Consider the following 109,887-nt stretch of genomic DNA (forward strand, 5'->3'; position numbering starts at 1 on the left):
CTTTTTCCTCTTAAGAGCACCTACTATGTCATCTTTATATGATCAAGTGTGTTTAACTTAAGATTTTGAACTTTAATCCGTTTGATCAGTGTGCTTTCTGGTTACTGGTTTTCATTTTCATTTTCAAAAATTCGTCTACTTTCATGTTGTTTCAGATAGCTCATAAGTGGAATCATAAGAGGACTGGACCTTGACTGTTGCAGCTCCCACAACAGCTGCTTAAATCCTTCCAATCAAGCAGATTTGGAGCATTTCAACCGACAAACCGGCTAAAATGAAACTACTTAGCAGCTCTGAGTCATCTGAATCAGGGGAGCTCGTACAGTCTGGAGTCCAGAACGGTTCTGCATGAAAGAACTTATTCTTCAAATTCATTCGAGAAACATCCTATTATCTAAACTACCCTGTTTTCAGAAACATTATTCTTACTCAAAGACATGGTACATTTGCAAAACACATTCCTGAAAAGCAAATCATTTTAGACATTTGCTGAGCTCACCATCAATGCAAATATGAGCCTCACAGCATCAGCATAGCAATTTCCCTTTTCTGTGGTGAAAAGGTGTTGTAATAAGTGTGTCGCTGGTTCAGAATAACAATCCTAGCCTTCCAACACACTATTGTGCAACATCAATCAGGACTGTGGGTACTAATGGTGCTTCAGTGGCCATCAGAGAAGGGCAGCCTACTGATAGATGAGGGAACAAGGCACAAACAATCCTATCCACACAGAAATACACAAACACACTCCCATCGTTCTGCACGCAAGTAATGATAATGTCTTATGAGAGGTGCTGACAATCCACCCACCACACTTTCATTCACTGATATGGACAACATAGGAGTGATACAATTTTAGAAGGAATAAGCCATAGATTTGTGCTGTTTTATTACACTGAAAATATTACTGGCAATCTTTGGGAGGGAGACTATCTAATTAGACCCCTATTAATCACAGTAATTGGTCATTCTGCATCCCAGAGGTCTAACTGGCCAATAGCTGTTAACCTTCTGTCTCTATCGCTGCTGTTGTCCCCCTAACTATTAATATACTGGTGAGCATCATTTCCAAATGACTCCTGGGAAGAATTTTCATTGGTTCTCAATGAGGGGTTGATTATCTCCAACTGTTTATTCATGCGAGGTGGATTATTCCTCAAGAGTACTTTGAATTGGTATCTCATAGAAACACGCACGTTTTGTTTAGCTGTGGCTGCGAGCAAGTATCTCATGGATTATACTTTGCTTGCTGAACAAAGCCACATCTAATATTAAAGAGAGAAATGTCACAGAATAATTAGGTTGCTCTGTGTTTTTACCACCTTGTTTTGTCAGATTACTGCAACATTATGTAAACTGTTCAGGTGGAACACCAGTGGCGAGGCCTTTGTCAAGTATGATGCTTGGTAAAATTGGTTTTCATCATTTTGGTGCAATGAAAGACTGCACATTATTTGCAACTAAATATAGAGTGAATGTTGTATGAGAGTTACCCTGTGGGTATTCTATGTGTGCCCAGTCTGTACCTACAGCTGGTGCCACCCACAGATTGGGAAATGACCAATACAGTAAGCCATCTGTCAGGAAGCAAAGAGCAGATCCAGACCCAAAAGGCCACCAAGGCCAAAAGGGTCAGCAGCAGGGAGGAAAACTGTGGCCAGAGATGAGTCCTAATGGTATTCATAATTCACACAAAGGCCATGTTGATGATCATGTGGTTTTTGTGCTTTTAGGTCGAGCTCCAGCAAGGCTAATGTCATATAAATTCTGTTAACATGGCAATGAGGTATGAAATCTTTCACAGTATGTTGTTCGTGCTCAGCAGGATACTTGCATTTGGAACATATGACACATATAAAATACACACCAGTCATGAGTAGTAAATATATGAGTGTGATTAGTACACAATTAACGAGTCCTCTAAATTAAACAAAATATATTGTTAATTGTCCTTCAGAACAACATATATAAGCGTTTTTGAGCACCCGTATTGGCAGGACGACATAATTTGTTAGTGCTTTCCAAAACTGAAAATAACATAGTTTGCTATTGTGACACCACTACAGGTAATGTTATGTTAAGTTTTGGTTTGGTTCAGAAAAACAGAATTTTTTGGTTAAGGTTACCGAGCGATCGTGGTCATGGTTAAAAGATACATAAACAAGCATTTGCTAAAATCATTCAGTCTCGATTCAGTCAAAATGAAAGATTGCCTCAAAAGATAAAAAAATGCTGCACCAGACACATATAATTCTAATATTTGCCAGTGACTGCACTCATATTTGTCATCGAGTAGCTGAGCTGTTTGTGTCACTGATTCCTGTCCCCATCCACTTCACCATTCCTTTCTTTTAATTACTTATGTGAATATTCATGCAAGATCATAGGAAGAGCAATCTTCTGATATAGTTGATGCATTATGAGTCAGATGTTTAGTACCCAGTGAGTAAAGGGTACTAAAACAGCTTAATCAAGTGCTCTTGCTAAGGGCCATAATTGTACTCTGTTTATGTGCCATGGTGCACCCCCCTCCCACTTTTGAGTTCCTGTTATCGGGAGTATTTACACTGCAGCATCGCTATGCGAGTGATTAATTAAAATGCCGTCGCTTTTTGCCCAAAACAACACAGCCGTCGAGACAGCTCGGTTGGAACTGATTTACAGAGCTCTGCTTTTGATGCTATACTTGTGTTTGCTCTATGAAAAGCTGTGATATATATTATTATTATTATTATTATACAGAACACTTCAATTGTCACTGATGTGAAAGCACAGCTCAAACTGTGTCTTTCGAAATAATTTGCACAATTAGCAAAGCTGAACTGATTAAGCTGAATTTACTGATGTAAACAAACAGCATCAGCAAATACTAGAAACTTGTCTGGTGTCTGTGTATTAAAAAGACTTGTCAATAATATAGGATATCAAGTTCCAACAACAGATTGTGCCAATAAGAAAAACAAATGTTTTGATAGATTTCAGGCAACCAAGTTATTGAGTTGATCTCATCGCTCCCCAAAAGCCAAAACAGCAGAGATTGAGGGAGTGATGATGATAAACTTACTCATCAAAAAATGCATTAGATAATGAGCCCAAAGCCAGCTATTAAATTTATAGTGATTGTTCGGTACCCATTGCATAAACCTATTGCTTTGCATTCAATTACACTATTTCTCTAATGTTTCACTCATTATAAAGCATGTGTAGAAACTGTTTCTGATTACCTACCCTGTGTGTGACGACATTTGTGTCTTACAGGGGAATAACTATGTGGGTGTGCTGTGTGCAACAGTCATGTTTAAAGCCATTATAGAATTTTACCCTCTACTAGCAACCAAGTTGGAAGTAAGCAAATAGAAAGCAAGTCAAAAGAACGACAGCAACCTTTCTAAACCCATCAATCCATTTCATGGCTGTCGTGTTAGCACTGCGTGAAAAAAACACAACCCCATTATTTCTTTCAATGAAACCACAGTTTTCAGTCTGAATGCCTGCTATCATAGCTATGAAGTACAACTATTAACCTGAGCGTATGAAAATCACACAAATTCATAGATAATCTAATAATATTATGTAGCGCTGATAAGCAGCATGACCAGCAGTACATGAAGTATCATAAACCAGAGAACAGGAGCGCAGCAGTATACATGTAATTATGATGTGACGAGGGCGACAACCCATCCTCTGTGTTACAAAAGTCATGTTGAGCTTCCCATGAAGCCAATATTACAGGGAAATAATCATGTGAAGAGGCTGTATGCAAGGCAGAAATCATGTTTACATCCCTACAGCAACACAGTCTTGGACTCTAGAGACCCAGGTGTATAATGAAGCAATAGGAAATCTCCACAAAGGATGGCAACAACTTCCAACCTACCCAAGTTTTCACCTCCTCATACAACAGCAGCAGGAAACCCCATAATACCCATGCCAAATTAAAGGAAACCAAAAAAGTTTTTTTTGTGTGTATATAGCAAACATTTGCAAGTGGCAAACACCATGAAGCCTGCAAACAAGAAGATGTGCCGGCTAGCAAGAAAACAGAAATGAGGCTTTGGCTGAATAAGTATTTGCACAAGCATCCAGCACTAACTTTAGGCTTGGCATTAGTTTGGGAAGAGTCAGCGGTGTGGTTCACCCCTTGAAGCACTTCTTTGAGACATTTGGTAAGATGACCACCAGCACAATTATTTCTTCACAGAGCCATCCTAAAGCAACATTATCAGACCGTTAGCAGGCCATAATAGCTCTTTTATTTATTTATTTATTTTCGCCACTTGGGAGCAACAGAAAGCAGTATTGCCACATCATCACTTTTTAAGCTGATAATGAGAATTTTTTTCAGCAAACAGTTGCTTATTTAGCAGTGTTATTTATTATACAGTCAATGTTATTTACACATCCACATCAAGGTTAGCATTCGTTAACGTCGTGTTGTCATCTGCTTGGCCAGTATTCACTCACCTTTGAGCTCTGCTTTTGGTCGACTCCTGGGGGGAAATATCTGGATCTTTAGCCACTAATTGCTGCACAGTGTTCACCAGCTAGTCTCCAGCTGTGCCTGTCTGCTGTTCGGGGCTGAGCAGGTGGTGTGCAGTGGGTTTTTTAGGGCTTTTAAAACAGTAAAGTTGAGGACCTGAAGCTCACTTTAGAAGTTCAGTAGAGGAGTAAATTCTGAGCTAATCACTGACATTGCTTAGGCCTACTCACCATCCATCGTTAAAGACAGAAGTTACACCTGTGCTTTCCCCATAAGTTACCTTTATGTACCACTAGTTTGTTTTGCCAATACATTTAGTGAGAAACGTTGCTGCTTGTTGCAGGCAATGTTTTCTTCAAAGTTAGAATAAGTAGTATGTAAACTATATGGAGATATGGTTGCCTAATTGGAGGACAAGGAAAACTATAAAGCCCAACAGTATATTTGTTTTCGTATTCCATTTTAAATATATATATATATAGTATTAGGCTATTTAGTAATTGGCTCAGTCTGCCTTTTGTCTGTTTTTGGGCTGTCCAGACTTGTAAAAATCCACATATTGCAGGTGTACTATAATCACTTTGACTTTATATTGTGCTTTTATTGTATTGTATGTAATGAGTTCATTCAAATTAATCTTCTAAAGTGTTTGTTTTTTCACATCTGTAACAATTGTGATGATTTAAATTACATTTCCAAACACCAATCTTAGAGAGAATTTATCTTCACTGCAGCTGTGACAACTAATTGTTTTAAGTATGTTTTTTTTAAAAACAAGATTATTTTATATTGTAAAAGAAGTTCTAATTAAAACAGGTAAACCTTCTATTTAAGCCTCAGAGCACTAACTTTACATTGTCTCATTACTGGCACATAATATTGTGTCTGTGGCCATATTCTGTCTTGGTTTATCTTCACCCTTTATGCATTTAAAATTGTAAAAAATAACAAAAACAACCAGGAACATAACAAATGTCATCTCATTTAATGTAGCAGAAGTAGCAGTTGCCAAGGGAAGTCGACTCTTTCTCCTTTCTGTTCCTTAACCCGAATAACGGATTTCATTGCCCTCATAACTACAGAGGGAGGCTTAGCTCATTATGGTCCATAATCCAATCTGTGAGCTCCCTGAATTGGAGGTGCAATGACATATCAATATTGTCCTTGGTAGAGAGAGAAGGAGGAAATGCAACAAAGTGATGCAGAGAAAATGTTAACAAAACCACTACGAGGGAGAAAAAAAACAAAATTTCTGGCTATAAGTGAGCACCAGCAGGGAGTACAAGTTACAAGGTTGTAGCAATGTTTCCTCTGTACTCATTCAGTTTGGCTGGTCCACCACTGCATGAAAATTGCCACCACTGCTGTAAAAATCTGATTAATGCTGAATACTCTGAATGTCATTAAGTAAAGCTCTGCTGCTAGAAAATTAGCTTTTAGGGTAGCCTGAACTCAATATAGCTGAAACAAGAGTCAAAACTTCAACCAGCCGCAATGCAAAAAAAATGGATGAAAAACTGTTGTATCTGAACAACATGCAGTTGTTGAGTCAGGGCTATCCTTGGGCTCTTTCTGCAGAAATACACCATGCATTGAAAATATTAAAAGACAAATCATGCTAACCAAGAAACCATATAGCACTGGATACACTTGGAAATGGCATGGAGATGTTCTGTCATGCTGCAGGCTGCGTCAGAAACATTAACTTCTTGTTGTCCTGCGACATATATGCTTATATATTCATCTCATTTCTCCCTCACTGTCAGGATCTTTAGAGAACATTCATCAGAGTGAGCAGTTACCAACAGTCCCTGTACCCGTAGCAGAATTTAACATAATCTGCCTTGATGTGGACAAAAAGATGTTTAGTAAACAGACTACGTTTTATTAAAATGTTATCAGCATTCACATCGTTTGCCTTCTTGCTACTTGGATCAAAAGATGCCAGATGCCATAGCTGTCAAGTGCCTCCACCCACAATAACATCACACACACTTTAGGACACTCCTCTCACCCGCCAACCAGGAAAATCCCATCCACGTATGATTCAAAATTTTATTATTGTTTTTTTTCTGAACATATCCAATTGCAACCAAATGCTAATTTTATGTACTTTTGGACCAAATCATTCAATTAAGCTCCAACAGTTATCCCAGGTCAATAGGATGCTATTTGTGTTTGACTGAAGTTCCTCTTTACTCTGCTGGAATTTTCCAGTACTTTCAACCTTATTTGTTTTTTGAGTATTTACTTGCTAATAGGTGATTTAATTGCTCTAAACAAACGATATCTTTCTAAAACACATTTCAGCACTGCCCAATACCCACATCCTTGAACAATGACAAGCTTTCAGAGAGGACGGAATTAAAATTCAAAGGCAAGGCAGTTCATTTTAGTTCCAGGAACCGCTGTGTGAAAAACACTTGACTGATTTTAATCACATTCTTATTTATTTCAGCTTAGAGCTCGGCATGACTTTTTAAAATCCAGTGGTGATTTTCACTGTGTGTTCCATAGTGCAACAGCACCATCTAGCAGGTTCTCTTTAGGTGTTAGCTTTGCTCTCTGAAGCCATTAGATATTCACACTAAAAGCCCTGCATTCACAGCACTGCTGGAATAGCAAACATGTATTTGCAGAATAGGTTTTTACTTAAAGTACTTTATCTCCCTGTCTGTTATACCCTCCGCTAAGTCAGGATTATTTTTGTCAACATGTGTCGGCTCGGTTCAGTTATAAAACTGTCAAACCAGGAGGAATAAGTCATGGGATATGATTGGCATTTGGCAAATACAGCAAAATCTCTATCTGAGAGTCAGTAAACAACATTTGCATTACAAAAGATTGCATCTTAGAGAGAGATGACCTTGCTTGTGAGTTGTACTGCAGTGACTTCTACTGTCTATAGTTCAATTAGTTAGTAATGAATCATTTTAAATTAAAATAAGGAATAAATCATCATCATTAAGTGCTTAATGAGATAAAATATCAGAACAGAGGTGGAATTTAAATTACATTCTTGGTACTGGAGTACTGTAAGACTTACTATACTATACTTTTGAACTCTGAACTACATTTGTTTAAGGTTACATTATTAACATACATTTACTTATTTATTGTAAATTGTTAAGTAAAAATTAAATGCAGGATGACTAGTATATTTGCCAAAATGTCAAACAATTCCTTTCAGTGAAGGATTTGAGGATATATTCCATGTCTACAAACAATGATATATTGTATTCAACAACAACAAAAATCATTGATTGTGCTAAGTGCAGCAGCTATTACAATAACAACAAAGCATTTGATGCTCTAGACACATTTGACACACTTCTTCATTGATGACATTCCTGTCTTTGTGTCATGCTTGAGCTTCTTTTACACAAGAAAAGCAAAGTCTACACAGTGCCCTTCACTCCGTGACATCAATAGTTCTAAGATCTTCTCTCCCTCACATTGCGCTAATTAAGCCATTTATATCAGTGACAAATGATCATCCTCCTCTCTTTCTTCCTGTCTCTTTGACCAACTTCACTTGTAGCTGGTGTTAAGTGTCTGTGCGTGTGTGCGCGCGTGTGTGTGAGACCATCATTAAAAATGCATAGCATCTCTCCAAACACTGTCCTGACAAGCCACTCATGCTCATTGGATATCAGTCATTAAAATTTAGCGAAGAGAGCAAAGCGTGGCCTAGGTAGGTATCGGGTTACTCATTCAGGCTGTGGATGAATTTTTCAAAGTCCTATTACCTCTACAGGCATCACTGCTGATGTCTCAAGGCTGTACGCTCTGACACTGCCGTTGTCTGTCTCTGCCGGTATTGTAGCTGAGGCGTGACAAAAGCCGAATCAACAATAACAACATGAGGGTGGCTATACTGATTTATTTAATACTGCTTGTTGACAAGGCTGATTCTAAAAAAGGTGAGTTGCTATTTGTTATCTTGATGTAAGTGCTTTATCTTGCCGGTACTGTATATACAGAGAAAGTTGGGCCTCAATTGTTCAATGTCAGCTTGTAATACACTTTCAGAGGTTGTACCAGGTTGCTAGAAAATATCCAGGAAGCAAGGAGAGAGGCATATCCTTTACTCAGTGTCTTATTTCTTTGAGCTGAAATTAAACCTTTGTAATTATAAGGTGTCAAATGTGGAGGAATCCTCTCTGCTCCATCTGGCAATATCTCCAGTCCAAACTTCCCAGGCCTGTATCCCTACAACATTGACTGCTCCTGGCTAATTGTGGTGGCAGAGGGATCCTCCGTCCTCCTCACCTTTCACCATTTTGAGCTGGAGTACCATGCCAACTGTGCTTACGACTACATCAAGATCTACAATGGCATATCTGAGGATGAGGGGAACCTCCTTGGGATATTTTGTGGTGACATCTCCCCGCCACAGTTCACCTCTTCTTGGAATGTCATGTCCATCATCTTCCATTCAGACCGCCATGTGGCCTTCAGGGGCTTCAGCGTTGGCTACAGAAAAGGTAACACAGCGTATTTGATGCAACGTGACAGGGATCAGTTGGCTAACTGCCCAAAACTTGACTTGATTTTTTTGTGACACTACCATTAGAACCTGGATTTTAGCTATAACTTTTTGACCTTAACCTCACTGAAGTATTCAGATCTGAACAAAACATTATAGAGAAACAAGACTACAGCCATGCTAGTGGCACTGTGAGATTGTACTTAGGCAAAGTGGGGTTTTGAGTCAAATGCTCACATCAGCATGCTATCATGCTCACAGTGATAATGCTAGTTAATGTTTAGCTCGTATAATGCTTACCATGTTCGTCATCTTTCTTTCTTTTTTTGCAGGCATTTAGTCATGAAGCAAAGTATTTGTTGTTGCAACTTAAATATCAGTACAATACAACACAAAATTCCTTTGTCTGATCAGACATTTATTACAGTCGGGTTAACATGCATATGGACTCTCTGCGTCCAAGACAGAGAAGGGTCTGCCACAGCCTTTACATGCTCTTTGCATATGGTTATAAGAGCGATTATATTTCTGCACACTCTGCACTTCTTGGACACTGATGTAAAATGCAAACAACTGTCTTACTTCCTCTCATCTAACTGACTTGCGCTATCCATTGGTCCTACTTCCTTTTGTCTAGCTGTCTCACACCTTCTGTTACAAGCAGTTTTCTATCACACTCTGTACATCTAACAATAATCATATATATATAACCATACAGTACACATGGATGTCAGCTGTTGTGCAGTGGTAATAATACACAAGCAGAATGAGTACATAATGTTCTTTCAAACTGTAATACTGTAATTAATTGTAGTAATTTCCCTCGCAGGATTGTACAGAATTAAATTGGCCTAAATGACGGTGCTTGATGAAAGGTCAGGGGATGTAAGTTATTAGAGTTCATCCTCTGGGGACCAAGAATGTGTGTACCAGATTTCACAGCAGTCAATCCGAAATCTATTGAGGTATTTCTGTAAAAAACAAAAATTCATCTTATGGTGGTGCTAGAGGAAGTCGGGGGACCACCAAAGTCATTACAATTTATCTTCTTAAATATCTATACCAAATTTCATCATAATTCATCCGCTAGTTATCATGATGTTTTAGTCATGACCAAAGTAGTGGACCGACCAATAGGCACTTGCATTGCTAAAATGTATCTGACAGTTTTCAAAGATATACCAATTTCTGACTACAGCATGAGTTAACAATAACGATGCAGCAAACTGAATAACCACTGTACTTCCAGTGTTGCAGATTAACCCATGTTGTTTTAAAAATGTCCCCATAAAACAACTTCAGTTTATCAGTACTGTCCTCTTTACAACCCTCTTTAGTAGCTGTTGAACCCATAAACTGTCATCTGTTGTGTTTTCCTTTTCCTTTTCAAAAAGAAAAATGTGTGTGCATCTAAATATGCCCTCTATCCTCTCCAGATATGTGTGGTGGAGTCCTAACTGGTCTATCAGGTGTAATCTCCAGTCCAGGCTACCCTCATGAGTACAGCAACAATGCCGACTGCTCTTGGGCCATCCACGTGTCCAACAACAGTGTGGTCACCTTGGTCTTCTTGGACTTCCAGCTGGAAAACAATGAGGGATGTAATTTTGACTTTGTCGCCCTGTTTGATGGCCCGACAGTCACTCACCGCCACCTGGGCAAATACTGCGGGGCAGATGAACCCCCAAATTCAGTCACCACCTCCAACCAGCTTCTGGTAGTCTTCAAGTCTGATTTCAACATTGGTGGACGTGGGTTCAAGGCCTATTATTACTCAGGTATGAAAGATTGCTGTGATTAACTCTTCACACCAATATGCAATACAAAGTGCTTTCCGTGTTTGACCCCCTTGTTTTTTGGTGTAACTGCAGGAATTGGAAATGAAAAAAGACATTGTTACATTATCAATAATGTCCCATTACTCTGTCAGATTTTTGGGCTTACACAAAGCAACCTTTATTCCCAAAAATCCTATTCATTCGTCTATTTGGAACCGAAAAGCTACCCTAAAAAGGAGCAGTTCATAGTGTTGTTGTTTACAGATCTGTCGAGGCCTATAAAATTGTCCAAAATGAGCCGGAAACTATGGGATCTATGATTAGGCCGATGTTAGTGGCAAGAAGAAAGAGAAAAAAATTACATCACACTGAAAGTTTGAAACAAGGCACAGGAAAAACCTTGAACATGACACAAAATATGCTGTCATCTGATGAAATGAAAATGGAACACTTCTGCTACCATGCAAAGTACCATGTCAGGGTAGAGCAGAGCTCATCCCTCTTCTCACACCATCCCTACCACGAACAAGAAGTCCTTGAGTAGTCAAGCCCAGAATTGAATCCAGTTGACATACTGCAGAATAACCTTTAGACAGCTGATCACAGACTGTCCCTGTCTGACCTTGTCGAACATAAACCGATTGGCAAAAGGATGAAAATCCTAAAAATACAGTTGCAGAAGGACGCTGACACAGATGGCTCTTTAATCTTCCCTTTTTAATATTGGGAAAAGTAATTTTTTTTCACATTTTATTTTATGTTGATGTATAAGGAAGATCGACTTTTTATTTATTTCGGCTTCAGATGCAAAAATTGAGATTTTTAAAATGTCATGCTTTTAAAGCAGTGGTTCTCAGACAGTGGGACAGCAGTGGGGGGCGTATATGGATTGAAGCAATGTGATTTATGTAGGTTGATGCTATCATACTGATCTTTATTTAACTAAAACTCAACTTGGATCCTTTTTATTAGTTGATCACCCTACCATTGGTAAATAAATTGTTGATATAAACTGTGGGGGTGTTGTGAACTTCTGAAGGGGGGTAACCCAGAAAATGTTTGAAAACCACTGTTTTTAAGGAATAGTTCAGCATTAGGGGAAATTTATGAATTTGTTTTTTGCAAAGAGATTGATGTGTGTTCAATATGAGGCTGCTGCCAGTAGCTAGTTAGCTTAGCATAAAGACTTGAAACAGAGGGAAACAGCTAGCATGGCTCTGTCCAAAGTTAACAAAACTCTGCCTACATAACTTCTAGAGCCTAATAACTTATATCTTATTGATTTAATTTGCCATTTTACTATTTCTTGACCTGGCACAGAGACCAGGCTAGCTGTTTCCTTCCACTTCCAATCTCTATGCTAAACTAAGCTAACTGGTTGCGGGCTGTATCTTCATACCTACTGTACACAAATAAAAGTGGAATCAATCTTCTCATCTAATCCTCAGTAACAAAGAGATTTTTCCCCAAATGTGGAATTTTTCCTCCACATGTGAAGGGATTATCTTCTTTGTCAGAGACTACATCCTACATACCTGCTATAAACATAAACTTTTACTTTTGTGAGACTCACTTCTCTCAAACAGTGAATCCAGCATCCGATACTGAACTGAATACACTGTAGTCATAACTAATATCATCAATAAAATTGCGTAATTTATATGATTAACTGTACGTTAACAGGTGAATGCCAGCAGGTCCTGTCAGCTGTAAGTGGCAACTTTAGCAGCCCCCATTTTCCAAACATCTACCCGAACAACATCAACTGCCACTGGAGCATCACCCTGGCAGCTGGATACCGCATCAAACTCTTCTTCCCCGTCATGGACTTGGAAGACCGCAACAGTCTGTCAGACGAGTGTGACTACGACTCTGTTGCGGTTTACGACGGGAACAGTCAGACAGACACCCTGCTGGGACGCTGGTGTGGCAGGGAGCAACCAGCCTCTCTCATCTCTAAGGGCAACAAGTTGCTGGTGGTACTCAGCACAGACAGAAATAAAGCTCATAGAGGATTCACTGCTTCTTATCTTGGAGGTAAATGCTCACTATACAGGCATGTGATTCATTTTCAGAATGAAAAACTTCACATTTATAATCGGAGTGTTAATGCAACTTGTTCTATGGGTGCTGTAGGTTTAAGTCATGCACCCCCCTTAGTCTAAATCTCAGCTAAATATACACTTGGTAAGACATTAATGCTTAAAATATTTCTCTCTACAAAAAACTCTTTCCCATGTCATTCTTTTGCTGCTCTTCACTGTCTCTTCTTCTCCCCGTACTCCAAGTGGTGCCCGTAAACATTAGCTGCACAAGATCAGAATTCACCATCTTGATACCCCAGCAGTCCTTACCTCAGCTGGACCGTGAGAGCATCTACCTGGGAAACCCAACCTGTGCAGCCCAGTTGACAGCCACCTCATACAAGATACTTGCTCAGTTTGTTAACTGTGGTACTGCTGGCCAGGTGACTAGACTCATGTGACTTACTGGTACACCATAACTGATGATGTACCATACTTGAAGCATTGATTTATGACTTCCTATTATAAATACTGGAACTCCTGTTCCCTTACAGAAACACCGGAACATCACTGTGCTGGTAAACAAACTCTACATTGATTTCTCTGATGGGAAGCAGCAGAATGTGCAGGAATATAAGGTGCAGTGCGATGCCCTACGGAAGGTTGCATCAGTGTCCATCATTTCAGCAGAGGAGCGTCGTCTCGAGGAGCAGGCCCAGCAACCTGACAGTAACAGTGATGGCAATACAGGGGGTCCAGCTTCTGAGCCGCATGACCTGAGCGATATTGTCTTCATTAGCATCTGTGTGCTGGCTGTTATTCTCATGGTGATAGCTATTGTTTGGCTGGTGCTGCTTTAGTAATATATACAGTATATGTATCTATGTACACTACTCACAAAATGTTAGGGATATTCGGCTTTCGGATGAAATTTCAGAATGTACATAAAATGCACTATAACCTTTCCAGATGATCTTAATTTGACCTTCTACTTAAATGCCCTACTTTCATGATATAATATCACTGTAGCATCAACTTTTTACATTTTCCATACATTTCACCCAAAAGTGGAATATCCCTAACTTTTTGTGAGTAGTGTATATACACATATGGTCTTCTTCAACAAAGAAAGGACTGCTGAAATTGTCATATTTTCAATATTTTGTATAAAAATGTTCACAAACAGTATAAAAAAAGGCCCACAATCAATAAACATCATGATTCCAGTACAAAGGAATGGCATTATCATCACCACCATTAATAAATGACATACTATTGTGATTGACATGCATTTTTTAAAACAGTGTAAGGCTGCTTATGTGCCACAAAGTGTAAAAGTATTTTATATCTCCTTTACAGAAAACCAATAAAATAATTTAAAAAAGTTAAAAGGAAAACGTGTATGCATCAAAAAAACCTTAACAAATTTCAAGTAAAACAACCGGAAGTCTTAAATATGCAGTCACAGGCTCAGCCTAATTGTTTATCAGTTCATCTTCTTCATTGTCTTATTCGTTTTCTTCTTCTTTTTCTATTTCTTGTATTTAGAAACCAGCTGGTTGACTGATATTGTGCTGTCCTTCACCTGAGTTCTGATCTCAGGGTTGTGTTTGAAGGCAAACACCAGTGCTCTAACAGTCCGTCTGTATGAGCTGCTGACTAATCTGGAGCTCTGGTGAAACACTTCTCTCTCAATGTTGTCTATAAGACCAGAATCCTCCTGTGGGACCGATAAGAAGAACATACACATGTAAGCAAACACATATAAAAATAAAAAAGTACTGAGTGCTGCATCGACCATGTATGCTGAAATTTAAGCGGACCTCGCTGATTTAGTAAAGGTCTTCAAACATCTCCCACATTTTCTCCAAAATTTCGTGTTACAGTGTTACAGTTTATGTGTGTTTAATGGGATTTTATGTCTGAAGCCATACAAAACAAATATGAGCATACGACAATTGACCAAAGACTGTAGCTCCTCCATCAATTTATATTCCCAAATATTCAAACTAATGTAAATGTAAAGTAAAATGTAAATTAGAGGTGGAATGAACAGAATGAGTAGAACAGAAAAACTTGTACTATTACATTGGACTTCACTGAGATGCTTTTCCTCACCTTGACCTCCAGGGCATCAGACATTAGTCTTCTAGCGTTGCTCCTGAGTCCTTCAGATTGTTTGTCGGCGCGCACTTCAATGGACGGCTTATTGGAATTCTCCTCGATGAACGTCCTCCAGTCAGTGTAAACCTTTGTTGCCATTGAACTCACCTCAGGGTCCAGATGCTTTCGCATTTTGTTGACAGCGTGACCTTAGAGGAGAGAGAATTTAATAATGTGGCAAACTAATTAGTGTAGAGTAAATCTGATAAAGGGCATGGCATGTATGAGGTCAACACAATTTATGATAGCTGTTTGCCTATTTGAGTTATTGTGCTGCTACGACAATGCAGTGGAAGTCAATTTAAAGACTTGTTTGTTGTTTTCTTCATCAGTTGACTTGGTTGTAGTCTGTGCTACATCCTGAGCAGACTGACAATAACAATACATGTTCATGCTTTCCACATCAAGAGTGCATTGGAGCAGCTATATCAGCATAGCAACATTTAAAACATATTGACATTAAGTTTTCCCTGGCCTACCTATTTTTGTGGACTTGAGCACCTCCCTGGATGGGATCTTCTTGCTCAGGTCTGTCAGGGCAGTCAGCAGGTTGTCCTTGCTCTGCTCTGGAAGCTCTAAGATGGACTTGTACCGCATAATGTCCTCAATCACAACCACCCTCTGTAAACAACAACAACAACAACACAAGAGCAGACCCGTTCAATCTGGCACACAGTAACACTGACTTTACTCAATCATTCAAACGCAGGAACAATAGCTCACCCGTAAAGATTCAATTGTAGCTTGTTTGTAAACCTTGTCGTTGCTTTTCGCTTTTTTAGGTGTTTCCCCTTTGGGAAGCCGCACTACGAACTTGTCCATCTTAAAAGATAAAGCAGCAATCCACCTAGCTAATAGACTTGTTGGTTTTGATCAATAAAAGGGAACTGGTTGACGATAACTAAGTTCAGGTCCAGAGACAACCGGTGCTAACTGTTATTAGCCGTTAGCTCCCTGGCTAACGTTACCTCACTAACTCCAACCTCCGTTTGACATTCAAGTTTATAATATTAAACACATTGCTGGCTAATTAATACTCCACACTGCACTAATTAAAAGTCGCCTTTATAACCACAATGGTGACAAATCTGTTAAGTAAAACTAGCTACAGTTAAATGGCTATGGTAGCTGTTAACGTTGCCTTTACGTACTGTCGGATATAACAAAGAGTACCGTGAACCCTAACCCAACAAGTTAGGAAATAAGTAAATAGTTTGAAACTATCGGAGTACACATGTTGCAAAATTCAATAACTAAACATTCATACGAATCAATACAGTTAATAATAACAATAGATAAATAAAAAACTACAAAATGATTAAACACCTCACTGTCACAATGTAATTTCATTGTTTCTATTCCCACAGTGAAGTACATTATTTATTTGAGTACATTTTTTACATCATATCTATATAGTTTTATCAATATTGTCAATGATTGTCACCAATTCAGGATCTTTATCCATCTGCCAAACAAATGCTTTGGCTTGTTTGCAGACAAAATGTTGTAATTAAAATAATCTTCTGCTGCTGCGGTGCATCTACACAACTTGATTTGATTGTGTAAGAAAACAACACACACTTTCCAATTATACACAAAACCAGAAAAAGTATTCTAAACAAAATGTACAACAGATTTCAAAAAGCCCAAGACAAGGTTGTATGCATACAATTTAAGTGTGGCACAAGAATGGTTAAGTTCCAACAATAAAAATAAGCCATTTGACACGATTTATTGTTTGATTATTCACATCATTTGAACATATAATGCCAGAGCCTGTCAGAAGAATCGAGGAATTTACGAGCGGCACTTAAACATAGAAAAACATTTAGCGACAGTCTCGCGTGAGCCGAAGTTCCCGCGAGATTACAAAACCGATTAAGGAGGAGGAGGAAGAAGAGCGTGTTGTTTGTTTAGGTTGTTCGCAGGCAAAATGGGGACTCTCTCCTCCTTTGTCTCTGTTTTGGGACTGTTCGTCCTGCTCGCCTGCACATCGGCATCTTCGGATGTGTTCGACAGCGTGCTGGGAAACACGGCCTCCTGTCACAAGTCCTGTGAAATGACATACAGTCTGCACACGTACCCGCGGGTGAGTACTCCTCCCGACGAGGAAAGTAATGTCTGCTTTGCGTTGGCTAACGTTTTGGCAAGTTGGCGAGGCAAAAAAAAGCGGGGCCCTCGGCTGTGTTTACAACGCCGCCTGTGTCATTTTAAACGTCGTTTTAAAAAATAAAAAGAAAGACGACTTGTGTAAAAGTTGAGAGTGCGTCCCTTTTTTTTTTTCCCACGGATGCTGTTTGTTTGTTTGTCGAGGCATTCAACTGGTCCTCTTGTTTGTTTTGAAGGAGGAAGAACTGTATGCCTGTCAGAGAGGCTGCCGTCTGTTTTCCATTTGTCAGTTCGTTCGTGACAGCGAAGACCTGAATCAGACCAAATCCGAGTGTGAATCAAGTAAGTCACAGTCTTTAAAACCTGTTTTAATTCACCCCACTGTACACTGCCTCTGGCCTCCATGACAGCGCTTGTTAACCGTGTAACCACCTTCAGTAAAACCATAAACAGTTGTGCATATAATCAGTGCTACGTTCCCACACCCAATCCCATAATAATCGGCCTCGCTATTAAAACTTGTATTGCCCGTCGTGTATGGTCTGTATTCCTGTTTTTTTTTTTTTTTTAACCATATGTTACCTCTCACCGCCTCCAAATCCCCGCAGCCTGTCGCGAAGCCTACACCCAGTCTGATGAGCAGTATGCATGCAACCTGGGCTGCCAGAACCAGCTCCCATTTGCCGAGCAACGCAATGAGCAGGTACAAGTACAAGTATGTAACAATCCCTCAGTGGTCTGTATGGATAAACACAAATCTCTCTTTAAAAAAAAAAAAAACAGTGTACTCACTATTGCTTGTTTTTTTGTTTTTTTTCAGCTGGAGGCCATGATGCCTCGGATTCACCTGCTGTACCCCCTGACTCTTGTCCGAGGGCTTTGGGAGGATGTAATGAATCAGGCCCACAGCTTCATCACTTCCACGTGGACGTTCTACCTCCAGGCCGATGATGGCAAAGTTGTCATTTTCCAGGTATGGCACTCAGTAGGGGATCTAAACTCAACGTTCTGTATGCAAACAATGTGGTTCATGCTGTTACTGAGCACAGTTACAAACCCAGTTCTCCCTTCTTTATTTACAGAGTGAGCCACAAGTCAGGTTTTTCTCCCCGTTTGAACTGGAGAAAGAAGTTAAAGAGGAGCCACTACAGAGCTGTAAGTCTTCTACTCAATATTCTCTACTTTTCTTAACCAGATTTAAGGCGTATTCCTCTGTAGCATAAACCTCCAGTGTTGTCCTCAATATCACATAAATGAGGCACATCGTTTTACTGAATGACACGTTCCTCCATCGTAGCCGCTTTTCCACCGCACGGTGCAGCTCGACTCTACTTGCTGGTCTTTGGTTTTCCCATTATGGATAGTAATAGTATTTTTATTTTTTGGTACTACCTTGGTTGAGGTTCAAAGGGAGCTGACCTTATACTAAAGTGGCCGTTGGTCGTGCAACACGGTACATCCTGCACAAACCCTGCATGTTAAAGAGCCAAGCAACCATCAATAGCAACCACAATTAATTTTTTGTCCGACCAAAAATAGCAGCTCACAAAACCACATCTTTCGAAGTGCAGACGTATCAAGAACATCCTCCCTTCATATCCTCTGTTATATAGAGAAGCAGAGGGAAAGGCGAGCAGTGACGCTGGCAGTAAATATACAGTGCGGGTTGCAGTTTGTCAGTGAATAAAGACTGAAGCTTCTCAAGACCAAAGTAAAGTGTGTGTGTGGGTGGGTGGGAATAGCGTCGCTCTGATGCTCAGCGCCACCTAAGTTGAGGGCGTACTATCCAAAGTACTGTCTGCAGTGGAAAACAAAGTAGACTAGAGTTAAGTCGACTAGTTCACTACTACATTAATCCACAGCTGAAAATAGACCCCAAAAATGCATTATTCACTCTTGTTTCTGTAAGGCTTGCTAAAAGCTACATTGCCTAGCTGTTTAAGAAAATTACTTTTGAAATAAATGCATACATTTGTGACCAGCTTTACTGGTTTATATCTTCAGAGGGAGCAAATGGCTAAATATGGAAGCTGGTCGTGCACATTTTCAGTCGGTCTTTCCTGATAGACATTTATAGTTTTGTACTCAGTTGTTCACAAAAAAAAAGAGAACTTGAGAGAGAGAGAGAGAGAGAGAAGTTAAAACCCTGGCTCATTTCTCACCTCTGTAGCAATCACTACATCTAATGGTAAAATCAAGATCAAAGCAACACAACAACAAGGAACACGTTAGATGTGCGTGCATGTCGTAACTTTCTATTTCTCAATTTCAAGTCCCAGGGTTGAGCAGCCCAGTTTACAAAGAATACCATCGCACTATAATCCAGGAGAGGGACAGAGATATGACCGGGGATCGCAACTACGATGATGAATACAACCTCTTCAGCTGTCTTTCGAGGTCGGTTGGCACACGTTTGTCCACATTGTCAAGGAAATGGAATTGTTTAATTTGCTTAGTAGAGCATGACATGGCACTAACAAGCTAATCCCCACACGAGCGCAATATTTGTACTATTGTCTCCAGGAACCCTTGGCTACCAGGGTGGATCCTTACCACAACTCTGGTCCTGTCTGTGCTGGTCCTGATCTGGATCTGCTGTGCCACTGTGGCAACTGCTGTAGACCAGTATGTACCTGCTGAGGTAAGTTTTGTTTTTGTTTTTTTGTTGTTTTTTTTAAGGAACTTCAGTTAACATACAAGCTATTTGATGCATGTACATGTTTGTTACATGTCGTTTTACGGTGCTATAGTTCTTCTTTTTGTACTTTATGGTTGATGGGTAATTGCTTGTAATGTATGTGACCCGATGAAATCAAAATTATAGTTGGACATTTTGGGAAATACGCTTATCCATTTTCCTGTTAAGAGGTGGATGAGAAGCTCTATACTCTTATATCTGTAGGGTAAGTATGTAGCTGGAGCCAGCAACTAGTTACTACACTGGCTCTGTCAAAAGTAAACAACATACCACTCACTAATATAGACATTTTGTTTATTATTTAACGTGCAGAAACTAAAGTGTTACAACATAAATTTTGCATTTTATAGCGACTGTGCCAGACTATTTCCTGGCTGAGATGAGATAATCTCCTGGAGGCTCCACCGGTTGTCTAGCATGACTGTTACTTTTATTTACTCTTTATTTGTAGAGATATGTAGAGAAAGATATGCCACAGAACATGTTAATCAGTGAGCTTTAGAGGTGCTGGGAGGAGCATTTTGTTACCTTGGTACAGAGCCAGGCCAGCTGTTTGCACTCTTTGTGTTACGCTAACTGGCTGCTAAATCTACCGTACACATGTGAAAGTAGCATTGATGGTCTCATCCAACTCTCAGCAAGAATGCAAATGAGTGGGTTTCCCAAAATATCAAACTATTCTCTTCTCACTACAAGGTATTCAAGCTAAAGGCTGTTTAAAAATGTTAAAAGCCAAAACAATATTTGATTATTTTTTATTTTTTTCAGAAACTGAGCATCTATGGTGACAAGGAGTACATGAAGGATCAAAAACTGACCCCATATCCAGCGTCCTCCCTGCTGATCATCACCTCCAAAGGGCCAGAGGAAGAGGCCGGGCCACTCCCTTCCAAAGTGAACCTGGGCCAGTCTGACATCTAGAAGCCAAAGCTGTAGCAGAGAAGGGAAATCCTCCTTTATTAATGATCTAAAGTTGATTTTTATCCTCTGGCACAGGACCTGTGCTTCCTATGGTCTAAACAGGAGTAACTACTTGCAGAACATTTTGTATTACTGATATAATGTCTCGTCTCCCTTTTTTTTTTTTTTTTTTTTTTTTTTTTTTGAAGCTTCTAAAATTGGAGTGATGGAATGGTTTATTTTCTGTATATTTGTATGATCGAGGCATTATAGTATAGTGATATGAGTACAAGTAAAATAGGTTTGGGGGTTTTCTTAAATCTTGATGTGTGCATTAGCTGTTGGTTGGCTTATTTTATTGCATAATGTTCAAATGAACTTTTTGTGACTTGAAGTGATACAGGTTTCACCTAAACCCCTCAACTTTTGTTAAAATAGATTGTGCTAATACTGCAGACTCTCCCTGTTTGTTCCCATGTTTCTACTGCATTGATTTCCAGATATTGAATTTTACATAAAAGCCTAAGCTCTTAATCTTTATTAATAGTGACAGCACATACGGTAGGGTCTTTCCTGCTTCACTATTGACTGTTCTCGTAATGATGATTCAGAATTAAATACAATGGAGTGAAGTTGTCGAGATGGGTGTGACTTTTTTTCAATCATTATATACTGTAGCTGACTGCTATCACTTAAGTGTTTTAAAAATATTGTACATGGGTATGTTAAAGTCAAACTACACTGCAGTATGATACCATGTTCCATGGATGACGCATTATGTTGTGGGCATAGTGCTTCCTTTCGTCGATAATATAAAGCTCTGGTGACGACTTATTGTTAAAATTATTTCAACGTAGTCATTTAGTGTTTATTTTCTCCACTTGGCAGGCAATTCTTTGAGAAGACAGCAATAGCACTGGTTTCCTGTGTGATCTCTGTAATAGGGTAGTGAGCTCTCTGAGGGCTTGCTAATGCAGTAACGCGCCATCACACAACTTGTTTACCACCAGAACTGGAATTGAAGGGTTTAATCTTGGAATCTTCCACAGCTCTCTTACAATATATTTTTTAGCATAACATGCTCCTTTTTCCATTTTTTCAGGCCATCCTATGCAGCCATTTTCCTAGATTCTTATTGTTTTGGTGTGAATATCCTCAGAACTGGCTCTTTGTCAGCTGTATTAACCTGCTATGGGACCCAATGGTAAAAGTTAGCTGTCAGGCAGCCTATAAACCCCTTTTTTCTCTCTGTTTTTGTGCTACGTGTACAACTTCTTTTTTGCTGTGTGGTAATTTGATTTAAAGGCCACTGATTTTACACATCGAAGGCTGTTGACAGGTCTTGGGGAGTACTACTGCATATGTGAAAGAAGTCATGAAGCTTTTTGTGGCTTTAGAGTGAGCTGTGCAAAGTGGTATATTGCCTCAAGGGTTTGGAGGACTACAAGTTTAAAAATGAAAATAATTTGGTGGTGTGGAGTTACAAACAAGTGAGACCTGTAGAAGCCACTTCTCGCTTGAGCGTAGCATGCTGATGGTACATTGTGAGTAATGTAAGTGCCAGGTTTTGGAAAGGAAGAACAGAATGTGTGGGGAAAAAAATAAAATTACCTCTAGTCATGCTGCATCAATATTGATGCTTTTTTTTAGAAACTGTCCATCGTGTGTGACAGTATCCTAGGAGTGCGATGCTAAATTAGTGCACTCCTCTTAACACAGTTATTTAGATATATGCAGCATACGAACACAAACCTTGCACAGGGACTGTGACTTCAAAACAGGGCCTCGAGATTAGGTGATGTAGCAATAACCTTAATTCCTTATCATGTCCTTTAACAGTGTGCATCAGTGCTGCATATTCCCAAACAGATTTTCAATTAAACAAGTTAACACAATGTTAAGTACGGAGCTTTTGAGGCCTTAGGGCAGTTGTCCGCTTCACCCAGTAGTAGGTGTAGTATTGATGTAATTACAACACTGCCATATTTGGTCTGATGATCAGCCAGTGTGTGTCTCCAAGAAGCAAAATGACAAGCAAAGTTGTTGAAACATGCAGAATACTAAACTTTATTTATAAAAATATATAAACAAAACAACCAACAATCACCTGTATCCAAGAAAAACTAGTTCACCAGTGTTCGTCTTGGAAAATATTCTTGTTGGTTTGGGCCTGAATGTTACCAGATAACCGACAGACTGTGATGTGGAATGCTACACGGACGCACACCTCAATAGCTGTTCAACAAGTCAATGTCCTCTGCAGTGAGAGCTGGAGAGGACAAACGTTTTGTCGGAGGGCTTTGACGTGAACTCTCACACCTTTCTGGCTGACGCTGCCTTTTTTTGATATTGTGCCGTGGCTTCGCTTGAGGATTCGTTGCGGAAGGAGTCTGTTTCTCTGGTATGTGACTATTTGCTGGAGGTCTGTGGAAATGCAGTCTCTCTCTCTTGGCCTCTTCCTCGCTCTCACATACCACGGGTGCTGCGCTCAGTACTTCTCTGACAAACTTCTGTCTGCCAACTAGAAAAAAAAAAAAAAACACTTTCAAAACTCATGTGTCAGTGTTAAATATAGCCTATTACAGTGTAATCTAAAATGAACTTACAAAAGCGAAGTGCTGACGTTCTGGAATCTTCAATTTTCTTCTGTTTTGGCATTTGCGAGCCATTTGTTTCCCACTGGTTTACAACCTGAAAATGAGACAATACATTTGTCAAACAGCACTACTGTACATCTGCAACATTTAGCCCATAATTAAAACAGCAGTCCTTACATTAAGGAACATATGTTTACTTTTCATCAACGTCTGAAAATATTTACCTGCTCTGCCCAACCTTCTGTTTTACATCTTGAGTGATCAAAGCTGTCCAGTGGTTTCTCAGAATACATGAGCCCCAACAGGTCCCATATGGTTGTCTTCAATCTTGTGCCAAGCTGGAGGTATAAATTACATTTAGTTGTCAGCATCACAACAAGCTACAGCCAAGTGTTGCACAAAAACAATTACTTGTACCTTCAAACTGGTCCCAGATGCATCCAATTTTTCAAGTTTGGGGAGGCATGTGAGGTATTTGAGAGCCCTCTCTGTAATAGGGTTATCTGTATCAGAAATAAAATAAGTGATCAGCATCTTAATGATGGATGTCAACTTCTAAATTCTTTAAATTAGAATTTAAAAAAGAGATAAAAGAAGATAATATTTTGGTTACTAACAGGAAACATCAAGGAACTGAAGACAGTCCAGTCCCTTCCTCATCATCCGGATAGGTGCTGTCAATCTTTGTAGGCCGACATCTGACAGACTGTTACCACCAATGAAAAGCTGAATCAGGCTGCCGGAGAAGCAAGACACAAGCGTTAGTATCATCTTGTCTTAAATTCTTCACATCATGCCTTTGGGAATGATAAAATCGGGTATTACCTTGCCAATGAGCTGGATGTTAGATGAAGGAATATCTCATGATCATCACCCAGTCTGCAGCCAAACAGATCCAGAGACTTCAGACTATGAAATGTTTTTATTTCATCCATCCTCTCATGCAGAAGTGGAAATCTGCACAAATGAAAGGGACAGGAGATGTTGCAAACAAACAAAAAAACTGGGAGGCAGGAGATATATTGGCACTATAACTTACCTATTTCTCAGACAGAGGGATCCAAGCACCATCTCCCCATATGCATCACTGAATAACTGCAGGGCCTTTGGAGAAATGTCTGCGTTTAAAAAGACACGATTCTCCTCTGCTGCTGCAAAAAGCCTGTCTCCTATTTGTTCGGGGAAGCCCACCAGAGAGTCCACATGGTGAATGTTGTCAGCTACGAACAACAGAGTGATGTCAAAGAGAGATTTTGTGGTATATCTCAGACTGCCCTCTGCATTGTAGGTGAATATGAAGTGCTCTTTTCTCAGCACTAAAGGATGTGTCCTTCTGCATGATGACACTGGCTTTGGCTGCGCTAGGACTATATCACTGACCCGGCGAAGGTTGCCTCTTTCTCGGACATAAATGGTGCTACTGTCCATGCTAAGGTCACACTTTTCCTTTACTTGTTAGAAGGACAAAACTCGAGCTCGGTCAGTCAGCTAGCTCGGCTAACCCCCTGAAGCATAACAAAAACTCAAGGTAGCTCGCTAGTTAGCTAATCTGTGGTCCTTGGCAGAGCAAAAAACCCAGCACAAAAGGATCCATAAGTCTTTGATACGACTCTTTTATTACCTGATATTGTTTTTCATTGTATTTCGCCAACTTATTCACTACTTGAACGGATTTTTTTAAGTATTTAGAGCTCCTTGTTGTAGCCTACAGTGCAAGTTATCTGTTGTACCTCTCGCTTGCTTCAACTTCAAAATAAAAGTCCACAACTAAAATAAACTATTTTCAAGACCCGAAAGGACAACATAAGCGGCATGAATTTCACTCGAATAAACTTCTAAAAACACGATTATGTAGAATATAATCCATCATGACACTGTCAATTATATGTTCAATGAAAAGAAAACGTTCAAACTCTTAGTTTGAAACTGTTTAGTAACAGGAAGAAGTCTTGTTTATATGGCTAGTATTTCCTGTTCCACGCAACACAAACCTAGCTGAGGGAAGCGAAATGATTTTTAGGAGTTTTGGAAGATAACTTGGTAAGAATACATTATTTAAAGAAAACAATCAGCAGTTTTTTATATATACAACCGAGGCTCTTGCTGTTTTGCCAGTCCTAGTGTCACGTTAGGCATTCAATATAAGTTCATTAGTTATTGATGAGCTGTCAAGTGAGGGTTTGGTAGCTAACTTAAGCTAACTTCTAACGTTTCCTTTTTGCTGTATTGCTCATAGTTTACAAAGTTTTAAACCAGCATATAGGGAAGCAATGATTAGGCTTGGAAGTTAAAAAAAAAAAAAAAAGTTATGTTTCTTTCCTTCACAGCTTTTTTCTAAGATTAAGTTGTTGCCTTAGTGCAACATTAACATAAATTCCTGAGCCGAACCTCGTCACTGAGAGTGAATCCGTGTAAATGGCGTCCACCAATGATCCATTTCAATTCCAGGGTGAGTGTCCACCACACTGTTCTGTGTCATAAGGAAATGAAGTTGCTTTATTGATGCTACAGTTTACTGTTCTCTCTCTCCGTCTCTATGGCTGTAATCTGTAAACAACCACCCCTCTCCCTGTGCTGCACTGTGATGCATTAATACAGTATCTGTATTCATATTTTCCATTATCTATGCCATGAGAATAGAATTTGAAGAAGCCGGCAATCTGTTAGAAGCCAACAGAGATGCAGTCACCATTAGCATTGAGGATGAAGATGTCAAACCCGAGAAGCAGAGAAAAGCTGCTGGTTTCACTGCTGATGAGGAGGAAGAGGACCCACTTGCCGGTGACAAGACAGAGGTCTGGACCAGATTATTTTTCAATGGGAATGTGTGTGTGTGTTTTTTTTTTTTTTTTTGTGGATTATTAAATGTTGATGCATCAGATATTTATTTTATTATTTGTTTTTGTATTAAGCTTCTCTCTGGGCAAAAGAAGAATGCCCCTTTCTGGACGTTTGAGTACTACCAAAGATTTTTTGACATCGAGACCCATCACGTAATATATTTACAACTTATAATATTATTGTAATAAGTAGTGTTTCAGGACAGTTGTAGCTTTACATATGTAATGGTTATTTATATTTCTTTCAGGTGAAGGAAAGGATAATTGGATCAATGGTACCATGGCCTGGAAAGAACTTCATTCATGTCTACCTGCGCAGAAATCCTGATCTTTATGGTTAGTGCTCACACATGTCCTGTTTAGAGATTTTAAACAAGAGAAAATGGTATTCCTGTTCTGTACTGTAGCTTAAAGGTGGTAATATTTGTAACTGGAAGTTCTTATCCTTGGTATTTGTGCTTTCAGGACCATTCTGGATTTGCACCACTCTTGTGTTTGCCATTGCCATCAGTGGAAACATAGCCAACTTTCTGGTGCACTTAGGCAAACCCAACTATAAGTATACCCCAGAGTTTCAAAAAGGTGAGTTCTGTTACTCTTTGGTATTCATGGAGCATTTTTTTCAGGTTGAATGTAAGGGGAAACTACATTTTACTTAAAATTTGCTGTATTTTCCAGTGACCATAGCTGCAACAGCGATCTTCAGCTATGCTTGGTTGGTGCCCCTTGCCCTCTGGGGTTTCCTGCTATGGAGAAACAACAAGATCATGAACTTGGTGTCGTACTCCTTTATGGAGATTGTCTGTGTGTACGGATATTCGCTTGCGATTTACATTCCAGCAGTGGTAAGAGCTAAAAAGGTTTTAATTTCACATTCACTTTTCTATTTCATAAACTACAGTTGTGATGATGATGATGATGATGATTTGCATGAAAAGGCCATGGATTGTTATTACAATGTCCTTGTTCATGATAATAAAGGCCCATGTCACCCAGAGCAACAGTGTGTCGCACTGATGTATTTTTTTGATGGGTTTTGGACAACAATGGAGCAATATGGGACATACACCTTAACATTAACAGATAGAATTTTTTAATATACCAAGCAAATAGATTTTAGCACACTGTATTTAATGATTGCGTATCAAACAGAATATTGCTACCTTTCAACACAATGTAATTGATTTTCCCCTGTATCATGAATACATTCAGAGCATTGATTGTGTCTTCTGATAGTTCTTGCAGATTATATAATACACTTTTGTTTCCCACATAAGGTCTTATGGATTCTCCCATATGAATGGCTGAGGTGGTGCTCCATTGTGGTGGCCCTTTGCCTCTCCGGCTCAGTTCTGGTGATGACTTTCTGGCCCGCAGTCAGGGATGACCACCCCAAAGTTATCATAGCAATCATGTCAGCCATCGTTGTGCTCAACGTTCTGCTTGCCGTTGGTTGTAAGGTAATTGTGATTCTGCTTTTACATAACTTTACTCTACTACTTTACTAATTAATTACAAATTTGGGAAATATGGAAAACAAATCTGTTCGACGAAATAAGATACGATATTCATTGTTCCGCTTTGGCAAACTGCATCTTCACTGATCCAGTTGATTCAAGCTACCTGTCCATCTCGGTGTAGATAACAACAATGACTGACTCATTCCCGTTTGTCCTCAATGATCTCAGTAGCATGGCCAAGACTTGACCCAGCTTGTCTATGTCAATCAGAGACCGTACACTACACTACATGTACATTTTTGCGTGTCTCTCCCGGTGTGTTTCTGGGAAATAACTATACATGATAGTGTCAAGTTCGCTCCCCTTTGACTCTCTTCATTGGAAACTGTGACCGCATTTGCTAACTGGTGTGAGAACGGGCTGTTAGTGCACTTCTTAATGTGAATACGGTCAGGTCCACTTGGGTATCATATGTCGGGTCTCATTCATGTAATTAGTCTACAAAGTAAGCTGCGTCTGAAGGGTGACTAAGATGAATGGATTGCAGAAAAGCTGTATTCTCTCCTTAATGCTGAACATTTGCTGCACACTTACTCAGAGACACACCGGCTTCAGTTCTTGATTGATTAGTAGTTTCTCTTCAAACTGTAATTGCTTCTTTGTCGCGTTGTTTTACACTCTTTGACTTCTTTGTTCGGTTTTCGGTGTTCAGGCCTATTTCTTTAGCAGTCCAGAACCAGCACTATCAGTTGAAACTGCAGCAGCGGAGATCAAGACAACGTCTTCGACATGAAAGCCTTTCATTGTCTGAAGGTAAACAATGGTGACACTGAAGCTTTTTGTGGCACAATCCCTTTGTACAAATACGCTAAGAATGTGATACATGTAAGTCATATTTCTCCCCTTTGTACTTTCTCATGGCTGTTTTCATATTTACATTCAGTAGTATCAAGAACGATGACCTCCTAGTTCAGTAGCAGCTCCACATTGCTGGCCTATTTAGTAGCTTTGGCACGAGTGTAGTGTTTTTTTGACCTACTAGAGCAGAACATCTGACACCGGATTTCCTTTACATGATTTCTCCTTCCCAAAGTAAGTGTTATTCTTTTTTGAATTGCAGGTTCTCCTGTTGCCTTATTAGAGAGAATCAGGTTGCTGTGGTGATGAAGTCATGGGTCGTCTGGATTTCACCTGCACTTGAACATTCAGGCTTAGGACCTTAGAACCTAGTGTGTCTGCTTGGTTCAACTGTGTGACCTCTGAAAATGAACACTGGTACCAAGTATGTTATTTCTAATGGGATGGGTCTAAAATTCCTTTTGATAAATGCGGTATGGTGTTACACAGCACAAGAGATCTCTTTTAGTAAGATAGTTTTCCGCTTTATGGGTCTTCTGTTGAAATATTTAGATAACCAGTCTGTGCGGTAATGTTGGCGGCATCAAAGGCATTTTGTATATGAATTTTTTATATTCTGTTAATGGTAACAGGCTAGTAGGCTTTGTATGTATGAACAGCACAACAATTATAGGTGTTGGGAAGATATTCAAGGGTTGGACTTATTATGTACAAATAGAGTTACTGTATTGTCCTCCAACTGTTGTAACCATAAGTGCCCTCAACTAATGCCAAAGACCCATTCTATGTGTATATAAAAAAAAAACGTGTGTAACTTTTTTTTAAAAATCAGTTTGTTTTTTCGATGAACTGCGTTTGATACAATGTATGAAATTTAATTTGTTTGTGCTCAATTAGTGTTTCATGGGGGAAACAAATAAAACACTTTGTGGGACCCACCTTTTATTAATAAAATGGTCATTGTTATGACAGTCATCAATTTACAGTCAACTCAAAGCCTATTTGCAAGCACAAATTTAACTCTATGAAAAGATTATTCACATGCTGTCTTAGCCTGTATAATTAAAAATGTATGTACTCTCCGTGACATCATCCATAGGTTTCTGAAGAGCCGTTGTAAAGCTCAGTGTGGCCTGCTCTGACTGTCGCCATCTTGGCTGTCCTGACTCCACCAGCTCTTGGCTGATCCAAAAATGAGCAAGATGTGAAATGTGGGTGGAACTGAAAACAGCTGGTCATTCCCTGAATTATGCATAACTTTGAATTGTAATATAATGTGTGGCTACTTTTTCCTGTCATGGAGATTGTTGGTCTCTACCCACATAAACGAAATATATAAAATTTTGGGAAGCATTCTTATTCCCTTTCTTGCTATGACCAGCATCAGAAGATTGATGCCACTCTCATGTCTTCAGGATGAATATGAATCTATAACTTTAAAATGTGGAAACAGCTAGCCTTACCTTTTTAACATTAACCACACTTCCCTTTTTTCAGTCTAAGCTAAGCTACCCAACTGCTAATTTTAGCCTTACATTGAACTGACACATATGAGAGTGGTATCTTCTCTATAAGCCTGTTTCCCAAAATGTCTAAAGGTTCCTTTCAATAACATCTAAGTTTCTTTCCACTGAAGTCTAAAAACATGTAAAACCTTTGCTTAATACCAACTGAAATTCAAATCACTTGAATCATATGACTATAGATATTTGCATTATATTAATACTTAAAATGTCAGAGAACAATTTCTGTTCACCGTTTTCCTTTAGTAAACTTAAAGTTCCAGGTAGGCCAACCTTAAATCACCCCAGTCACCACATGTGTCAGCAACATGACTCTTTTCCACCAGCTCCTGGCAGCATTAAAGGCGGCCAGTACATTTCAACAGTTGGACATTTTAAATATTTAAGGGAGAGATCGTATCTAATAGGTATAACTTCAACATTTCAAAGACAGCGTCTAACTTTAAAAGTGGGCATCTGGCTGCTGCTGCTGTTTTTCCAGCTCATCTATCTAAACTGTCGTGTGGTCGAGCAAACTGATAGAATCTACTGTGTCACTGTTTGGATGCACAGATCACCTGCAATGGAAAAATGTTACTTATGTATGTAAAGCCTGTTTCTACAAGCACACCGCGTGTGGTCAGCACCTTACACGCGTGGGACCTCTGTTAAGTCCGTGTTAAATATTTCCATTGATTAACAAGGGCAATGTTTTTAGATTAATTAACAAAATAGAAAAAGAAATTGTGTCACTTGAAACGGTGTCAAAGGGATGGTGGCGCCCTAATTAATGGTCATTCTAGCCCCAGCTTTGAGTTACACAGGAGCTGCCTGTCAAACAGATAACCCTGTTAGAGGAATGTCACCTGCCTCAGTCTGAGGCATGCATGTAGCTGCTCATGCTTGTGAAGTGGATTTACTAACACCATGCTTAAGGACGATTTGAATAACTTGAGTAGTAACATTTTTTAAAGAAGAAAATGCTCTTTTAATATCATTTTTTTTAAAATATTGAGATTTGGAAACCTTACCGTAGGATGGCAACCTCAAATGGGAAAGGTGAAAAGGTGTCTAAATTTGAGACACTGAAGCTTTTGGAGAAATGCAGAAAGGAAAGAGACGATGCCATACACAGAGAAAGTGTTCTCAGAGAGAAACTCAGACAGTACGAGTCAAGGATGCGTTCAACTGAGGCTCTGAAACAGAAACTGAAGAGCTTGACTATGGACAACAAGGAGCTGAGGAAACAAGTGAAGACTCTCCGTACTGAGATTGGACTCGAGTGCAGCCCTAAGTTCAACGGAAAGACCACAAAGGACATAATCAACGACTTGCATGAAAAGGACCGTGAGTGCAGTTCCCTGGTGGAGAAGGCTGGGAAACTGAGTCTGACCATTGACGACTTGACCTCAGAGTTGGCCAATACAGTCACCTCTAAGACACTTTTAGAGGATCAAGTGCAGTCATTGCAGCAAAATCTCAAGGATATGACGAATAATCAACGCCGTCTGCTGAAGTTGTGGGAAGACAAGAAGTCCCAGAGGGAGCAGCTGGCCCTCCCTGCCATTGCCCAGAAACAGGGACAGAAACCATTTGTCCATAGAGCAGTTCAAACTGAGATGTCCATTGGTTTATCCCAAAAGCTCCCAGTCAATGCCTTTGAGACCAAGCCATTCTCTCTGGATAATGACAAAAAGACAGTTTTGGATAAACACAGTTTTCCAAATTATGGAAATGGCTATCATCATGACAAGAAAGGTTTTTTGCACGACGAGGCCAAAGGAATTCAGAATTGACTTATTGACTCAAAGCCACTGACGCTCTGCATTGAAAAAATAAAGCAGAGATTTAGCAAATCATAATTGGACAAACTGGGATAAATGAATAAATCTGTAAATAAACAAATGAGTAAAACACATAAGATTTAAACAATGAAAGGCTGTTCTAAAGGCTTGTCTTGGTGCCTTGTGTAATTGAATTCTGTGTCAATGTAGTCATTTCACTATCTATATCATCCAACTGTAAGCTAACTTTATAGACCTGTTTAAGTAAACTTTTATCCGAAGCAACTTTTAAACGATATTGTTTGTGGGCTTATTCCGTTCAACCAAGCTCGCATTGGCGAGACAGTACCGAATGTATACACATATTAATACCGAACAACACTCGTTAGACTAAATTCGTGTGGCTGTGATACTGGCAGCAGGCAGGAATACCGACAACTTTTAATCGGGGTCCTTCAAAGGTCCTCTGAATGCATGTGGCGCGATATGGGAAACTGAGTAGAGAATAGTTTGACAGCAGGAGGAGAGCCGAACAGATTGTGACCGCCGTGTGGCTCTCCGTCCATCAACGCAACATGTTTTCTGCAGAGCAAAGTTGTTGGTTTGTCCGCAAGGTGAGTCTTTAAAGTTAAGTCTTTAAACTTGAGTCTTCATTCATAAACGAGAACACGTACCGGCGGTGCTAGCGTGCTAACTCCAAGTAGCCCGTCTGTTTATGCTAAGTCGAGCTAAAGCGAGCGTTGTAGCTGTTACTGTAAGTGGCACAATAATAATAATAATAATAATAACAAATAAATATGTGTCCCATAGGCCCAGTATATGTGTATATAAGTTTTTATACCGGAGCTAATTAAACTAATAGGCTAAGCAAAAGAAAAATAGCTAGCATTAAATATGTTTTTAAAATGGCTTGCTATATTTATTAAATACAATAAAATATTTCCTGACAAGTCGGTGTACAGTTAAGTTTTGCAATTAATGAATTATTAATATATATATGTTATATTATAATCAGGCGGAAATAAGTTTGAAAAATGTCGCCTGTTGGTTCACTTCCATACGTTAACCAGCACAATGGTCAAATGAATGCTACTGATTGGTTTTAGAAAAAGACTGTGTCCAGATGTTTGAGTGCATTTTCAACGTTAAAGGACATTCACATCTGGTTGTCTTTGCAAACTGTAACTTATGTGCACACTAAAAAAAAGAACAGATGCTCAGTAGTTTGTGTTTCTTTCTACCACTAGAGGAACAGACAGTGAAGTATCCTGAAGTATTTTCACCAATAATGAATCTGTCTGTTATTTTCATGTTTAGGTAAATACTCGTTTAGCCTTTAACATGCAGAAAATATTTGAAAATGCTAATCACTTAAATTTTAAACTTTAAATTTCTTTTATTTTTCTCTGTATTCTAACATATTTTACATCACAGACCTTTATGCAATATTGCGACGAGGTTCTGAAGAGAAAGGGTTGTGTATTTGATAATAAATGACTGACTGCTGTTCAGGTGATTTGCTGGAGAGCTGCGGCCAGTATTGCTTGGGCTGTCCTGTTGTTGCCACCCATCACTGCAGTTTTTGTAATCCTCAGCAAGTTCAGCCTCCTGCATCCCATCCAGACGATATCAGGTCAGTCACCACGTCCGTTACGAGATTTGACTCGTAATCTGAGGTCGTGTGAAGCTTATTGTAGACTGTTTTTTACGTGCAGAATGCCTGTCCCTCCTAACGAGTGCAAGTGCGGTCTTCTCATTAATCCTGCTGTGTGGCGTGATCCTCATGGTTGGGTTCCTGAACCTGGAGTACTATACAGGTGAGTGTCAGGGGGCTGTTTGGTATTGTTAACTTGCATCTGAAGGATGTCATGTGATTGACAGGTTCATCCAGTTACCTGTTACTTTCAGTTTAGCAGAGTAAAGACACATTGCATCTGCTCAACAGCACACACAGTCTTTGGTTGTAACTCTTGTTGTTTGTTCTGTTTCTTCTAAGTCATCCCAACTATTGCATGCTCGAAAATTGCCCTATTGGGTCAGCTGCTCCACCCTCGTCAGCTTGTCAACTCCCTGGTCCACTGCATCATGGGAATAATCGTGGCATGGTGTTGTGCCATCACCATCGGTGGCAGATATGAGACACTCGGCTACCCTTGTGCACAGAGTGATGGGTAAGCAAGCTACCACATAAAACATGTTTAGCTTTACATACTTCATCCATAGTCTAATTGCCCGTTTGTTTTCAACAGTGACAGCTCTCCTCAGATGTGTTTAAATGAGTATCACCTCATCCTTCTGCTGGCTGGAGCCTTTGTTGGATTCTCTTACAGTCTGCTGGGTGTGATCCACAACATGAACTATGTCTCTTTCCACACTGTTCAGGTATGTGACATGAGTTTACTCATTTAAACCACTGAAGATGATGCAAAGACTGACTATTTAAGTATATATCAATTTAAGATCTATTTAGATCTCAAATGCAAATACGGTGCTTTTTGTAGTCATTAATCGGCCAACATTTACACCTCTGTCAAATCTGGTTTACACTTCTGCCAATCAACATACAGGTTTATTCATCTTTGGTATCTAAAAATGCAGACCCAAACATTAGAAAGACAAAATATCAGGTATTATCCTTTTCAATCGTTTATGATTAGCGTTGATGTTAACTCATTGTTGTTTTTCTACAGCAATACAAATACCTTCGCTTTAAGGGATCCTTACCTTTGGTGGTGAAGTGCAGCGCCACTCAAGCACTTAAATCTGTCAGGAACTACGTTGTTGTGTATTTGTTTTTAGGTAAGTGACCGCTGTTTACAAATGAATCTTCAGTAACACAGAGCTCCCTCACCATAGAACAAACTTTTAAAAGAGTTTAACTTTCACATTATTGTTCAGTTATTGTACCTGAGCTCTGTTTTTATTTCCCTCCTTTTATGTTAACAGGATACATTCCCAAAGCATGGATTTGTAAAACACTGAATCTGCATTTGAACAGGTCAGTATAGATTCTGTGTTTATATATGATTGAACAGACATTCTTGTTTTATTTTTATGAGGTTTTTTTTGTTTGAGCTCAGCCACAAAGTGCTGTATATTGGACAGATGAAGTGATGAATGTATTTGTGTTTGATCTCCACCTCCAGCTCCGCCCACCCTCTTGACAGCATAGCTGGACTGCTGGACTTCTCCCTGCTCTACCACCTGTGGATCAGTGCCAGCTTCCTCCTCTTCACATGGCACATCACACTGCTGCTCTTTAGGATCTTTGTCACTGAGGTATGTGTCTATCAATAAAAGACACAGTGCGTGCAATCAAAAATCAAAAGGCTCACTGTGCTATAGAAATTACCACATTTTGTTTGTTTCCGTCTGTTTGACTTAATTATAAATTCTGATACCTCAGCACATCTGATAATTTAACCAAAGATCACAGTGCCAGCTGACCTTGGTGACCACCATAAAATTGCATGTACTGAGCCCAGTTCTGATTGCTAGTTTGTGCCTGTGATTGAATAAAAAGTAGAGTATTTTGTAACTGTATTTTGTTTTTATGTTTGTTATTTTGTAACTTTTCTTTGCCTTTTTAAATCATTTAGAGACACTAGGGGGCAATGTTGTCATTGCTTTGAATGGCCATGTATCTGAAGAGGACCAGATTTAACTGCATTGTATTATTCATAGTGAACATTCCAGGATTCTTCTGATCAGTTAAAATGACCCTTGTGGGCTGTGCCTTTTAATGTCATATGTTATCTAATGTACTTCCTGTTATCTGCAGGTGTACAGTTTTCCTGTGCAGTCATCATTTACTGAGGATGTCCACCAGTGTCTTCCTAAAGTTCTTACCGACAACCAGCCAATGATACTGAAGGTAGGTAAAACGCAAAATCAGATTCTTTCAAGCATCTTCTTTTTAGTGATTACTGATCATTAAATTTGGGTGTTGTAACTTGTCTTTTCCCAAATATTAGTTTCTAGCTCTGCAGGACTTGGCTCTGCTGTCTCAACACTCCCCATCACGACGCTGTGAGGTCTTCAGTCTCAGTCAGCCAGGTGTGTTACCTTGTCTGCACAAAAAACACGTTCCTTGCTTGAACTGTTAATGTTAAATAAATACTAAAATAATTAAATTGTATTTATTAGCAGCAAACAAAATGCATTTATCTTTTTCATTCTTTCATTCCCAGGTGGCCATCCTCATAACTGGAACGCCATCAGTAAGGAGTGTATGTCTCTGCTGGCTGATCTGACCCAGAGACTCGTGGCCTATCATGACACTGTAGCAACCAATGGCAGGGCCAAATCATTGTCTACAGGGAGCGAACGGAAGACTTCATCCGAGACATCAGGTATGTTGCTATAAAACATAAATAAATCCAACTGTTTTTGACCAGTCCTCTTTATCCTTATTGTCCCCCCCCCCCTTTTTTTTTCTTCAAAGTAACCTCAGGTACAGACGATCTGATGAGCCCGCGGCCCACTTTTCTCATGAAAACTCCAGCTTCGGTCTTTGCGCGCTCCATTGTTGGCGGCCCACAGAGCCCTCTGACGGCACCATTCACGCCTGACCTGGACAGCCCCTTTGCTTCTCCCGCCCTGCGGCGTCTTACTGCTCCTGTGGAACAATGCTCGCCATGGTTCGGCACAGTGCAGAGCCCACACGTCATGAGGAGAGGCCCAAAACTCTGGTCCACCTCCACAGGTGAGAGTAGGATAATGGAGGCCATCAGATCACTTAGATCAGACACTTTAAGATCCAACTTTAACCAAATAGAGTTGCCAAACATTATTAGCAGCCACTGCTAGTACAGATGTGGTGCCTCAAGACCTTTTTATACTTAAAATGTTTTGAGTGATTGATATCTGTGAATCCAGCTTTCTTGTCAGTTCCAATTTGTGATTTAGCATCTGTCTCTGTGCAGATTCACAAGTCAATGGCAGCCCCCAGTCATCCCCTGCCTCAGTTCCCAGTCCCAAGCAGGAACCATCCAAACCGAGTCTCCTGGCTCAGTTTCTCCAGAACAGAAAAGAACAGGTACTTCAGTCTTGTTACATAATTTAAAATATAGATGCTAGTATGTCTTATACAGCATTGACAAAAGGCTTTTCATACTTAACATTTATTAACCTTGGGCAAACAATAGTAACCTTGGGCAAACATACAGATACTCAGTACATTTACTCGGGCAAAGGCTGCACCAAAAACACTGAAGAGAGAAACTCCCCCAAGACATCAACATTGCCAAAGATTACATTTTACTTTACATTATTGTTATTTTGTTGGCTACTTTATTTTGTAAGAAAAAAAAAGAAAACAAAGGAACATCTTAGATGCAGGCAGTTTATTTTTTCCTTAATTCAATGCAGAGCCATTCGGTTGTTAAGCAATGACTCGGATCAGATCGGGGACCCTATTTCCAAAACTAGCATCATGTTTTTAACACTGGCTTGGAAAAGTCTGTCTGTAGCCATGTTGCCGATCTCTTTTACTGAATACTTCTGTTTTATAAAGTAAAGGCCACATTGCCCACCTTAGTTCTGATTTGAAGTTGTTGAGGTGGTCTCAGCCAAGGGTTAAGTGTGAAAAGCCAATATTTTATCATTTGTCTTACATATTTCTTGTACAGTTTTGAAAGCAAAAGAACTTTACACTTAATTGTCCCATTCAGGTTAAAAATTTCTTGGCAAAGCGGGTGCTGATAATGTATTTGTTTAACAAGGTAAGGATGTGTGACCTGTGCATGCTGTTGTCTTTAGGCTTCTGAACACAGTGAGAGGCTCCCTGCATGCTTTCATCTGACACTGTAGATTTTCATTTGGTTTGACCAAATCTAGTAACCTCACCCCGCAAGCATCACTAATTTAACTCTGCTGGTTTTGGGCTTGATTGTGCAGACATTACTAATGTAGCTCTTTTCCATCCATCTAACTGTTACAATCAGTCTTAGTAATTACTTAGCTTGAATTAATAAGTTGTTTAATGCACGTGTCTTGTCACTTGGCTATTAATTGGTATGTGTTCTAACCCAAGTGTTCAGAAATTCTGTTCTTGTGATCGTATCAGATGCGTGACGTACTTCTAAATTTATCTCAGTCAAATATCTTGCATGTGCATATTTCATATTTGTAGAAACTAGTTTGGTTAGTCTGCTTTGCTTTCTGAGGTTTCTTGTATCTTCTCTTGATCACATCTGCCTGTTGTAGCATAGTCTCAATAAAACTCTGTCTGTCTAACAACTCCCTAATTCATCAGTCTACTGTAAATGTGATTCAGAATGTCTGTTTAGTAGAGAACTTGCACTAGTTAATATAATCCCTTACAGCTTCCAGAAGCTTCCAGTCAAGCTCTGTTCGCAGACAGCCAGGCACACATCTGGGCTTTAGAAGGTAGGAAGAGATGGTGGACTTTCATTTCATACAATACGGATTGATGCAACATCTACATGACAGTGTCCTCTAATATCCTCCTCCAGGGCTGTCTTACCTTGTTCAAGCCTCCTTCTCAGAAGACCAGTTTGGGGTTGTACAGACTACATTACCCAGCATTCTCAGTTGCATGCTGGTCTTACAAGAGGTAATCTGTCTTGATTTACTGCAGCTACCCTGAGAGTACATATTGGCACAGCAACGATGATTAAAAATAACTGACTGTTATCAGATTTAATAGCCTGTGTGTGTGTGTGTGTGTGTGTGTGTGTGTGTGTGTGTGAGAGATCTGCCTTGCATAGCACTCTGTGGTTAAGTATCAACCACCACCAAACTTTGTACTATACTATATGCTTGCTAAGATAAGAGAAAATGAAAAGGGCTAACTCATCTAAATAATGAAAAGAACCTTTACTTCATCTACATGGTATTCCTGTATATGGTGAGTCTCTTGTTGTTGAGTTCATGAAATGATATATCTCATTGTGTTAATTAACACAACAAACACAATTCCACCGTGTTTGCCACGAGGCAAATTCAGCAGCTCTCTGTTATTGTTGAAATTTAATTTTATTGACATTGACCCTGTAGATAACAGACGGAATTTGAATTCTCAAGCGTGTGAGACATAAAGGAAACAAGAGGAAACTGTAAAGATACTTGTACATAGCGACACATTTATACAATAGGTACACACAGCCAGGACACCATTACATACACTGCACCAAGGATGTAGGTGAAACAAAATGACTGTGTTTATTTTGCATTGTGCGCCCTCTGATCGCAGTTGTGTCTTGTCCTCCTTCAGGCAGTAGATCGACACTTCAAGCTGCCTCATGCCTCCAGTAAGCCTGTAAGGTCGACCGGCAGTATGGGAGACTCTACTTACAAAACACTGCGCTTTGCTCTCAGGGCCACCCTCAAGACTGCCATCTACAGGATAACTACTATGTTTGGAAATCACTTAAAGTAAGACCTGTTATTTAAAGCGACTTTCTTTAAATACTAATACAGTGAATGCTAACTTCTTCATTTTATTTTTTAACTCCTCAGTGCTATTCAGATGTCTGCAGAACACCGGAAAAGATTGCAGCAGTTTCTCGAGTACAAGGAATAACACACCTGACACTTGGCTCCTGTGCCTTCAGATTCTTATCAGTGTGATTTGTGTGTGTGTGTGCGCGTGCGTGCGTGTGCACATTAGCACAAATGAGGCAACAAGTGAAAGCACATGATAGTGCCTCTTTTAATATTTATGTCTGCACTATGTCATGGCAGATTGTATTTGATAGGCTAGATCACATCTCCGACATGCATGAGGTGGGGGCAGGAGTCCCAACCAATAAACTGAAACAGATTGGAAGACTGCTGGCGCCCGCTGTTTGGGGAGATTTAAACTAGCTTACTGTGTAGAAAAGCGACTCATTCCAAAGGATGTTTGTTTCATTTGTGTTACAAGAAAATCATATCATGTAATCATTGTTGACTTTTGTTAATTGGGATGAGTTGTAAAGGGCTATTCACGCTGCATTTGTACTAAATTCTTCTGGTTTCAGATTTAATCTGCTGTCCTCTTGAATTACATCCGTGTGATTACAAAACATTTGGCATCAGGTGTGATGAGTGAGAGGGATGTCGGAGTAGTGTATCAGAATGTGATCTGATATGTATTTTCGCAGGTCTGGTTTTGTTCTAGACACCAGCTTGGAGAACCAGTTTACAGCTGTGCACATCGGTTCATAGGTTCTCCAATTAGAAAATACACCATAGTCAGATTTACAGATCAGACACATCTCTTTGTACATGTTAAGTATTTGCTTTTGTCGGTTTTGTTCATGTGATTTAAAGTTGTCAGATTATGGATGGATATATGGTGTGACTGGTGTGGGAAAATGTTTTCACTGCCAACATGTATTTAGTTTGAATACCCACTCAAAGATCTGTTGAATAAAATACAATATGTAAAGATGATGTGTGATGTTGTGTTTGCCATTTCTCAACTGAAACTTGAGTCCATGAATGTAGGGAACAATTCTCTCAGAAATTTGATTCCTATATAATGATCAAGTTTTACACTCGAGTCCCTTTTTACCTAATGGAAGAAAGTGTAATGCAAGAGGCCATGCAGATGAGAGAGTGGAAGGTGTGGACTGAACCGAAGGCAGCTAATGTGCTCATCAACACGTAGAGAGTAATATTGGAAACGGATTACATTTTTTTTTTCTCTCCAAAATGTTTGGAAGTCATAACGACTCTATGCTCTTGACTTTTGCGTAATCATCTAGTTGTACTCAACCCGTAAACTGGACGCATGTCCTTCCTCAGTTTGCATACTGGAAACATCCAGGAAAAAGAAGGAAGTGCATCTGCTTGAAACTTCCATTAATAGAATAGGTCGTTTCCACAGCATACATATAAAACAATGGCTGTATTATTCAAGTGCTACAGTCATCCATGACATTGTGACACTGAGCCAGTGTACACAATAGAGGGACCCTAAAACTACACCTGTGCTAATCCTACTATCAAAATGTCGTCTGATTTAATAAATCGATCAAATATAAATGATTTTTTTATTTACATGCTTGAACTAAGACATCCTATATTCAATAACTATAAAGCAAACATGAGATAGTTTTAAGAAATTATTCGGGAAATGTCACAATCCACTGTTCTTGGTAAAGTCTTACAAGAAAGTCTTAATGGTAAACCTGATTAGTCAGTTCAACAGTATATTGTTATAGTATAATGACTCAGTATTATTCAACTGTATATAGTTATAGTATAATGACTCAGTATTATTCAACTGTATATAGTATAATGACTCAGTATTATTCAACTGTATATAGTTATAGTATGACTCAGTATTATTCAACTGTATATAGTTATAGCATAATGACTCAGTATTATTCAGCTGTAGTTATAGTATAATGACTCAGTATTATTCAGCTGTAGTTATAGTATAATGACTCAGTATTATTCAACTGTATATAGTTATAGTATGACTCAGTATTATTCAACTATATATAGTTATAGTATAATGACTCAGTATTTTTCAACTATATATAGTATAATGACTCAGTATTATTCAACTGTATATAGTTATAGTATAATGACTCAGAGTATATAGTGTTTTCTGTGGCTCTAGCGGAGCTTTCCAAAGTCTGAGAAAATAACCCTGATTATGTCGTGGTCAGTTTCAGTTTGGACTTTTTAATAGAAAGCCTGAATTTCAAACTTTGGGAGAGTCTCAGAGACATTACTACAGGGGATGGTGTCATGAAAGACACTTAAGTTGCATTATGGGTAATGTAGGATCCAGTCTTTTTGAGGCTTGACATAAAACTTGAGATATAAGGTCAGGACATCTTACCCACTCTGAAAAATCCATTTTAAAAATGAAGAAATCAGAATATCTATCACTTGCATTAGTCCAAAGACATCACTAATAACCCTGTTATTTCTCAAACTCTGCAAAGTATATGTGAATGTTTCTGGCAGCCTGGTGACAACTCTCCACAGATAAACAAATAAAACATCTTATGGCCACTTAAATCAACCAATAAATGAATTAATACATACAGTATTTTCCAACAACAAACAAAACACAGAACAAGACAATAAGAGGGCAACGACATCAAGAGCACTGTCTTTTTGTTTATTGCACGAATCGTACATATTTCCAACTGACCTGGTAGAACGCAATATTAGGCAGTGGTGGAAAAGAAATTGTTCATCAAAAGCCTTATTATGTATACAAGATGCCAAAAATAGCCAGTGGGAAAATCTGGATATAACCGTCTCAAATGATGGATTAAGATCTAGAAAGGAAATACTGTTTTTTTGTTTCTTCTTGAACAAGAAAGAGAATCAAAACTTTAATACTTGAAATGACAGCAGGTTCTGTTCATAACAGAGGGATGTCATTCATAGGAGGAGAAACTGAACAAAAATGGTGCCTGAAGTCAACTTCTTTTTCTCTGGATTTTAAAAGTATTTTTTCCTCATATAGAATATAAACCTCTGCATCAATACCAATCAAATGTTTTGACATCTTTTTTTCTTCTTCTTTTTTTGAAGTCAAACAGCATTTTTTTTTTTTTTTTTTACAGTTTTAATATATATTTATATATGTACATATAAATTCAACTAACTAGAGTTCTCATAGAAAATGAGATAAGCTGGACTTTATCGCTCTCACACAACAAATGACTGGCAAGCATATTGACCCTACCGCCCCCTCTGTCCTCCTCTTTGAGCTGACGTCAATACAGCACAGGCGGAAATTTCCTCACAAGTGGTGTGATGGCTGCAAACAACTGACCTGGTTCAAATGTTTGTCTGAGAAATGTTACTCAGCAATTGATTTGAGACTGTTACCATCACAGACGGATTTTAAAAAAAGGAGCCACATGGACAGGTGGAGACCTTTGTTAGTCCAATCTCCGTTGGCACATAGGCAGCCTTTTGATAACAATTTGATCCAGGTCGGTTCTGGCTCTATAAAATTACACAGTTCCCTAACAGAACCCAACGACAGCTCTCGTATCCTATGCACATGCTAAACACCATCTGCCTCTGGACTTTAATGTTCAACTAGAGAGTTGAACTGAAGATTTCCTGTCAAAGATTGGTGTCAGGGGTGAAGAGTGAGGGGAGGAAGAAGAAGAGGAATGAGGAGGAGGAGGAAAGGCTGGTGGAAGCAAAAGAAACCTCCTCTTCCTTTGTCGAAAAAACGCTCAAGTGCAAAATATCCCCCCCCCCACTCGAAAAATTCAAAGAAACAAACTAAACTTCACTGTGGGTTTTCAAAAGGAGAGATACAAGACGAGACAACAGCTCTTCCCCCCCCCCATGGATCACACACTCAGTGCACGTTTTTGTCTGTGTCTCGAACTAAAGCATCCCTGATTCAAAGTGCACTCAGTAGTGAGGGGAGAGGGTGACGGGGAGAGGAGGGGAGGGATTAGCTGAGGGCAGCATGTAGGGTGATGCAGCATGTAGGGATTTTAGTAGTCCTCGGAAAGAAAAACGTGTGATAAATGCAACTAGCTGCACAAGCTCAGGGCCAGAATTCGGTATGAGACTGGGGGCGATCCTGGAGTTTCCCCTCTGTACGTTCAAATCTTAAAGGAAGTCGCACGTAGGGGATTGTTTTAGGGTACCATTCTACACCCTTCTCGCTTTCCTCAGTACATAACGTTTGAGAGCAGGAAGTGTGTTACTAAGAGAAGGGGAGGGGGGGGATGCTGGTGTGTGCTGGTGATGTATAGCTTCCTACAGGGTGCCTAAAGAGGAGGTGCTTGTTGCCATGCACGCACAGTACGTTGTTCTGTTCTGTTCTGGGGCTAGGCAGAGCATATAGATAATGTATGGGCAAGCAAAGGGGGACCCTCCAAGTGGTTTATAGGGATGTAAGCACTCACTAAACCTCTTTGTACAGTTCTCAAAAATCTGGAAGTGTGTGTGCAGTCTGTAGTCACTGTTTGCACACTCACAACTGCTGGGAAACCAGGCGTTTAAGCATCTCTGTCACTCTGCTTCAAAACTATGTTTAAGTAAATGTGTGTGTTTATCTGTATGAGTTTGTATGTGTGTAAAAAAAAACAAACACCTCCAGTCTGTGGCTTGTCAGTGTTTGAGTGTGCCAGTGTGTCAATAGTGCTTGCCTATGTGCATCAATTCAAGGGCAATAAAGTGTGTATGTATATGTACGTATGTGTGTGTGTGTGTGCATGTGTCTAAGTATGTATGTGTGTGGCTCAGGAGGACATGCACTGGACGTGGTCTGGACCCCCTTCCTCTTCATCAGAGGAATCTGGAGAGCTCCAGGACTCATCTGTGTCTGCATCTGCACCCTCGCGGCGGGCCTGCGTCCAGACAAACAAGAGGAGGACAGACAAACATGGGAATGAGACTAATAGGGCCTGAAATAGTTTGCAAACATCTGGCCAAGCTGGTCCTTAATGTTAGAAATTGTACTGTACATTTCCAGTGCAAAATTACCAGTAAATCCACCCTGGAATGCTAATTCTTATACATTTCCCTCCAAAAGATTCAGCCTCCAGATGACAACAAATTTCTGTTCCTGTTCCCTTCTTAATCAAACAAAAGTTATGTTTACACGGTTTTCCCTGCTTATCTGACTCAAAGGTGGGCCCGTATTATTGGCCGTTGCCTTTGTTGAAAATTCCAACTAAAACACAAAGGCTTTTTTTTTTTTTTAAGCCAAAAGTATTGTGCCTTTTATCAGCAGCTGCTTTGATGAGCTTATACAACTCGTGTTGAGGCAATGACACATTCACAATTTTTGCACAATCAACATAATCGAGGAATTGCTGTTATTCGTGAGGCAAATGAATGTGTGCTGGAAGTGTTTCCCCTGAAGGGCCTGCCTCCCTCCAAAAGAAACAAAATATTTTATTTATGCTATTTATCTAATTTATGTGCCCTCGTTTAATTTCAGCTCAGCCCTGAAAGTCTTTAATGCATTTTGCTGTTGCACCAGTTTCTCTCCTCTCCTCTGCTCTCTGTGTGTCTGAGCAGAGCAGAGGTAAGAAGTGAAGTGACGATAACATTGTTGGTAACAGGCTTGGTAGTGAATGTATTACTGTATTTAGTTTTTTTCAATAGATTCCATATCATTTGATCCACCTGTCATCTGTTCACTGGTCACATCTGAAAGCTCTTTTACTTAATCATTCTTGTCTTCACTTTTTCCATCAGGCTTGGTTCCCCTTTGTCTAAAAGGTGCGTGCAAACATTATGTATGCCACATACGTTTTCCTGCCTTTGCCTCCTTTGGTTTACATTCAGTGTTACTAAAATACAATTACTTCCTAATAAAACATCTGCAGAGTCTATTCTTTTGTATATTTTTGTGCATTGTTTACACCCATGTTTGCTAGTGTGCAGTCTTCCTATTTCCTGCCTTTGAGGATGCATTGTTATGCTTTGCACGTCACAGCATCCAACTGTCAATAAGCAGAACAGCAGTACTAGTAGTCACCCGAAAATCAGTAACAGTTTCCATATGACCTCCAATTTTCTATGATACCAACTGCATCCTACATATTATTTAAGGGGTATTCCAGTAATGTAGTAGGGGTTGGGGTTTAGTTAGGGGGCCCTGTAGGTCGCGTACTACAAACAAAGTCCTGGATTCTACATTTCCCATGCCCATGTCTTTTCAACGCCACCCCAAAACACAATTAAATAATTCTGAAGTGTTGGAGAGCTCACCCTTGGGGGCCGTCTGTTCCTCATGTGTCTCATCAGGAACCACAGCAGCTGGGTGTCATACTGGTCACCGTGGCGCACACTGTCCTCATCGCGCTCCCGCTTGTTTTTCTTCATCACCTTGACAAACACAACAAATAGTTTATTACAGGTGTGAATGTGGTAAACAAGAGAATGCACTCACAGCAAATATGTCCCTAAAGAACTAATGTGTTACCATAATTAAACATAGCCACAGATTAGATAAAGAAAATACAATAAAATATTATTTTTTTATAATATTTATGTCCTGTAGTTTTTGACATCATTCCTATTATGCTGAATTATGTCCCAAATAATTTGATTTAGTTAAAAAACAGTTTTCAGTGATGCCAATGAATCCCTGTGTCTCTAGAAATAAGTGGGTAAAATGTTACCACAATAAACAGAACAAAGGCAAAAACAGTAAAGTAGAATGAATAAAACTGAGCAGAATAGAATACCTCTTTTAGACCCTTAAGTCCTGTGGGTGTTTCAGCTGTGGGGGCCCACAGTTTGATGTCGTGGTCCAGCCCACTGGTGGCCATACCTGGCAGATGGGGATGTGGCTCCAAACAGTTCACCTGCAGTTGTCAAGGGTAGAGAAAACGACTGAGATGGTAATATGAAGAGAAATCTTATAGAGAATATTCTTGGGATGGGTGTTTCAGCATCAAAAGCTAACTACCATTAAAGAAAAGATACACCAGACTTTATTTAGTAAGACCAGTACATAGACCAAGTGTATTTTTATCTTTAAAATATATTGAAAATAGTATTTTCACTGTAACTGAAAAGAAATACTGGGTAAATACTGGGTAATTACAACTAAGACAAAGAGATTACAGAAGAAACATTACCAACCACCAGTGTGTCTGTACAGCCTTTCCCCCAAAAGATATAGAATATATTATTCTCTTTCTTTGACTCACCACTCCTCCTCTATCTCCCTCCATGAACTGGACGATGCGAGCAGAGTACTTGTCCCACAGGTAGATGTGTCCGCAGTCACTGCCACTAACCACAAACTCACTGCATGGCCCATAGAAGTTCACCCCCTTCACTGTGAGAAAGAGGTTAGGAAGAAAGAGGATGTTATAGCATCAGTCTGTGTGCTGACCAGAAACCGTCATCCAAACTGTAACAGCAGGAACGATCAGCCATCAGCCAAATGCTTGTAAAGTTGGGCAATAGCTGATAAGTTTGACTTTTAAACCTGTGTGAAAATTAAAAGGGCACTACTTTATTACTGTAATAAATTATTGCTGGAATTGGGAACTGAATTTAACACCTGTAGCATTATTGCGGTGTCCCTTGTATCTCCTGCGGTAGTCAGCTCCATCACTGTGGTTGGAGTCAAACAGGTAGATATCCTCGTCATTGTAACTGGCCAGGAGCTCTGCACAAACAAAAAAGGGTCAAACAGTCATTTAAATTTCCGTTAATGCCCTGAAGGCTGAGATGAAGATGATCTGGGCCTTTCATCATAAAGAGATGATTCAGACGAGCTCAGCTAAGTTTTTGATCCCAGAAAAATATATATTCTTGGGACATAAGAAAATTCAAGCAATTGCCGCTGAAACCGACCTTACTGCTGTTCTGCAAACATGAGAGCATACTAATGCTTTTTATTCAGTGAGAACAGACCTTATTGTGTTTGACTGTCGCCGATATTGCATAGTGATTGCATCAGGAAGGCTAAGAAGGGCAGAACTTTGGGCATTTTAAAACAATAAATCAAGCAAGCATAAAGTGTAGGGCTCATTATTTTCAATATTTCTAAAACATGTTCATAGCAGAATGAGAAGTTAGGTAAAGATAATTAAATTGAATTCCAATATAAATTACAGAGGTTGCAAGAAAATTAAATCATGTCACAAGGATATTGAATTATTTCCATACACCCTGCATGAGAGCGGTTGCTTGTCTTTATTTTTGTTGTGCTTGCGATATAGAACTGTTTAAACGCTGCGCTGTTCTTTAAATGTTTTCACTGTGCGAGTTCATTACCTGTGCCATCGTGACTGTACACAAGGCAGGTTATGTTGGTTTTGGACTCACTGGATACCAGATGTGAAGGACAAAACTTTTTCAGAACTCCATTGTTATCATTCTCATTAATCTTCCTCTGGTCGTAGATCCTGAAGAGGGTGGGAACAAGAGACAGTGAGAGAGGGGAAACTATAGTAACATCTAAGAAACAGTAAGCAACAATATCAAATATTATTATGTTATTTACATTGCATCCCATTCAGCACTAGAACTACAACCTGGTCCATACCTCACATACTGATCTCGTCCCCCGACAGCGAAGTGTTGTGTCTTTGCAGGGTTGACAAAGATGGTGTACAGCCCTACTTTTTTATCACCCTCCTTTACAACCACCAGTTTACTGCCGCACAAATGTGAGGAAGACACAAAGGAAAAACACTTATCAGCTCTGGCAAGGAGAAAGGTTTTCAAAATCACAAAGACATATGGCAAACACACGGAAAACTGGCAAAGAGGAACGTGTTTAAAAGTGGACGTTCACCAACACTGACTGGAAGACAGCATATTTGCGAAACAACACTACAAACGTATGATATTTTGCCCACTTATTGCACAAGCCAGTCACTTTAGAAATTCTACAGAAAGACAGAAGACTATATTTACACCTGGTAAACTTAAATAATGTTATCGCTCACTTGGCGGGGCGGTCTAGACGCAGGTCAATACCAAACACCACAGCATCCTCGCCAGCAGAGAGAAAGGAGCAGGGGGAATCTGGCTCAAGGGCAAGCTTGAACAAAAATGAGTTGAAAAAACAAAACAACACATTTAATCCATCAGGCTATCAGAGTCCTAAATATATATTTACCAATTTATGGCACCTTAAGACTTACATTCACAGATACAGTACAAACACTCACCTTGTGTGCTGCACCTTTATGCTGTGCTACCCGCTTGGTGTTCTTGCAACGCTGTGTGGCAGAGAGCTCAGCCACTCTGATCTGACCATCTCGAGCACACATGGCCAAGGTGGAGTCTCCACTGTGAGGCAGGAACTTTGCCTGTGTACATTAAGAGCAGGGAGGAGACTCATTTTAAGTTTCTGACCACAATACGCTTTGAGCTATACCAATCTGTGTCTGCTCTCTTTTCTGGCAAATGTTATCATTTACAATTCATTAATATTAAATAATCACTATCCCTCATTGAGCTACTCTCTTTACCTTTGGTTCCTCTCACCATTAGTCCTTAATCATCCGATACTTTGCTCTCAACATGTACAGATATTTGTTTTGCCTTACCTGAAAGACATTGCTCTTGTGGCCGCTGTCAAACTCCAGCTCAGCACGGCGGACAGCCCAGTCCCAGATCACCACTCGCAGGTCATCGCTGCCTGAAGCCAAGCGTGTGCCCGAGGGGTTGAAGTGCAACGTGTTGACGCAGCCCGTGTGCCTCTCCAGTCGGCCCTGGAGCTCCAGCCTCTGCACGAGACCACGGGCTCCACACACACGCCTCACAAACTGGTGCGAGTTCCTGCCGATCTCCCTGTAGCGCAGCGAGGGTACTGCCCGCCATACGGGGCCACGCAGGTCAGAAAGCTCTGCTCCCAGCCACGCCTCCATAGCCTCGTCATCGTCTTCATCATCTTTCTGTTCTTCCTCCTCGTCCTCGTCGTCATCCTCATCTGAGCTGGTGGAGTGATTAGTGTCAGGTCTATTCCTCTTTCTAGCCGCCCTTTTCCCACCGTCTTTATCCTTTGCTCTCTCTCGTCTCCCTCCCTCGCTCTCTCTCTCACCGTCCTCAGTCAGGGAGTAAAGACCGCTGCCATCCATGCTGTCTGTGTCTTCTTCCTCCTCTCCGTCTCTGTTTGTCCCTGTCTCTCCTTCCACATCTGGCATAGGCTTGTCTCTGGATGCCTCTCCTGTTTCTTTGGGAGCTACAGAAATAGGGAGCCACGGAGGATAAGGTTAGGGCATCGCTGTCTCATTGGGAGTTTCAACTACATGTTAAATCCTATCAGGCTGCCACAAACGTGAGAAAATTAAACTCAAACAATGTTAGAAATAGCAGAATAGTGAAGATGTATGTAATTAAGATTAGTAAATATAAGCAAAGTTTCTACCATAACAAGAATATTCACAGAACACAAGAAGGCAGTTACCATCTTGAGATGAAGACTGTGTTTGTCCCTCGTTGCTTTCAGAGGCATCTTCCTCCTTGTGCTGGTCTTCTCCGGGTTCTTTTTCTTCAGAGCCACCTGGTAAACAAACAAACAAACAAACAAACAAACAAACAACACATGTGCCCTGGTTAACTCTCAGCGCTCACGGAGCATGGCAGCCCCCCACAGATATGGTTAGGTATGTCCCTGCACCGATCCCTTACCGTTGAGCACAGTGGATTTGCCGTCAGCCTCGGCCATTCTGTCTCCTTTGTCCTGCGTCGACCCGAGGGAGTACCTTTTGAGTGACACACACACACAACACACAACATTAACCTTCTTTATTAATCAAACGGACACTGGCTTATATAAAGAACAGACAACTTGTAAAAAAAAAATAAAAAAATAAAGCCCGACATCATTGCTTGAACTAGCTGACAACAACTCACGCCGCACCGTGGGGGACACAAGTTACCTGTTAGCTTCCAAACTCACAGCCTGGCTAATATCAGCAGCTATTTACCGCTGCACAAAACGACACCAACAAACCAACTCGACTACCAGCTGTCTCACAGGGCCTAACTAATGCCCGATTCTGCTCTGTGGTGTTTAACAGTGCACTGTCCTCTGCAGTGCTCGACTACCTGACACTGTTATCAACGGAAGCTGATGCTAACACGACTGCGTGGGGGCTAGCGCATATCGAAACTAAAATAGTGCTGTCAGCTTTTGCTTAACAACCAAAAACAGCTGGTTGTCAAAAAGCGAGCCAGCAGCTAACGTTGCTTTTAGTGGCTAACTAGCACAGCTAGCGTTACCTCTACTCGAAGGCCCGACGAGGCGTACTTCTTAGTTTACTCCTAATCTTTATTGCAGATTTATTTTCTCCACCTCTCTGCTTAGCAATTTAGCTAAGTGCCTCGACTAGGAATTGTCTTACAGCAAACACACGACATTAGGCATGCGTGCATAAAGCCGTTGGTAAAAGACAGACTATGAAGCCAGCTAGCTGCGTTCACACAAGGTTGACTGCTCTGTTTATGTTTTGACGGTTCAGCTTCTTTTTTTTTCTTCTTTTTTTTTTTTTTTTTTTTTTTTTGTGGTTCCATTTCCGGTGTCGTGCTCGCGTCGTTTTTTTTTTTCGCCGGAAGTTTACAGAGGAGATTAAAAAAAATAGTCGACAGGGGAGAAACGCGATGGCTGATAATAATAATAATAATAAAAAAAATAATATTCATAATAATAATAATAATAACGATAATAATAATAATAATAATAACGATAATAATAATAATAATAATAACGATAATAATAATAATCATATTCATGATAATAAAAATAACGATAATAATCATAATAATAATAACCATTATTCATAATAATGATAATAATAATAATAATAATATTCATAATGATACGATAATAATAATAACAACCATTATTCATAATAATAATCATAATCATAATCATAATAATGATCATGATAATGATAATAATAATAATCATAATAATAATAATAACGATAATAATAATAATCATCATATAATAATAATAATCATCATCATAATAATAACGAAATAATAATAATAACGATAATAATAATAATAATAATAACGATAATAATACTAATAATAATAACGATAATAATACTAATAATAATTATTATAATAATCATAATAATAACGATAATAATAATCATAATTATTATTATTTTCTTCTGAGATATATCACCTATTTGTTAATGTGCATCTAGTGTGGAGGTTAAAGAGTGACTTGTTCACAAATTCCACATAGCTTATTTTCTTAATTATTGTTCTTCTAATGGCTATTTTTCAGCAGCACCTAAAAATAAAAATGAGCTGCCTCCGATTCTCTTCTCTTTACTTTTTCATTTATCATTGTTGACGGCCTAAAGGGATTCTTATATTCCCCAATTGTAAAAATTTTTTGTTGTCAATGTTTTTTGGTCAACTAAAATATGCATCATACATTACTGACCGGGAGCCTTTTCCTCTATGTTTTGCCAAAGCCCAATACCGGTGGCTACTATAGTCTCGAGTCCTATGGCTATCAGAATCACTTGCATATATACAAGGAATTTGACTCCAGTTTTACATTGTTATCAGTGTACATACACAGAATAAGCATAGCTAAATAAACAGGACAACAAGCTCAACAAAACAGACATAAACTACTATGTACAGGTATAAATACTACATATACATACTACTATACAATGGCATTTATGTTTTCAAAAAGAAATGTAATTTTAACAATGAAAAAAAGAAATATAAAGAATTTACAGTTACAGTGGATGTTAGAGTCTCAGAGTTATTGTACAGAGATTGTTCCTGACACCGTGTGTCTGGAGTTAACTGTTCATCAGAGTGACGGCTTGTGGGTACAAACTGTTCCTGTGTCTGTGTGTTTTGCCCTACAGTGCTCTGTAACGCCTACCAGAGGGGAGACGTTGCAACTGGTTGTGTCCAGGGTGTGATGGATGTGCAGCGATGTTTCCTGCCCGTTTCCTGACTCTGGACAAGTATAAGTCCTGAATTACAAATCCCCCCACAAAAATGGAAGAATTTAATAGTGTGTGCACAATGCTGCTGGCTTACCAGTATGCATGATCCATGCATGGTGTAGTCACAAATTTGATTACTTTAGAGTCATTGAGCTGTCAAAAAAAAAAAGACTTTACCTTCCCCCATCTAAAGATTAAAAAGAATGTTACTTAAAAAGTGTGCCACGAATCAGTTCATTTCCTTTTTCTGAATCAACTAATGTTAACTCTATTCCTTCCCAGCAAACTGACACTTAATTCCCTAGATCCACTTTCTTTTAACCAATTCAACAGCATTCAATCTGGTTGTTACATTACTGAGCCCCAGTTGGAAAAAATTCCAACTGGAAAGGTTCATTTACTTTTGTTTGTTCCGTTGTTAAAATGGTATTACATTTGGTGAAGAGCACATTTTCACTTGTTTAAGATTCGAAACTGAAAGTTTAGGACTTGGGACTTGATTTGAGTGCAAAGACTTGAGACTAACTTGTGACTTGCAAAACAATGACTTGGTCCAACCTCTGATCTTTTTCTTTTCTTTTCTTCTATTAATAATATCTAATTAGCCAGTTCTTATCTTACCTCAACTAAAGCACATGCTATTAGATTAGTCGTCAGTTTTTTTATGGTGTTTGTGCAACTTTTTATACATTTATGGATATGGGTTGTTCTTCCCATTTTTATTTTCAGGGAAATATAGACAGTATCGGATGTGTGCTATCAGATGAGTGCTTGCATTGTATTATAGTGATGTTTTGCATTTAACTAATCAAGAGAGCAAGCTTCCCTGCTTGAAATACTTATATGAGTTGAAATGTATGAGGCTAAGCAGTGTCTAAGGAAACATCTGGCTCTTTCACTCACTCAGGGTAAAACAAGATGGGATCCCTCAGCTTCCTTCCTGTGTTTATGTCATGGGTTTAATGACAGCGATCTACAGTAAATCCCATGGCAGGAGGATGTCCTTCCTTCTGCCTCTGTAAGATTGCCTGATTCTTTTCTATCTGGTTTAACTTATAACTAAATTGAAACATAGAGATCACAGCTGCCCATCATACACTCCACAGAGAACTCAGATTATAGTCACCTGTCAAAGCTGTTTTTAATCCACATGGAATGTCAGCTGAGAGTTGGAGACTGAGGGGAAAGGATTACTCTGCAGTACACATAATTTCTCATAGAACAAATAGAGATAAACTGTGTGAGTGATGACAAAACATGATTCGCCAGCAACTTTAAAGATCAATAAAGTCATTTATCAAGTAAATTGTCAAATATTTGCTGGTTACAGCTTCTCAAATGTGAGGATTTGGTAGTTTTTATATAGCCTACTATTGGATTGTTGGTCAGACAATACAAGCAATTAACCCTAACCCCAATTGGACTAACTTTTGTACTTTCTGTGGTTTATTGACTAAACTGTTGTTCATATTCACTTTAATATTCTTTGTACAATAAAAATAATCATTAGCTGCAGGTCTAAAGATACAATGAAACCAACAACCATTTAAAAGGTTTTACAAGCTGCCAAAAGCTGTAAATTAAAAATTAGGTCAACATTTGCATGCGTATCTTACAAACGCTAGTGGACATGAGAAACACCTGTCACCTCAACCGTATTATTAACATAAAAGACAGGATTCTGCAGGGATTTTTAAAATAATTCTGCAGAAACGGCCAACCCAATTTAGATGTGAGGGGATTATTACTTCAAATATATCTGCACATTTTTTTTTTTTTTTCTTACGACCACCTCTGTGGAAATATGTCAGAAGAAGGAAGGGGAAGTTCACACAGACAGCGGGGGTTTCACGGCAGCCTACCCAGCTGTGCTGCGCTCATAAGCTGCAGCAGTTCTCTCTGTCCTCCAGAGGCGATGCTGGAGTTTGGAGAGACTCACGGACGGCGCTGAGTGAGCGCAGCTACCATGCCGCGCACAGGCTTAAAATAGGGACAAAGTTTCTTTTAACAATTTGGCATTATCCTGCTGTTTTCACCGCTGTCCGACAACATGGAGTACTGGAGGCAATGTGCGATGTGGCTGATCAGCTGCAACGTGCTGCCTGAGAACCACCGGGTGACTGCGGACACGGCGCAGGTGTTCGACTTGGCGCAAACCCTGCGGGACGGGGTGCTGCTGTGCCAGCTACTGAACAACTTGAAACCTCACACCATCAACCTGAAGGAGATCAATCTCAGACCACAGATGTCACAGGTATCCTAGACCGATTATTTCTTGCTTCCAAAGCAACTTGTTGTGGTTGTAATGTGTGCAGAGGACCTGCAAAACCGCTGTGAAAGAATTTAGCGGATATCCAAATGAGTGTAGCCAGACGTTAATGGGCCTTAAAGCATGTCTTATCAGTAAACCTCTTGTGTTATATGTCAGGCGAGGCCAGTTAATATTACTTTGCATATTAACAATCAGGTGCTGGTGTAAAGTTGAATTAGTTTTGTTATTCGAAACCAATCATGGTCACTTATTTTCATGAACACTGTGGTATGCATGAAGTAGGTTTACAAGGTGGCACACCCCATCTCTTCCAGCACTGTAAACTGTTTAGAAAATAATACCACAGAGTGTCCTCTGACAGACTTATTTTGGAGATTATCGTCTGACGTGGACACATCTTCATCTGTATACTTCTTCTAAATATGATAGTCATATGTCTGTTGTACTTTTAAGCAACTGACACTGGTTTTGATTAACCAAGGGAGTGCTATATGTCCCTCAGCCTGTGGCTTTGGCCAATTGACCTCTTTTTACCCATAATTCTTCCCTCTGCCACTGGAGAGGCCTGATAAAATCCTGGCTTTGATCCACCCATTAGTTAGGGAACTTTTACTATGTGTGCCGAAGCTTGTAGTTTGCTTGCCACTGAGTATGAAGTATCATAGTAAGTCTTATAACACATATAGTTAGCCATTCAGACACTTTGTGATCACTTACGCTTATGAACAGTAAAAGCTCAAAATAACAAAACTTATTTTCTACCACAGATGCCTATTTTGGCCAGGGCGCTCTTGAAGAAGAGAGTTGTTGTAAATCTCACTGGTAGGTGTAATAAAACAAAAGAACTAATGTTTATAGCAATACATTTTCAGTATACTCTACTTGAATTGGGTGGGTTTACCAGAATAATCACTAATAATGTCATGCCTTTTGGCAATATGTCACTTTAAGAACAAGACTTCCTGTGCACCAAATTGTACTTGCTTCATTCAGGCAACATAGCAGGTGATTAGATCTTTATCAGGCCTTCTCAAAACTATGGTACATATGACATAGTCAGACTCTGAACACTCCACCAAACTTTTTGGTCACATCTTAACGTATTATGGTCAAGGGACTGATTTGTAAACATTGACCATGATGTGAGGTGCACACACACAAAAAAGCAAGTAGTTTTAATAATTTGTTACTAGACTTCACATAGTTTGTTTTTTGCGAGATTAGATTAAAAGATTAAATTTTTTCAGTTGTTGTAATAAATCTATTATTGAAATGCTGTGCCAAGAGAGATTCCTAAAAACATGTATTCAAAGGAACAGTTTTTAATTGCATCATCCACAAACTATCATACACAAATGGAGACATCTAGTCAAAATGACTGATTTTGCCTTAAAAAAATCTTTGCTCCTGTAATAAATAAAAGCTGTTTCCTAGCCTGTCATGCGCTCTCTTATAAACTGCAGCGTTGCATATCCACTCACACTTTTCTTGATAGACAGTGAAAGCAAACCCAGGGCATAACAACAATGGATAGCCATAGCCTGCAGCTGTAGGCCATCTGTGTATGGTCGAGAAAGGCATGTGTGTCAGTGGGCTCCAGATTTTAAATGGCCTTTCATTGTGCCCTGCTGACGTGAGGGGCATGAAGGTAATGGACTGGAGGACAAAAGTGCAGTATACTATGATAAAATGCGTTCAGAACTGCTATTTTTATTGTACTGTAGGGAAAGTGAGAGAACAACAATAATAAAACAAAATCTTTCAAGAGAGACTTCAGCATCAGACAAATCAGTGCTTTGGTGTGCTAAACATCAAAATATATGAGCACAGTTAAGATAATGATGTAAAATGTTACAAAATAAAAGCGTAATAGTTAGTTGTAGATTAAAACAACAGGAACAGGACTAAGCACGCCATCAATAAACCCTATACAAACCCTCCTTCACAATCATTTTAAATGTATTGTACCAAGAAAGACCTGCACTTTGCTTTTTCATCTGTGAAGCTGCAGATGCTGTGTTTATTCTCAAAGTATATGTGAAGAAAGTGAATATACACCGGAGCTGTGACTGTAATCAGAAGTATGAGGCTGGTGGTGGTGCAAAGCCATCATGTTCATGCACTTCCTCCGCAGACAAACAGGGCCCCAGGGGGCGGTGGAGTGATTACAGGCGTCTCCATGATGAGCTGACGTGATAAAAAAGAGCCTATCTATTCTCAAGAATCTTGTTACAGTTCTGTTATTACTGCAAACCATCACATATGCAGTTTCTAGTTTAGTCATTACTTAATAATGTGCAAAAGAGCTAATTATGCTGGCACAGTTGTTTACTGTTTTAATAGTTTACTGTGTGTATTTAGTGTAAGTGATCCAAGCCCGAACCCTTAACCATAAGTTGATTATCTTTCTGAAAGTTGTCGGACTTCCCAATAAGACACAGATCCTAATAGGAAGTGACACCAAAAGAGCACATGGTTAGTGGTTTCATTTCGTATTGCGAAACTTCCAGTTTTCATTTTCAGTTTGCTGTGTGTGTGTGTGTGTGTGTGTGTGTGTGTGTGTGTGTGTGTGTGTGTGCATGCACAAGGTTCACCTTCACTTTTATAAAGGCGACTTCAAGTTCACTGTACTCTCATTATACTGTTAATATCTAAAACTAAAACATAATTCATGTGTCAGAAAAGGCTTTCCAACTAACCTCAGTGGTAGCCACACAGGCAATATACATATAGTTTTGCAGCAGTTGCTGTTACTCTTAATAATCCACAGACCAGGAGGTCAACAGTTCAGCAGATCATAGGGGCTATCTATTTGGTAAAGGTCTTCCAGAAGAAAAAACTGTTGGCAGCTTATTCTGGGTTGTGTGGGCAATGTTTGTTTCTGTAAAGAAATGCAGAATGCAGTGTTTTAGTTGTAATTTTTAAATGCTGTGAGTACTGAGAAATCTGAGCCACGGGCTTCCAAAAACCTTTGCAGTTGTAATGTGGGTGATCAAAACCTTTAATTTTGCAACTGGTTCAGGTGGTGGTTGTCAAGCAATAATACTTTTGGATTAATAATGTGTGGAAATGCATCACCTTATCATTGAGAGCAAAAAGAAAAAGAATATAGTGTGTAAAAACTAAAGCTCTGCATGGTAAGATACGGCTATATGCTGTTATACTGTATGTATTTGTCTATTTTGTAATTTGGGTGAAGCAACTCATTAGTTGTTATTAATAGAATTACAGAAAATGCAATAAATATTTTGTCCCGTACATTATTCTAAAAAATGAAAATATTTACAAATTTCTTTTGTGCGTAATGGAGATACTAAATTGACATAATTTCCATCCCTTGCCAGTTCCTCTGCTTGAAGAACATCCGCAAATTCTTGATGTCTTGCTGTGAGGTGTTTGAGATGAAGAAAAGTGACTTATTTGAAGCCTTCGATCTGTTCGATGTTCGAGACTTTGGAAAGGTAACAACCACATCCATCATTCTGTTTTTCTGTTACAAAAACACAAAAATCACGTATGTTGATATTATCAAACGATGGTCAAATTTCCTCCGTTCTGTTCTTTTCTGCTCTCCTTCTTTTAGCTGCCTTTTTACCTAGTTGCAGTTATTTTTGAAAGTCTTGAAACTTCGAGCATCTAGCACCTTTTACAAGCGCTTTTACAAGGGAAATCAGTTTGACTCAGCACATTGTTTGTTAAATTCATGCAACATCTGTTACAGCTGTGTGATGATGATTGCGCTGTTCGAAACAACCAGGGGAAATTAGTGACACAAACGTCAAAACTGTGTTCTAACTTGCAAAATAACTGAGTGGCAAGAAAATGACATAAAGATGTTTCAAAAGAAAATGTTGTAAGACAAAACTCTTCAAAGACAGCAAAATATATATTTTTTAATAATGTTACCTAAAATCCTTGGTTTGCATCTGCAATTAAATTAATAATAAATATGAAGTATTTTTCATTGTGAAATAAAATCTGAATGAAATCTGCACTCACAACCTGCACTCATGTTAAACTTACTATTCTCCATAGTGTATGTGTTTAATAAACATAACTGCTCAAAGACAACTAGAAATCATTAAACATGAAGTGCATCACTGCATTTGTAATCTTTATGTGTATACTGCAGTAATATAGTAATAAATGTGCCTGCCTGTGCATCACCTTTTCAGATATACTATGGGGAATACATGTAGTTTAGCATAATAAGACCCGTGTGATATAGAGGCAGTCAGGGGTGTGATGTCCTTCCTTCTGATGGTGTGTGAGTGAGTTTAAGAGCGTTCAGTATTTGTCCACCCAATGCTCGGTCTTGCATTTTTCGACTGCACTTCTGAAGGGATTGGTTGACATCTTTTTATTGCTGTGTTATTATGGGAGCTGTGTGTACACAGTGTTACCAGGTCAGTGGGTTTGTAGTGCGCTCCTCTTAGCTACTCAGTGGACCCTTATTTAACTCTGTGGAAGAAAGCACACTCACACATTTCCATAGATCAGTGCATTCGGTGCATAGCTTTGCCTTGGAGCATCTCTGGGTTATCCATGGGGAAATACATTATTAGTTATTTCAAACCATTGAACTATTGACATTTATTTTCTTTGCATTAATCTGTACTAATTAAATTAATGTCCACACCTTCTGTTTTAGCTGAGCTAAGCACAAATCCATTGACATTTTTCACTAAACATTTTCTCATCATTCGATCCAGTATAAATATGATATGTAATGATCATAGTAATTATATTAATGTTAAACTTATTTTTGCGTTTGTTCGCGCTTTTAAAAGAAAGTCAACTTTGTCTACCAATTAACTCATGTTAGATATGTGATTGTAAAACTCATACAGATTTGAATTCTCCAGGCAAAAGGTATATCAAAAGTACTTAAGTCAAGCATATTATGCATGATTAAACATTTTAATTCACTTTCCTGCAGAGAATATACAGGGGTCATTGGTGTGAGGGATTGCATATTGAGCTTTGCGTGCAGTTTCCCACACAGACTCTTTTCTTTCAGTTCAGAGTGTTGTGTTCTAAAGAAGCTTCCAGTTAATCTGGCTGCTGATAATCCCACAGGGGAGGTGCTGCCTGCAAATATGTACAGTACATCCAAGCCGAGCTGCATAATCTCAGTCATGTTCAAGGGTTGTCCATCAGTCAAACAAGCTTCCGGAGGGGGAAGATTGCGTTGCATCATTACTTTTTTTTTTTTCACCATTAGTTAAAAAATACGGGTGTCTGCAGGTTAGAGTGATTGAGTTGGAATGGCTCCAGGAAGGGTTGTACAGCTGAACAAGAAATGCTCAATCTCTTCCTTATTTTCCAAAAAACATTCAAAAGAGAACATCTCAAATCTCAGCCAGTCTAATCCACTGGGGTTGAGCTGTGCCAACTCTGCCCGTAGACGGAGCATTAGTCCACTGAATATCTAATGAGAGCTCTCTAACCTACATTCCTCTGCTGAGTTACTACAGACTTCACCCCTGACAGCCACGCTGACTGCATACAGCAGCCTGTAGGCCAGAGAGATGAAGGGAAGAGACAAGCAATATGTTTATTTCTCCCCTCAACTTAAAATGATGTCAGCCTTGACTGTAAAAGCAAAAGGTTTGCTTAGTAAATTCAAGTGAACGGAGAAGAGCATTTTACACTGAAGGATTTTTTTTCAAGGTAAATAAACCTATTTGCTCTCTTCCCGAGAGCCAGGTGAGAGGATTGACACCACTCTCTTGTCTGTATGGTAAATATGTCGCTACAGCCTGAAGGCAGTTAGCTTAGCATAAAGACTGGAAACGGGGGGAGAACTAGTCACCAGTCCTCGGAAGATCACTAATTGATATCTCGTTTGTTTGATGTCCTCGAGTCTCTTTTTGTTGCCTGCCTGGAAATTACATAACCCACACATAAACCCAAAATATACAGTTTTTACACTTCAGTTTTTGCATGGGTTAATCAAATGATATACCTTTAACTTGCTGTGTGTTTGAAGTTCTTAAAAATGAAACCCTATTGCATTTAATTAGTTTTTTGTTCACACGTGTATGTGTATAATTTAGACGAAAAACACGCATATTTGATTTATGACATTGTCTTAGGGTTAGGGTTAACTTTCCTTTCGTTTACTTTCTTATTTTTTTGGTGCTCTGGTGATTTAAGATACACTTTGTAAGTAGGCCACACTCACCATGGCGGTTGGACTTAAGCTGAGCTTGTGGCTTTGCTTCTCAAGTCACATGTGGCTTAAAGTAAGTGACAAATCATCCGATAAGTCAGGTGTGTGAACAAACGTTTGATTTTTTTAGTGTATTTATATGGCTTCTTCCTGTTTTCTTGAAGGACTGATTAGTTATTAGAGTATTGCAAAAAAAAGCCCAGCATCTGCTATCTAGTGAAGGGTGTGATGTGTGAGAATGAAATTTACACTGATAGTGATAAAGTTTCACAGAGTTCACAGAGAGCACCACAGAAATCATTCATCAATTTTTTTTCTCTCTTAATACACAATGTAGTCAGAACAAAATCTTGCGGATTAATTTTCAGCATTTCATGTCCTCGTATCTATTTACCTTTAGGCCCAAGGTGTGTTTCATGTGTCTAGTTGTGGAATAATGACGCAACTAAATATTAGAGCTGAGAAAGTACATAACGCCATATTTCAAATAATGTTAATCAAAGGCAGACGTTTTGTTTTGTTTCAGGAAAGAGATCTGCTCTGTAAATAACTTGTAAAGAAACAGAGGGCTTTTTCAGTTTTAAAGCTGGTCTCTCGCACTACAAACATGTCTCTTTGAGATGACATGCACACCTGGGTTCAGCCAAAGCCACAGCACTCATTCACACAGGAAGAGGCAATAAACTGCACATTGACAGGCTGTTATATCTAACCCCATCAACTATCTTTTTTTAACCATGCCTGCAAATCCAAATCCTGAGAACACATTTCATTTGTAGTGCTGTTACTTGAATCTTCTTCATATACCAACCAGAGAAATTATTAGATAGGAGAGTTAACTGACAGATGAATCCCCGCCCTTTGCTAATCTGGGATTTTTTTTTGGAGATAGGAGCATGATATTATTATGTTTATAATTACATAAAATACAAGTTTCACAGCAGGCAAACAACCTGATTTTCCTACGGCGGCTTCCTATCATGTCATCCTTATCAAGCACACCCATTTCCTTACACTATTTCTCCTGTGGCATCTACGGACTATATTATATGAACTACTGTATGTCCCAACATTGACCAAGACAAGCTGATTACAGCATATGTGATCCATCTGTGGGGTCAGTAAATGATCTCGTATCTGAGTGGATAAAATTGATGTTCAGCGTTCATGGACTTGTTTTTTCATGAGCCCTGGTAAAGGAACACTAAGGATTATTATAGCACAGAATTCAAACCAGTTCTGCTCTCCAGTTTAATTTATGTTAGCAGACTTCAGACACATAAATGCACAGCAAATGTACGATTATTGCATGCAGTATTATAATGTATTTATTTATTTGACTGTACTTGAATTTCCCTCGGGATAAATAAAGTATCTATCTATTCATTTAAAATCTAACTGAAAAGTGCCTTTGTAGTACACTACAGATCTCTTAATCAGACCTCTCTCACTTTCTTTTTCTTTAACACACACCCCCACCACCACCACACAGACACGCACTCACAAAGAGCCTGGTGCAAAGGTGTGAGAACCTGAGGTAGTGTGACCATTTCCTGCAGACCGTGCGTGTCTTTCTCTGTCAATCTGTCTGTTTGTCCGCTACCTGTCTCTTGCTGTTGATTTCAATTTTGAATGTAAGAAAAAAAGGACAACAAATAGTTTGCACATTACATATATGCCATATTGCCTTTTCATAGAGGCAGCTAATGTGTGGCTTACTTAGCAAGACATTGGTTACTGTTGGAGGTTGGATGATGGCTGGAGGCTGAATAGTTGCTAAGATGTTACAAATGTGGTAGCTAATTGGTTGCTAAGTCATGTTGGTGTGTTTTTTGGTGGTTGCTACATGGTTTCTAATGCATTTTGGGCAATTAAGAGGGCTTCCTGGTTGCTAAACGGTTGCTAAACAGTAGCTAGAGGGTTGCTAAGGTGTTTCAAAGGTATTCTCTAGTGTGAGTTGCTACTGCATTTTGTGGCTGCTTTGACTTATGGAGGGATACATTTAGAAAAGGGAAAGATTCCCCCGTTTTTACGATAAAATAAAAATAAAAACAAAAATACTGTGCATTGAAAATTTATCAGATTGATTTAAGCAGCAAGTCAGATACTGCATACCAGAGCTTTAAGAGATTCTGAGTTTCAGTCATAATTTAGGCTTGGATGTTGATGTTTACAGCTCAGAATCTGGTAATGACAACAACATTAGACATTAATGTGGCATTAACTTTCAGTGGCAAGTTTCTATTTCTCTCTGTCTCTCTCTCTCTCCTGCTCTCTTTAAGTCTCCCTGAGCCACTCAGAAACATGAATTAACACTCCTTTTTTCACCAGGTTATGGACACTCTATCCAAGCTCTCTAACACAACAATTGCACAGCAAGGAGGATTCAAGTAAGTCACTCAATAATAAAAAGAAAGAAAGAAAGGAAGAAAGACATTATCAATTACATTACATAAAAAAAGTGCCCCCCAACCCTTGACTACCTTCACTTTGACGTCATCGCCACCTCCCCACCCCTTACCGTCTCTGCAACCACAATTTCCAGTTTTATGAGATATTTGACGTTATTACCAGAAATGAGAAATACCAGTTGTTTCCAAACACTGATTTTCTTTTATAAAACAATCTGTTTATTGAAAGGTCTAGAGTAAACAAAGCACAATCATTAACAACAGCCACATGTCAAATAGGATATGACAAAATAAGAGTGCGCACTGGGAGACAGAAAAGAAAGAAATGATGATGTTTTTCATGAGATTGTTACTTTTCTCGTGATTAAACTATTTTATTTAATTTTATTTTATATGTTTGTATTATATGAATTTTTTTTCCAATCTGTATATTTTTATTTTGACATCTTTTGTAACTTCATCCATCCACTAAACATGAGAATGAGGCGGTTGCAGATCTCATTTCAATAAAATTAGGCTCGTGGCCCCAAATGCTTTTTTTCAAGCTGCATTAATAAATATGCAAATTTGTCAGCTAGTTTTGACCAATTTGTGTCCTTTTCTGCTGTACAAAAGCATAAAAAGAAAAGGAAAAGAAAGGATTTTTAGGCTATTGTAGATATTTTAATACAACTAAATAAACAGAAAGTTAGTTTCCCGCCCTAAATCACTCATTAATTAGAGTTACTTCATTGTGATTTTTCTGTTAAACTCTGAGCCTCATGCTGCTTTCCTGTCATTTCCAGGCCATTCCCAACCGAGGAGAGCCTAAAAGACGAGGATATTTACAATAATCTGGAAGACATGATTGAGTATGTATGAGGCTCCTCTCTGTGGGCCCATTATTGGTGTTGGTGAGAACATGATTAAGTAGCTCAGTAGCAGAACCAGCTCTGCTCATCATCCATGCTCTCCAGGGGTCTAGACACCCACATGTTTTGGTAAAAGGCTTGGCTCCGTTTCTCTGTTACTGTCAGAGGGAACGAATGAGTAATTCTGCATGTGTTTGCTGAGAGATTGCATACCACCCACATCAAGTCCTCTGGATGAGTGCTGATGACAGTTTGATTGACATATAAAGATGAATAAGGACAATGTATAGAACACAACTGATACAATTTTAGTATTATTTTCATGTCACATTAGAGTTTTAGAGCCTGTTCTTTGAGTTGTGCGTTATGCCATTCTAAAGTATTTTATTCTCTAATACATGTATTGATTTGTGGTTAATGATGAGTTAATGAATATGAGAATAAGAGAGGCCTAAGTCTTGTATTCTTCATGTATTACTCTATTACTTAATGATTTCTATAATGAATTTGTCATGACGTATACACAAAACCTTTTGTTTATATGTGTATATTTCTTACTGTTTAACATTGCATTTAACATATAATTGTTAATATTGTCCACAAATTGTTGTCCCACAAAAAGTCATGTGTGACAAATTTTAGAGACGTTAATGTGTGTGTGTGTGATAGTGAGAATGCCCCTGAGGATGAGGACGACTTGTACGCCGCAGTCTATGGGCTGGAAGAAGACAACGCAGGTGGAGAGATCTATGAAGACCTCATGAGGACGGAGCAGCATCCCCCATTGGTACAGCAATGAGTCACATCACACACACACACACACACACACACACACACACACACACACACACACACACACACACACACACACAGAATTTAGGTCTAAACTGAATACCTTGAAATGGCTTCAGGGTCGATGTTGTTGGACAACAGATTCAAGATTCAAGATTCAAGAAGCTTTATTTATCCCGAGGGAAATTACTGTGCAACAGTTTCAATACAAAGGTGGGAAAGTAATACAGGATTAGAGTAAAAATAAGCTAACATAGAATAAAATAAAATAAAATAAAATAAAATAAAATAAAATAAAATAAATAATAAAATAAAGGCTAACATAAAATAAATCAAACAATTAACTAAATGCAACAAATGCAAGCACTTACAGATAACATAAGTAGAAAAAAAGAAAACAAGTAACTCAGTGTGACAAAATGCAACAAAAATTGCAGTTAAACGTAGGTATATACAATATACAACAATACGCACCGTGCAGTTTAGCAGCATAAATTGAAATAAAATAAGTACAAACTAAATAAGTGATAAGAAGTGATTGGATAAAGTGGTAACAGTGATAAAAATTGTAGCAGCATTTGTTAGCAGCATAAATTAACTAAGCTACAGTACAACTAAATAAAGTGATGAAGTGAAATTTGGGTAAAAAAGTGACATTTGCTCGACCGGAGGTTTATACAGTCTGATGGCCACAGGAAGAGCATGTAAGCAGTGTTATTATAGTATTTAAGTATCCTCTGTCACACACCATCATGGCCCTTCCTCAAAACCTTGAAACCTCTCTTAAGCACAGTAGTCAACTAAATGTACTTTGTTATTTTCCACTACTGTTATTAACTTAACTCTGAGCACCACAGATGTCTGTTTTGGGCCAATTATTATTTACAGTTTGGCCCTTGCTGTTACCTGTCAAGTTGTGTATGCAGATGATGCAGTAAAGTACAATTCTAAGTTTCTGTATTAAGTAAAGTAATTTACCTGTTAATCTTCAAGAGTAAGAAGTTTTGGACTTGACAAGCATGAAAAACTAAATCACTGAAAATGTATAAACCATCTCATTTTGTGCAGTATCTAAGATTGATTAGTCAAAATCAAATGAGATAATAATAGATAGGAAAATACTTCTAAAACTACAAATACTAGTATGATCAAAAGTATAATAAATATAGAAAATTCACATGTAATACTTATGTTATACCTGTATACTGAAGTATTGGTCTTTTTAGAAAAACTAAAACATACCGAAGCAATTTCCCCCATTTTATGATTTACATTTGAAATGTTTTTGTTGATCTCGACCGGACCCCGAAAGGTCGAACTCAGCTGTGATCTCAGAGTGTGTCGACTGTCCATCTATTCATGAGCTGCACCAAATTGTTGTGCGTGATGCACGCAGGAGGAAGTGTGCACATGCCTCCGAAAATACTGTAGCTTGTAAATAGCTTGTTTTAAAAAAAAAAAAGAACACAAAAGAAAATTCTTGTCTGCAGATAAACCTACAGAAGAAAATCAAAATGTTCTTTATTGGATAGTAATATTTAAGCAACATTTTCTAAGGTGTGTGTCTTTCTAGAAGCAGGCAGAAATAGATGTCCGGAGCTGCTGCCTTACAGAGATCAAACAGACAGAGGAGAAATACACAGAGACCCTGGAATCCATTGAGAAGGTACTGAACCTCCCTTAATTGTCAAACCCAAATGATGGATTTCTTGTTGTTAAAGCATTACATCCTAATTTACCTAAGTGATTAATTTATATATTTCACGTCAAGCACAACATTTATGTTGATCATTGATTTGGTATCAGTCGAAGAGAAGTTGAGAGATATCACATACTCATTTTTAACGACAGGTGATCAAACATCTAACAAAAAATCTGTAAATAGAGCAAATATTTTACATTTATTTAGGGGGATTTCAGGGAACTTCCAGATTATCAATTCCCTAATTTCACATGCATAGTCCTTTTATCTGAAACCTCATATGAAGTCTGTTATTAGTTTCAATATGAGTGCGCCCCAGCTATTGGTGTTGTCGTCGTCATGTCACTGCTTGTTATAAATTACCATTAAGATAGTTGAATAATCAGTTTGTTAAGGGGGTTTGTGGAGAAGAGCTGAACTGTTTCATGTTTTTATCTTTTATTTCTCCAGTATTTCCTGAATCCTCTGAAGAAATTCTTCTCTGCGGCTGAAATTGACAAAGTTTTTGTCAACATTCCGGTAAGTCCCACAAAGTTTCCCCTCTGGTGATGTGACATGAAAATAGTGTTTGCGTGCAGGTACTGATGTCTTCTTTCTCTAATGCAGGACCTGGTTAAACTTCACAAGAGCCTGATGGCTGACGTGCAGGACTCCATCTTAAACAAAAATGCCTTAAATCTCTACCAGATTTTTATCAGCTACAAAGAGAGGTAGCTAATCATGAACACCATTCATTCATGTTTATAGTTAGGTTACAGGGAAAGCATATCAGTCTACTTTTGATGCTAATTTCTATAAGTTTCTCTTGTGTGAGTTTCATGAATGTGTTTATAATTTAAAAGGCCTTAAATAACACATTGCATTGGAATCTTCCAAAATGCCCCCCCATTTTGTCTCTGTAATTAGCTTAATGTGTGCCCTTCACCACTATACTTCCCCTCACACTTTTAAGTCATCGTCAAACCAAAAGCACTACAAACTAGTAGTGAATACATGTAGAATTTAATTGACACATGCTTTTTGAAAAATAATCTTCCAATATCAGAAGAAGGATTTCCTTGAGAGTCATATCAGGATGTCGTGTAGAGGACTGTCAGAGAATCATGTCTTTATCACGGACAACATGATTGCAACATCTTATGAGTGAGATCTGTATCCGTATATGTACTATATGTTCGTTTCTCAAAGTCTCCACAATGACTAAACTGCCTTTCCTCTGAATTGTAGACTGCTCATTTATGGGATTTACTGCAGTCAGGTGGAGATCGCCATCGCTGTTTTAGACCTCCTTTGCAAAGAGAAAGAGGATGTTCGTCTAAAGCTGGAGGTGAGACACCTGAAGAAACTGGCCCCTCAATAACACAGATACACACACACAAACCCATGTAAACAGATCCAGTTTTCTAGCGGCCCCTAGTGTTTAGTTTATGCACTACAAATACAAAGGGAGTATATATATATATATATATATATATATATATATATATATATATATATATATATATATATTATTGATGCCCAGATGGGAAAATTGGCAGTTGCAGCAGCACAAGGAAATTAGTACAGATAAATATAGAGAGTAAAAATGAATAATAAGAGGTATATAAAACTAAAAGAAGAATAGAAGAATAGCAATTATAAAAGGGCAATTAAAGACGCAATTATATATTCAAAAGTGACAGTGATGTGATGTGATTAGTATCAGCAATGTGTCTTGTTCTCTCCAGCTTTAAATGACTTAAAAACTTTACTGTACTTATATAAATGGCTTTCAATAGCTCATTTTATGTGATAGATTTGAAATAAAAGTAAAGATAAGATAATAAATGATATAGGTTTAAAATCGTTGTTATATCCGCCATCATTTCTTTATAAGCTGTGAGCTTGGTGTGAGCTGTTTAAAACAGAATAGGATACAAACATATACCATACTCAATTTCACATGACAATTTGCTTTAGGTCTGAGCCCTAAAAGAAATAAGAAAAGATACATAAAAGCTATGGCAAACACATTGTTTTGTGTCTTGGTTGAGCCATCCTTGTGAAAAAGCCTCAGTAACACCAAAGAATGTCAACTGTGAGAAGATGCATATTAGTTCATGCTAAATATGTGTGTTATTTGTTCCAGGAGTGCTCAAAGAGAGCCAATAATGGGAAGTTTACTCTGAGGGACCTGCTGGTTGTCCCGATGCAGAGAGTCCTCAAGTACCACCTCCTTCTTCAGGTAAAGTTTGACTCTGCTAATTTAAAGCAAGAGTGTCAACCCACATGTCATGGAAAAACTGAGAGTCTGCTCAATTTTTAAAAGAAAATATATTTATTTCAGAGATCAGCCCTCCCTGACTAGATAAAGGTTTTGTTACTTGACACTTGTTTTGACACCCCTTATTTTATGTTTGATTTTTGAATGAATTTGCTGAATCAGAGTTCTTATTTCCCTTTATGTTTTCCTAAAATTACTTTATACATTAAAGTAATATATACAATAATAATATACATATATACAATTTTAAATAGCAGCTCCACTGGAGCCTTCAGGGCTTACTGCCTTGCTTTTGTTTCAAGGACCCCCAATTGATACACATCAGGCTGCAAACCTGTATTTGATAAAATGTAGTCTCAGGAAACCCTGTCTGATAAGATTAAGTTATTCCTATAACTGTCTATACTGTAGATTGGCAGATTGATAGTAAAGAGTGTGAAAACTAAGAACATAATAGTAATTCTTATACATTTATGTCATTGGTTTAACTTCTAGCCAATGAAAAAATTGTGAAATTAAAATATTCTCCATTTTTCTGGGGACCACTGGGGGACCTCGGACCCCAGGTTGAGAACCACTGCTCAAAGGATAGCACATACATGCTTATTTTATTTAATTACTTTTTAAGGAGAGCAAGTTTTTATTCCTGTGAGACCAGGGCAGGAAGGATTAAACATTATTTCAGTTTATTCAACTTGTATTATGTTTTCTTGTCAATATAAAAGTGACCACTTGAGGGCAACATTCTCCACATTTCTACATGTTTGCCTCCCTTCACAGCATCCTCACACTACAAAAATACCATCCATTTTGACAAGTCATTTAGGTCTTTGTATTTAGTCTTCATATCTCACATCTCTCAAAGAAACAGTGACTGAATGAAGTGACATCACTGTGTCAATACAGTTTAGAGAATTGTTCTCAAACAAGGAATATTATTAAAATAATTATTCCTGGTGTGTCTGTGACCTGATTGCAAGATAGATTTACAAGTGAAATTATCATTACCTCACTAATTGATTTTATACATGATTACAAACTTGTCTTGCAGTGTAGGTGTACTTTTACCTCTATAGAAACCAGACATGCAGTCTTTTAAAATCCCCCCAATTCCACTGCCTACTGATAACTGTGTGACGCAGTCTCCCCTGGTTAGTATGAATCAGAGGTCAGGCAATAGCTGGCAAGGCAGATGAGGACTATGAAAAGAAAGCTGTTTTAAATTGTTGTGGAGGGTAAAGACCTCCACGGTAAACGGCGGTAATCCCGCGTGTTCTCATCTGCCCTCTGAGGAGAGACTTTGAGTAGAAGGTAACAAGGGAATAGTTAATCTCTTCATTTTCTAATGATATATGCAATATAATGAAGTGTAAACATGCCTAAAGTGTTTCTACAGACCTTTTATATCAGATACATATAATGTACATATTGCTGTAATCATGATTAAGTCTTCATGATTTAACTTTGCTACTATACACAGCACATACACTATTGGCAGCATGTCATTAACTGTATAGAATTAAGCATAAAAAAATAAATAACCACGATGCTGCAATACTATCCTGATAAAATGGTGAAACTGGTGTATCCAGAAGATGAAGATTCACATTATGATGTGTAATTATATGTGCTGTGGAAATGACTCAGTTTGGACTAGTATAAGGTTATTTGTCTCATGTCCTGTGCTGTTTGACTGGTGTTTTGATGGCAATGAAACCAAAAGGCACCAAAGGAGCAGATTTCATGGTGCCTCTGTGCTGATTACACTCCCCAACAATAACTTCCATGTGTTGAGTAATCAAATAAACATGTGTAGGCGTTGGCGGGATGATGCCAGAACATCCCCTTTCTTCCCATTTCTGGCAGTAAAATACCATTTGATAGCATTTGTATAAATATAAAAAAAGATAAATCCTATTTATGTGTCTATTTAATGTTTTTTCAGTTTATTAAAAATGAAGGATTATACTCCTGATGCACATGTGCCAGTCTTTGCCTGAAGACCACTTTGTGCCCTCAAATGAGATTAATTTAAGAAAAGTAGCTGCTCCCTGATTATTATTTTCGGAGTATAAAAAGTGCTTTGTTTGTTATAAGAACGGCATGGAGGCATTCGGTTGTGGAAGAGATCTTTTTACTCACTGATCATCATGTTTAGCTATCAAATGATGTAGTGAAATAGCATAAAATGGAAAGGCTGTAAAGTACAACTACTTTAAATGTATAGTAAAATATAACAATTGAGTAAATGCAAATTGTTCCATCACAGATTTTTGCTGTACAGCTTTATATTGTATATTCTTACAAGACATATGCTTTACTTTTAGTGTATTCATTTTTACGGTATTAACTGAAATAAGATTAATTTGAAAATTGTAAGTCTTCAATTTTTTTTTCTTGTTAGTAAAACTACATGGTGGCACTTCAATTGATCTTCATTATGAAATCAATAATCCAACAATTCGTGCTAAATGTGTACTTGAGAGTGAGTTTTATCCTGTGAAGATAGTGCATAACTTCTGTTCCGTCTTCCTCTAACAGGAGCTAGTGAAACACACTCACGATGCTGCTGACAAGAGCAACCTGAAGATCGCACTTGATGCCATGAAAGTAAGTGCAGTGCTTATGGTAAATGCCCTGTAATCATTGTGATTTCAGCTTGTCACCAATAGCAGGCTATTTAGTGGATAATTCCAAACAGTCTCTGCCACTCAACTACCGGCTTTTATTAGATAAATGGTTCTGAATTAGTGTGAATTGATAAAACTTTACATTTATATCACATTAGTGAATGCTGACTGCCGTATTTGCTTTTCCAGCCCTGAAGGGAGCCAGGGGAGCAAATGCATAACGTTAGACAGCTTGAAGGCTTGATTCATACTTCACACAGTGTGCTCAGCTAAGATAAGCACAAAATAAAAACAATGTAAAACATAAACATGTGTATAAAATTAAAGAAATAGGTTGGTGTTTTATGAAGTGTGTTTATATGCTTTCTTGCCGAGAGTGAGGTGAGAACATTGATATTGTCATATCTGTATGTTAAATATGAAGCTACAGCCAGCAGCCGATTACCTACTTGCACCTCTAAAGCTCCTTAATGGACAGATTGTATCTTGTTTTTTTTGATCTACCAAAAAAGAAATGTAAAAAAGACAACTTACAGTTTTATGGAAGGTTATGCGCTCGACTATCACCTGTAAAACGGCAACTTGTTGTTTCTGGTCCTTGGTTTTAACAAGTTAGCGGTTTCACCCTGTGTCCAGTCTTGATGCTAAGCTTAAGCTTAGATAGCCTAACCATCTCCTGGCTGCAGCTTCATATTGAACAGTCAGATACAAGAGTGGTATTGATCCTCTCACCTAACGCTCAGAATGAAAGCAAATAAGTGCATTTTGAAAAAGTCTATTTCCCAAAATTCATAAAGAATTCCTTTAAATCTATAGTACAGAATATCATCATACTTTTGACATATTTCACTACCTCAAGACTGAACTAATCCAACAAAATATGTCTGTGTTTGTGCATCTGTGTGTGTCTGTTTTGTCCAGGACCTGGCTCAGTATGTCAACGAGGTGAAGAGAGATAATGAGACTCTGAGGGAGATCGAACAGTACCAGAGGTCTATTGAAAACCTGGTAAACCAAGAATCTTTTCCTACAATTATCAGCAGCTATTAGTGTACACTGGATAATATTTGGAATAGCCTGAAGAAATCAGCCAGTAACATGAGATAAAACTTGCAGACACCTGCATTCAATGTATGAGACACCTGATCTTTACAGTCTTTACTGACTTACAGAGTTAATGCAGGTAAATTATGGAAGGTTAATATACTTATATATACTGATCTTACCCTCTTGCATTCCTGTGATTTTTCTGTAGATATAATGTTTGGCTTTTTACCTTTTTTCAGAATTCTGTTCCCAAGGATAATAAAGATAAAGTCCAAAAGACGCTTATAACATGTCATACAGGTTTAGAGCTTAAATGATTAGTTAATCAATCAATCACTTAATTAATTGACAGAAAAACTAAAAAAGATCTTAAAGTAAATCTCCATAGGTTTTAGACTGTTGATTGTTGATGGTTGAAAAAATAAAAGACATTTGCATTCGTCACCTTATGCTCTGGAAAATTATAATGGGCACTTTTCATTATTTTCTGAAAACTACTGACTGAGAAAATAATCAGCAGATTAATTATTGATTAAAATGATTATTACTTGTAGCCCTATACCAGTCAAAGATATTATTCATAGCGACAGCATCTCAATAAGACATTATTACTGTAATTAAAATATCAAATTAAACAGCTTTTATATATCTGAGGGACACCCGTTGAGTACAATTCAATTCAATTTTATTTGTATATTGCAATTCATTACAGAAGTTATCTCAGGACACGTTTCAAATAGAGCAGGTCTAGACCGAACTCCTTATAACATTATTCACAGAGACCCAAAAGTTCCCACCATGAGCAAGCACTTGGCGACAAGGGCAAGGAAAAACTGCCTGTTAAGAGGCAGAAAGAGACAGATCCTTCGGCTCTAAGTGGGTGGTCGTCTGTCTCGACCAGTTGGGGTGAGAGAGAGAGAGAGAGAGAGAGACACAGACAGAGAGAGAGAGAGACACAGACAGACAGACAGACAGACAGACAGACAGACAGACAGACAGACAGACAGGTAAACCCCATCATCCCAGGGCCATACAGGGCACACCTCAAACATATCATATGTAAGGTAGACTATATGTAATACAGATCATACATAAGGCAAGAGATGCCATCGCCAAATGTGGTAATAAGAAAGCAGAACAGGATGAGATATGGTGGTGAAGGAAGTAATCATTTGACAGAACCAGTCGCAGGTTGGAAAAAAGCGTAACCAGCAGTGGAGGCATTAGGAGTGAGAGCGCATTAGAGTTTGTCAGGTTATAAAGACCATCTCCTTGATTGAGCAAAATTGGTGACTTGAGTGAATGTCATTGTTGATAACAACTGACCAGCTGATGGTGCCAGAACTTACATAATGTTGAACTGGGAATACCTTACTATTCAATCTGGGGGATGGAAGAAATACAGTAATGTGTTATGGGGGTCTGTTGGATCCCTCTCCTGAAATAGGTGTTTTTTATTTGGGTTATATTTAAGGGTCAACATGACAACAATATGATCCGTTGGTGAACGTGTTACTAATTAATGCATTTATTTCATACATAATTCATATACATTTGAACCCCCCTCTTGTTCTACTTTCAGAATCAGCCTCTAATCAGCTATGGTCGACCAAAAGGTGATGGAGAGGTGCGCATGGTCAGTGTTGACAAGAGGAAACAAGACAGGTTGTTCTACTTCATTGTCCTGAAAAAGAAATTAGTATTACAAACAGAAAAAACACACATGAAATGTCTGATGATCTGTAGCTATTCAGTATATTCAACATAAGGGTCGACAAAGCTAATTTTTGTTACTTGGACTCACTTATTATCTTACATACCTGCCTGAATACAAGTTGGCAAAGATCATCCTTTCTGTTGCAATAAAAACTGTATGGGAATACAGCTAAAAAGCTAAATAAATCACAACTATATATTCTCATATAGAGCAAATAAGTACTTGCTCAGACATACAGATTCCTATGAAAGCCCTGAAAGGCAAGGGGATTTTTTTTCTCCATCTGTTTTCAGAGTTGAAGAATAAAAAAAAGTTACCTATAAAAATGTCATCTGTTTTCACAGATGAAAAACATTTAATTAAACATTTTTTGTCATACATATACAATAGTTTAATATAATATGACAATATAATATTCTGCCTTCTTATTTCACAGACACATCTTTTTATTTGATATGGCCGTCATTGTTTGCAAGAGAAGAGGAGACAACTATGAGATGAAGGATATACTGGACCTCAACTACTTCAAAATCACAAACAACCCCACCTCTGACAGAGAGGGTAAAAAGGTCAGTTGGCAGGAGAGACACGATAGACTTCTATGCATATAAATAAACAGATGCTGCACTTGTATACTGGTATTTGTGCACTTTGCATTGCATTGAATATTGGCTCACTATCTCTGTCTACCTCACACTGTGATTAGTTTACGGTTCATAATAATAAACTACACTACTGTATGGAAATTTTGCCATTCAACGTATTCTTGGCTGCAGATTTTATTACTAAAATAAATGTCGGGACGCCTAATAAGAATAATCCAGAATGATATCTTCCCCCTTCCTGTGTAGGGTCAGTTGTGTTTTCACCTCTCTGAAAAATTCTGATTTAGAAACCTGGAAGGAAGGCTCCCTTTTGTCATTCTGCATAGTTTATACGCTATTTTTCGCCTTGTGAGAACGTTTGCCGGCTATATTGTAATGGAGGGAACTTGTTGATGTCTTGTTGATGTATGCCCACAGATGGTGTCTTCTCACCCCGGTGCTGATTGCTAATGTGAAACTGACAGCTAGCCAGAATGAAATGGTTCTGTGGTTTCTATCAAAGGGACTCTATTATCATTGTTTACTGGATTGTGCAATCATAATGTGTGTGTGTGTGTGTGTGTGTGTGTGTGTGTGTGTGTTGTGTATGGTCTTGATGTGTTTTTGGGGGATTATGTGTGTGTTTGACATTACTCAGGATTGTCTCTAACGGTATTTCTAAATTAAAATTTTTGTACCAAACATGTAATGACATAAGCAGGTACATTATTCCTCTTTAACCATTTTTTTTTAATATGCCATCTACCTTCCAACATTTTGCTGCACAAAAAGACGCAGACACTCGCACACAGAAACACTGAAAAAGGACAAATATTCACAGACAGATAATGTGTACCTACATCCACCTCAGCACACACCCGCAAACACACACCGCAGGACAGAGATGCTAATATCAGATGATGAATGCGTGCAGTCCTCCAAGGCTGCTTATAGCTATATATCATTTTCTGCTAAATGAAACTTCAGAGTGTGAATGCGAGCACCCACACAGTCATCAATGATTTAACGCTCAGCAGAGCTCTAAAACACTCAGGACTTTGCAGGGCCGGCCAATCACTGACGGGTAAACCCCACCACTTTTCCTGTTATTAGATATGACACTACAAGCTGGAGCAGATTAGGGTGGCAAAAGCTGAGAGGCTTGGGAATTGATTAGAAATTGGTACCAAATATGCACACGGGCAAAGAATTTAACCTGTGAGTGCTGCAGTGGTAGATATGTGGCGACCAACTGTGAGAGAAAACAAACAAGCAGTAGTCAAATATTACAGCCAGATTGATTGAACACCATAATTGAGGACTTTGGTAACTGTGGCTTAGAAGTTTTGATGCTGTTTCCAAATTTAGGATGCATATGGAAAAAAAGAGATCGAATGCTCTGTCTTTGGTTCCTCCGAGACAGATTAGCAGACTCTGCCTCGCTATGATCACAGCCAAAGTCCTCTTTGGGCAGAACTCTGGGTAAACTCCCTCTGCTGCTGCTCTACGGATGTTCACAACACGCAGCAACCAACACCCTGTTGGTCTGTGAGCCTTGTGGCACCAAGACAAATGAACTAAGGCCAATGAAGATTGATGGCTGTACACGTCACACAGAGATTAAGTCATCTTTGCCTATTTTGTCCTTGTAGGAACAGAAAAAAAGCAAAGTGTCTTGGTCTGATAGGACACAATAGATGTTAGACAAAATGGTGGATAGCAATCAAGGAACGGGGTAAAAGGGGGAATTTAGGGGAGATAAAAACAACAAGGGAATTTTAAAGGCAAACAAACACCCCCCAAAAATTCTGAAAAGGTTTGTGGCAGATTTTTTTTTTTTTGTCTCTCGCCATGGCAGAATAAACAAAATATAACAATTTATTTTAGAGGTGTTCAAGAAATCTGAGGCACCCAAGAAGTTAGTGATTTAAAAAGCCTTTAATCTCAGACAGGTAAAGTCACTTGATGGATCAGGTTCCATACATCGATAATCATACATCAATAACCATACATCGAAAATCCCACACAACAGCAACAGACAAATAGAGAACTATATGCAAAACATCTGAAAATCTCTTAATAATTCACTTTTCTTTACATCCATGCAAGAAGGTACATGATTTCTTCAAAGGACTCAGATGCCTAAAAAACAAGAAAAAGAGAGAAGTCAAGTTCCCCATCAAACCAGGATATTGTTTAGTTTTCAATGTATATATTCAAAACGATTCTCTTTGTAAGAGTCTTTAAATCGCTACCGTCTTGAGTGCCTCAGATTTCTTCAACAATTCTAAACTAGTAGGATCCCCAAACTGAAGAGCACCAGAGGGACACATTTCTTCACACCCAAGCAGCTCTCCATGAAGATTGTTTTTTGACTACAACAATTTATTGTTTTTCCCGGGACTCATATTCTTGTTGGATTGTGGTGCTTGTATCTAGTAGTATCTTGCAGTGTTTGAGATAGAAGGCAGATGCAGTTGCCTTTTGCCAGGCTAGCTGTTTCCAGTCTTTCTGCTAGTCTAGCCTAAACTAAGCTGACTGTAGCTTCATATTTAGTGCACTGATATGAGACTGGTAACGCTCCTCTCATCTGGCTCCTGCAGGAACCCTGTGTGATACTCATTACAATACACATTTAGCCATGTAGTTTCCCTACATATATGTAAATGTTCACAGTGCATTCATGAGAAAATACATTCAGATTGATTGCCTCTGATTGATTCTTCCTGACCTCCGCAGTGGTGTTACGGGTTCTACGTGACTCACCAGCAGGGGCACACAGGCTTTGAACTCTTTTTCAAGACCAGAGAGCTGAAGAAGAAGTGGCTGGATCAGTTTGAAATGGCCATGTAAGTACACAGCGACATGACCACTGTGTGTATCATAGGAAAAACAAATCGTGTACTTGTATGTGCATGTGTGTGTGTGTGTGTGTGTGTGTGTGTGTGGTGTTTATTTGCCTTTGTTTGCATCCATGTTATTCCAAGGCCGAGAGAGGTGTTGACTCTTTCATGTGCACTGTTTGATCAGGCCTTTGCTGTAATCAAGCACACACTGCTGACAACAGTACGATAACACACGCACACACACACGCGCACACGCACACACGCACACCTACACACGCACAAAAACATACTACAAAAACTGTTCCAAAAAGCTGCAAAACTACAAAGAAGTCAGCATGCCTCTGTGTTTCTTCAAATCAGTGCTTTATAGAGATATATCTTTTGTATTATTTTGTAACAGTGGGAGGTTTTTCTCAGGCAGATATCCTGTCTGCTTGCTTTGTTATGTTGATTCGGGAGAATACAGTGTTGTTTTGACATTACACTCTGATTGACTGAACAAATGCTTTAGTGTTTGGGGTGGATATGTATGAAAACATCCCTGATATGCATGCTGACTACCTGCTTTGGCCTTCCTGAATACATTTTCACATCTCACAGTGTGCTGGATTATACTTGTATAAATGTATGCACTGTAAACAATTCAGTGTGTGGGGATGTACATTAAACAATGTGCAGTGTAAGTGCTTCTCTTTCTCTAACTTTAAGTAGTCTCGTACAGTATGTATGAGTTCATAAACATACATATGACCACTGGGCCCTTGACACATGCTCAAAACCTCATGTGTTATTCCCCGAACTTAGATAAGAAATAACAATTTTTCACCCCCCCTCGTCTTGAAACAGTTTTTTCCACAGGTGCGGGGTTTGTGTCTGAAAACAGCTATGTGTGCCTCTGTGCATTGGGTAATGACACCAGAAGGGGCCTATTCAGAAAGTGAAAATTGTACCTGTAAAGAGGATGCAGGCTCCTGATGAAGGACTCACTTATGGGAGCACTCAGTTTAAGTGGCTTCTGGATGGTGTGTTCAATACAAAAAGTCGTTTTTGTGTTGGTGGTGTTTGTTCACGTTCCAGAAGGGCTGCTTATTTCTGCTATGCATGTTTCCCCTCTCATGTTTGAACACATGCAGCTCAAAATTGGATTTGTCTGTGCTGATTCTAGTCCTCTTCTTTTTCATGTACACATGCACTGGGGCTAAAATTGCTTTTATTTCAGTCAGTTGATTGGGTGAATTTCAGATAATTTTTTACAAACTGGTTTTATTCGGTTTATAAAGAAATGATTAAGAATGTTTTGTATATCGAGTAAATTGACAGTTTAACATCAGCATGCTAGTGTCACAGAGGTGCCAGTGTGGCTGGTGACTCATGTTTCCATTTGACCACTTATTATTCTTATTTCCTCAGATCGAATATCCGACCAGAGAAAGCCAACCATAACTTCCACCAGTTCAAGATACACACCTTTGAAAGGATAACGTCCTGTAGTTTCTGTCACCTATTGCTCAGGTATTATTCAGGCATTATGAACAGACTCTGTTCATAATGTATAATGCTGTAGATCTAATGAAGTCCCAGTAGAGAAGAATCTTTCTACATGGGATTCAATTCCACGTCTGAGACAGGGTGAACTCCACACATTGTTCTAAGATGGAAAATCATCATGTGTTATTGTACTAGTAGTATTTTTCTGTTCTTATGAAAATACACAATCATTTTTATATTGATGGTATGAAAGGAACACCATGACATTTCACATTTCAGTCTTCAGTCAGTTTTGTAGGCACTTTAGGGAAAATTAAGTTTTTTTGCATTTAGCCTCTTACTTGGAAATTCCTTATTAGCACTGGGTTTAATTGAAATAAATAGAGACTACAAACTTTTAGCTGGCTCAGGTTTCAGCAGACAGTATCAGTTTTATGGTTTTGGAAAGCTGAAGGACATTTCTTGTGTCATTTGTCTTATCTTGAGACTGTGACAGAAGCCTGAAAATTCAAAATGTCAAGGTGTTTCTCTTAAGGAGGCTGTTATACACGAAATATATCCTGTGGTTTTTTTTGTGTCCAGGGGCATCTTTAACCAGGGATATCGCTGTCTAAAATGTGGGCTGGGGGCTCATAAGGAGTGTCTGGGTCGACTGGGAGTCTGTGGAAGAACGGGTGAGATGGAAGCCTCTCGAACTGTCAAACTGATTTGGTTTCTGAACACTTTGTAACGAGCTATCTTGAAAACTAACGGCATCATTTCCATGATATTTGCTGTACATATTTATCTCCCTCAGAGCATATATCCAAATTTTTGGTGACCTTTCCTCTAGCGCCACCACCAGGCCACAGTTTCCACATATACACACAAAATATCAAAATCTGAAAGTCATGATTGCCTTGAAATTTACTGAGCGCATTCATACTCCCTAGAGAACAACCTCTTTACATTTTGGGCACTCCATGAGCTTTCCTCTATCACCACACAGTGATGCTAGATTGCCAACCTTGCACATAAGATATCTAACAGCTGGTATACTTCTGTTGGAAATATTTATAGTATGTGGTAACCTTTTGACTTTCCCTTACTTTGCTCAAATGTCTGCTTGTACATAACTTTATTTCTGCCTCAAAGTAAAATCTAAAAAACAACAAAACATAATGCATGTATGTACACTTTCAGAAGTTGTTTAAATGAAAGCCAAACTTTACCCTATAGATATTTAGCAGTTGTTGCATCGTACTCCTATGTCAAGCTTTGGCTTTTTGTCACCAGTCTGGGGCTGTAGTTCAGGTACATTACCCACCCTGAATACACAGACAGCTAAAGGCAGCTCAGGCCTTTGACAAGGCCTCTTAGCAGAAGCACTGTGGTCTTTATGCATTCTGAGGCGTGATGAAGGCCAGCAGAGGTTGACAGTTGAGGTTGTATGTCAGGAAGCCACCATGCACTGATATTGTATTCCTCTCACTGTGTCTGTCTCTCTCCCGACTGCAGATTCTGCCAAGCCGAAGCCCAAGGTAAGACCTGGACTGTTTCCCGTCTTTGACTTAGACACCAAAGCTAACATAATTAGTGAAGCCTAACATAGCAGATATCAAAGAGCACACAGGCACTTACTCAACTATAGACAAAAGGATTTTGCTACCCACAAAAAACTATTGGTAATGCTGGTGAACAGCTTGTTCTTGTAGGTTTGCAAAGCGGAAGGAGCTGCTGGTATTGTTTTAACCAGCGTATATGCATGTTTGAAAGTTTCTTTTTAAATATTGTTCTTATTTTTCCTCATCATAGGACCACAGGCAGTGTTATTAAATCAATCATGGAACATAAATTATGATTAACTAAACTAAATTTAAACACATATATATACTATACAACTATATATAGATATATATATGGTTATTCTTGTGGCATACTTAAGGCTCCATATACTTCACCTGTGTAGAAAACAATCAGGGATTTTACTTTTGAAATCCTGGAAGGACAAAATTACTAATGAAAACAAATGCAAGAAATTCAAATGAGCTTCTCAGACATTCCTGTGTGTACAATTTCTGACAACTTAGCACTATTATACCCAAGTGGATTGTGGACAAAATAAGGATAAAAGGTCCAGTATTTTTTGTTATATATTATATATATTTTCCCAAAAAGACAAAGTACAGAGCCTCGGAATTTGTGTCCCGGTTAAAATAGTTGGACCACACATCTAAAGAGTATAAAACCCACAAATGATTGTATTAGAGTATGAGTCATTCTTCAGGTCAAGCTGATCCTGCACACAGAGTAAGAATGGCCTCTCCATTTATCAATCTCTTCCTCTCTCCAAAATTCTTTCTTTTTTCCTAATTTTCTTACTTTTTCTCCATCTTGCTTACTTTCTCTCTCCGTCCACAGGAGAGCACAACACCACCAGATCCAGGTCAGTATGCCTTGACCACTTTCCCACTTTTGTGAACCTGCTAAGGGCTTACGTGGTTCCTCTTAAGCCGCTTTCATCTCGGTTCTGTAACAAAACAGAAACATAGACAGGATGAAAAGGAGGCAGTTAGTCAGAGGCCAGAGTGAGACCGGGAGCACATAGATGGTGGTTGAAAGCTAACCCTCAGATGTTATCATACACCTCCTCTGATTTTTGATCAAATAGTACTCAACATTTTAAGAAACCCTGAAGATGTTTTCTTAGAAATGCGCTGACATGAATATCTCCTGCTCACACAAAGGGTTCAAAGGAGGAAATGAGCAACAACAGTTTCCTCTTGACAAATATATTTGACTAAGAATAACCAATGAATAATAGGATGCAGAAGGAATCCTTAACCAAAGCACAAAACAGCCCTTTTCTCACCGCATGCCGTGATGCCTAAACCCAACACGGCATTGAGATGAATTGGAGTGGGTGGAATCATTATGAGGATGGCGGCAGGAGAAATGCTGGCAGAAAAGCACTTCCAGCAGTCTATATGCCTCAGCCTCAACCACTGAGCTGTGCCTTTGTGATAAATCAATTTCCATAAGGGGCTTTATGAGAAAGACATCCGCACTTATTGTTCTTATTAAAAACATGAATGTGAGATATTCCATTCATCTGAGGTCACCGTCAGCTAATAGTTTCCTCGGGCTGGTTTGCAGGGTAGCCATGGCTGGAAGGGAGATGTGTCTGAGGGGGCTAGATGTGTGAGTCTGGGGAGAGTAAGTGGCTGTGTCTTTTAAGTTGGCAGGGGTGTTTAGTCTTAGCCTTAGCCGGATGCTTGTGGCTGTATTTGTCTGGCACGCCGAGGAAAGATTGGAGCTGTACCGTTCAGGAATCGAAGAGATGAATTTCCTGCGAGAGTAAATTGCTGCTTTCCAGGATGGTGCCATTCGGGTGGTTTAGACCTCAATAAAAAAGGCTGTCAAGGTGTCCATATTTACACGTTAGATATCAATTGTGCGGAAACCTTTAGGACAAGGACAGTAAGGGAATTTGCTTTGTACACATGATTAGTGCAAACAATATAAATAATTACCAAAAAAGATTCTCACCTACCTCTGGTGATATCTATATTTAGTTTTATCTGCCCATGTTTTGACATATCTGCCTCTAAGATTTCTGTTGTTTCTGTTGTAGTCAACCCAATACAATGGAGTTGTGAGGGAGAAATTTGTTAGTTGTGCCTTGATTAATTTAAAGGGCAAATTAACAGCAACCAAAAATCTTGGTTTTGCTGACCTCCAGTTCACCTTGCCGCAGTCATATAGAAGGGTACTCCAGGGTGTGTCAGTGCACTGCTGTTGGCTGTGGTTACAGGTGAAACAGAGCAAACTTCTGACCACCCTAACCACACACATCAATGATGCTGGTAGTGGTGAAAGGGGGGAACACACAGTTAAACACTGCTTTTAACACGAAGAAAAGCAATGAGAATAAGAGGCCCGTGAAGACTTAAAAGCATTAGAATCACTAATTTAGCTCTCCTTATACCTCCACCTAGGCTTCACCTGGGTAAATATTCAATTTTGACTGATCAAATGTTTTAACATGCAGTGTAACTCTACACATCTAGCAGAAAATATACAGAGTTTCCATTTTAGTCATAATCTGAGCAACATAGCACCCAATGATTCAAATGCCTTTTATTTTTCCCTAGAGTTCCCTCTTCGTACTGCCATTTTCAGAAAGTCTCTCTGTTATACACAGTCACAGTATTTTTAATCTATTACCGTGCAGTAATGATGAATCGATCAGGCTGCTGTTGCACTGCTGTACGTCCCTCTGTGTGAGGCTCTGTGATAAATGTCTAACAATTTGAGCGTAAATGTATTTGTATTCCCTCTCTGCTAGGTTTACCCAGGATGGTTGTGATCAGAGACTACAGTGGCGTCCCCTGTCCCCTCTGTGGGCCCCCACTAAGCATTCATGCAGGGGATGTCATTGAACTGATGTTTGCCGACCTGCACAGCTCCTGGTGGCAGGTGCGTGTCACTCAGCTCATCCTCGTTTTATCTCAACATCTGTGACTCTATGAAAAAATAACATGTTACGGCTCACCGGGTTGGCTCGGTGCACGCAATGTCTTTGCAGTGTCATCGGTTTGAATCTGGGCTGCATGTCATCTCTTTGTCATCTCTTTCCTGCTGGTTGTCCCGCTATTTGACAAAGAAGAGAGAGCTTTCAAAAATATATGAAAGGGGTGATTTATCTCCCTTTGGCCATTATTGTTTATATAACAAAAAAGATATTGCGGTTGTTTATCACATCCTGTGTCAGGTGAGACATAAATATGACATAATCATGAGGTCAGTGTTAATTAGAAATATCAGTCAAAGATCTGTATGAACTCCACAGAACCCCAGTTACATTACAAACGGGGTATCTGTCTGTTCTTTCACTCCTCAGATTGAATCACAGCCTGCATCAGATGATCTAACCAATTAGTGGCTTCAGTTGATTAATTGAGTTCCACAGTGAGACAATAAAACAGCAGACACTTCAGCCACTGGAGGATGTTTTAATGGTGGTGCACAACCTCATGTACCGGCACATTTAGCAACCATCGCACGAGGTCAGCCAACGGTTGACAGCGTTTGACCTTATCTATTTTTGAAAGGATGGCGATTTATCTGGGGTCTTCCGGCAGCCTCCCTAGCCGTTTCTCACACTGCTTTACGGCGGCATTAAAGCCTCATCCTCCTTCTGGTGCTGCTCCAATCAGACTGCAGTCTTTGCCAAAGGCACGGCTGGGAGTTGGCCGTTAGCCTGATTTCCTATGCTCCATGTTTCTCTCTGTTGTGACAGAGCACAAGGTGGAGGGTGAGGGCACGAATGCCAGGAGACTTCTTGTAAGCCGATAGAACGGCTAGGAGAATGTCATGCCGCAGACCTGATGGCAGTGCATTGTTTGCTACCATGGTAACCATGCATGCTGGGAGGGGTTAATTAAATGATAATACACAATTGTGTGTATTCCTGTCCTGTGCATAATGGAACTATAATAAGGCTCCTGTCCTGTTCCCATATATTAAACTGATATTTTACAGCAAAAAAATAACAGCAAGGGAAAAAATTTAGTTTAAGCTTTAGCAGCTAATTGTGACCAATTCACCGATGCTTTCATTAGGTCTGCCACACACCCCGTTTAACATGGTAATGTCCTGTATTGAAAAATAAAATGCACTGTTCCTTACTGAATTTTCGAGCACACCCTACTCTAATGCATACAATAACTCACATGCAGAAAAGTATTAAATCAGAATTTGTGGAAGAAAATGGCCCCTAGAATGACAGGCATGTTCTCTGTCACTCAGCATCATCGTCAATGTCGGCGAAAACCTCTAGCTTAAGTCTGCCCTTAAAACTGAAGAGGCTGTCTAAATACAGATCTGAATGGCAGACGAGTGGATCAGTACTATCATAGATTATTTTTTGCCCCCTATGGTGGACTCTTTGGCCTGAAGCAACATTCAGCAACTGCCGGGCAGCTCGAGAGCAGAGGACGCAGAGTGGATTTATTTTTACAGACCAAACATTATGCCCATGTTTATGATCTGATGTTTTAATCCTTAATATATTTGATGCAACTGTGCTTTACTCTTATTGAGTGTTTATATCAATTATATTCATGTTGGAAGTAGTAGAGGACTTTGAAATAGATGCATAAAATGCACAATTTGGTGCATACAAATTCACCAGAATGCAGGAAATAAATGATCTGAACCCCAGGCAAGTAGTGCTTTATTTCTCCACACTGAAGGGGGCAACCCTAGCTTTCACTTGATACATTTCTGCGAAAAGTCTGCAGAGGGCGTTAATGCATATCAACAGCTGGTGGCAGTAAATAGCTGTAGGATGCAATAAAAGAAAAGAAGATTAAAAAAGACTACTATCTGATGTAATTAAACAATACAGGTTTCAAAGAATACAAAATAAGGCTATGCAAGTGTTTTCAACAAGTTTGCTAAGTCTTACGGTCACACACAATGCATTTTGGTGAGAAACACTGAATCTGAACAAAACCGTGTTTGTTTACAATGACAACTCCACAGGGTACCTTTAATCTTCAGCGTCCCCAGTGGCGCCAGAGGATGGAATTACAGAACATTGAGAATTCATATCCCCTGTTACCCAGGAGGCAATTATCCCCCATCCCACTGGCAGAACAATACAATCAATCACCGTAATTTCATTTGATCCTTTGGCTGCTGCCTGTTTATGCCAACAGAGTAATAAGTTTAATCTTTATCATACGCTTATCGAAGGCATAACAAATAGAGAGGGGCTCTCAAAAAACCTTTGATGAAATGTTATTACACAGAATGAATCATAGAGATGGGTAAAGATTCGCTTTCCAATCTAGTTACTGCCGGGGCTTGCATGGTCCCAAAAAGCATTTCATACTCTAATAAAGAGGAGTGAGGAGGAAAGCATAAACAGGGCAGGAAGCTGAATGAAGAGCTCCACATGCCCTCAACACTCACTGTCTTCTCAGATTGACTTGACTTGATGGACTTCAAATTGACCTCAAACTCAGAACTGGAAACTCAAATTAAATTGAGCTTAATGTTGATATCTATGCTTATTACTGTCTACAAAATAATGTACAGGATAGAAAATTATGGTTGCGAAATAAACTGAACTACTATGTAGGCACAAGTGTGTAAAAATTAAGTAATTTGTTTAACCAGTTGGGTTTATTTAGCTGGAGAAAAAGGTCTGTCTACACTATGTTTGTTGAAGGAATTAATGATTTTCATATAAAGCTTGTGTTTGCTTGAGGCGCGTTAGCTAAAATGCAATTGTTAGTCTTTAGTGCAAGCCAGAGAGCTCACTCTGTTTGGATATTCAAAGACCAGAATAAGATCCATTATTTAGTGTTAAACGAGGCTCTTGTTTTGATGCAGTACAAATCTAACTGCCGGCAGAGTTTGAACCATAATTAACTTGGGCTGCAAATTAGATGCACTGCTTGTTGTGTGCTAATTGCTGAGGATTTATTGAAGCGAGTGTGGGAGGGGAAGAGAAAAGGAAGTGAGAGAGAGAGAGAAAGAGAGAGAGAGAGAGGTGTAGTTTGCTCCCAGACACATATAATGCGATTAACAGCCAGTTGCCATTGCAGGGCAAAATTCTGGCGACAAGCAAGATTGGCTTCTTTCCAAGTGATGCTGTGAGGCCTTGCCCATGTGTAAGTGTGCATATTTTTTGCAATCAATAAGACACATTTGGTCTGATTACAATGCATTCAGTTGATAATGGCTACTATTGATGTCTTAGCAAAGGAATGTAGTGCTTTTCAATTGCACTTTTTTGCTGTAGAAGACTGATTTTAGCCATTAGATGTAGCTTGAATATCACATTACCACAAATGACCTCCACCCCTCTGTATCGACTCCATTAAGACACAAAATAACCACAATTCTTTCTATGCCAGGTTCCAAAACCTGTCGATTACTCTGCTCAGCTCTGGTAAGTGATGAAAACAAATGACTGTAGATTGCTAACAATAACCACAAGTCATTTTTACTCCATTTTATTGAGTGTATTGACTGTTCTCATCCTCATGTTCAGAATGATTGATTGCAGTGTAAGTGCAGTAGTTGTTCACGGGTGGTTCAGGTTTGCAGGGCCTATGGAGAGATACCAGGCTGAGGTGGAGCTCCTGGACCGAGGAAACAGCACCTATCTGGTTCGACACAGAAGTAAAGAGTGCACTGAATACGCCATCAGTATCAAGTAAGTAACATGAAGTCTTGTTTTTCATTTATTTCCATTCAAAATCTCGTACAGTTTCTACTTTATCAGGAATGTTGGAATAAACCAAACACATGCAGTCAGCAGCAGTCTTGTGGGCAAAAACACCTTATTGTGAGAGGCGAGTGGCAAGAATCATTCAAGCTAACAAAATGCCCACATGCAAATAACAGCTCTGTACAACAATGGTGCAGTATCTGAAAACAAACAGCTCATCAAATGTTGAAGCGGAAGGGTCACAGCAGAAGGAGATCATGCTGTGTTCCACTCATGTCAATGGAAAACAAGAAGTTATAGTGACTATATAATCATCAACAGCCACAATGGAAAAAGTGTTCTTGTTCTGATGAATCACAGCTGATACTGAAATGCAGATGGTGGGGGACAGAATTTAGTTTAAAGGGTTGTCTCACCCAAATTGGAAAAAAACACATTTTCTCACTCAAACCCTAGTGGTGTCGAGCCAATTGTTTGGACAAAGTTTTGAGATATCTGTCTCAGAGTGCTCAGACTCTAAAAAAAAGAAGGGCCAAACTCAGTGTTAAATTTCATCATATTCCGTTCAGTAAACATAAATGGATTATGGACCTCTGTTGTTGGGGCCCATTAAATTCTCATGGCTTTGCAGGAATCCTGTTATGAATTTCATGATTTTAAAAGTTAACCATAGACATCTTTTGAGAAATGGCATTTGGGTTTGTTAAAGAAGGTGCAGTACACTGAGTCGGCAAACATAGGCTACTTGTGCAGTTACTATAGTAATATTTGGACTATTGTCTTTGTCACATGAAGTCTGCAGCAGGATGTTGTATTTGCCATAACGTTAGCTAATGAAGAAAAAGTTGGGATTCATTGTCTGAGATTAGTGCTATCAAACGATTAAAATATTTAATCGCGATTAATCGCATTAATGTCATAGTTAATTTGCAATTAATCGCAATTAATCGCAAATTTTTTGGTATTTCAGACTGGACGTGCTGTGATGATAGCTCAGTTCACAACGACAAAACACACAGATCACTTTGGTTTTGTCAACGGAACCATTTGGCAACTTTTTAAAAGTAAACTTTCCATTCATAATATTATTGGCATCCATTCAATCCATCCACTCAAAACGTAACGTCTACTACTCTTAGTGCGGCGTGCCTGTTGTTTTGTTTCCGGTCTAGCTAGATCTGGTGTGGTGTTGTAGTTTTTCTAACGTTACTAGTTGCAACAGCATGTGAAAAAAACTACAAAGTGTGCTAGGCCAAAAAGAACGTTAATCTCGCGATAAACAAATTGAAACAAATGCGTTATTAAAACAAATGCGTTATTAACGCCGTTAACGCAAACCCATTTTAACGGCGTTAATAACGCATTTAACTGACAGCACTATCTGAGATAAACCTGAACTCACATCGATATGGGCAAATGGTTGACATATCAGTACTGCTTATGACATTTATTATTATTTTTTTGTGCATTACCATTATGTGTACCGTAAGTTGTGTATCAGGTTGCTAACATTATATCCCAGCTGTCACTAAAGTTTAGCTGAGGCTGAATTGAGGTGCTACTATTTTTAGCCGTGTAAACACCTGAATAGAGACAATGTAAGTGTCACATAGGTGTATTTTCATTCTTTTACCACTGCATGTGAGACAAGTGGTCAGAAGATGAAAACCATCCATATTAAATTATTGAATTACTGGTAGAAAAGATAAACAGTCCATCACCATCATCATCAACATCAGTCATTTCTATTAGTATTGATGTTGCTAGTGTTGTTGCTGTGCACCTTTGTCTCTGTCTCTGTCCTCTTTACTCCTCTAACCCCCGCTCCCTCTTCCTCTCTCTCTCTCTAACCACAACTGGTCAAGGCAGACGGCCACCCACCTAGAGCCAGGGTCTGTCCAATATTTCCGCCTCTTAAAAGGAGGTTTTTCCTTGCTGCCGCCACGTGCTTGCTCATTGTGGGAACTGTTGGGTCTCTGTAAATAATTTTATAAGGAGTATGGTATACACTGCTCTATTTGAAAAGTGTCCTGAGATAACTTTTGTTATGAATTGGCGCTATACAAATAAAATTGAATTGAATTGCATTGAACCTGGGTAAAGGAAGCTCAAACTTTCTTTCTTTTCTTTTTTCAATTTGAATATCTGACCTTTGAAGCTTAAATCCTACCTTAACATTGTTGCCATTCATTTTAGTTTACTGTGATGGTCGGAGCCCATACATCTCAATTGAAAGCAGCATGGGGAAGAGGTGGAATTGGATGTTCTATTTTACCATCTATCTATTGTCTGTCTCTTCTGCGCAGAAACATGTTCAAGGAGAACCTGATAGCTTTGCATCATACTATTTGCTGCTCTTTGGCTATCAGTCTTATTTCAAAAGAAAGCTAGCCACACACTTGAATTGTAGATAAAACCCCCTTTCCTTTAGGCCTTAATAAATGGCTGCTTTATCTGCAAGTTGAGTGCCTCGGTATCCTTCTTTTGAAATACAGTACTGTCTATTTCACTAGCGAATATCTTTCTGGCTACATCAAAGCTTGTTCAGTCTTTTAAAAATAGAAAGGACTATCGAGTCCTCCCGACCTGGCATGACGGCTCCAAGAGATTATAACGATTGAGGGTGCACTCTGAAATAGTGTTTGGATGTTAAGACTATTTAGCCAGTGACACACCATTCCAGCCCATTTGGTTTTGGTGGACTCATACCGTCCCTCATTCAAAGCTTTGATGTACAGGGCCAGTTTCTCAACTCTCCAATCCTAATTGCCTGTCTCACTGCTTAAGATCATTATCATGATGGCCATTTGAGATAATGGCGCTTTATACAGAGAGCTGCTACTAATCAACTGGAACTGTCTAATGTCAAACACTATGAGTCGTCAGTTTGTGTAGTGTGTATTTGTAGCCATAGGACCCTATAGGAGGAAACAAAGACTCAACCTTCACCAAACAGGGCTCATCTGTCTCCATGTGTTATGCACCATATAACTCAAAACACATAAATAATGTATTACTCACCACATATTCATAATGTATCAGTGAATTTACAACATGGCCATATTCTTCTCACCCGTTATAGGCCGCACTGGGAGATTTACAATGTGGATCTATCTCCAGTGTAACATACACATCGCCATATGGGAGACATGCAGTAGTGTGCTCACAATTGGCTTGAGAGGAAATCAACACTTGTACATGTATTGAACAATGCACATGTATTTTCAAGGTTGGCCTGCATTACTTTTCAGCGAATTACTTATTCTGAGCTATCAATCTCACATGACAGGACGTGTGTGATACAGTTGTGATACATTTTTCTATCTTGGATTTAGTGAGCAGCTTCTTCCTCTTCTAGAATAGGGGTGCTTCATAAAAAAAAAGAAATTGACATAAAAAAAAGCAGATCCCCAGAATCAACTGCAATATTTATGTTAAACTTATTCCAAAATACACATTTATTAACATTATAGTGTAATATAGACATCTGCTCTTCTACCTCTTAGTAACTGATTAGAACCAGGTGCGGTGAGCAACTTACTAGACAGAAAAAGATAGTATCCGCTAATGTACAGAATGAATCATATTATAAGGATCAGATTTCTTCTTTTGTTTATACCTGCACTGTGTCCCAATTTCATATGACATACTAATTCTAACATGGTTGACAATACACAGTGTGTTCACACTGAGGAAGATACAAAATTAGGCATACTCAAAGTTGTCAGTGTGCATACTAAATCTGCTTGATTGTTGAGTGTGATGAGAGAGGGATGGACACCATTATCCCACAATGCTTTGCACAAAGGACATTGATGAGCTGCTTGGAAAACTGCCTTTTTCGTAGGAGACATTTTTACATGTCAAATCAGGACAACAACAGGTGTGATTTATGATATTAATAATGTCTACCCTCCATTTAGCATTACTAGTTTCAGAACCGTGCCACTGCTGACTCACTGACAAGGCTTATTGACACACTTAAAGGGAAACAAAGCCATCATTAATGTTATTAATTATGCACTTGCTTTTCCTGCTGTTAGTCAGAATGTTTGCTGTAAAAAAGGCCTATTATAATTATATATGGTGGTGACAGCCCCAAAGTTTTTTATTTTGTTGTTGTAGGTTGTCTCATCTTTTGTACAATTTCCTGTTAATACAAAATGGTCTTTCTTTAAACAAACAAACAAACCATGAAACCTGGATTTAACTGATACATTATTTTTAGTTTTCTTTTTGTTTTTTATTGGTTCAGACAGTATTTCAAAGTCAGTTCAGCATGCAATAATATACAGCCTTGGTTCACAAACTGGGGTGCCCAATGAAATTCTGAGAGGTCACAAGATGATTAAAGGGGAAAAAAGGAAGGTAACATTTTCCTATTACACAAAATTAACTTTTTTTTCCTTCTAATTTCTGGCTTTTCTTGTTAAATACTGGATCCTTTCAGCTCTTAATGCTCTCAACTCATGTCCACTTGTGATGAACGGCTACAAATAGACATTGCATATTTTTTGGAAACCACTGGTATCTAGTATGAATTGATTTTACAGGGTAAAACTGGGTAATCTTATGATACTTTTATTATTATCTGATTTGAGTGAATTGGATGTGATTTCTTCCCCCCCTGGTAACCGACAGTCAGCTCAGACAGACCTTCGTGATGGTTCACCATAGAGACTGGATTGATGTGGAAGCATGCGTAGTTGATTATCAACCCATGTCTCATTCATCCTTCACAGGTTCAACGATAAAGTCAAGCACATTAAGATTCTGACCAAGGATGGCTGCTTTTACATCGCTGAGACCCGGCTGTTCAAGACTGTGCTGGTAAAGGATTTAAATTTGTATGGATTTTTGTGTCCCATGAACTACTGTAGCATTAATGAGTATAATCGTTTTGACATAACACTACTTTTGCAACACTTTTTTGAGATAAACCGCTGCATGTAAGTGGAAATTGTACTTTTGTGCAATGATAAAAATATGTCTTCTAGTGGTTTATTTCTACATTTGTGCATGCACTCACAAAGCCCCAAGGGAAAGTTGTAAGCAGCTGCCTGTTGTATTATATGGCAGTAGCTAATATTCGCTTGTTTCCAGTACTTACACTTCCAGATGGGCAGATAGAACAATATATTGTGATTAGTTGATCGGCTCAGGAACACTTACTAAGCACTGGTTGCTGTTGCATTGTCAAGCAAGCAGCTCCTTTATGACCCTTTGTAACCAACCACTTAATTTCTATAAATTTGTACACAATACCATCTATATTCACCCTGGCTTATCGTGGTTAAGGGTGTGTTTTATTATTGTGCTTGTTTCACACAGGACTTGGTGGAATACTACAAGCAGTACTCTTTGAAGGAGGGTTTCAGCAGTCTTGACACCACTCTGCAGATCCCCTATAGGGAACTTTCCAATGGAAACATGCCCAGGGCCATTACCAAGGCTGGCAGTGGTGAGTGTGCTTCACAAACATCCAGGTTCCCTTACTGAGAATATCTGTCTGACAGGTGAAAATGCTACTAGTTCAGATCAGATCTTGAAATTGAAAGTAATTCTGAACATTTGCTTTTACCTGTTTGGGGTACCAGTGGGGTGGGTTTTACTACAACACTCAAGTTCAGATAAAGTAATGTGAGTTGTTTTAGACCTGCTTGTAAAGTCAAATGGAAACTGACTGTATATTTTCCAGGTCATCTAATATAAATAATAGAATAAGATGAGGGTGGAAACAGTTTGCTGAAATCAGTACCTCACTTGCTATATTTTGCTATTACTTGTCAGATAATGTATACCCTCACCTCGGAGAACTGTAGAAAAATGTCCCAGTTTACATTACAAAATCATGCTGACAGAGCATTTGCTTGGTTATTAGACACTCAAGTTAAAACTGTGTCTTGATACTCGAGGCAGTCCTATCTTTGACGTGTGAGACATGCTAGAAATATTTAGCACAGCATAATGAGCTAACACGATTCCCTGCGGAACAGCGCAGGGGGGAGGACAGCAGCAGCTTTCCTTGGGAAACCTGCCTCTTCAGATTATTTGATTGATCTTTTTTGTTATTATCATAATGGTGTCAAATGCAGCATTGTAGCATAGGTATAAGGTCATTTAGATTTGACTACATACACAAAACCTTATCTCTTAAATTTCATTCTGAGGTTAAGAAAAAAAACAATTCTTATTGTCAGGTGAGTATAAGAAAAACATATCTAATAAATATTATATTCCATTCCTTTCAATAGATCCTCCTAAACGTTACACACTTTAAGCAACATATTATTCCAACCTGGTGCAATAACAGTCATAAATAAATGCATTCATGTGCTTAAGTTCAACAAGTCTAGTCACTGCGTCATTGCTGGCGCTCAGAGACAGAGGCAGATGCTCATTCAATCTGAAGAAACATGCGGAGGAGAAAGGGAAAGTGGTCTTGAGAAAGAAGACCCTGCTGCAGAAGCGGAAGAGAGGGAGAGAGGTTTAGAGTAGGGAGAGCAGGAAGAAGACGAGAGGCAGGAAGAGGTAGAGGCTGCATAAGAAGGACAGGGGAGAGAAAAAATGGGGGAGGCATTGAGAAAGACATTGATATAAGACAAAGAAGGATTGAGAGAGATGGGAGGTAGGGAGGCAGTAAAGAAAAGGAAAGAGAGATGGAGGTAATTTGTAGCTTTTTGTAGTGGAGTTAAGTTAACCTTTCAACTAACCAAGAGTTAGATGAGAAGAATGATACCACTGCCATGTATTCCATGTGCTCCAGTCTATATGCTAAGCTACATCATGGCTTTAGCTTCGTATTTAGCACACAGATATAAGAGTGGTATCCAATAAACAAATAAGTTGAAATAATAAATAATAAATTTAACTATTCCTTTAAAAATGAGCCAAACTGTACATTTACACCTGGCTGAGATCCATTACAACCTAGACTATGTCCAGATGGTATCTAGCTGAGCCAATCATATTCTGCATTTGCACCTTGAATTAATATGTTTTTCCGTACCCAGGTACAGATGGCATGTTATTACCAGGTGTAAATGGGGTAAAAGAGAGGCACAGAGTATAAAGGGAAGGTATGGGGTAAGAGAGACAGAGGGAGAGCAAAAGACAAAAGAGGGAGTGAAAGAGACAGTGAGTGAAAGAAATAGAAAGGAGCCTCGGCAGCTCACCAGGCTTGGCAGAGAGGTCCCAGTTAGGGCCCAATGCCCCAGGCAAGCACCAGGAGCCTGCTACTCCAAACGTCACACTCTGCACGCTGCTCAGCTCCGAGATGGTTTCACAATTTTCCTGACAGGACATGACATTTCACTTGGGCTGGCAGCGGAGAAAACTGTGTGACAGCCGCCTGCTGACATACTCCTGGGGGATACCCCTGGTCCAACTGAGGGACTGCGCCTGTTTCCACAAAACTGGGAAAAGTTTGCAAATATGATCTGATGCAAAAGAGCAGAAAGCAGCTGGAGGTAAACTGTCTCAACTTAAAGGGAGGTGTACGTGTAAACAACCACAGTCGCTGCAACCGAGGCAACCGAGGCAAGCAGACGAACGCTGGAACAAAGTCAAAGTTAGCCCTTTGTGCCTGTTCGGATGTAAAATTCTGCTATATCCTTGTCCCTCTGCCTCCTTTGGCAGCGTCGGTCTCCCAGCGCATCAGGCTTCAAAGCAGCTCTGCAAGAGGTGTGTTTGTGCATCGCTGCCATTCACTGCGCTTCTCTCTGTGAGAAAGCCTTGACAGACCTGCCGTTGCCTCAGTGCATTCTGGGACAGATTATTATTGCCTTAAGTCGTCCACCCCCATAGACAGACTTAGTGTGGGCACCACGTTCTCTGTCTGGTAAACAGCCTCGGTTGAAAGACAGATGTCATGCCAAAACAAAAAAAAACACACACAAAATGGTTTGAATCTCAGAACAGACACCTCATAGCAAAGAAACAGAATGCAAGTCTGAGTAAACAATCACAAGATGCAGAACTGCTGAAAAACCATCAAAACTCTGGAGTAATTTGTTTGGAGAAACCCCAGCCAGCATCGTTAATTAAGTATGACTGAGTGCTTTTTGCCTGCGTGTGTGAATGTTAGGGCTGGGAAATAATTAGAAATCAGATCTTTTATTGTCTGTCAGGCAGATCATTTTGTAGTAAAGTGTCAGGGTTATCTGTATACAATTCTGCTTTCTAAAATTAATCATTAGGAGTGAGTAGTATTCAAAATCTAAGAATTTATTAGAGAAATGTAAAAATATTACAGGATATTTTGTTTGACTCTTCTAGTGTGCTATATGGTTGTACTTATAGCAGATGTATATTTAGATATGCACACGTACAGTACGTGCGGTATATACAGTAATACGTATACTTGTTTGTGTGCACTGTGGTGAAACAAACAGACACATATTAGTCTCCATTTACTTATCCCTGTGGGGGAGACAAAGAAGGCATGGAGCCATATTGTTGTCATGACAGGAGGTGGATTTCTCAGTGTGAGGGTCTGCTGGCTCAGATGGGATTTCATATGGGAGCGGAAGTCATCAGCCTTGCTGCTTGGATTCCCAGCCGTTGCCTTGTCAGGGCGCCGTGCTGTGCCCAGACGTATACTTACCCCCATGCTGCTGCTTTGGCTCACCTCATCTGAAGCTCAAAAGGTTGTTTTTGCTGATTATTATGCAGTGTGACCTGGGAAAGGTTGTAGAAGCTACAATACATGGAAAAGGTTTGTAGATAGTTGAACAGCTGATCTTTACCCCCATATGTTATTGTTGAACATCTCATTCAAAAAACATAGGCAACAATATGCTGCTACAACGGGCTCAACCCTTCTGGGGAAAGCTCTCCCCAAGATTTTGAAACTTGGCAGCAGGGATTTGTTCCAACTCAGTCACAAGAGCATCTGTGAGGCCAGTTACTGCTGTTGAGCAATAAGCACATTCAGACCGAAAACTGTTATGTGTCAACACAACACAAAGGGACTGCGTTGGTCGGTGCATGTTGCTTCAGGTACCGGTGGGTAGGTAATTGCCTGACTCCAGCAGCTTAGTCATCATTGGGGGACGGTTAGGAATGTGAAAATTTAAGCTACTCGGAATCAATTAATGTTACATACCGATAGTAGCGTTGTTTGACTGGGAGCTTATCAATATTTTGGTACTGACCAGTCAGGAACCAGTACCAATTTAGTATCGGTTCTTGATACCAAAAAAGAAAATGCCAACTGTATTTAAAATATGATCCAGGAAGTCCAGTTGGAGTAACAGATCATTGAGTCTGAAGGTTATCAGAAGCTAAAACACTGCACTGCATGTATAATACCTGAGACAAGATTTGACTACTCTCTTTTGAAGCAGTACTTTATCATTCATTGCAATGATTGCAAGGTAAACATAAATATGCCATTCACATTAGGCAATCTACCAGGAATGTGTCCTTGCAGGATCACAGGTTTATGATGTAGTGGTTCACCAATAGGGGTTTTTCAATGGCTGATGCCAATATTTAGAAAGCAGGGCGACCGATTGTGCCTGCTATAGAATGCCGATATCAGAAGAAAGTCATGTATATTTAATGAAACAGAAAAATACATTGGTTTATGCTGTGGATTTCAGAATTGGACTGGTATTTAAGGGAGAGCAGGGTACAGTATGTCAGAAGCTGCATTATTATAACATAAACTGCATTATTATAACATAATATATATTTAGTCAGCCAGTGACGGTTTTAGATTAGATTTGCTGTCATTTAGGATGGGATAAAAGTCTTAACATTTAGAAAAGCAGCAGGATGCATGAGAGTTATAATACAGGGCTGCAAACAAACTTTTTCACCACCTTCACAAAACTCACAAAGGGAAGTGTTAACATTGTTAGCCACACTGACAAGGCTGCCTGCAGATGTGTCTGCATTCATTTTTTTATTTATTGGCCTTGTGAGTGCAGGCATCGGCCAAAACAATTATCTCAAAATGCCACATAATCAGCCCAATTAATTGGCCGATTATATAGCTGGATGGGCCAGAGGTCAGAGCTCCATGCATGCCAGTCAAGTTCTTCACCACAAAACTCAATGGGCTTTGTTCAAGGGGCGCATTGTTGTGTCTGGAAAGGGCTCTTTTCAAACTGTTCCCAAGAAGTTAGAAGCACACTATTGTCTAAGAAATTGTATGCTGTAGCATTATGGGTACCAGCGTACCTTTGGACATGTTCTTAAGTATTTATGTTAATTACTCAACGGGTACGTCCTTTATTGTTCGGTATTATATAAAAATCCCCGTCCCAGGTAAAAGGACAAATTGTATGATGCTTTCACTGCTTTTACCTCCTCTCTCACTCTTATCTCCTTTCCATCCTAACTTTTTCCTTGTTCTTTGACATTGCAAACTTTTCTTTTCTCTCTCTCTCCTTCTCCTTTACCCTCTCTCACACTCTCTTTCTGTCAAACTTGTGTTTACTTTGCTTATGTTCTCTCTTTGCTCCCACTACGGCCTGAACCCCCCATCACTCGCTCCGTTTCTCTGTAGTTCCTCCTGGTGGCTGCAGCTTTGTTCCTCCTTCCTCCTCGCCTTTCTGGTCAGGTACAGGTACAGCTTTTCTACTCTCTTTGTCTCTCCCTTGCTGGATGCCCACATTTCCAGGTTTCCAAAGACGCACTGTCTTGTTTTGCGTATCTCTGTTAAGTAATATAGTCTAATGATGCCTCTTTTATGTCATATTGTGCAGACCATATGTGTTGACTTGTGAGAAAAAAACCTTCACGTCAGCCTTATGTAAATCCAAATCAGAAATATTGTAAATTCCTGACAGCTATGATATCTCCAACTTGGCAAAAGTACACTACAGACAAACAAGTGGCAAAGAGCTGCATAGCCATCATTGCTGACATTTACATTTAACTACAATTCAAGCTATTTGCGTGGTTTCACTTGTCAGTCAAACTCAACAAATATGAGCACTAATATAACACACTAAAAATAGTATATTAAGATGTGACTACAAGGCCAGTAATGGCAGTAACCATCTTGGTGGAAAGTCTCAGTGGTATAGGGGGAAGTCTAATTCTGCCAACATGGCATGAATACAGCATGATATATTAGGATTAACTTTATTTGTGTCTTTCTCCTTTTGCACTTATGTGCATGAGCATATATATGCATGCATATATGTGTGGGCTTGAGCATATGTGTTGGCATGATGTACCTGTGTGTGAATGGGAATAAATGTATTCCTTTCATCCAGCATATCTTCCCTGTTGTGTCACGTAGTATTTCCAAAGATAAGGTAAACAAACCAGTGCACACCTGTGTTCACATGTGCCCTGACCTGCATGTGTAGGAATGACCTTGTATAATCTGAAACGTTGATGCAATGGGTGAGCTGTGTTGAGCATTAGATCAACACATGACCATGATAACCCATGACCTGTCATCTCCACTGTGTGTTCGGCACAGCCAAGCTGGTCAGCTGTGTATATACACTTTGTATGACTCAGGGCCAAGAGACAAGGCTCTTTGCTGCCTTATTATGCCTTTAAAATAGCTGTAGTCATTTTACTGTGGATAGTACCTGTAATAAGTGTGTTTCATATCATTATAAACTACAATAGTTCAAATTGACATAATGATAATATACCGTTTTATATTAATCAGAGGTAGATTAACTGAGTTCAGTTTTCCTAAGTTTCCCTCTCATTTCTTTGTAGTCCCCCAAAATCTTGTTAGTATAGTTACTACTACAGGTACTGTAGTTTGACAAAATCCTAACATAGTCCAAACCTGCATTTCTTTGGAAGACCTTGAGCTAACATTTTTCTTGTTTTATTATAACAAAGTATATTTAAAAAAATATATAATCAGTTTGAGGTAAAAGTTAAATGTTAGTCACTCCCAATATGAAAAACTTAAGAGTTAAGAGGATCACTTTTAGAAAGCCCAGGATTCCTGAGGAGAAAGTGGTTTCGAGTGGCTGACACAGGCTTCAGATTAGATTGTGCAGAATGAGAGAGATATTTTGTACTTCAAAGTTAGTGAGTATTTAAGTTTTAACAACACCAGGTCAAAACTTTATGGCTAGACTGTGTATGGTCAGCGATAGTGTTCATCTTGTTCTTAAGGTGTACTAAGGTAGACATGGTTAATCTATGCCCGAATCAAAAAATTCAGTTGCGAGAACAATACTTTCCACTCATATCTTAAGAGATTTGATTTGAAAGAGAATTTAATTTAAGTGTAGTATATTCTAGTAATCTATTTAAGGTCCAGTGTGTAACATTTAGGAGGATCCATTGGCAGAACTGGAATACAATGTTCATAGATATGTTTTCATTAGTGTATAGTCACCTGACTACAGGAATTATTGTGTAATTATTATTATCCTAGAATGAATAGGTCATAGTTTCTCCTACACAAGCCCGTTCTCATTCTCAGGTCACAAAATACAGATGTGACCAATGTTCACCTAGTTGCAATCTGCACGATGAAATATAAAAATCTGCCCATCAACTATATGTATTAGAAACAGTATCACTTCTGTTTGTGATTGTGTTTTTAAAATGATCTACCATTTCCACATATGTGCCAGTTGTGTTTAAACAGAGAGTGAGAGACAAGCAGACACACACAGACACACACACACTCACACACACACACACACACACACACACACACACACACACACTCACACACACACACACACACACACACACACACACACAGGCAGGGAAGAAGCCCCTCCTCACGATCATCACAGTCATCACAAGATAGCCCTTTTAAGAACGAGCAACGCCCCACTTGTCCATGAACACATGATTCATGAGGCTATTGTAAAGAATAGCTATACGTATGTGTGATTAGAAAAGGGCAGAAGAGCAGAATCACTTGTTGACCAGTGCGGAGAAATGGGCTTCTGGTGGGCCTGGCTCATTCATGCCTATTCATTTTGAAAGAGCAGTGGCCAATAGAGGAACTCCAACACTCACTGAGTTACTCATGGACACTCACGTTTTTAGATCCAAAAATAGTTAGGTTGCACTACCAAGAGGAAACTAAATCCCTCTATCTCTGAGAGTACTCTCTGAATATTTGTGAAATTTAGTGGAGATGACTCTCAATTATAAGACAAGATGTCTTTGTCTCAGTGTTTTCTCCTAGGGTGGAAGGTATTGCAGTGGCGCGCTATGACTTCTGCTCTAGAGACACACGGGAGCTATCCCTGCAGCAGGGAGACATTATCAAGATCTACACCAAGATGTACAATGGGTGGTGGAAGGGAGAGGTCGACGGCATGGTAGGTCTCCTATAGAACCCTTTCACTTTGGCAAAATCCAGTACATGTTTTATTTCATCTTGACCTTGGTGTTTTTGTTTATGTTTTCTGTGCTTTTATCATATACAGTGGTAGCTAGAATTTATTTACACATCTATCACACATGTGCCTGGGTGATGCAGGGGTAAAATAACTGTTATTAACTGAGATACACATAACTGAGAGCATTTGGTGGTTGGAAGCCAGTGAGGGATCATGTTATTTTTTGACCATAGCATCTGCATGTAGGTTGTTTTGATCTTGGCAGGGAGGGAAGGGCTAGTGTGAAACTCTCTCTACTCGGTGAAGCTCCCTACTGCCACATGTGGGCCAGGCGGGGATGCTGTCTTATATTTGTGCAGTTGAGTGCTGCTGCCCGAAATTATTCTTGTTTTGCTGCTCCTCAGGTGGGCTGGTTTCCCTCTACCTACGTGGAAGAGGAGGACTGACTGCTGGATGAATGACGTCTGTTCAGCGTCCATTCAAAGCTGACCACCTCCAGTGAGTGCCATGCTGCTCAGCCACTCTCTGTGCCCTGCAAGTCAGATCTCTTTGATAAAACCCAGAGACTCGGACTTAAGAGGAAACGGCGGTGCCCTAAGAAACCTTCTCCTGCCCTCTGACAGACTCACACACAGAGCAGATGTCAAATCACAGATTCCAGGAGCATCACGCCATATCTCACCTCTCTGTGGCCCTGTCTGCCCCTGCGGCCCACTGGGAAGTGCATGTGCTGTGCCCAGATAACTCTCCCTCCTCCCTTCCTGCTCACCTTGTCTTATTATTGATGACTCCATTGGCTGGTGTGAGACTTGCCTTCACTGTCATCATGTTTCAATACCAGGAAGGCTCAGTCACCCAACTGGAACACAGATCCTGCTGACAGCGCAAAGCCCAGGTACTCCACCAAATTGAAATGCAGGAGCTGAGGCGCTTCAACTGTTGTTGGAACACTATAGCCCTCTTCGCTGTTCAGACCTTCATGTTGGACTGTCTGTCTAAGATCCATTTTATTTTTCTAATTTTTAATTACTGGACGGATATAAACTATGTGATATTTAAATGCAATTGTTGAAACGTGGTTTGAGACTGTTTAAAAAAAGAATGGAAAGATTTCAGCATAAATGACAATGTCATTCTCATGTGATGTGTTTGCAGTCTATAATGACTATTAGTGATTTGGCCAAAGAAAAACAACATAATAATGTGGCTGTGGAATCCCCCTCTGATGAAGCTATGTCTCTAAGCTTTGATTTCTATTTGATTATCATTTCTTTTAAATCATTATTTATTTGAATCACCACCTCACCTTTAAGTACCATCTTCACAAAGCATTGTGTTGGTGCCAAAATATCAAAACTAGCATACCCTTTTATTTTTCTCACACAGATGTAAAGCAATAGTTATTTATATTTTTGGGAAATACACTTATTCACTCTCTTGTTGAAAAGAAAATGAAAAGATAGTACTCTAGTACTCTCAAACATGTACTAAGGTATCACACCAATGCATTTAAATAAATTAAAAGGCCTTTATTTGTATTGGTATTTTTTTGAGCTCATGAAAAGCTGACTTTTTAGTTATTTGTTTTTCTCATCTTACCAGTATATAAGTTAATTCAAATTAGTTCAACCTTAAACATCTATAGCAGTAAAATGCAATATACATATTAAAGCAGCAGTACTATTAATCGAAAAACATTATGTATACTGTAATAGCAAACCACTGATTGGGAGCATTTTATGGCAGAATGAGTACTGATCATACTTACATACTTTTACTTCAGGTTTTTAATTCAAGACTTTTACTTGTAGTGGAATATTTTCACTAATTAGTAAGTATGTAAAGGATCGGAATACTTCTTCCACCACTGCTCACCTCTGTAGCTACCCTCTGAAGTTCTCCAGGACCCAGTGTGTTTCTTGCCCATCTGCTGCTGAAATACACTGCTGCTATGTTCTCTACAGGGATTATATTGTCTTCCTCTGTCTTTATTGCTCAATTATGATATCAGGCTGATCAGGTCCAAGATGGAGAGTTTTTTTGTAATGTTCTTCTCTCAGAAGTAGGGCTGTCTCCAACTAAAGGTTTTCCTAGTTGAGTAGTCGTCAAACGTTTGTTTTATATTGAATTATATAAATGTATATTTGAACGGCTACCTGTCAAATGATAATGGAAAAAGCAGTAATGATTCTGAATGTGTCAGAACAACCAGCAAGGAAACTGAACACTCACTTAATTTATTAACAGAGTATAACATCACACAAGTCTTGGTGTTCACAACAGGGAATAACTAACTTCCAACTTCACAATCGATGTTGGTGTCCGAGGCTGTGTTCAGTCCTGGTGTCATGGCCACTGGTAGGCTGCTGAGCCGTTGCCCCACTCTGGCTAAGCATTCAGGCCCCCCCTGCAGTCAAAAGCTTGTGGTGTTATCCCCCCGTACTCTGAGTTCAGTTAGGACATACAGCAGTGCTGTTACAAGAGAAAAGGTCTGTTTTGCAACAGTTGTCCTGGTGACAAGGCGCAGCTTCCGTTTGACACTGTTTTTGTTTTTGTCTTCCTGTGGATATCCGACTGATGAAAAGAGCGTCAACTAAGACTCAACTAACAGTTTACTCAACTATCATGGGACAGCCCTAGAAAGAAGGCATTGATTTTAATGACAACTACATTTTCTGTCTCCATTCGAGCTAGCTAAATTACACTCTTCATCTGTTGCACAAGGCTGTTCCAACTCTGTGCTCAGCAACCCATACTAGAGCATCAGATGTACCACAGGCCACTTGCTCTCTGCTGCGACCCAGTGCTCCTGTTTCTTGTAAAACTTATAGGAAGTGTCAATAAGCAAAGATTTTGCGCCCACACCATAACTACCTGGCATTTCTAATCTACATTTTATTTCAGATTATACATTTTTACTCACCAACTATAGGATATTTACCATGCTCATTTTAAATGTACATATATATATATATATATATATATATATATGAAGGTAACAAAATCTGGCTACTAGCACCTCTAAAAGTCAATTAACATGTCATATATTGTTTAATCTCTAAAAAATCAAATTGTTAAAGAACATTTGTTGTGCAGGACTATTTCTTTGCTGAGAGCAGTTCCTGGAACATCTGCTGGTTGCCTGGCAACCTCACACCTACCATGGTGGATTTTGTTACGTTCAGACAGAACCAGTCTAGCTGTTTTCCCGGTTTTTTATATGCTAAGCTAAACTAACTGGCTGTAGCTTAGAGGACAGATATAAAAGCGATATTTTCTCATTTAACTCTAGTCAAGAAAGAGAAAAACCCTATTTCTCAAAATATTGATTTAAGCCAAAATAGACTACAGTTACAGCTGAATAGTGAATATGGTGAATCATCGAGAGGATGAAGGAACACACACTTTAATAATGCTTCACAATGTTTAATGGCACTATAGGAGAAAAATCATGCCCAGTTCTCATGTTTGGCTTTAGACATATGAAGTCATCAAAGAGACGAAATATGTACAAAAGGAATTACAAAGCCAAATAAGTTTTAAAAGTTAATGTGTTGTCGGTCTATACTTCGCTGTGAGCTCCTTCATCTTTTGATCATTCATTGTGGAAACTGGAGAGCCCTTTTACATTCCACGGGTTTTTGTGTTTACCTCAACTCTTTTTGGTTTCAGAATGAATGATTCAAGGGTGATGTAACAGCTGTACACTGTAGAGAAAGGTAGCACTAGGGTGTTAAGTGATGCTGTTTTCCTTCAAACGTTAACACCCCGCTAACCATGTGTGTGACATCAATATTTAATAAAAGCATACTCTTTGAATTGTATTTCTGAAATTTGATAGGCTATTTTTCCCTCTTCAGACAAATGTTACATTGCAGGAACAAAGCCTTTGCAGTTGCATCACAAATCATACCCATGTCTGGCACGGTTGTGGAGGTGCAGTGGAAAACTGCCAGTGCTCAAATAGTGGCTAAACAGAAAACAGTTGTGGTGTAGAAACATGTAAGCTCAGTGAAGGTCCATGTTTTCTTCCTAAATGTGTGCGTCACTGAAACAGTGTTCCATAATTTTGCCCATACAGAAAGTTCAGTGTCATTATCCCTTTAGCACTACTTTCTTGTTTTCACATTTTACGTAGTGTAGAGAAAACAGTAACCTAGTGTACTGATCTGACAACAGGGCATGTAACGGGTCAGATGGACGGCAAATTGAACGAATGTCCCCCGCCGTAGTTTTGAATTCCAAGAAATCATTACAGATCAGAGATAATTGTTGCTAGCAAGCCCAAAATAATCTAATGTAATAAGACATATCATGCAGCGCAGGGTAAAAACGGTATCATATCATGTGTACAATGACTTACCTCTATATTTGCTGGACAGTTTTTAATCTCCTCAAATTTCCACAACTATCTATCTAGCCCACGTGTCATTCTGCTTGCCACTGTGCTGCAGCTAACATTTGTTGTTTTACACACACAATCCATACCAATAATAGACAAGTGTTGGTTTACGCCTATATAAGAAATAACTTTAGATAAACATTTCTTTTGGCTATATCCAAATAAGATCTTTATGAGCCCACTTGAATACCAAATGGTACACTGACAAACAAGGATGCTCTTAGGGAGAGAATGTCATGGTTCACATCATTACCCCTGGCAATTATGTTTTATCATATTTTCCAGTTGATAAATTATTGGTTGCAATACAGGTTTTGATTTTAAAATTACACGGTACTCCTGGTTATGTTTTGTGTCTTCTTCAAGTCTATTTCTAAATCAAAATCGTTTGCCAGTAGCTATTAATTTCTTCTGAATAGCAGATTAAGCAGATGCTTCGATTATTTAATGTGATTAAACCCTTTGACTTGTTAGTATGCATGCAGCTAGTTATTGTCAAAATATGTATATAACATTATTATACATAGCTTTTCCCCCCTGCAGTGTTCTGGTCTGAATGCATTTTCTTTATTACTGTGCTGTGCTGTTTGGCATCTGTTGTGCTCTTTCTACTGTTTTATACACTTTATACAGTGAATTATTACCTTTTATATTTTATGGATTTTAAAATCTGAGATTCAACAGAAATACACTGTCAAATATGAGAATGCATTTATACCCCACAATATCAGTATTCTTGTAATGTAAACACATCCTCAGGCTTACTTTCCCCCCACTGCTCTGCAGCCTCTCTAATGACCAAACTCAGCAGAGGGAGGGCTCTGCTGTGCTAACAGTAACCCTCCCATCACAAAGAGGCAGAAAGAATGGCTCCCCTAATACTCTTCCTCTCCTTAATCTGCCTGTTCCTGTCTTAGCCAAAGAGATGAAAGGCGACGACAGAGAAGTTGGACAGAAGCCAGAGAGAGAAATGAGTGTACAAGGTTGCACTGAGTAGATAGTACAGGGGGAAAAAGGATGCTGTGTATGGGTATGTGTGTGCTTCAGAGAGAGAGACAAAAGGCAGACAGAGAGAGAGAGAGAGAGAGAGAGAGAGAGGGAGAGAGAGAAGCCATGCATCATCTTCATCTGTCTGAATGAGCTCCTTAACCCCTGGTCTTTGCCAGTCAGCCCCTCTGGATCTCGATATGGGGTTAAACAGGGATTTAGTAAAAGCTGAAGCTGCCCTCAAATACGGTGAGCTCTTGGTTCCTCTCAAAAGGGCTCGACTCTCCGAAAGACTTTATCTGTAAGATTTATATTCAACTGCTGACTTGTGACCATCAACCCCTCTTACAAAATCATAAAACTACAACTACAGAGTTTTTTGTATTCAGACAAGACATAAAAAGCTGCCTTAGAAGAGAAAAAGAGGAATGTAGAAAAAAGATATCCACTCCTGTTACAAAACCCATAGAAGCTGTTGAAGCTGACATTTACTATTTAACGACCAGATTGACATGATGCCATAAAATCAGGATTTGACTTAATGAAAGGTGACTCAACCGGACACTTAGCCAATAAATAAAACTTCCTATCGATTAAAATCTGCATATCATCCCAGATTCTTCTCACCTAACCTCACCTTTATAGTGCCTCCACTGGGACATTTAACTGCCCTCATCCAAAAAAACAACAGCATTGATTAAAACACCCATGGTTACAGCTTTCCATTCCTGAAAAGCTACAGTCATTTTTACATTCAGAAACACAGGCAGAAGTGGCAGGCTGTTGTTACATACGGCAGCAAAAAGTCTTATGTATGGGATGAATGGATTGATGTACAAGTGTTCATCTCCTGCTCCTATTAAGAGTTAATATTGGTTTATTTTATTTTTGTTTCCCTAGTCTGAGTCAAGCAGTATTTAAATGAGGAGAGACTATGAATTGTTACAAGGTCTTTCATCCAGTTCAACCAGCAGTTCAACTTTATCACGTATGCAGTGAAATAAAACTTATTCTTTTCCTTTACCATCATCATCTTGTCAAAAATTTACTTTTTCCAACCCATTGGTTGACAGAATGATCAAATACCTGCAAAACTAATTAAATTCCTGTGTGCGTCAATTGGCTTTTGTGTTTAGTTTGTGTAATAAGCAAATATTGGCATGTTAGCGCAATAAACCAAAATGGTGAACATGGTAAACATTAACTGCTCAATATCAGCATAGTGGAATGCTGTTTTTTAGCGTTTCATTCAAAGCATATCCTAAAGTACAGCCTCCCAGAGCCTCCAGCGTGGTTGAGGATGCTTATTCATTCTAATTATTAATAGAAATACAATTAAATAAGAACATCCTGGAATTGAGATCCAGAAAAAGAAGGAATAAGGAAAAGAAGGTAAGGACAAGACCACCCTCCTCCCTCCTACCCTGGATAGTGTTGCTAAGTCTCCGTGAGGACTCTATCAGTGCTACCCAGCAATTAAGATCTCACAGATCAAAGCAGTCTAAATGAGCTAATCCTCAGAGAACTGCTGCTCTCTCTTCCTCTGTCTATCTCTCTCTTTCCCTCTCTATCTCTCCCTCATCCTAGTTGCTTCCTCTTGACTCATGGCTCCATGTGCTGACTGCGCTTTGATGGTTGACAGCGGTGGGCCTCCTAAATGTAACATGGTGAATAAATGTGCATTAATGGGTAACACTTTCATATCCTTGATGCCAATTTGCACAGGCTGGGGAGCATGTTTTCAAAGGTCTTAAGACATAATTGGTGATCATAAATCAGAGGCTACTCTATCTGATGGCCACATGCAGCGCAGCCGAGTGCAGAAGCCTAACACAAACTTATGACTATATCAGCAGAAAGACATTTTGTACAACGTTTGATAACAAGCAATATTAATATATCTTAGCCCGCATTAAAACTTACGGTGCAACAAGCGTCTTCCGAGTGTGGTGAGCTGGAACCAGCACTGGCATGAAGCCGAGTGACAGCTTTGAGGTCAATAGTTGTTCAAAGGAGCGTGACGCTGCTAGCTGCTTAACAGGTCGGTCATTTTCCTAGAAAAAGCAGAGCATCTGCCTGTGTCTCCTGCGGACAGGTTTAACGAGGTGGCGCTGCTCGTCATGGGGGCCGCATTGGCAGGGCCTGTCTGTCTCTAACCTCTCCTGCTCCTTCTCTCTCTCTTTTTCTCCAATCCTTTCCTCCAGGTCTGCCAAACAGGGGTGTTCGTGTTTACTGGTGCCTCTTTTCATCAGGGAACTATTGTTTCATGGCGTGCTTTTGTGATGAAGGCTTCTGTCTTCCCTCCTTTATTTCTCCCCACTGTAACTTGAATCTCTTTGTATTTGTGTGCCCGCTGTCTGCCCCTAAACTACCTCTTCTCGTGCCAGTCTGCCTCTCTGACTTTCTTTTTCTGTGTCCGTTTCTTCTCTAACTGCATCTTTGTAGCAGCTCTTTGTATTGGGATTTCCTGCCATCACCGCCACCTGTGCCTCTTTTTTCCAATACATGAGACAACAGTCAAGGATTAACCAATGCCATCGTCACCACTGGTTTGTAACGTGTAGAACAAATACTTTTTCTTTGAAAAAACTAATTTCTTAAAATAATGTCAGACTTGTTTTTACTGAAGAAATAGAAACCTGATGAACTGGACACTGTCAATGCAAAAAGATTTTGCTTTTGAATTTTTAAAGTGCAACACACACTCTCATTATGCTGCAACTTGACCCATGCTATTTGAGGTTGACACATCAGGATATATTATCATCCTGTTGCTGAGCTTTATTCCATGTCGACACTTCAAATAAGCAGCAATTGCACAACATTTACTCCATTCTGTCTACTGAGCCGTTACATTTTCCTCTGTCCTTATGATGCGTTTGCTGTGTGCTACGTGATTCAATTGACAAGCGTCGAATGATTTGACACTCCACTATGCTAGCGTGTGTTGCCCTTCGTTTTTTAATGTTGTGAGTTCTGCCACTGATATTCATTTCACCTCCACTGTAGAGTGGAAACAGAAATCTCAGACTTCATAGATGTCTCAAAACCTGGACAAAGGAAACCAAAACTATGCGCATAGTTAGATAAGTGAGTGTTTTATGTTGAGTGAATGTACTGCTTTTGCACTGTGAACACAGGTAAAGAGCTCCCCAAGGGTTAAAATACTGCATTAGGAATGAATCATTGACACTCCCATTTGCAAAATATATTTATGCTTTCTAAATCTTAACTGTATCTGTGTTATTTTTTTTATTAATGCTGTTTGTGGTTTTAGCTCAGTGTATCCCTGTCCTCTTCTGTTAAGATTTTATTGAATCAAAATGCAAAGTGCAAATGATTTGAGCCTAAACTGAAATACTTGCTCAGTATCCTTTCTGGTCCTCATTGTGTGGACCTATCAGACAAACCCAGCCTGTTTGATGCCTACTTTAAGAATGATGGAACAAAAATACTAAATGTTAAAATTGGCCTAGGTATGCATTTTTAGGTTTATTTTGTAGATTGCGATGTGCAATGTGCTTTGGAACAGGTTATAATCTTTTACAAATTCTACAGGTATGTTATTTTTGTTTTCCCAGTCAGGGGTGTTTATATGAAACACACAAACCCCACATCCCAACGAGCTGTGAAAAAATGAAGATAAACCGTTTTCTTCGAAGCTCTGGAACAGACTGTGAATCGTATCTTTTATTTATGGACGGATTCGGTGTGATACATAAATAATTTCTTCAACAGGGTGTCGGGGGCTTGTGGTGCCAATCCCAGCCGGGGCTGATTTGCAATTTAGGTGTGGCACTGAAGGCCAGAAGTGCTGGATTTGGCATTGAGAAAAAATAGACAAGAGCTGTGATCGTGTGTGACACTGAATAGGATTACCATCTGTAGCCAAAGAGCCGATTGCTGCCCTAGATTGTATTGAAATGAGGGGACATCAGATTGGTTTGTGGTCGTGACAAGAAAGCAGATTTTTTTATATGTAGCTTTTGCTTAGTGCCAGAAACTAAACAGTCCTACTTAAAGCTGCCTATGCAGTTCAAATATGATTTTAATTTTATATTTTTTTGCAGTTTTGTAGTGTAGATTACTTGACACAACATTGACTCCATTACATCCCACACAGAGTTTCAAATGAAATAGATGACCTGTG

The 109,887-nt window shown here is 39.1% G+C and overlaps 9 protein-coding genes across 14 annotated transcripts; 6 read left to right on the forward strand and 3 right to left on the reverse strand.

Annotated features, from left to right (window-relative positions):
* Positions 1-8,253: 8,253 nt before the first annotated feature.
* On the forward strand, positions 8,254-13,709 carry cdcp2 (CUB domain containing protein 2). The gene is made up of 6 exons (XM_051377204.1): positions 8,254-8,403; positions 8,620-8,967; positions 10,406-10,747; positions 12,431-12,784; positions 13,036-13,214; positions 13,326-13,709. Exons 1-6 carry the CDS (start codon positions 8,343-8,345, stop codon positions 13,629-13,631), a joined length of 1,590 nt encoding a protein of 529 aa, XP_051233164.1. The 5' UTR covers positions 8,254-8,342; the 3' UTR covers positions 13,632-13,709.
* Positions 13,710-13,920: 211 nt separating this feature from the next.
* On the reverse strand, positions 13,921-16,093 carry tceanc2 (transcription elongation factor A (SII) N-terminal and central domain containing 2). The gene is made up of 4 exons (XM_051379613.1): positions 15,658-16,093; positions 15,414-15,555; positions 14,890-15,083; positions 13,921-14,491 (listed from the first exon to the last, which is right to left on the reverse strand). Exons 1-4 carry the CDS (start codon positions 15,754-15,756, stop codon positions 14,303-14,305), a joined length of 624 nt encoding a protein of 207 aa, XP_051235573.1. The 5' UTR covers positions 15,757-16,093; the 3' UTR covers positions 13,921-14,302.
* Positions 16,094-16,799: 706 nt separating this feature from the next.
* tmem59 (transmembrane protein 59) lies at positions 16,800-21,273 on the forward strand. Of its 2 annotated transcripts, none has more exons than XM_051378155.1 (8): positions 16,800-17,023; positions 17,280-17,385; positions 17,652-17,758; positions 17,864-18,016; positions 18,126-18,198; positions 19,317-19,440; positions 19,567-19,684; positions 20,510-21,273. In XM_051378155.1, the coding sequence occupies exons 1-8, from the start codon at positions 16,868-16,870 to the stop codon at positions 20,660-20,662; spliced, it is 990 nt and encodes a 329-aa protein (XP_051234115.1). In that variant the 5' UTR covers positions 16,800-16,867; the 3' UTR covers positions 20,663-21,273. The 2 variants fall into 2 exon arrangements, with proteins under 2 accessions (XP_051234115.1, XP_051234177.1); XM_051378217.1 differs by having other exon boundaries at positions 17,652-17,746.
* A 1,408-nt stretch (positions 21,274-22,681) lies between these two features.
* lrrc42 (leucine rich repeat containing 42) lies at positions 22,682-24,979 on the reverse strand. The gene is made up of 7 exons (XM_051377801.1): positions 24,278-24,979; positions 24,064-24,195; positions 23,856-23,974; positions 23,656-23,741; positions 23,463-23,576; positions 23,248-23,332; positions 22,682-23,162 (listed from the first exon to the last, which is right to left on the reverse strand). The coding sequence occupies exons 1-7, from the start codon at positions 24,664-24,666 to the stop codon at positions 22,870-22,872; spliced, it is 1,218 nt and encodes a 405-aa protein (XP_051233761.1). The 5' UTR covers positions 24,667-24,979; the 3' UTR covers positions 22,682-22,869.
* A 186-nt stretch (positions 24,980-25,165) lies between these two features.
* Positions 25,166-29,334, forward strand: yipf1 (Yip1 domain family, member 1). Its single transcript, XM_051378570.1, has 10 exons — positions 25,166-25,278; positions 25,566-25,687; positions 25,879-26,033; positions 26,151-26,231; positions 26,327-26,414; positions 26,544-26,660; positions 26,757-26,923; positions 27,356-27,538; positions 28,251-28,351; positions 28,659-29,334. Exons 2-9 carry the CDS (start codon positions 25,654-25,656, stop codon positions 28,329-28,331), a joined length of 906 nt encoding a protein of 301 aa, XP_051234530.1. The 5' UTR covers positions 25,166-25,278; positions 25,566-25,653; the 3' UTR covers positions 28,332-28,351; positions 28,659-29,334.
* Positions 29,335-29,479: 145 nt separating this feature from the next.
* On the forward strand, positions 29,480-31,975 carry zgc:113691 (uncharacterized protein LOC503529 homolog). The gene has a single exon (XM_051379348.1). The coding sequence runs from the start codon at positions 30,936-30,938 to the stop codon at positions 31,692-31,694; it is 759 nt and encodes a 252-aa protein (XP_051235308.1). The 5' UTR covers positions 29,480-30,935; the 3' UTR covers positions 31,695-31,975.
* A 162-nt stretch (positions 31,976-32,137) lies between these two features.
* On the forward strand, positions 32,138-40,082 carry ndc1 (NDC1 transmembrane nucleoporin). 2 transcript variants are annotated; one of them, XM_051376126.1, is made up of 18 exons: positions 32,138-32,296; positions 33,195-33,315; positions 33,398-33,499; positions 33,679-33,853; positions 33,932-34,064; positions 34,373-34,481; positions 34,629-34,680; positions 34,829-34,961; positions 35,464-35,556; positions 35,657-35,738; positions 35,873-36,034; positions 36,127-36,387; positions 36,608-36,720; positions 37,355-37,405; positions 38,009-38,072; positions 38,159-38,259; positions 38,920-39,080; positions 39,165-40,082. In XM_051376126.1, the coding sequence occupies exons 1-18, from the start codon at positions 32,258-32,260 to the stop codon at positions 39,226-39,228; spliced, it is 2,016 nt and encodes a 671-aa protein (XP_051232086.1). In that variant the 5' UTR covers positions 32,138-32,257; the 3' UTR covers positions 39,229-40,082. The 2 variants fall into 2 exon arrangements, with proteins under 2 accessions (XP_051232086.1, XP_051232171.1); XM_051376211.1 differs by lacking the exon at positions 37,355-37,405.
* A 1,666-nt stretch (positions 40,083-41,748) lies between these two features.
* On the reverse strand, positions 41,749-50,598 carry dcaf8 (DDB1 and CUL4 associated factor 8). 2 transcript variants are annotated; one of them, XM_051376351.1, is made up of 13 exons: positions 50,340-50,598; positions 49,746-49,819; positions 49,522-49,617; positions 48,662-49,296; positions 48,281-48,421; positions 48,056-48,150; positions 47,650-47,760; positions 47,379-47,509; positions 46,660-46,767; positions 46,301-46,431; positions 45,833-45,952; positions 45,354-45,470; positions 41,749-43,981 (listed from the first exon to the last, which is right to left on the reverse strand). In XM_051376351.1, the coding sequence occupies exons 2-13, from the start codon at positions 49,780-49,782 to the stop codon at positions 43,874-43,876; spliced, it is 1,830 nt and encodes a 609-aa protein (XP_051232311.1). In that variant the 5' UTR covers positions 49,783-49,819; positions 50,340-50,598; the 3' UTR covers positions 41,749-43,873. The 2 variants fall into 2 exon arrangements, with proteins under 2 accessions (XP_051232311.1, XP_051232397.1); XM_051376437.1 differs by lacking the exon at positions 50,340-50,598 and adding an exon at positions 49,997-50,331.
* A 3,313-nt stretch (positions 50,599-53,911) lies between these two features.
* Positions 53,912-101,880, forward strand: LOC127349842 (guanine nucleotide exchange factor VAV3). Of its 3 annotated transcripts, XM_051376021.1 has the most exons (28): positions 54,164-54,299; positions 55,085-55,139; positions 57,662-57,778; positions 62,824-62,882; positions 63,689-63,754; positions 64,424-64,541; positions 66,120-66,212; positions 66,699-66,767; positions 66,855-66,958; positions 67,476-67,575; positions 68,377-68,472; positions 71,053-71,121; positions 72,063-72,149; positions 73,771-73,853; positions 74,342-74,474; positions 77,229-77,338; positions 78,746-78,847; positions 79,406-79,497; positions 80,321-80,343; positions 81,224-81,248; positions 83,151-83,281; positions 86,422-86,487; positions 86,734-86,768; positions 86,919-87,035; positions 91,793-91,880; positions 92,382-92,511; positions 100,179-100,327; positions 100,753-101,880. In XM_051376021.1, the coding sequence occupies exons 3-28, from the start codon at positions 57,695-57,697 to the stop codon at positions 100,792-100,794; spliced, it is 2,271 nt and encodes a 756-aa protein (XP_051231981.1). In that variant the 5' UTR covers positions 54,164-54,299; positions 55,085-55,139; positions 57,662-57,694; the 3' UTR covers positions 100,795-101,880. The 3 variants fall into 3 exon arrangements, with proteins under 3 accessions (XP_051231813.1, XP_051231906.1, XP_051231981.1); XM_051375853.1 differs by lacking the exon at positions 55,085-55,139 and having other exon boundaries at positions 53,912-54,299; XM_051375946.1 differs by lacking the exon at positions 55,085-55,139 and having other exon boundaries at positions 53,912-54,299; positions 66,123-66,212.
* The last annotated feature ends 8,007 nt before the right edge of the window (positions 101,881-109,887 follow it).

Source organism: Dicentrarchus labrax, unplaced genomic scaffold (genome assembly GCF_905237075.1).
Source record: "Dicentrarchus labrax unplaced genomic scaffold, dlabrax2021, whole genome shotgun sequence".
Lineage (NCBI taxonomy): Eukaryota > Metazoa > Chordata > Actinopteri > Moronidae > Dicentrarchus > Dicentrarchus labrax.

Excerpts from the sequence above, each read along its gene's own strand:
- cdcp2 (XM_051377204.1), top strand. The coding sequence starts at position 8,343 with ATGAGGGTGGCTATACTGATTTATTTAATACTGCTTGTTGACAAGGCT. Across the intron at positions 8,404-8,619 it reads CAAGGCTGATTCTAAAAAAG|GTGTCAAATGTGGAGGAATC; the intron begins GTGAGTTGCTAT and ends TGTAATTATAAG. Across the intron at positions 12,785-13,035 it reads CACTGCTTCTTATCTTGGAG|TGGTGCCCGTAAACATTAGC; the intron begins GTAAATGCTCAC and ends CCGTACTCCAAG.
- tceanc2 (XM_051379613.1), bottom strand. The coding sequence starts at position 15,756 with ATGGACAAGTTCGTAGTGCGGCTTCCCAAAGGGGAAACACCTAAAAAA. Across the intron at positions 15,556-15,657 it reads CTACAATTGAATCTTTACGG|AGGGTGGTTGTGATTGAGGA; the intron begins GTGAGCTATTGT and ends TGTTGTTTACAG. Across the intron at positions 14,492-14,889 it reads CTGATGCCCTGGAGGTCAAG|GAGGATTCTGGTCTTATAGA; the intron begins GTGAGGAAAAGC and ends TCGGTCCCACAG.
- tmem59 (XM_051378155.1), top strand. The coding sequence starts at position 16,868 with ATGGGGACTCTCTCCTCCTTTGTCTCTGTTTTGGGACTGTTCGTCCTG. Across the intron at positions 19,441-19,566 it reads CTCTTCAGCTGTCTTTCGAG|GAACCCTTGGCTACCAGGGT; the intron begins GTCGGTTGGCAC and ends TATTGTCTCCAG. Across the intron at positions 19,685-20,509 it reads ACCAGTATGTACCTGCTGAG|AAACTGAGCATCTATGGTGA; the intron begins GTAAGTTTTGTT and ends TATTTTTTTCAG.
- lrrc42 (XM_051377801.1), bottom strand. The coding sequence starts at position 24,666 with ATGGACAGTAGCACCATTTATGTCCGAGAAAGAGGCAACCTTCGCCGG. Across the intron at positions 24,196-24,277 it reads TCCCTCTGTCTGAGAAATAG|ATTTCCACTTCTGCATGAGA; the intron begins GTAAGTTATAGT and ends TCATTTGTGCAG. Across the intron at positions 23,975-24,063 it reads ACATCCAGCTCATTGGCAAG|CCTGATTCAGCTTTTCATTG; the intron begins GTAATACCCGAT and ends CTTCTCCGGCAG.
- yipf1 (XM_051378570.1), top strand. The coding sequence starts at position 25,654 with ATGGCGTCCACCAATGATCCATTTCAATTCCAGG. Across the intron at positions 26,232-26,326 it reads TTGACATCGAGACCCATCAC|GTGAAGGAAAGGATAATTGG; the intron begins GTAATATATTTA and ends TATTTCTTTCAG. Across the intron at positions 26,415-26,543 it reads CAGAAATCCTGATCTTTATG|GACCATTCTGGATTTGCACC; the intron begins GTTAGTGCTCAC and ends TTGTGCTTTCAG.
- zgc:113691 (XM_051379348.1), top strand. The coding sequence starts at position 30,936 with ATGGCAACCTCAAATGGGAAAGGTGAAAAGGTGTCTAAATTTGAGACA.
- ndc1 (XM_051376126.1), top strand. The coding sequence starts at position 32,258 with ATGTTTTCTGCAGAGCAAAGTTGTTGGTTTGTCCGCAAG. Across the intron at positions 34,681-34,828 it reads CTGAATCTGCATTTGAACAG|CTCCGCCCACCCTCTTGACA; the intron begins GTCAGTATAGAT and ends CTCCACCTCCAG. Across the intron at positions 38,073-38,158 it reads ACACATCTGGGCTTTAGAAG|GGCTGTCTTACCTTGTTCAA; the intron begins GTAGGAAGAGAT and ends ATCCTCCTCCAG.
- dcaf8 (XM_051376351.1), bottom strand. The coding sequence starts at position 49,782 with ATGGCCGAGGCTGACGGCAAATCCACTGTGCTCAACG. Across the intron at positions 49,618-49,745 it reads CAAATCCACTGTGCTCAACG|GTGGCTCTGAAGAAAAAGAA; the intron begins GTAAGGGATCGG and ends TTTGTTTACCAG. Across the intron at positions 43,982-45,353 it reads GGAACAGACGGCCCCCAAGG|GCCCGCCGCGAGGGTGCAGA; the intron begins GTGAGCTCTCCA and ends GTCTGGACGCAG.
- LOC127349842 (XM_051375853.1), top strand. The coding sequence starts at position 54,096 with ATGGAGTACTGGAGGCAATGTGCGATGTGGCTGATCAGCTGCAACGTG. Across the intron at positions 66,213-66,698 it reads CCCTGGAATCCATTGAGAAG|TATTTCCTGAATCCTCTGAA; the intron begins GTACTGAACCTC and ends TTATTTCTCCAG. Across the intron at positions 68,473-71,052 it reads AGTACCACCTCCTTCTTCAG|GAGCTAGTGAAACACACTCA; the intron begins GTAAAGTTTGAC and ends TTCCTCTAACAG.